This window comes from Papio anubis, chromosome 4 (genome assembly GCF_008728515.1).
Source record: "Papio anubis isolate 15944 chromosome 4, Panubis1.0, whole genome shotgun sequence".
Lineage (NCBI taxonomy): Eukaryota > Metazoa > Chordata > Mammalia > Primates > Cercopithecidae > Papio > Papio anubis.
The window spans coordinates 69,307,954-69,446,463 of record NC_044979.1 but is presented as its reverse complement, the minus strand read 5'-3'; the positions used below and the strand labels follow the sequence as shown (position 1 = coordinate 69,446,463).

The window sequence follows — 138,510 nt, the reverse complement described above, 5'->3', positions numbered from 1 at the left end:
CTCAGTTTGATATATGGGCAAACCATTAAAGTCAGTGGCATTAAAGAATCTTGAATAAAGTCCCAAATAAGCCACTGATACGACTCACAATTTGGTTTTAAAAATATTTTAATACAAAGTAATGAGGGTTACGAAAAAAAGTTTAATATAGAGTTGTTCTAATTAGAGTTTTAAATAATTTTATTTTGAAGAAATTTTTAATTTACAGAAAAGTTACAAAATAGCCAAAAGGGATCCCATGTAACCTTTATCCAGTTTGCCCGAATGTTAGCGTCTTTTATAACCATTTTTCAAAACGAAGAAAAGTTAATATTGCTAGAATATTATTAACTAAACTATAGACTCTATTTGCTTTCACTGGTTTTTCAGCTATGACTTTACGGTCTAATACTAACACCACGTTGCATTTAATCTAACATTTAGTGTAGATACACTTAAGCATAAAATAGACAAATATATAATTAACAAATTTAATATTTTGTGACGTTATATTGCTTAATTTTGTCAGCAGACTAAAATGAAAAGTGTCTAACTTCATTCTCGGCTTTGCAGAATATTTCTTTTTGAGACGGAGTCTCGATCTGTCTCCCAGGCTGGAGTGCAGTGGGCGGATCTCGGCTCAGGGCAAGCTCCGCCTCCCGGGTTTACGCCATTCTCCTGCCTCAGCCTCCGGAGTAGCTGGGACTACAGGCGCCCGCCACCTCGCCTGGCTAGTTTTTTTGTATTTCTTAGTAGAGATGGGGTTTCACCGTGTTAGCTAGGATGGTCTCAATCTCCTGACCTCATGATCCGCCAGTCTCGGCCTGCCAAAGTGCTGGGATTACAGGCTTGAGCCACCGTACCCGGCCAAGAATATTTCAATTGATCTTGTGTCACCATCTCAATTGCTCTTAGATTTCTACCTTTTTTCTATCATGCTTTTGGTTCTGCTTGTTCAGGAGTCCTTAACAGGGTCCATCTGGCTCAGGCCTTGTACTCAGTAGATACTGTAGGAATATTTGTTAACTTATTCAAACAAAAGACAAGAACTAGATTGCTAACTCCTATATCATACAAACCACCTGAAGTGGAGCATAGAGTTATTCTTACTCATTAGCCTTATAATCCTTCAGATGTATCAAATACTGTTTCATGCCATCAAAATATTACAATTCTGAGAACCATTGTATCTCCCAAATTATGAGGTTAAATGGATCAGACAAATGAAGTTTACATACTAGGTAAGACCTCTTTAAGTAACAATGAAGTATTGTCAAAGAGAGGGCCTCAGGCCATGTAATTATTGTCTTCAAACAAGGCCTATGTGAGGGAAAAAAAAAGTGGATTTATCTTATTGCCTTTCTTCCTAGGAACTTACACTTCAACTTTTCATTCATTTATTCATTCATTAATATAGTAATTTCTGTGTTCTTAATTTGTCCCACATACTCAGCTATGTGCTGGAACACTGTCATGGGTACTGAAATAACTAAGCAAGAATAAGCAGAGTAGTTGTGTCAACGACAGAAAGAAGCAAATTTTAATCTTTCTGATACCTGTATTCATACAGGTGAGTGGAGGAAACTTATTCCTATGGAACACGATTTTGCTTCGTTCTTAAGGCACTTTGCTTTTAATTTGAAGGATATAACGTAAAGGTTACTTCTTAAGAAGCATTTCTAGAAATCTTGAGAATTAGTAGAATCCGTTTTTTTAAGACCCCCATTGTCAACCACCTGTACTACAGGAATAAAAATATTTTAAGGGTCTTCTACTATCTTATTAGTCATCGGTTACTCTCATTTTTTATACTTTATTTCAATCATTGATAGATGTTAGAATGACAGTGGAATTATCATCAGAAGAGACTTTCATGATAATGCTTCCCGTTTGTTCAAACAAGAGGACTTATGAGCAGAAAAGTTGGTAATGTATTGAGAATTCTCATTTACCAAACTCATTTTCTTTGCTTCTTGTTACTGAGATTTCATAAAGCAATAACCATTGACAGCAAATTAGAATTCTTAGATATTATGAATGAGAAACAAAAGCCAGGCATCATGGCTCACAGCTGTAATCCCAGCATGTTGGGAGGCCAAGGCAGGTGGATCTCTCGAGTCCAGGAGTTTGAGACCAGCCTGGGCAACATGGCAAAACCCTACAAAAATCACAACAAATTAGCTGGGCATGGTGGCACACACTTGTAGTCTAAGCTACCTGTGAGGCTGCGATGGGAAGATCACCTGAGCCCAAGAGGCTGAGGTTGCAGCAAGCCATGATGATGCCAATGCACTCCAGTGTGGGTGACAGAGTGAGACTCTGTCTTTAAATAAATAAATAAAATAAAATAATGAAATCAGTGCTTATATTAGTGTGTTCATGTGTTATTTTAAGTATGTATTATTACCACATCATAAATTAATCAAAATATTCCCCTTCAAAGGAGATATTGTAAGAATATGTTAGTCATTGTCCTATGCATGTATTATAGACTATCACTCTATACATGGTAAACTACAGCGATGGACAGAAAACTACAGCTTTGGACAGAATAGTAATTGAGCACAATTATTCCCATTGTATATTCTACATACAACACATAACAGAGAGTATACTCTGAGAAGGTATAGAACATATACTTATTGGAAGACATGGTTGTATAAGTAAAAATGAAGTTTAATGAGAACTCATTTTACGTGAGTTACACAGAACATAAAAATACAGATTTTAAAAATATTTTTTAAGCATCATAAGTGCTTAAGAGTCATAATTTTTAAAAATTAGGTCTGTAATAATTATATTTGGCCTTTAACTTTATTTTTTTCATTCAATCTAGTTCTTGCAACAGCACTGAATTCCTCATTTGGTTACTGTGGAGCTTCCAGAAATTTTGGTATTCATTTCTTATATCCATTTCTGTATTTCCGATTTATTCTTCAACCCACTAGAACTTTGTTTCTGTTATTTCACTAAAATTATACTTATGTGCCATTTCCTTAGGCCATATCTTATTTGACTGGGAAATGTCTACTTGTGAGGCAATTGGAGTGATGGGGTATGCCCTAAATGCTAACAAAGGAGAAAAAATGAAGATATCAAAAGATAGTATAATCCCTGTAACTTTTGATTTTATATAAATTTTAAGTCTAATTCTTGGTAAGAAAAAAAAATAGACCAAAACCTCAGTATGTAACAAATGTTGGGGGGGAAAAGGCCACCAAGCATGTATTCCTATACAAATGCCTATACCTAAGCATCACCTCCCAATCACCACTGAGGTCTAACAAAATGTCAATAAGGTTTCTGATGAACAAAGGAGAGGGTAAGTCCTTATTTAGAGAGAGTAAAGAACAAGTTGTTTTCTCTAGGGAGCCTGATAGGATGGAGTTGCTAGAAGGTTTATGTGAAGGTGATTTTTATATTACTTTTACATTGAAGAACCCCTAAGCATAAATCCTAATAAAACTTTTTTTTTTTTTTTTTTTTTTTTTTTGGTCTCTCATTATGTCTTAAATCTTTTCAGTGGTGGAAGGTTTTACCTATCATTGAATTTGAGTTCCAAGATTTTCTGCTCACATTTAGATAATGAGCAGTCCTAAGGACCTTTTAAGGCCCAAAACACTGTCTAGATTCAGAAATTAGAGTGTTGGTTTCTGTATAATAATTGAAATTCTCAATTTAAAGTTACATCGTTTCTTCAGCTAGTGCTGATTTTAGATGCCAGCTTACCATAGCTTCAGGGCACTCTAGATTTGGAGCATTGGAGGGAAGAAGAGAAAGGTAATATGGAAATGCTTACTTTAACTTGTCTTTGGTGGGCCCTGGAACTGGCAGATATTTAGGGCTAACTCTCTCATAGTGCTTTTGTGGGCACTTAAGTTCCATCATTGAAGTCTCTCACCTCTGGTTCCCTAGTGAACAGGTCTCTATTTGAGTGGTGCCTTTAGAATCTCTCCACTCTTACTACCTCCAGCAATCCAGCATACACCTAGATTTCATCCTTGTGAATAGGGCCCACTTGATCTCTTTCAGTAGCACTATTGGACTGAATCCTAGGTGAACTCACCTCATACGCAATCCACCTCCAAGTCATGGGAAACACTCATGTAGATTTTACTTGGGCAAATTTAGGAGTGCGGGCCAATCACAAAGGAAACTCTCCTCCTTTACCACCAAAGTGGTTGGTGGACCAATTTCTCCATCTCTTGATTTCCCTGGATATGAATCAGAATGCAGTTATTATGCCTTACCACTGAAGGAATAACATAATAAGCAGTATCAGTAGACTTGGTGGAGGTCCCAGCCCATCCTAATGAGCATGAAGAAAGAGATCAGGCACCCTCTATTCCATTCTCATTGGGAGTGGAAAACGTAAGAGGTCTAAGAATTCTGTGATTATTTCCTTTAAAAATTTGAGTTTGGGTCTGGCACCTTACTTGGTATAAAGCATCTGCTTCATCTTGATGTGTTAGCTAGAACTTGTAATTCAGTATCCTGAGATACTTCCTTTTAGGGGAAATAGGAAATTAGAGGCTGAAATTGAATGTGATACATTATTTTCTGTACTTTCTTGCTTCTCTGCATGATCTGAAACTCGTCATTTCTCTTTTTAGTTAATAATTTAGTATAGGCGAGCTGGAGAAGATGTTAGTATGAATTTTTTTCTCTTTATAACGTTTCTATTATAATAACTGATATTTATTCCTACCTCTTCTATACTTTTTGCTTCCAAAATGTAAAGGAAATAATAATTCTTCACGTAAATGTCTGAGGACTGATCTTGGACTATGAGAACTGCTCTCTTGTGTGCCATTAATATCACATTTGAACTTCTCTTTATTTACTGTGTAAATCCTCTCCCTGACAAGACTGATTGCGTCTTTATTAAGGAGTTCATCTCTCATTTGAAAATGTTTTTCATCTTAGAAAAAATATTATTGTTGTCAATCTTGCCATGTAAGATTTCTGACAGAAAATTCTTTCATAGACGAAATATAGTTTTATCTTTTAACAAAGAAAAAAGGTGTCTTATTAGCTGATGAACTCTTTTTGTTATTTTTTAAAATTTTATGTTCTATATTTACTTGTCACTGACTTGAAGCTCAACTCTTTTGTTAAAAGAAAGCGACATTAAAACAATGTATGGAAATTAACTTACAGTTCACACAGGAGAAAAACCAATAATTACATCAATTTCATATCCCTTCCAAGATATTAAAGTATTAAAACAGAAAGCAAACAAAGGTTACTTAGAGGACATTACTATGAGGCTAAATATAAAAGGCTATAGCAGAATTAAGATATAAAATTGAGCAATCTTGCCCATTTTATTTACAAAGTCACATAGGAACTACCAGAGTCAAAGCCATCCAGCCTAGCATTTTATTAAAAACAGTAGTCACCTCGCCTCACCAAAAAAGAAAAGAAAACTGCCGTGCTAGTACTAGTCATAATGTCTGAGAATTTCAGGTGGAGTTGTTAAGTGGTCAGAACCAGAAAATTGAGTTTATTGAATTATTTTGTCCTATTACATTCTGTAGGTCTTAAATTCCTGAAACCTCACTTCGTATCTTTTTAAATAGGTCCATGGTGGCGTCAGGGTTACTCACTCTCTTTTTTATCATGGTATGTTTAGTAAAGATCAGGACTGTGGCAATTTTGTACCGTTCCAATTCCGCTGCAACTGTGCTCCCCAGAATTTCCTTCCTGTATTAGTCCATTTTCACGTTGCTGTAAAGAACTACCTGAAACCGGGTAAGTTAGGAATAAAAGAGATTTAATTGACTTATAGTTCCATAGGCTGTATAGAAAGCATGGCTGCGGAGGTCTCAGGAAACTTACAATCATGGTGGAAGGTGAAGGGAAACAGACAAATCTTCACATGGTGGAGCAGGAGAGAGCGCGAGCAAAGGAGGAAGTGCTACACACCTTAAACAACCAGCTCTCATGAGAATTCACTCACTATTACAGGAACAGTAAGGGAAAAGTCTGCCCCCATGATCCAGTTATCTCCCACGAGGCCCCTCCTTCAACACTGAGGTCTATAATTCAACATGAGATTTACTTGGGGACACAGGACCGGACCATATTATTCTGCCCCAGCCCCTTCCAAATCTTTCTGTCCCTGGCCCCTCCCAAATCTCATGTCCTTCTCACTTTTGGAACACAATCCCCCAAAGTCTTAACTCATTCTCTCATTAACTCAAAAGTCCAAGTCCAAAGTCTTATCTGAGACAAGGCAAGTCTCTTCCACCTAAGTAGAAGACAAAACAAGTTAGTTACTTCCAAGACACAATGGGGGTTCGCGACAAGCCTGAGCAACAAAGCAAGACCCTGTTTCTACAAAAATTTAAAAATAATTAGGTGTAGTGGTGCACACCTGTATGCCCAGCTACTTGGAAGTCTATGGCAGGAGGATTGCTTGAGTCCAGGAGTTCGAGGCTACAGTGAGCTCTGATTATGCCACTGCGGTCCCACCTGGCAACAGAGTAAACCCTGTCTTAAAAAAAAATAAAATAACAGGAAGCTCAGCAAACCCCAAGAAATTGGATGAATACAAAGAAAACCACATTGTTGTAAAGAATTTGACCTCTGTCCCTGGTTCCTGGGAGATGACCTCTAAATCCTTGGAATTTTTTGGAGTGATAGAATTGTCTTTTATCCTTGATGGGCCCTTGGGATCACACTTGAGTTTATGCAAATGAGATGACTCAGGCTGGGGGCTGACCATACCAGAATGACCAACTATGTTATTACATGTGATATAAGCTGTAGCTCTTGGTGGGGCAGTGGGTGGTGGCGGTGGGGAGGGTTGGGGATTCAGTTCAGTCATGTGACCAATTATTCTGAAACTGATGCAACAGATCCCTAGATGGTTTTATTTGGTTAAATACAGAAATTGACCCTTCTGGTTTTAAAGCTGGAAACTTACCTGTCTTTTATCTGAGTTGCTTCCTCTATAGGCTGGTCCCTTTCCCACTGTGTCTGGAATTGGTGGGTTTTTGGTTTCACTGACTTCAAGAATGAAGCCGCAGACCCTTGCGGTGAGTGTTACAGTTCTTCAAGATGGTGTGTCCGGGGTCTGTTCCTTCAGATGTTCAGATGTGTTCAGAGTTTCTTCCTTCTGGTGGGTTCACTGTCTCGCTGGCTTCAGGAGTGAAGCCTCAGACCTTCAGGGTGAGTGTTACAGCTCTTAAGGCGGCACATCTGGAGTTGTTCATTCTTCCTGGTGGGTTCCTGGTCTCACTGGCCTCAGGAGTGAAACTGCAGACCTTCACTGTGAGTGTTACAGCTCATAAAGGTATTGTGTACCCAAAGAGTGAGCAGCAGCAAGATTTATTGCAAATAGCAAAATAATAAAGCTTCCACAGTGTTGAAGGGGACCTGAGCATGTTGCCGTGGGCTGGCTCCGGCCACTTGCTTTTATTTATCTGACCCCACCCACATCCTGCTGATTGGTCCATTTTACAGAGAGCTGATTGGGCCATTTTACAGAGTGCTTTTTGGTGCGTTTAGAATCCCTGAGTTAGACACAGAGTGCTAGACAGAAAAGTTCTCCAAGTTCCCACTAGGTTAGCTAGATACAGAGTACTGATTGGTGTATTTACAAACCTTGAGCTAGACAGAGTACTGATTAGTGTATTTACAAACCCTGAGCTAGACACAGAGTGCTGATTCCTGCATTTACCATCCCTTAGCTAGACACAAAGGTTCTCCAAGTCCCCACTAGACTCAGGAGCCCAGCTGGCTTCACCTAGTGGATCCCACACCAGGGCTGCAGGTGGAGCTGTCTGCCAGTCCGAGCTGCACCTGCACTCCTCAGCCATTGGGCAGTCGATGGGACTGGGCACCAAGGAGCAGAGGGTGGCGCCCGTTGGGGAGGCTGGGGCCGCATGGGAGCCCACTGCGGAGGCAGGGGTGGCAATGGGTGGGGAGCACTCAGACATGGTGGGCTGCAGGTCCTGTGTCCTTCCTCCAGGGGAGGTGGCTGAGGCCCGGCGAGAATTCCAGCACGGTGCATGCGGGCGGCAGTGCTCAGGGACCCTGGGCAACCTCCACAGCTGCTGGCCCGGGTGCTAAGCCCTTCACTACCCTGGGCCGGTGGTGCCCGCTGGCCGCTCCAAGTGTAGGGCCCATCGAGCCCATGTCCGCACCGCCTGAACTCGCACTGGCCTGTTAGCTGCCGCGTGCAGCCCCAGTTCCTGCCCGCGCCTCTCCCTCCACACCTCCCCGCATGCAGAAGGTGTCGGCTTTGGCCTCGGCCAGCCCAGAGAGGGGCTCCCCCAGTGCAGTGGTGGGCTGAAGGGCTCCTCAAGCCCCAGCAGAGTGGACGCCAAGGCCTAGGAGGTGCCAAGAGTGAGGGCTGCTAGCACATTGTCACCTCTCCCTTAGAGTGGGCTGCCTGCATGTGCAGTGCACTCATGCTTGGGAAGTGAGCATGTGCAGTGTGTTTAGTTGTACACATGCTCATCTGAGGCTTTCTTCCCTTTTCTGGTGGTGTGCCCTTGGAAGGTCATACTCTGTCATTTTGTTTCTTAATGTGCATGCCCAGGAAGTTCCTTCTCTCTGGCATCTATATTCAGTGAATACTTCAGTGCAGTAGCTGTGGAACATCAGGAAATGGCCTCTCCCTTGTACTGGCTATCAATGTATCGCTTTTAGAGAGTCAATATGATAATTGCTGAACCATCACCTGACATTCCTAGTGGCTAGGGAAGAGCCCTCACCTGCCCTGCTCATGCCTATCTAACTACCTGTAACAAAATAAGGAAGCTCTTATGGAAAACTGTACCCTTAACTTGTGAAATTTGACCTAACTCTAGGTAATGTCAGAATTTCATTGCACACAACTGGCACATTGTCAGCAATTGCAGAAAACTAAAGATATTTTGAAAGCTGTCAGAGTAAAATGACACATTACATATAAGGGAATTGTGATTTGAATGATTGATGTCTTCTCATCACAGAAATAATGGAGACCAGAAAACAGTGGAACAGCACCTTTAATGAATGAAACAAAACCGAAAACTACATTAAATTCTATATCCAGTGAAAATAATTCTGAAAGAATGGTGGTGAAGTAAAATACATTTCCAGATAAAGAAAACTAAAAGTATATGTAGCCAGTGGACACATACTACAAGAAATACCAAAGAAGTTCTTCAGGTTGAAGAGAAATACAACCAGATGGAAAATCAGGTCCAGGAGCAAAAAATAAAGAGCACTGAAAATGATAACATGGCATCATGGGATTTATAATGTGTATAAATGTAATGCATTTGACAACTGTAACAAAAAGGATGAAAAGGTGAGTAAATGAACTCATACCTTGCAAAATTTCTACATTTTAAATGAATTGGTTCAATATTAACTCTAAGTAGTCTGAAATATTAAGGATATATATTGCAATCCTTAGAACAACCGCTAAAAATTATGCAAAGAAGGAAAATGATGATCCTAGAATATACAATCTTTTGTGTTTGTTTTTATGTCCTAGGATAAACTTTTATTTCTTGTTCTTAAACAATGACAAAATATTTTCTACTAATCATCCTTTTTGGAAGAGGTAAGGACTAGTGATCTCTTTTTCACTTCCCTCCTGAACTATTTTTTTCCTGTCTCTGAGACAGTCTTTTGTTCATCTTTGTCTCCTGTGTTCCTGAAAAAAGAATGCTCTCTTTCTCTTCAATTAGTCAGCTGTCAATAAGTGCTTGTTTTCTCTGAAGGGTACTTACTTGTTTCAACTTCATTTCCTGCTTTCTTTCTCCCCAAGGTGATTGAATCACACTTTGATAAATGCATTGTTATTAAAGTTTACTAGCGGCAATTGCAATTGTAGATGTTTCAAATTAATGTCTTTCATTATACTGAGTCAAAAAGTTAATGAATTGAAAAATTATTCTTTTTGTAGGTATTCAGCAGCATTAGTCAGTCAACATGTTCTGATGGTGTGTGGAGTGACCTTCTAGAGTTTGTGGGGAGTGATGATGGCAATATTTCCTGGAGAAGCATGCTCAATAAAGGAGAAGTTGGATTAACACAAATGTGACAAAACTGCACTAAGTGATTGGAAAGTAGGAAGTATGTGGACAAATGAATAGGCTACTGGTCTGATTAAACCTGGAAATCTCAGGCAACACTAGAGTTCTGAAAGAATTAAGGGGTGTGGCTGGTGGAAAGCTGACAAAACTCCATCAGAGGGGGCAATAGCATGGATATGAAATAGAAATCAGCTAAAAATATTTATTGTGTCCTTTGTACTATATACCAGTCCTTAAAAACGTGAAATAAACACATTATTTTTATAAGCTTGTAGGACAGCATTATATGCTCTCATGGAAGAAAGACAACATATTATAGTCATTCAAAAATTGATGTCAAGTAATATAGTGAATATAGACACCCAATTGCAGAGGTAAATCTGAATTATGTAGAACGAGCTTTAGAGTTGGGTCAGGTGACAGAGATAAAAAGATTCTCTATGATATAACTCACAGATGATGTCTGGGGATAATAGAAATATTCTAGGAATGGGATGATGGTGAATACATTCCTGCTCGTGAAGGCGATTCTAATTAAAAAATGCATGGCTTGGAAAACATACTTGCTTAGTTAGATGCCTTGTTTGGACCATGATAATAAATTAGGTGGATTTGTTAGATAACACACTTGACTTTATAAATAACCAACTGTAAAATCTAAACATTTACATAAATTTATCATGACTCTTTTAACATGTGTTGTATGCTTCTGAGTTTTGCTGCTTCTCTTCCATTTTGCCAAATGAAAAATCTATATCAAATTCAATTCTCCTACCCCTCTCAAAAGTGTTTGACCCTACAGCAGTCTTCTGGTTCTTCAACTACATCCTCTCTTTGATTCTGTGACATTATATCACCCTAGAGTTTGCATAGGCTGATTATTCTTTCCCTTCTTCCTTCATCGATTCCATTTGTAGTTTATGAGCCCCTAAATTTGGGCATAGGTCCTCATATTCATCTCAACTTTCTTTTATCAATGTATACTGTCATGGTGGCACTAATCTTCTTTTTTCTTTTTCTTTTTCTGTTTTTTTGAGACAGAGTCACACTCTGTTGCCCAGGCTGTAGTGCAATGGCACAATCTCAGCTCACTGCAACCTCTGCCTCCCGGGTTCAAGCAATTCTCGTGCCTCAGCCTCCTGAGTAGATGGGATTACGAGTGCACACCATCATGCCCGGGTAATTTTTATATTTTTAGTAGAGATGGGGTTTCACCGTGTTGGCCAGGCTGGTTTTGAACTGCGGCACTAATTTTCTGTCAAAACAGAGACCTCTCAAGCTAGTTATATTTCTAGATAAATTTTACATACTCCAGAAGATCCAGAATCAACTCTAATACAACACATCCTAAATCAAATTCATTCTCCCTACTAATCATCTTCCTTTCAATCTTTCATATTTGTCAATGTCACTCCATAAGCAGGTATGTTGAAAGCATTCATTCTTTTTTGTTTTAGCTCCATCTCATATCAATGCGATAAATCACCATGTTTTATCTTTCTTTCTTTTCTCTGTTTTTTTTTTTTTTTTTTTTTTTTGAGACAAAGTCTCACTCTGTCCCCATGCTGGAGTGCAGTGACGCAATTTCAGCTCACTGCAACCTCCGCCTTCCAGGTTCAAGCGATTCTCCTGCCTCAGCCTGCCTAGTAGCTAGGACTACAGGCACGCACAACCACGCCCAGCTAATTTTTGTATTTTTAGTAGGAATGGGGTTTCACCATGTTGGCCAGGATGCTCTTGATCTCTTGACCTCGTGATCTGCCCACCTCGGCCTCCCAAAGTGCTGGGATTACAGGTGTGAGCCACCACACCCGGCCCATGTTTTATCTTTCTATCTTTGAAATATGTCATTTCTGTCATTGTTCTAAATGTTTTATTATGCATTATTTGATAATAGAAAAAATATATTCTAACAGATCCTATACATGTTATACATATTCTAAATATTCTAACATATATAGTTAGAAACCATAGGCATGAGAAGACTAATGAAATCACTATCTGTAGAGGCTCTCTATGAATTCTTTCCAGATCTTGTTTCCTTGTACATCCAAACCTAACCACTCTCCTGAATTTGTGTGAATTACTTCTTTACTATTAAAACTGCTTTATCAAATGTATGTATTTGTAAAGAATATATGGTTTAATTTTGCTTGTTTTTTAACTTTATAAAAATGATATTTTCAGCAATTCATTTATTTAAAGTCTGTAACTCATATAGCTGTACTCTATTCTTTTTCACTGCCAAATAACATCTTGCAATGTTGGATATATCACAGTTAATTTATCTATTATGTTAGTGATCATGTTTATTTTTTCCACAGTTTTGCTTTTGTGAACAATGCTGCCATGAATATTCCACTTTAGAGTATGTCGCTTGTCACCTATTTGCCAGAATTTCTTCAAGATATATTCCTGAGACTGAAAAACTTATTGCAAGTTACATACTTGTTAAGACTTAGAATATGGTGCCAGTTTGTGTTCTAGTTGAATTGTACCAATTTATGCTCCTCGTAGCACTCTGCAAGAGTCCTACTGCTTCGTGTGATGGTTAGTTATATGTATCAACTTGACTGGCCATGGGTTACCCAGATATTTGTTTAAATATTATTTCTGGGTGTGTCTATGAGTGTGTTTCTGGATGATACTAGCATTTGAATTGGCAGGCTGAATAAAGCCGATTGCCCTCCCCATCAGCCAATTCATTGTATAGGCATCATCCAGTTCACTCAGGATGTGAATAGAACAAAAAGGTGGAGGAAGAGAATTTACTGATTCTTCCTGACTGATTGAGCTGTGACATCAATCTTCTTCAGCTCTCACACTGAACTTACACCATTGGCTGTCTGGGTTCTCAAGCTTTTAGGCCCAGACTTGAACTTACACTGTGAGCTTTCCTCATTTTAAGGCCTTTGGACTCAGGCTGGAGCTATACCACTGACTTTCCTAAGTCTCTAGCTTGCAGATGGCAGATTGTGGGGCTTCTAGGCCTCCATAATCACTTGAACCAATTTTTTATAATACATCTCTTCATATATATATATATATCTTTATATAAAATATAATATATGCATATGCTAGCTAGATCCTATTGGTTCTGTTTCTTTGGAGAACCCTGATTAATATTCTTCATACGTTCACCAACACTTGACACTTGATATTTTTTGAGTCGGGGTCTCACATCACCCAGGCTGGAGTGCAGTGGTGGGATCATAGCTCACTGTAACTTCAAACTCCTGAGCTCAAGTGATCTGCCCACCTCAGCCTCCCAAGTAGCTGGAACTACAGGCACATGACACCATACTCAGCCTAGTTAAAAAGAAAAAATTGTGGAGTAGGGGCCTTTCCCAGGCTGGTCTTGAACTCCTAGCCTCAAGTGATCTTCCTGCCTCAGTCTCCCAAAGCACTAGGATTACAGGCATGAGCCACCACACCCAGGCCCCAACACTTGATATTGTCAGACTTCTTAATGTTTGACCTGATAGGTACAAGTTCACATCTCATGGCCCCACTATGTTGCCCAGGTTGTTCTTGAACTCCTGGGCTCATACAATCCTCTTGCCTCAGCCTCCCCAGTGTTGGGATTACAGGCATCAGCCACTGAGTCTGGCCTTCTTTTGGAGAATTTTAGCTATCTTAGGCTTTTGCTTTACCATATAACCCTTAGAGTCACATTTTCATTAATGCTGTTGCACTTTCCTGCTTGCAATTAAATAATGAATGTGTATGTGTATTTATTCATAATTTATGTTTCCTAATCTGTGAAATGCCTCTTTATGCCTATTGCCGAGATTTCTATTTTTGTGTTTATCTTTTTCTTGTTGATTCAATGGAAGGGTCTTCTATCTTGACTCTTAATTCATTTGTGATTATAAGTGCTGAACATATCTTCTCTCAGAATATAATTATTTTTTATCTTTATAGTGTCTTGTGATTAACAGGACATTAATTTTAATGTAGTCAAATGTATTAATTATTCTTTTATGGTCAGCACTATTTGTGTCTGGTGTAAGAAGTCCCTCTCAACCCCAAGATCAGAAAGATATTCTTCTGATGTTCTTTTTAAAGTACAAATGCTTTGCTTTTCATATTTAAATTAATAATATGCATGGGATTGATTTTTATGATGGTATAATGTAGGAATCTAATTTCATTTTCCATATGGATAACCAGTTTTCCCAGCTTTATTTACTGAAAATCTACTGTTCTAATGAGAACACTTGGACACAGGGTGGGGAACATCACACACTGGGGCCTGTTGTGGGGTGGGGGTAGCAGGGAAGGATAGTATTAGGAGATATACCTAATGTAAATGATGAGTTAATGGGTGCAGCACACCAACATGGCACATGTATACTTGTGTAACAAACCTGCACGTTGTGCACATGTACCCTAGAACTTAAAGTGTAATTAAAAAAAAAAAAGAAAATCCAATGTGAGTCTTATATAGGGTTTCTATAAATGGATAGGTTTATTTTTAGGGTCTGTAATTTGGTCCATTGTTTAATTTCTTTATTCCTGAGCCAGTAACCTCCTGTTTAATAACTAGTGCTCCTTACTGTTCTTCTTCAGGAGAATTTTATTTTTTGAGACAGGGTTTCACTCTGTTGCCCAGGTTGGCATGCAGTGGTATGATCATGGCTCACTGTAGCCTCAACCTCCCTGACTCAAGTGATCCTCCCACCTCAGCCTCCCAAGTAGCTGGGACTACAGGCATACACCACAATGCCTGGCTAATTTTTAAATTTTTTGTAGCAACTAAGTCCCACTGTGTTGCCCACGTTGGTCTTGAACTCCTGGGCTCAAGCAATCCTCTTTCTTTGGCCTCCCCAAATGCTGGGATTACAGGCATAAACCACTGTGCCTGGCCTTCTTTAGGAGAATTTTGGCTATCTTGAAACTTTGCTTTACCATTTAACTTTTAGCATCACATTTTCATTAACTCTATTGTGATTTTGATTGAAAATGCATATATTACTTTGGGCAGATATCTTTATAGATCATATATTAGCATTATTTTTATTTAGATTGTCTTTAATGTCTTTCAAGAAAAATTTTAAAAACCTCCATTGAGAATTCATATACCTATGTTAAATATATTCCTAGTTTCCTTATACATCTTATTGCTATTGTAAATGGTATCTCTTTTCTAATTTATATGTTCTGGTCTTTTGCTCATATATAGTTGATGCAATAGATTTTGTAGATTGATCTTATATTCAACCACCTAACAAAACTTGTTAATTTGTCAATATAATTTATGTTATTATTATTTCTAAACAAATGATTCCATATAGCATGCTGTGCTAGGCATTGTTCAGAACGCTAAATATTTATCACAACAGCCCTTTTAAGCAGGTTCATTTTTCATCTCTATTTTACTCACAAAGAAATTAACTACGAGGAGATTAAATCACTTGCCCAAAATCACAAATTATCATCTGAATGCAGAAGGCAGGACTTAAACCCAGGCAGTTGATTTCCAAGCTCCGTGCCCACCAAGAGCTTTGCTGCCTCTCTGCTAGGCTATACAGTTCTGATCCTTCCCTTCCCTTCCCTTCCCTTCCCTGCCCTCCCCTTCCCTGCCCTCCCCTGTTCTATCCTCTCCTCCCTTTCCTTTCCCTCCCCTCCCATCACCTCCCCTCCTCTCCCTTCCTTCCTTTCTCTTGCTCTTGCTTTTTCTTTCTTTCTTTTCCTTATACCGCTCCACACTTTTTTTCTAAACCTTTCTTTGCAGGTATTATTTTAAATGTTAGCACAGATGATGCACGTCTTTTCTCCTAATTTAAAAGAGAATTCTTTTAATATTTTACAATAAGAAAGATGTTTGCTCTAGGGTTCTGGTGGGTAACATTTATGAGGTTAAGAAAATTTCCTTTAGTCTTAGTTTGCTAACAGTGTTTTTTGTTCTTTAATCATGAGTGGGTGTTGAATTTTATCAATTTATTTTCCTTTATTTTATTTATTTATTTATTTATTTTTTGAGACAGAGTCTTGCTCTGTTACCTAGACTGGAGTGCAATGGCGTGATCTTAGCTCACTGCAGCCTCTACCTCCTGGACTCAGCCTCTCAAGTAGCTGGGACTATAAGCATGTGTCCTTGTGCCTGGCTAATTTTAGTATTTTTTGTAGGGACAGGTTTTTGCCATGTTGCCCAGGCTGGTCTTGAACTCCTGAACTCAAGCAATTTGCCTATCTTGGCCTCCCAAAGTGCTAGGATTACAGGCATGAGCCACTGTGCCCAGCCTCCCATTTAATTTGTGTACGTGGTAAATATAGTCATTTATTTTAATATGTTAAATCGATAGTCCCCAACCTTTTTGGCACTGGGGACAGGTTTTGTGGAGGACAAGTTTTCCACAGATGGGGTGGGTGGGGAGGGCAGGGAGGAATGTTTCGGAATGAAACTTTTCCACCTCAGATCATCAGGCATTAGATTCTCATAAGGAGCAGCAACCTAGATCCCTTGCATGTGCAGTTCACACTAAGGTTCATGCTCCTATGAGAATAATGCTGCTGCTGATCTGACAGGAGGCAAACTCAGGTGATAATGCTCGCTGGTCCACAGCTCACCTCCTGCTGTACGGCTGGGTCCTTAACAGACCAAGACTGGTACCAGTCTATGGCCTGGGCACCCCTGTGTTAAACTACCTGTGCATCCAGAGGATAATCCAAGCTTGATACTGCTGTGTTTTTGTAAGTCCTACTGAATTTGGTATGTCAACATTTTGTTCAGAACTCTTTATCTGTAATCATTAATAAGATGGCCTGTGACTTTACTCTTTTTCAGATTGTCCTTGTCTCATTTTGTTAGAATGAGTCTGGGAGATTTCCTTCTTTTCTAATTTTCAGGAAGTACTTGATTCTTCAAAGTAGCCCTGCAAAATCATATGGGCTTGATTTTTTGTTTTTACAGTGGGAAGATTTTGAACTACTTATTTAGGGTCTTTAAACAGCATTACTATTCTGGCTTTGTAGTTATTCTTACATGAGTTTTACAGATTTTTTTTTCTTTCTTTTTTTTCCTGTAGTCTTTCTCTGTCGCCCAGGCTACAGTGCAGTGGTGCGATCTCGGCTCACTGCAGCCTCTGTCTCCCGGTTTCCAGTGATTCTCCTGCCTCAGCCTCCCATGGAAGAAAACTGGCATTATCTGTTTAATCTGAAAGTGATCCAGAAATTTTACTCTACTTACAGGCACGCGCCACCATGCCTGGCTAATTTTTGTATTTTTAGAAGAGATGGGGTTTCACCACGTTCACCAGGCTGGTCTCTAACTCCTGATCTCAGATGATCCACCTACCTCAGCCTCCCAAAGTGCTAGGATTATAGGCGTAAGCCACCACGCCCAGCCAAGTTGTATACATATTTTTCTAGGAATTTATTAATTTCGTTTAAAATTTCAAATACGTGGTATATGTTGGTTCTTAGTATTCGTGTATCTAATTTTAATCTTTTTTTTTAGCTATCTGTAGATATATATCATTTTCTACCTTTCATATTCTTTCTTTATCAGCCTCATCAGAGGTTGCTTTATTTTATTCAAAGAATCAACTCTTTTTGCCCTAGTTCACTAATGTGTGTTTTTGTAAAATCTCTTAACTTTTGGGAGCCTTGTTTTTCTATTTTACCAGCTGTTAAATTTGGTTGCATTTGTCGCTCATGTCAGATTTTCAGCCTCTCTTCTTTTGGCACAAGTGTTTAAAGCTGTTAATGTCCTTTAAAGGACTCTCTTACTGGCTTCTCACAAGTTTTGATATGCAATGTTTTTTAATCACACAGTTTGAAGTATTTTATAATTTCCATTGTATTTTATTTTAAAATCTATTATTTAAAGTTATTGCATAAATAGGTACATTTATTGCTTAAATTTCAAAACATGAAAAACTATGTTCTTGTTTTTATATTTCTTAAAACACTTTTTAGACTTTTAAACTTTCTGTGTTGTGGTCAGGCAACAAAGTTTGAGTGATACTAGTTTTTGAAATTTGTTGAGACTTGCTTTAAATTTCATGAGACTTGCTTCATTTTCTAATGGGAGGAATGTGTTCTTCAAGTTTCATGGTTCCTTATAAACTTGATGGTTCAAATCATCTACACATTTAGTAATTATTTGTCGTCTTAACCTAAAGGCTTGTTGAACTCTCCCACTATGATAGTGAGTTTGTCAAAATTTCCCTCTATTTCTGTCAGTTTTTGCTTTATGTATTCGGTGGCTTTGTTATTAGGTGTATCTAAATTTAGAATATTTTTATCTTCTTCTGAATTGAGTATTTTATCATTATGTAGTGTTCCCCTTTCTCCTTTATCATGCTTTTTTGTATTAATAAAGTTGTCAGTTTAAAATACAATTAACATTTTCATGGTATGTTTATTTCCATTCTTTCCAAGTTTCTCTGTCCTCATTTCTTGTGTGTGTATCTTTTGTAAAAGCACATAGCAGAATTTAAAATCCAGGCCGGGCGCGGTGGCTCAAGCCTGTAATCCCAGCACTTTGGGAGGCCGAGACGGGCGGATCACAAGGTCAGGAGATCGAGACAATCCTGGCTAACACGGCGAAACCCCGTCTCTACTAAAAACACAAAAAATTAGCCGGGCGAGGTGGCGGCGCCTGTGGTCCCAGCTACTCGGGAGGCTGAGGCAGGAGAATGGCGTAAACCTGGGAGGTGGAGCTTGCAGTGAGCTGAGATCCAGCCACTGCGCTCCAGCCTGGGCGACAGAGCGAGACTCCGTCTCAAAAAAAAAATAAAAAAATAAAAATAAATAAATAAATAAAATCCAACCACATCTTCCATCCTTTAATCGACAAGTTCAGACTATTTATCATGATTGTTGACTTGAGTCTTATAAATGCACTTTCTACTTGTCACTTTTGCTGTGCTTTTTTCTCTCTTCTTGCTTTCTCAATTAGTTTTTTTATTTGTCAATCTGTTTTTCTTATTCATTTTTTATTCTCCCTGGTTCAAGAGTATTGTTCTCTATTTCTGTCATTTAGAAATTGCCCAAGAAATTTTAGCATACATATTTAACAACTTTACGAAGTCTAAATTCAATATCTATATCTCAGTCTTTACTGTAGATACTTACCGGTTTTAATAAAGCCTAAATTTACTATCTACATCTCACTTTCCTCTCCTCCTTCTCTCTTTCTCTTCCTTCTTCTTTTCCTTACTCTGATTATTTATGCTGCCCCTCCACCCCCTTTTTCCCTGGAGATTTCACTTTCTTGATTACCCAATGATGATTTAAAAATTATGTTTGTCATCATTTTGCCAGATTCTGTTTGAATGTAGCAAGTAGACTCTTCAGAAAAATCAGTCACATAAAGAATATCTTTTCTCAGTGACTTGGGGGTAGACATCAAGAGTAGAATTTCTGGATCACTTTCAGATTAAACAGATAATGCCAGTTTTCTTCCATGGTGATTATATCAGCTGATAGTCTCATCAAAAGCATAAGAAGTGTTCATTTTCTCAAAAGATTGCTGAGATTATATTTTATCAAATTAATTTTTGTTAAGCTTTATTTGGGGAAGACAATATATCATTTCCTTGAAATGGCTTTGTTACTAAGTCTATCTAAATTTAAAATATTTCAGTATTTTTTGTCATGTTTACTGAATATTAAGGTCTACTTTTCTGTTAATTACCCTTATTTTTCTATTATTGATCTATATAAGTTCTATATTCAGAATACCATTCCTGTGTGTGTGTTATAATAATCAAACCCAAATATGTACTCCTATTTAGTACATTACTCTAATTCTAATATTAGAATATTCTTTAAAAATGCATTTTAATGACAACTATTACCTGTCTCCTTATATTTTTCTATATTTTACAACTTTTCAATAGGCTTTGCAATACTTGTATACAGATAAAAAAGTTTTATGAAAAATAAAGTATATCTTGCAAAAAAAGACGGACAGGAACTACATGGTTATTCAACAGAGAAATGCAGCCAATTCATTTTAGAAGGAAGCATTGAAGGGCCAACATTATCCCAAAGATGGAAGGGGTTGCTTCCTTTGGGGGTGGAGACATGTGCCCAAGGTTAAGTCACATTGGACAACAGCTTTGGTGGGTGGACAAATTCCTTGGGAGGGTGGTTTGTTCAAGTTTCAGCTAGGATGTTGGATTAGGTCACTCTGAGTCTCTGCTAATTGTGAGAGTCCGTGATTAATGGTGGACTGAAACACTTGGAAGTCTAGAGCAGAAGAATATCTGGTGTGAGATGAATTCGTGTGTGTCCCACCTAATCCGAGTAAACACGTCTTCTCCTTTTCTCAGTTCTCTTTTGTGCAGTAGGTGGTCCTGCAGATAGAAGGGGCGCAGAAAGGCATTGCCAGGGCAGAACTAAGGATTGACCACGTTAGCTTCACCGACATGATGAGAACAGAGTGGAGCTCTGAATAATAGTGGGTCCTGGGAGAAGTGAACTTTAGCGGGGACAATGACTGGGGAACTGGGCTGTTCGGTTTGGCACTCATCTCACCCCATGATTTCACCACCCCAGCTCAAGAACCTGTGAGAAGGGTGGCCTGCATGAGGGGAAATGGGGATAAGGCAGCTGGCTTTGGATTGATTTCCCTAGCCCGAGCTGATCATCGCTGCTGGGCAGAACAGATGGACTTAAACTCATATATAGTCCAAGTGATGTGTTCGGGCTGATATTGATGGACAACATACATATGTGAAATTCAAGGTACTTGCTGGGGTCTTCATCCACGAAGGGCTAAAGGAAACTTTTCCCCCAGAGTGCGTATTTAGGTAGAACAAGGATATGTTTGTTCGTGTGTATGTGTTAGTGTTAATAATAAACGGTGTTTAGCTAGAGATTAGAACCGTTCAGGGAGGTTTAAGATTTTTATAGAGTCCACAGCCTTAAGAGAATTTTTCTCTGGGTAAGAGAATACGGTGTGGAGCATAGGTGGGCGGAGGAAGGTAACTTGGGTATGTGGACTGACTACCGCCGAGATGGATCTTCTCAGCTAGGAAAAAAGAAGGAACAAAGTAAGAAGGAGAGACCGAAGAAGACCCTGACCCTTTGGGATAGCAAGAAAGTCGGAGGAAGGCAGGAGAGGCGAGAGCAGCGGCCAAGGCAGGGGCGCAGGGCACAGAGGGCCCGGAGGTCTGGAGGCTGGGAAGTTGGGCGAGCTCAGGGAGGGGCCTCGAGAGCGCGGCCACCCACGCTCTGTGCCCTCAATCAGCCTCTAGAAAAGGATCGCGGTCCCATCGGCAGGTCTGTCTCGGGAACCCCGCCCGGCCGCAGCAGAACCGGCAGCGCCACCCGCGGTTAGACAGTGCCAGCCAGAGCCTCCCAGCGCCGGACCGCAACGCGGCCGAGACGGTTCCGCTGGGCGAGCTCGGACGCCCGGTGAGCGCTCGGGGTGGGTGTCACAGGGCTGCCTCGCCCAGTTCGCCTGCCTCGGGGAGTGGGTCCGCTGAGCAGGGGCGCCCTTGGCAGGAGTCGGGACCCAGGGAGGGCAGGGGTCGGGACCCAGGGAAGGCAGGGGTCCTCCTGAGCAGGAGGCGCCCGGTCCTCCTCCCAGCGAGAGCAGCGCACCCAGGACACCGCTCCGCGACGCGCGCGTCGGACGTCGACCCGAGGTCCTCGACTCACGCGTGGGCTCCCTCTTTTGCGCCCAGGTGACCTGACCTGGTGCGGGGGACACTGGGCGAGGCGCTAACCTGAAATTGAGGGGGGAAGAAATTCCCTGGTTCTACTACCCTAGCCCCTCCGATACAACACGTGTCATAAACTGCCGGCTTTCAGCTTTGTCTGGGGAATTTGCACAATTTTCGACGATGTGAAACGACTTGAATGTACTGTTTAGATTTGTTTCGTGTGATTTCTTTCTTCAGCCCAACTTTTTTTGGGGAGGTGGCAGACGGCGGTGTACGGGGAGAAAAGGTGAGTCCTGTGTTCTGGATCTGTTCTCCCCCTATCCCTCCCCGTTGGCTGTCAGTGTTGTAAAAGGGACATTTCCAACAGCAGCCTTGAACAGTCGGTGTGTGGCAATTCAATGCCAACTTAGTCCTTAACTTCCTCTTATGTGCTTTGGGCCGATTTTACCGAACAATCAGTTGGCAAGGAAACATGCAAAGAGGCATTAGAAAGACTTTTATCGCCTTTGTTTTCGTGCCACTTCATGTATGTCTATGTTCATCTTCTCCAGCCAGCTCCTGAACAAACTGAGGGAAGCCAGGAATACACCGGACATTAGTGCGTAACAAATATTTTTCAATACATGAAAATGGAAACAGCAGTAACTTTGAAACTTAAATGGTGCTTGTGAGATCTAGTACCATTTGGGTTAATAATATCTCAATTAACAAAAACAAAATACTTCTTATGGTTACATGTAGAAAGGACTACATTTCGATCCACTTAGTTGAAATGTGTTGTGGTAGGCAGGAGTCTTGGATAGGCAGTCAGGAGTCTGAAGACTTGTGGAACCCTGTCACTGATGACTGTTCTAATCGGTAAAGGGAGAAGGTTGGAGCACAAGCTCTTATAAGGTTTCTGCCAGTTTTAAAGATCTGTGATGAAATGAACCTTTGCATTTTCATAAATGTGTTGGATTTCAATGACTCCCAAAGTCTCTTGATCAGAACGTTGGAAATCAAACTGGAACTGTAACATCCTAAAGGAAGATGTGAGAGAATCAGTGGCTTAGAAAAAACTAACAAATACCTAGTAAGCAAATTTGGCTTGATCAAAAGCAAATATATGTGTATTTATAGTTTTTTAGATCAAGTGATTGCATAACTTTTTTAAGTTAAATATATCCTCCCTCATTTTTTTTCTGTATAGAATATGTGTTTTGCTACAAGAAGATGGTTCTATCTACAGCTGGGCTGCATGATGCTGATCAATCTGGTTAATGCTGACTTTGAGTTTCAAAAAGGAGTGCTTGCCAGCATTAGCCCAGGAATCACCGAAGACATTGATCTCCAGTGCTGGAAAGCTTGCTCTTTGACATTGATAGATCTCAAGGAACTCAAGAGAGAGCACAATGTGGATGCTTTTTGGAATTTCATGTTGTTCTTGCAAAAATCTCAGCGGCCTGGACATTATAATCTCTTCTTAAACATAGCTCAGGATTTCTGGGACATGTATGTAGACTGCTTGCTTTCAAGGTCTCATGGAATGGGCAGAAGACAGGTGATGCCCCCCAAATATAATTTTCCACAGAAAATAACAGGAGGTAATTTAAATGTGTATGTAAGAGAATAGCAGTTTACTTTTCTTTAAAAGTCACTATTTAATTCTTCTGATTTTTTCAAGTTATCCAACAAAGTAGCAAATTTGCCATATTTAGTTTTTTTCCCTAAAATGTTAAAAGTAAAAATGTTTTTATGAAAAGTAAAACTGTTTTCATTTTTACTCATTTTATATTATTTACAAACCACACAAGCTCTGATATACAAACAATTCTAAATGATCTTGGAATATAATACACTTTGGTAGATAATTAAAATTATCCTTGCTTCCCCATGAATAGTTTGTAAGAAAGCCATTTAACCCCGTAATTATTCATATTACATTTGTTGAAGAAATTTTAAACATCAGACATGTATTTAGGCTTTTGAAATTCATTTTTTCAATAGGGTTGTATAAAAGCAGAAAATCTTAAGAGTCATATTGGAATGAATATTAACAATTCTTCTTTTAAATCTTACAGGACTAGATTTTACAAAATGAGAGTATTACATTAAGAGAAAACATGGAAAATACCTCAAGCAAGATGACAGCGACCTGAAAACTTGTATTTATGAGGTCAAATATTTCTTGTAGTAGTTATCCAAATTATTTCTTTAATACTGGTCATTTTTTTGTTGTAATTGCTTTATTGCTATTGAATTATTCCAACATTTTCAGGTAATTTCTCAATAATATTTTACTTAGAAGCTGTCTTTGTTTTAAAGAAAACATCAATTGAAAGGCAAATGTGATATATATTTTTAATACAATAGTCAATGGAATAAAATTGTAACCAATTTTATAAGGTATCTTATACATTAATATTGACTTTTAAACTGTGCCAAAATTAATGGCAGTATTATCCTAAAAAGTAATATTTAATGTAGTATATTGTGTGGTTTCTGAAATGTACATTTTTCATTACCAAGCCATCTTCTATATTAAAGTATTTTTCTATGCATTAAGGACTAAAATCTTTTTATGTTCTCATTTTTATTGTCTTTGTTTTGGAAAAGGAACAATAAACAAAAAGTAAGAAACTTTGTTTTAGTAAAGTACAATTTGATGGAATTTTTGTGTTAGATGAGTTGTTTATTATATTGCCAATTTATATCTCACATCTTATTTCAAAAAAGATGTGAAGCTTTAAAGACATATACAGAAGAAAAGGAAAACATGAAGTAGTGGAGGAAATTGGAACAATGGGACATGAAGACAGGGAAGTAACACAATGGAGTTATGGTTTAGATTAATACTTTTTGAATGCATGTTGTAAATGCCTATACCTTTGATAAAGGGTGCCTATAAATTTGGTTTGTTTCCCACTTCTCATAGTGAAGAGGGACACATGAACAGTTTCAAGATTCACATGCTTATAAGAAAAACCAAACCACATGTTCAATAGAGGCCCAGACTTTTCCATGACAAAGAATCAATAAAAATCTGACCCATAGGTTTTCACAGTGGCTACCACGGTTTACAGCACTGGTTTCAAGTATCCTTACAATGACAGGTTCTCTCCTATACAATCCGGTTCCAGTACACTTAAACTCAAATATAAAAAGTTTATAAAATCGACTAAAATAATACTGAACAAGTAACGAGCTGTCTGATGGTTTGACTTGATCCAAGAATAAACTGAATTAAAGGAGGGTCATTCTTTACATTATGGGCCACTTTCAAATTCTGATGACATACAGATAATTTATTAGGGGTTTTATATATAAACACTCATAAAATTACATTTTGCATGTAATTTCAGGGGGCTGCATAAACCCCAGGTTAGGAATTTTCAATATTAAAGAAGGACCTCATAGCATTCAGTAATATTATTTCATATAAACAGTTTTGCATGAGTAGCAGATAATATGAGATTGTAGGGCTAATAATTGCCTAGATTGAAAACTTCTTATCTTGCCAATTAAGGGTGGATCCCTAAGCTCAGAAAATCAACTGGTTGGAGGGTAGGGCTAATGTTCTCATAAAAATGACCAGACAGCTATCCTCCTAGAATTCATTTCCTGCAGAGGAGCTGAAGTGGTACCTAGAAGCAGTGTTTACGGTTTTCCTTAAAAAACAGTTCTCTTTTACAATCTGGGCAACTGATTGAAGATCAACAGTTCAATGCTGTAAAGCAAGACCATGTAATTTTAGTCTAAAAACTTATTCAACCAGTTGTCCTCAATCACTCATAGTTGTCATGACAATTTTATTTCAGTGATGATAAACATTTTAGCTTAAATCAATAAAATTAGTCTTCCAGTTAATGGCAAAATGGTTTTCTAGTTCTTTTAATTGAATTCACATACTACATTGGGTTAAAAATAAGAACATTTGCTAAACTGGGCAATCTGGTTTTAAAACAGTTAAGCTTTTTGATGGTGATTACATAATGTAAATTCCTCCCAGTTTTTGGCACAAATAGTGTCATCTGCATATAAAAAAACTTATTCTTTCTGTTCATTATTCATTCATTCAACAAATATTCATTAAGCTTTAGGGTACATTAGTGAACAATCCAGACGTAATCCTTGACTTACAGAGTTGACACTGAAGTGGGACAATGCAGGGGATAGACTGAAATATCTAATTCAAAAGCAATTTTATGATATCAGAATAGAAGATAAAAAAGAGGGTGGTCAAAATGAAGCTGAATGGGGACAATATGTACTTCTCTTTTGTCCTATCCAAAATCATTTGACTAGATCAGTCAAGAGATCATTTAAAAAACAAACAAACCACCAATTCTTGTAGTGGTACCATGGTAAAGACTCAGTTTCACAGCTTTGGGTTTATGCTGAGCTCATTTGGCTTAGCTCATAACCAGTTATTTTTCAGAGAGCTTAAGGCTGAGGAGAAAAAAGGTGGTAAAGGATCTAATATTGACCCCGCAAATATTTCTTCATAAGATGATACAAGAGATAATAATTATCTATGCCTAAAGTTCCTCTGCTGTTTCTATCAAATCTTTCTTTTTTCTTTTTTTTTTTTGAGATGGAGTTTCGCTCTTGCTCAGGGTGGAGTGCAATGTCGTGATCTTGGCTCACTGCAGCCTCCGCCTCCCGAGTTCAAGTGATGATCCTGCCTCAGCCTCCCGAGTAGGTGGGATTACAGGCACCTGCCACCATGCCTGGCTAATTTTTTGTATTTTTAGTAGAGATTGGTTTCACCATGTTCACCAGGCTGGTCTCGAACTCCTGACCTCAGGTGATCCACCTGCCTCTGCCTTCCAAAGTGCTGGGATTACAGGCATAAGCCACCAAGCCTGGCCAGACTCTTTTTTGAACTTTAAATAAACTTTTGTTTATTTTTTAAACTTTTATTTTAGGTTCGGGGTACACATGCAGGTTTGTTCTATAGGTAAACTCATGCCACAGGGGTTTGTTGCACAGATTATTTCATCACCCAGGTACTAAGCCTAGTACTCAGTAGTTATTTTTCCTGATCCTCTCCCTCTTCCCACTCTCCACTCTCAAGTAGGCCCCAGTGTCTGTTGTTCCCCGTTTTGTGTCCATGAGTCCTCATCATTTAGCTCCCACTTAAGTGAGAATATGAGGTATTCGGTTTTCTGTTCCTGTGTTGGTTTGGTAAGGATAATGGCCTCCACCTCCATCCATGTTCCCTCAAAATACATGATCTCATTGTTTTTATGGCTGCATAGCATTCCATGGTGTACATGGACCACATTTTCTTTATCCAGTCTGTCATCATGGGCATGTTCAAAGACAAGGTTGATTCCGTGTCTTTGCTATTGTGAACAGTGCTGCAGTGAACATTCATGTGCGTGTGTCTTTATGGTAGAATGATTTATATTCCTCTGAGCATATACTCAGTCATGGGATTGCTGGGTCGAATAGTAGTTCTGTTTTTAGCTCTTTGGGGAATTGCCCCACTGCTTTCCACAATGGTTGAACTAATTCACATTCCCAGCAACAGTGTATAAACATTCTCTTTTCTCTGCAACCTTGCCAGCATCTGTTATTTTTTCGACTTTTTAATAACAGTCATTCTGACTGGTGTGAGATGGTATCTCATTGTGGTTTGATAGCATTTCTCTAATGATTAGTGATATTGAGCTTTTTTTTCATATGCTTGTTGGCTGCATGTATGACTTCTTTTGAAAAATGTCTGTTCATGTCCTTTGCCCACTTTTTAATGTTTTCTTCTTGTAAATTTGATAAACTTTTCATTTTAAAATAGTTTTAAATTTGAAGAAAAGCTGCAAGATGGTACAGAGTTCCTATATACCTCTCACCATTTTTTTTTCTTTTTCTTTTTCTTTCTTTCTTTTTGGCAGGGTCTTGCTGTGTCAGTAATGCAATCACGGTTCACTGCAGCTTCAACCTCCTGGGCTCAATTGATCCTCCTACCTCAGCCTCCCAAATAACTGGAACTACAGGTGTGGTGTACACCACCACTCCCAGATAATTTTTGTATATTGTAGATTCATGGTTGCATTCCATTGCCCAAGCTGGTCTCCAAGTCCTGGACCCAAGTGATCTGCCTAAGTCAGCCTCCCAAGTGCTGGGATTACAGGCCTGAGCCACTGTGCTGGCCCCATGTTTATTCTTATTGTTAATATCTTACATTATGTATATCACAACTAATAAACTGAACCCAATACAATATTAACTAAACTTCCCATTTTATTCAGATTTCAGTAGTTTTCCCCTAAGCTCCTTTTTTGTTATTGTTGTTCCAGGATCCCATGTTACACTGGGTGAAAGAGTGAGTTGTCATGTCTTCTCAGGCTTCTGTGGGTTGTGACAATGTCTCAGACCATGTTTTTGATAACCTTGACAATTTTGAGTACTGGTCAGGTATATTGCAAAATGCCCCTCAATTTGGGTTTGCCTGATGTATTTGTTAGACTGGTATTATAGGCTTTTGGGATGAAGACCACAGAGGTAAATCATACTCAACACGTCATATCAAAGGCACATGTCATTGACGTGACTTGCCATTGATGGTGTTTAATCTTGGCTAAGGTAGTGTTTGCCAATTTTCTCCATTGTAAAGTTTCTTTCCACTTTCTTTCTATATTATATCCTCTGGAAAGAAGTCACTAAGCATAACCCATACTTGAGAATGGGTAGTTATCTTCTACCTTCTTGAGGAGGGAATATCTACATAAATCATTTAGAATTCTTTGTATGGAGGCTTCCCCCACTTTCTCTCTCCCTTCCTTCCTTTTTTCCTTCCTTTCATCATTTATTTATATCAGTATGGAGTTTGAACATTTGTTTATACTTTGGTTTATAATCCAACCCTACATTATTGATTTGTTCAAATCATTCCAGCTTTGGCCACTGGGAGCTCAGTAAGATGCTCCAGACTCATATATTTCTGCCCCAGCCTTAGAATTAGCCATTTCTCCAAGAAGCCCTGGCTCGTTTTACTGGAGAATGATATTAGAAACCAAAGTTGGGGTATTGGGTCTATCTACAGAATTTTGACGTGATAGTACCAGGATAGTTCCTGGATCTCAGGATCTGCTATTCTTTTTCAGAAAGCATCCCTGACATTTTCCTTGAAAGGCAACTAAATATAAGCAACAAAGAAAAATGGTTGATAATGAAACTAATGAAGTTAAGGTTGTGTTGGCAGAATGCGTGTTAAAAATGAGAGGGACTACATTGATCCTGCTCACCTGAAAAATCTTTGTTCCGTTTGGTCACAGTTTAGAGGAATATTAACAAATTGTAGCACTTCAGATGGAGCTGACCAGATTCATACATTCTAGAAATTATATTATCAGAAGAATGATGAAAGAAACTGGATATTTGACCTGAAAAGACTTAAGGTGGATAATATAGTTGTATGTGAAATATACTTTATGTTCCATGAGGCAGACTGAGGATGCCAGATGGATGAAAGTTATTCACCTAATTATTCACTGATTTTTCACCCAATGTTAAGTAAGCACTGTCTGACAATTAGTTTAACCATGCTAGATTGAGCTCCCCCATGTGGTCAAAGTCTCATTACTGAGATTGTTGAAGCTACTTTTATCTGTGCTCACTGAATTCCACACTTTTATTCTTTTGACTTTCTTTTCATTCAGTTGGTTAGTAAAAATTTCAGTTTGAAAGCTTGAAATTTTGTCTCACTTGACTAATGTAAGAAAATATACCATCCTTCTCTCAGCCAGGCAGGATCGGGTAGGCATCATGTCCCCTAGGGCTCAGGGGTGGTGTGAGAGTATAGGATGTGATAAGAGACAGAGACTTAGAGTTAGTGACATTGTGAGAAAGATTCACTCACTCATTGTGTGGTGGCTGGAATTATAATACGCAAACTTGGGTGAATCTATCTACCAAGTACAAGTGTCTGCATCAAGGAACATTACTGCTCTCCATCAACTTAAACTTATTTGTCTATTAAATAGCTGTTACATAATAATCTGCCCTGTTTTACCTTTCTTCTTGCTGATGGGCAAAACCTACATGGAAGAAGAAAGGTCCACAGACATCACAAATTATCTAGAGTCAGTCCTAATCAATCTGAGACATTTAGTTGTACTACATACAAAAATGATTCTCAAGCAAGTAGTACTATTTCCACACCTTGGTTATATTCATGTAGTAGATTTTCAAAAATCTATCATGTTATGAAGTAAATACATTTTTTTTTTTTTTTTTTTGAGATGGAGCCTCGCTCTTTCACCTAGGCTGGAGTACAGTGGCACAATCTCGGCTCGCTGCAAGCTCCACCTGCCGGGTTCACGCCATTCTCCTGCTTCAGCCTCCCGAGTAGCTGGGACTGCAGGTGCCCGCCATCACACCCGGCTAATTTTTTGTATTTTTAGTAGAGACGGGGTTTCACCGTGTTAGCCAGGATGGTCTCGATCTCCTGACCTCCTGATCTGCCCGCCTCGGCCTCCCAAAGTGCTGGGATTATAGGCATGAGCCACCACGCCCAGCTATGAAGTAAATACATTTAAACTAACATGTTGTCTGTGTTGAGCATTACTTGTATAGTATTTTGTTGGCTGAATCTTCCCTTTGAGCTCAGTACTTTGCTGCATTTGCAGAGCTCAAGGGAAAGGCTGCCAGGAGCTGAGGCCACCATCATATTATCTAATAATTTATTTCCTGAGATACTGAGTACAATAATTAATGAGATATGGTGTCTACCTTGTTCTTAGAGAGCTGATAGTCTACAAAATGGAGCGAAGGTTCGTTGTTCTTAGCCATGGACACTTTACATCAATTCTGGGTTTACTGACGTGTACCTAAGATGTATCTGGTGCTTTTTGTATGGGCATCTCATTGTTGTATGCTCCTACCCATGCTTAGGGTTTCCTGTGAAGGAAAGAAACAAATTATGCCTTCTAATATCTTCTTGAGGGTGGTAGACTAGAGGAAGGGATTTAGGAGAGAACAAAGCTCACTGATAAACTGTTGCATGTTATCTACTCCTATGGGGCACAAGAGGATGGGCATCTGGGCCAGGGTGAGAGGCCGCCAATCAGAGGTGAACTGGCAACTCATTCTAATTAGAACAATAACAACAGCTGCAACCTCTACCCCTCAATGAAGACGTTACTATCTTCACAGACAGGATAATGGAAAATCCCTAGAAGAATGTGAGTTGAGGGAAGAGGAGGAGGAGGAGGAGGAGGAGGGGGAGGAGGAAGAAAGAAGAGGGAGGAAAATGTGGGTCCATTGAGGTGATACAGCCTGCTCTTATCTAATAATGAAAGACGCTATCTATGTTTTCCCAGCGCTGTATTCAATGGCATCACGTTGGTAGCTTGAGATTGGTAATAGTGGCAGTATTTATACCGTGTGAATTGGTGAGAACATGATGTAAATCAGGGCTTTTCCCTCCTGGAGAGGCAGTAGTTATACATTTACCAGTACACTGCTGAGTGTGCCCCATGGGCCCAGAATCTACACTCAAATTCATTTATTTTCCTAAGAAACAGGTCCTTGTTTCTCTGATCCCTGGACACGAATTCAACTTTATGGCTTCCAGGCTGGAGGAGGAGTGTGAAGGGAATGAAGGCAGGAGAAGGAGACTTCATAACGGCATCCAGGGACACAGATTTGCTCTATGTCTAGCATAAAGGCATTTATCTCCTATTCTTTGACAATATACCTCTACTACCAAATGAGGGAAAACACTTCCCCCATTACACCTTTCTCTTCCCCATCAAAGAAGAGAAGCAGCATTAGAGTTTGCTTTGCATATTTATACATTAAGAGTAAAACCAGCTATATTTTTCTTTTTTTACCATTTAGCTCATGACTAACATTAGCTTTTATAGCAGAGAAAACATAATTTTATTTTGACCAACATATTTGTTGCAGAGTTATTGTTTATCTTGCTGTCCAATATTCATATATACGTGCTTCTGGTATAGTACCCTGATTCCCCACTCTATCCATATGTTTTGGATGGAGTTGCCCTGCTTCTGGCTCCAGGAATAGGCAGTACTCAGCCATGGCCAAAGTCATGGTGAATGGCTCAGAAGTAGGCATGTGGGCAATCGGGGTCCTGAGATGCATAGGCATTTGCAGAAACCACGGAGACACAGGCATGAACCTAAGAGAATATAAGCCAGGAGCTGCTAGGGAAGGAGAAGATCCTACTCATATAGTTTTAGTCCTTAGATTCAGCAATGCCTGTAGTTTAAATTCCTCCTAGGTTTGATAGATACAGAGCCTGTAAGAAATTTTTTTTCTGGCTTAAACTAGTTAGAATAGTTCACATGCAACCAACAGAGTCCTAACTGATGTTTTACAATTTCACTTAATAAAATTGGTAGCCTTTCCAAAGAAACTGATGACAACTCTTCTGATATTACATGTTGATGTTTTCCATAAAAATAAATTATATGTCCTTTTATTTTTATAGTATTTTACTAAAATATTTATACTCAAATACTTATTCTAAAATATTGGCTTTACATATGTATAAAGATATATTCAACTAAAAAATTACGAGCTGATTTTATTTCAAAAAGTCTCTAGAATATATTACGTAGGAATACTCTTTTTTGGTGCATCCACAATTTCAACTGCTTTCACCCTCTGCAAGGCTCCTCCTCGAATGGGCAGTTTTTTAAGAGCAATATCCGTATCAGCCAGAGGTCCTCCTACTAATCGGGCAGGAGTGCTTTCCACTGTTACTACCCCACCGGAGGGCACCTAAAAAAGGTAAAAGGTAAATGTCAAAAGTCCGTTTACACAATTTTCAACAAGAGAAAAATTCATCCTTCAACTTACCTTTGAAAAGACACAAATGTACATATGAGTAACGAGGAGGTAGTTATGGTATAATAGAAACATAAGGGCATCGGAGCCAGGAAAAGTAGGTTTGAATTCTATTTCTATCGCTTATCAGCTTTGTAACTGGGGGCAAATTAAGTCTAGCAGAGGATACCAGGAACACTTGGGATCTATTTGCCAGGAAAATGAAGCACTGTGTCTTTTCTGTCAAAGAGAGATAAGGACAGTTATAAGCTGACTAGTGTTTATAGCAGTTTCTTAGAAAGCCTGGAGGACTGGGCCTACTCTAAACCAGAACTGGGCAAGAGTGGATATACCTTGGAGATAAACATGTCTTAATGATGTGAAATTTGAACAGCAAAAAGAAAAAATGTGAGATGAAAATCCCATATAAATAAAATTTTGGGAACCTAAGTTTTTTTTTTATTAGATTTTTTAACTTTTTAATTTTTAAATTTTAATTTTTTTTCTTTTTTGAACAGTTTTATTGAGATATAATTAAATACCATATAATCCACCCATTTAAAGTGTAAAATTTAGAGTGATAACTCTAAATTTTTAGAGTGGTTTTCAGTACATTTGCACAGTTGTACAAACACCCTAAATTTAATGTCTATTAAGAAAATGTTATGGAGAAAAAGAATCTTACCGTTGTGTTAAGGCCTTTAATATCTGTTCCGTGAAATACTGCATTTTGTGGTCGTTTATGGTATCTGGAGGCTTCTATAGCTTTTTCTTGAAGCCTTTTTGCTTTCTGAGGATTTTTTAATTAGAAAGAAAACATTAATTGCTATTAAATCAGTAATGATGGTACTTACAATGAAAAATATATTTAATTGTGTCTAGCTTATGCTTTGGCTGTTTATTAGATAGCGCTGAAATCTACATTTACTCATTTAGACTAAAAAGACAGTTATTAGTAAGTTAGATACTTTGCACATTGAAGAAGACTCCTGTCACCTAAAAGTCTTCCAGAGATTTCCGGAAGTATTGGTCATACATGACCAAGGAGTCAAGCAGGTCCTAAAGAAATCAGGTTCAATTTTTAGCACATAATTTAATAAGCTATTAAATTTATATCAGGTGATGCATGTTGCAAAATATGTTGCATAAATTACCAACTAATTAAGTATACTTACATATTAAGCATTCAGAATAATAGAAATTATGTAATTCATTGCAGTTATATTTAAGCTATTTGAAGTTATTTTCAAGTTATTTGCAACATTAAACAAGTGAAATGTGAAGTAATAAACCATCTGCAGGAAAGGAGCTGATTTTCATTAACTAGTGCTAAAAATACAGGCAGTCATGAAGATATTTTATAAGTAGAGTTGAGAAGAACTATCAGTGAAAAGGGAGGTAACTTGGTACCTTGAGTGAGCTTGTTCTTAACTTTGGTTTTGCTATCTTAATATGGTTCCACTGTCTTTGTGGACTAACATTTAGCAATTTTATATCTACAGGAAGAATTGGAACATTAGGTAAAGTGTATCCAAAGTATCAGAAATGAAGGAGAGATTTTTTTAAAAGTGTATCCAATATATTAATGGAAATAGGTTGGGGAAAGTAATGAAATTCTGGAAATCCATGGTGTTTCTCACATATTTCAAGTGAATGATTAGCACTATACATTTTTTTAGATGAGTTTCTAGCTTACAGTTGAAGTAGCTTACCACATTTTTCTACAAAGGCATATTTATCCCCAGTTCACATTTAAGTTTTAACATAATGCTTCTTTTGGTGATCACAGAGGGGAAAGCTCTATGGGGGAGAGAGCAATACAAGATAGCTGCTCTTTGTGTCCTTTACTTTGCCTCTCACAGAAAAGAAATCAATGAATAAGCAAGTTCAGAATGGAAAGCAGAACACATTTTTTCCTGCTCATTCCTGGCTATCATCTTCTTCTTTATGTAGGTCAAGAACATCAGCCTTGCTTCTCCCTGATACACCAAATGAAACTCAAAGCAGCACCTTCTGTAACTGTGAAATGCAGTCTCAGTTATCACTCTAAATTGCCTATGAGCATCTAATAGTATTGGTAGTATATGGAAAGGTCACTAGGAAAAAATGAATGAATATTTGTTCCTGAAAAAGTCTGTCTGTTAAGAGTTGGCTATTTGTTGTGGATACTGTAATATATTAAAAATCCTACCTTTAACGTTTTCGCATTTGATGTTCTAGCCAAGAAATTTTCCCATGATTTATTAGCCAGCTCTCTTTGCTTGTGTGTGGCCTGTATCTGAAATGAGAAAGATCAGTTTCTTTTTTTTTTTTTTCTTGAGACAGAATCTCACTCTGTCACCCAGGCTGGAGTGCAGTGGCATGTCTCAAGTATCTCTCTGCCTTTTAAAAATTTAAGACTGTAGAAATAAAATTATAATGCAAAAAAACAGCACTGAATATAGTACCTGAATCTCAAACTTCATAGTTTCTTTTAAAACTGCACAGAGACACTGATAATGACTCTAACAGAAAATCACAAAATAACTCAAGGCTGAAACACAAGTAAGAAAAATATATGCTATGGATAACTTCATCTGGGTTTATACATTGAAATTAATATCTTGTGCCTTCATGGTATCTGTGGCTTACTTTTTTATTGATATATAATAGTTGTACATATCTATGGCATACATGCAATATTTTGATATGTGCATACAATGTGTAATGATCAGGGTGATTGGGATATCCATCCCCTCAAACGCTTATCATTTCTTTGTGTTAGAAGCATTCCAAGTCTTCTGGGCATTTTGAAACATACAATAAATTATTGTTACTATAGTTGCCCTACTGTGCTATTGAACAACAGAACTTATTCTATCTAACTGTATTTTTTTACCCATTAACCAACCTATCTTCGTTCTCCCTCCTCACTACCTATGTAGCTTACTTTTGCATATACTTTTTGTTCATTTTGCACATCTTGGCGTGCTTGGCTTTCAATTATCTCACTTTGCAGAGAAGCAACCATCTTTCCAACATTTTCTGATGCTGTTGTAATAGCTTCCAAAGCTTTTTTATCTATAGTGACTGGTCTTAATTTTTCTAATTTTATTTCTTCATATATTTCATTCCATATTTCTCCAATCTGTTACAACAAAGTTTAACAAAGTTAAATTAATTAAAAATAAATGATGCAATTGTACAATTACATAATCTTTTAAATGGTTAGTTACTCCTGTTAACACTTAAACTTATCCTAAATTACTTCTTGGGAATAAGTGCATTGGGAATGATTGAGGGTACCAGCTACATTTGAGTACTCAGTAGGAATTTACCAAATGTTTTTCAATGGAGCCTTATTCATGGATAAGGCTCTCCTATGCCTAGTTCACTGCCATCATCACCATCATTACTGCCTTCTAGTTTATAGTTACCTTGATTTCACAGCTGCAGAAACTGCTGATTTATTCTCATCTTTTTGAACTACTGTTACTTTCCTCCCTAAAGCTATGTATTGAAGGCTAGGTCAAGATGAACTTGTAGGAGAATGAACATGGGGATTACTAGGACCCTAGAACCCAGCCACCCTGAGAAAAGGGGCCCTGCCCCTCACCTTCTAGCTAAGGAAAATTATAATGGAATCTCAAGCTTTTAACTCCATGGTTCCATCATGCCAGTGGCCCCATTTCATATTCTAGGCTGTCTAGAAATTAATGTTCTTGAGTGTATTTAGAATTAGAGAAAAAAGAGCAGAGTTGTGCAGCAGAAGTGTGCTGGACCCATAAAATTAAAGAAAAAAAATATCTATGATAAGGAAAAAATTCATCTTTGGGCTGAGTGGAGTGGATAGATCACTAGAGCCTAGGAGTTTGAGGGCAGCCTGAGCAACACAGTGAGACCTTGTTTCTATCCAAAGCTGGGTATGGTGGTACACACTTGTAGTCCCAGCTACGTGGGAGGATGAGGCTGGAGGATCACTTGAGCCTGGGAGGTTGAGGCTGCAGTGAGTTGTGATCATGCAACTGCACTTTAGGCTAGGTGACAGGGTGAGACTCTGCCTCAAAAAAAAAAAAAAAAAGGAAGAAAGAAAAGATGATAGATGTTTACTCATTTACAACATTCAAATACACAGCACTAATATTAGTAGGAGAATGTTAAAAAGACTTTCTTGAGACTTCAAAAGTAGTTACTGACAAAATTATAACTAGTAAGGTAAGCAACCTACTATCTTTTAATCAAGATTGGATCATAATATAATGATAAAATAATACTTTAATAAGTATTAATAATTTGTTTTAATAAGTAATTACTTATTTAATTCCAACTCCAAAGAGAAGAAACTGTATGGCCAGGCTGGTCCCAAACCCCTGACCTCGTGTGATCTACCTACCTCAGCCTCCCAAGGTGCTGGGATTACAAGCATGAGAATACAAAAATTTAAAAATACAAAAATTAGCCGGGCGTGGTGGCAGGTGCCTGTAATTCCAGCTACTTGGGAGGCTGAGGCAGAAGAATCACTTGAACCTGGGAGGCAGAGGTTGCAGTGAGCCAAGATTATGCCATTGTACTCCAGCCTGGTGACAAGAGCAAAATCTCCATCTCAAAAAAAAAAAAAAAAATATATATATATATATATATATTTTGGCAGGCTTCTGAATAGTTTTATATCAGTTTTTTTTGTTGTTGTTTTTGAGACGGAGTCTCGCTTTGTCGCCCAGGCTGGAGTGCAGTGGTGTGATCTCGGCTCACTGCAAGCTCTGCCTCCCAGGTTCACACCATTCTCCTGCCTCAGCCTCCCAATAACTCAAGGCCTCTAGGCACCCTCCCACCATGCCTGGCTAGCCCTGATACAATGGGCACACAAGGTTTGCCGTGTTAGCCAGGATGGTCTCGATCTCCTGACCTCATGATCCGCCTGCCTCGGCCTCCCAAAGTGCTGGGATTATAGGCGTGAGCCACCGCGCCCGGCTTATATCAGTTTTGTACATCTTCTTTCACAAACTAAGTTAGATGAGATCTTATCCCACGAAAAACACCCAATCATGGGATGGGTGTATGCTGTATTTCTTCAACAGCATCAGATGCAAAATGAAAAATAAAAACTATACAGTATGTAGATGATTGCTTACAACCATGAATAGATCTTTTATTTTCCAGTTAGTTTTTTGATATCTAGATTTTAATAATCAGGTTATTAAAAAGATACTTACTTTAAAATCAAGATATCTATGTATGATACAGAGGGTGACAAAATCTTCAGCAGAGAGGCCAGGTAAATTTTCAAAATCTAAAATAAAGTTTATAAAGACAGAATTACTTTAGCAGAGCAAGTGATTAAAAGAATCTATCTATCTATCTATCTATCTATCTATCTATCTATCTATCTATCTATCTATCTTATCTATCTTAAAACAAATGCAAAGTTATGCTTATGATTTCACCTTGCTTTATGATAAAGTTAATTCTGTGAGTAGCTTGTGTGTAGGCTTCCTTCTATAATAAATTTCTGCCAGGTCATCCAATATATAGGAATAGTTTCTATGTTGTAGTCAGACAATAATATCTTACTTCAGAAGCTGAAAAGTGTTTGATAACTTTTTCCTTAATAGAAAGCAAAGACTTAAAAAAAAAACTCAAGTGACTCAGAATGTTAGTATTTTAAGCTTAATCATCTAAACTAACTATCCTTAATCCTATCTGCACATTGGAATTGCCTGGGGAGCTTTAAAAAATACTGTTGCCTGGATCCCACACACAGAGATTCTGATTTAATTGGTGAGGGGTGTAGTTTGGGAATTGGGGTAACAATGGAAAACGCATTTCTCTGTGTAAAGAGACTTTTGCTCATTATATTTGAAAAACTGACTCCAAAGTAAAATCAGTGTGTATACTTAGCAAAACAGATAGACTCTTGCAAATCTGAAGAGAACTTCTTACCTAGTTTGCCCAATATAGCATAAATTTTTGCTCTAATATTCTCAGAAACATCCATAACCGCAATAGATGGGCAGTTAGCAGGCAGTGGGATGATTTTGTGCTCTTCTTGAAAGCTAGTAAATAGAGGTTTTTTTGTATCTAACCATTGGATAGCATGAAAATAGAAAAGGGACAGATCAAAACCATAGTAAACAAATACTTAATTTTGAGATTTTACTCTAGATAACATAAAATACATAAAAATATTGTAGCAAAAAAAAATAGTGCCTATTACATGGTTACACTTTTGAAATAATAATTTAGCAGCTATTTCTTCCCCACTCTGTGGCAAAACTTAGAGCTTTCATTTTTATTGCTTATGTAAAATATTAAAATTTTAAAAAATTACCTTTTAAAAGTAAAACTTCTATGTAACTAATTTTAAAAATTTTGAAATCCAGAACTTGAGTAATGTCAGTTTAACAGTGATGTAACCTTCTTTACTTTTGGTTTCTATATATTATGCTATAAATATAAAAACTATTTTATGATGCTATAGGCTAAAATTCAGAAACAATAAAAATGGATTGAAGGAAGATACAAGTCATCAGAAGGTGAAGTATTTTCATTTAAAAACAAACAATACTTAAAGAAACATATCTAAAAATAATAAGAGCCATCTATGACAAACCCACAGCCAACATTATATGGAATGGAGAAAAGCTGGAAGCATTCCCTTCGTAAACTGGCAGAAGACAGGCATGCGCTCTTTCACCACATAGTATTAGAAATCTTGGCCAGAGCAATCAAGCAAGAGAAAGAAAAAAAAAGGCATCCAAACAGGAAGAGAGGAAGTCAAACTGTCCCTGTTTGCAGATGACATGAGTCTGTATCTAGAAAACTCCATAGTCTCAGCCCAAAAGCTCCTTTAGCGGATAAACAACTTTAGCAAAGTTTTGGGATATGAAATCAATATACAAAAGTCACTAGCATTCCTACACACCAACAACAGCCAAGCCAACAACCAAGTCAGAAACACAATCCCATTTACAATTGCCATAAAAATAATAAAATACCTAGGAATACAGTTAACCAGGCAGCCAAAAGATCCCTACCATGAGAATTACAAAATACTGCTTAAAGAAATCAGAGATGACACAAATGGAAAGACATCCCATGCTCAAGGATAGGAAGAATCAGTATCATTAAAATGGTTATACTGCCCAAAGCAATTTACAGATTCAATACTATTTCTATAAAACTATCAACAACAATCTTCACATAACTAGAGAAAACTTTTTTTTTTTTTTTTGAGACGGTGTCTCGCTCTGTCGCCCAGGCTGGAGTGCAGTGGCTGGATCTCAGCTCACTGCAAGCTCCGCCTCCCGGGTTTACGCCATTCTCCTGCCTCAGCCTCCCGAGTAGCTGGGACTACAGGCGCCCGCCACCTCGCTCGGCTAGTTTTTTGTATTTTTTAGTTGAGACGGGGTTTCACTGGGTTAGCCAGGGTGGTCTCGATCTCCTGACCTTGTGATCTGCCCGTCTCGGCCTCCCAAAGTGCTGGAATTACAGGCTTGAGCCACCGTGCCCGGCAACTAGAGAAAACTATTAAAAAAATCCTATGGAACCAGAAAGAGCCCCAATAGCCAAGGAAATTCTAAACAAAAAGAGCAACACTAGAGGCATCATATTACCTACGTTCAAACTAAACTACAAGACTACAGTAACCAAAACAGCATAGTACTGGTACAAAAACAGACACAGTTCAATGGAACAGAAGAGAGAGCCCAGAAACAAGGCTACACACCTACAACTATTTGATCTTCAACAAAGCTGACAGAAACAAGCAATGGGGAAAGAACTCCCTATTTAATAAATGGTGATGGGATAACTGGCCAGGCATATGCAGAAAATTGAAACTGGACCTCTTCCTTATGCCATATACAAAAATCAAATCAAGTTGGATTAAAGACTTAAATGTAAAACCCAAAACTATAAGGACCCTGGAAGACAACCTAGTCAATACCAACCTGGACTTAGGAATGGGCAAAGATTTCATGACAAAGATGCCAAAAGGAATTGGAACACAAGCAAAAATTGACAAATGGGATCTAATTAAACTTAAGAACTTCTGCACAGTAAAAGAAACTATCAACAGGATGAAAAACCATCCAGTAGAATGGGAGAAAATTTTTGCAAACTATGCATCTGACAAAGGTCTAATATCCAGCATCTATAAGAAACTTAAACAAATTTATAAGAAAAAACACAACTCCATTAAAAAGTGGGCAAAGGACATGAACAGACACTTTTCAAAAGAAGTCATACATGCAGCCAACAAGCATATGAAAAAAGCTCAATATCACTGATTATTAGAAAAATGCAAATTGAAATCACAATGAAATAGCATCTCACATCAGTCAGAATGGCTGTTATTAAAAAGTCAAAAAAATAACATGCTGGCAAGGTTGTGGAGAACACAGGATGCTTATACACTGTTGCTGGGAGTGTAAATTAATTCAACCATTGTGGAAAGCAGTGGGGCAATTCCCCAAAGAGCTAAAAACAGAACTACTATTCGACCCAGCAATCCCACTGAGTATGCCTGCAGGAATATGCAACCATTCACCATAAAGACATTAATTTGACATGACTGTCTTTCACTGCAGCACTGTTCACAATAGCAAAGACACGAATCAACTCTACCCTTGAACACGCCCATGATGACAGACTGGATAAAGAGAAAAGGGTCCATGTACACCATGGAATGCTATGCTGCCATAAAAACAATGAGATCATGTATTTTGAGGGAACATGGATGGAGGTGGAGGCCATTATCCTTAGCAAACTAACACAGGAACAGAAAACCAAACACCGCATGTCCTCACTTATAAGTGGGATCTAAATGATGAGAATTCATACACACATAGAGGAGAGCAACACACACTGAGGCCTATTAGAGGGTGGAGAGTGGGAGGAGGGAGAGGGTCAGAAAAAAATAACTATTGGGTACTAGGCTTAGTACCTGGGTGACAAAATAATCTGTACCACAAACTCCTGTGACATGAGTTTACCCATATAACAAACCTGCATGTGTACCCCTGAACCTAAAATAAAATAAATAAAAATGTGAACCATTTAGATGAAACCATAAGAACCTTAAAAGGCTTAGAAAATGTAGGCGGGGTCCGGGCGTGGTGGCTCACGCCTGTAATCCTAGCACTTTGGGAGGCCGAGACGGGCGGATCACGAGGTCAGGAGATCAAGACCATCCTGGCTAACCCGGTGAAACCCCGTCTCTACTGAAAAATACAAAAAACTAGCCAGACGAGGTGGCGGGCACCTGTAGTCTCAGCTACTCGGGAGGCTGAGGCAGGAGAATGGTGTAGACCCGGGAGGCGGAGCTTGCAGTGAGCTGAGATCCAGCCACTGCACTCCAGCCTGGGCAACAGAGCGAGACTCCGTCTCAAAAAAAAAAAAAAAAAAAAAGAAAGAAAAGAAAATGTAGGCGGGGTGCAGTGTCTCACATCTGTAATCCCAGCACTTTGGCAAGTGGTGGCGAGCAGATCCCCTGAGGTCAGGAGTTCGAGACCAGCCTAGCCAACATGGTGAAACCCTGTCTCTAATAAAAAAATACAAAAATTAGCTGGGTATGGTGGCACGTGCCTGTAGATCCAGCTACTTGGGAGGCTGAGGCAGAAGAATCATTTGAACCAGGGAGGCAGAAGTGGCAGTGAGCTGAGATCATGCCACTGCACTCCAGCCTGGGCAACAGAGCAAGACTCTGTCTCAAAAAAAAAAAAAAAAAAAAGAAAGAAAAAAAGAAAATGTAAAATATTGAAAGGTGTGGTGGCTCATGCCTATAATCCCAACACTTTCGGAGGCTGAGGTGAGTGGATTGCTTGAGCCCAGGAGCTTGAGATCAGCCTGGGCAACATGGTGAAACCTCATGTCTACAAAAAATACAAAAATTAGCTGGGTGTGGTAGCACATGCCTGTAGTCCCAGCTACTTGGGAGGCTAAGGCAGGAAAATTGCTTGAGCCTGGGTGGCAGAGGTTTCAGTGAGCCAAGATTGTACCATCACACTCCAGTCTGGGTGACTTGAGTGAAACCCTGTCTCACACACACACACACAAAAAAAGTAATATAGCAGTATGGAATATGTAAATGAACTAAAAATTATGATACTGTAAGTATCATTAATTTAGAATCTAGTAATCAACATTTTTGAACATTTGGACTATTCTTATTGAGGAAACAATATCTTCTTTCATATAAAAAGTAAACTCTGTAAACATTAATCAGATCATGGATTAAACGGATTTAAAAAAAGGAAAAATGGATTTTTTTATGGATAATGCCTAATGGATTTAAAAAAAGGAAAAATGAACAGAAATGTATAAAATGCCAAAATATTATTTTGAAGCAATCTATTTACATCTCAATGAAATATTACCGAATCTATCTGTAAAAGCAGAAAACCCAAAGAAGCATCTTTAGGAACTACTTTAATTTTTTTAGTTAAAGAATATAATTAAATACCATTTCCTAAAAATATTCTCTAATAATATGAACCTACTACTAACTTACTTAGTTTTCTTCCAATCACTTATGATAGCAAATTTTTCAAACCTTTGTTAAAAAAAAAAAAAATTAGACAAAGGGGTGAAAGGCCTGATGCTTTCCTAATACCATTTAAAGATCTTTTAAAATATAGACATGAATTGCTTCTACTAACAATTATAAATATACTCACCAATGATCTTCCCATTTTTATCACGTTTTACTCCTAGTTCTTTTTCCTCCTTTCTCCACAATTTAATTAAAAGACTAGCAGCTGTTTGATCCTTCTTCCCTTGCCAAGCATTGACATGAGCTGCAGTTTTGGGATTATCACAAAATTCAACCATTATTCCAAGTATTAGATTACAGAATTTTTTTTGGTTCAACTTTAGCAAGGAAACAGAAAAGGAAAAAAGTTGCAATCAATATTAAGAATTATTGTCTTCAAAAACAAAAAAAGAGAGAGAAACACTTGTATTATCATTAAGTTTCTTCTAAACTCAGAGTCAGGAAAATCTGTTAAAATGGACATCCATTGTAATGACTATATTTTCAAACATTAGAAATTTAAAAGGATAAAAAGAAAAAGATTTAATGTAATTCTGAAGTCATTATAAACATATATCATGACCAAAATGTGACTGATGTGGTTGAGTTGGAAAAAGGAGATTTGCAAAAATAAGTGAAGATGTTGGTTTTAAGTGGTAAAGCTCAATAGTGTTATACAGAGTTCACTGTAATTACAGGATCTTTCCAATTTATATGCTTTATCAAGGCTTGTAGATTCATACTAACTGTAATCTCTTTGTTATTAAGAGAGTAACCAATGGTAACTGCAAATGACAATCACATATGAAAATAAAACAAGATGTAATTTGGTTTTGTCGCAATCATCATCCATAAAAGAGTATTTAAGGATTCAAAAAAATTCTCCTATTATAAAGCATATTTCCTTTATTTTGCTACAAGTAGTTTTCAGCACACCAAAATTTAGGTATAGAAAATTCCATCCAAAGCAATGGCCTCCATAATCTAATTCTTCTATGTGAAATACTTTTTGTTGATTAACTTTTATAGTATACTGCTATTGGAATATAGCAAAGGAAATATGTAAGCTTTTGTTTCAATTGCAAACATCATCAGTTTCCTTTTATAAAATGAAAGGATAATAATATTACCTGCAAAGGGTTATTATGAGTTATATGAGACTGCCTGGCACATAGTAAGCTCTCATTATTATTTAACCATGATTAGCAGTTATCATTGCATACTTTTTATTTCAGCAGAATTGTATTAAGCAAAACACTCAAGAAAATGAGTTTTTTATTTCTCTACTTCAGGAGACAGGCAAATGTGAAAGATTGAAATTGATATAAAAATTTCATTAAATAATATTTGTAATTTGCAATTAATTTGGTTGAATCAGCATTAAACATACTCTAATAATAATGTTCATAATAACAGTAAACACAGGACTAATGTGTTAGGCACTATATTTAATCCATAATATATATGTATGCATGCACACTCAGATGCACATGCACACATACAATCACTCATTTAATCCTTCCAACAATACAACAAGATATATAATGTTGTTATCTCTGTTTTACAGGTAAAGAAATTGAAAAGAGAGAAATGAACTAACTTTCAGGGAGGTTAAGGGGCACAAATAATTTTAGCACCTTTGCTAAATCAAAGTAGGTTTGTTATTCTGTTAATAAAATCAAGAATGGTGGCAATCACAGAATCACAGGGATCTGGCTAGATCCCTGTGTGAGAATCTCAAAGTTTTATTGAAGCGAAATTGTACGTTTACTCCCATATCATCCTGACTATGGACTCCAGTTAGAATTGAGGCTATTAAGGGGCCATATTCTTCACAGCTCCTATATGGCACCATCTCTATTGGAAGGCCTAGCTTGCTCACACCTGCTCATTCTGCAAAACAATGATCTATGACTCACTAGACTTCTTCACATTACCTCCAAATAATACATAGTTCTTTAAAAATGCTTATCTTTGCTCCTTGTCTAACGTGGCCCTTATATTTTAATATCAGGGGAAGAAACTAGAAGTTATTAATAAATGACTATGGGTTTTGATATGGTCAAGCTCTTCACAAGCTGTTTCTTAGTAGGCTGATGGAGTACAAAGAAAAAATAGATTCTTTATTCCCATGTATTTGAAAATATTGAAAAAATACGGGTAAAATGATTTTCCAACCAGAGGAATTTTCAGAGCCTTTAATACACTGTGTATTATGAATCTCTAGGACCAATTTTGTTTAAGACCGTGCCTTTGAACATGATTTGGGGCACATTTATTCATAGAATAGCGCTCTGTGGCATTCAATTTGGAAGAGGTCTTTATTAGACATATTTGTCTTTTGTCTTACAATTGTTATAGCCATACTTACTGCCAACACATCCAAAAGGAGAAAAATGCCTTCCCTTTCAAGAAAATAATCCTCTGAAGGATAACATCCCAAAATACAGCACCTTAAATTAAAAGAAAGTTATTCATTTGATAAATATTTATCCTTAAACTCAATTTGTACAGCTTTATTTTTATCAAAGCATTTTCAAAGAATATGTTTTCTTCATTTTCTTAAATCAAGTAGCTAATGTTTTTACCTAAAAAAATAGAACTTCGAAGAAACTTTACCAGCATTGTTTAGTTTCAACATTTTTAAAAACCAGTATCAATTCTTTTTCATAACTGCCTATTTCTTTCCTACAGATAAAACATTCTCCTTCGCTTTTGTGATATTAACTATTCTTAGTGATCTTCTCTGGCTGGTCTCGTAACTTTTTTGCAAGATATATCCATTTATTATTGCTGTAAACCAAAAATAAAATTCTAAGCCCCCCAACCAACTGAACGAACCCTTCTCTCAGCCAAGGCATTCCAAAGTAAACTTGGAAAACTAGGTCAGGCCATGATGGGAAGCAGGGGTTGGACATGCCTCATTATACCTTCCTCCCTTTGGAATTCAGGCACAACTGACCAGTGAGTATTAACATTAAAACAGAGATCTTAAGAATGAAAAATCAGACTTCACAGCAATGAGATACCAAATTCCAACTTGACTCTGGTATAGCATCACATGACAGTTGGCTCTCAAAGAAATCGAAGTATTTTGCCCCACAATATATTCCTTTGACTTATTTTTAAATGGCGCTTCAAAGCAGTCTCTACTGGGGAAAATCTACATTCCGTACAGAATCCCTTCTCCTGTCCAAGTATTTTCCTGATCCAGGAGTGATTTAATTAAGTCCCACACCTTTTAAGGTCTGATAAGAGACATTTACCAACTATTCTACATAATAAGAAACTTGGCCTCAACAATCCCTTATTTTAACCCAGATCCTCCTTTCTATTGATCCCCAGTTTTTAAATAATAACTTACCCATTTCAACAGATAGCAATCAGGAAATTTTTGAATTCACCTCTGACCTGTAAACTCCCGCTTTGAGTTGCCTTTCCTTTCCGAACCAAACCAATGCATACCTTATGTGTACTGATTGATGCCTTCTATCTCCACAAAACGTATAAAACCAAGCTATAGCCCAGTCACCTCAGGCACATTTTCTCAGGACCTCTTAAAACTGTGCCTCAGGCTGTGCGTGGTGATCACGCCTGTAATACCAGCACTTTGGGAGGCTGAGGGGGGTGGATCACCTAAGGTCAGGAGTTCGAGATCAGCCTGGCCAACATGGCAAAACAAGGTCTCTACTAAAAATACAAGAATCAGCCGGGCATGGTGGTGGGCGCCTGTAATCCCAGTTACTCAGGAGCCTGAAGCAGGAGAACAGCTTGAACCCAGGAGGTGGAGGTTGCAGTGAGCTGAGATCACGCCACTGGCTGGGTGACAGAATGAGACTCTGTCTAAAAAACAAACAAACAAACAAACAAACAACAAACTGTGCCTCAGGCCTTGGTCAATCATATTGGGCTCAGAATGAAACTCTGTAAAATATTTACAGGCCTTGTCAACATTGCTGTTTCAAGATGTTGGTGCACTTCAAACACTGGATAATGATTATATCTCATCTTTGCAGTTGAGATTATTTTGTCAGAGGTGTTTGAACGAGAGCAACTCCATCTTGAATAGGGACTGGGTGAAATAAGGCTGAGACCTACTGGGCTGCATTTCCAGAAGGTTAAGGCACTCTAAATCAAAGGATGAAACAGGAGTGCAGCACAAGATACAGGTTATCAAGGCCTTGCGGATAAAATAGGTTGCAGTAAAGAAGCCAGCTAAAACCCACCAAAACCAAGATGCTGACAAAAGTGACTTCCGGTCATCCTCACTGCTACACTCCCACCAGCACAATGACAGTTTACAAATGCCATGGCAACATGAGGACGTTACCCTATATGGACTATAAAGGGGACGCACAAATAATCCACCCCATGTTTGGTATATTATCAAGAAATAACCATCCGAATGGGCAACCAGCAGTCCTCAGGGCTGCTCTGATTATGGAGTAGCCATTCTTTCATTTCTTTACTTTCCTAATAAACCTGCTTTCACTTTACCCTGTGAACTCGCCTTGAATTCTTTCCTGCACCTGATCCAAGAACCTTCCCTTGGGGTCTGGATTGGGACCCCTTTCCTGTAACATCCTTCTGGCAATCATGGGAGGGACGATAATGAGAAAACCCTGACCCAAAGGCTAATATTGGGTAAGTGTTGGGGTCTCGTGACGTCTTTTTGGCAAGCCCCGAAGGGACAATACTGAAGAAAGCCCTCAGCCCCAACCCAAAGGAAAGAGATGGCAGCCCTGGTTGGCTGACCTTGGGTAAGTGGTGGGGTACTCAGCTAAAGGATGGCATTGGGTTAGAGGTCAACTTAGGGGAGTTAGAGTCTCTCCTTAAGTCAAAGTGGGTAAAAGCCCCTCTTTTAAAAAGCAAGGAAACTTGACTGACCCTGGTTTGAAGGCCAATATAGGAGGGTTAGAATCCCTTATAAGAGTTAGGGGGTTAGAGGCCCCTCTCAGTAAAGTCCCTTTGGGCTAAAATGGGTTTGGCACTATGTGATGTTAACTGCTATTCTCTTTGGAACAATCTGCCTTGCACTTTTTGCTTATGGTTACAGGTGAGAGGATTAGGCACGTATAGGATTGTGGGACATAGGGAGCTTTTTCCTCCCTAAAAGGGGAAACTTGAGAGCAAATGGGAATGCTGGAAAGGATCCCTTCTCGACTTAAAAGCGACTGGCTGCACTTTTGATTCAGTGTTGGCACCAATGGGCAGGTCTTTCTCTGGTCTCCCTGAGCACCTTACCTTTCTCACACTGCCACAAGCAATGCTCCCTTCCCTTCATCCCTTCCCTTCCCCTCTGTGCAAACCAGTTGAATGAATGGTAAAATCACTGTCTCCTCTGTAAAGTTTTGACTAACGGAAGAAATGATTTGCAAGCCTAATCTTAAGCTGTAGTCAATCTGGTGTACTTTGTCTTTCTGTATTGTTCTGTCATAAAGAGGGGTACCTTAGGAGAGATCATAGGGCACCTGTAAGCCTGCTTTCAAAATGGCCCAGCAAACTGGTCAGTTACAAATTTTGCTGCAGGTCCCCCAAAAATCTAAAACTGGACACGATTTCCCTTTTGCCTTGTATGTCTTTGGGAGATTGACCTTGTTTAACCGTGTGGCCATGCTTTCTGTTTCCACAATGGCGGCCCAGGTTCAGGGTTCAATTCCTGGCTTAGGGAAGGAGTCCTTTATCTTCTGCGTGTCTCTGTATTTAAATGTATTATGTGTGTGATGTTTATATATGAAAGAGCTCTAATTAGTTTATTAATAATAAGAGCTTAAATCAAACATTTTTTTGGTTAAAAAAATCAAAAGTAAAAAGTAGAATGCCTTTTAGTTCATGTGACTTTAGTAATCTTTGGGAAATCAAAACAGTTTTAATAAAGATTATTGGTAAAACAAAAATATCTTCAAAAATGTAAACATTTGGTGTAAATTATGCAGGTCAGGTATCAGGTTTTCCAAATGCTTTAAGGTCATAACTGGCTTCTTTGACTTTTGAAAATTGTTCAATTTATTTAGGAGCATTAGATTGTAGATAGGGCCTGGGGACATGTGAAATTAGCCATGCCCCTAGCTATGCAAAGAAGGTTATAAAGAAAACAGATTTTATATAAAAAACAATCTTGTAGAGTAGATTCTTGTCCTAAGGTAAAACAACTGGTTGTTTAAAAAGAGGGATGTTTAGGACAAGTTAGAAAGTCTAAGCATGTCATAGTCTATGTAAGTTGTGAAAGAATTAGTGAAAGGGAATTTGTGCAAGAAATGTTGTACAATTTGAAGGTCGTTAGGCCCCCTTAACGCTTCATAAAATGCCACTATGACTCTTACTGTAACTTGCCTGCTTTATGGCTAGGTAAGGCCTGGGACACATGGAATAAGATGCTAGAAAGAGTCAGACCTTATCTGTACTTCTGTCTGGGTCCTAGGCTCCATGCCTAGTATATAATTAGAATGCTGAACTTACCGAGCTTTTTGCCAAAAGCAAAAGTCGCAAAGAGTTAACAGTGTAACATGTATTTGAGACTACTAAAGAAACAATTTTATATGTAAGGTGTATAAAGAAAGTGAAATGTGTTTTTGTCAAAATATTATAAGAAGTCATGGGAATGTGGATTTTTTTTTTTTTTTTTTGCCTAGATTAAAGGGTTAAAGGATGTTTTACAATTAGATAAGATAAAGCTGAAGGTTTAAGCAAGTTGGGGCAGGTTTGTGAAAAATTGTAAAAGAAATTCTGTGTGTGGCCATTGGCTAAAATTAAAGGGCTATTATTCAAACATTAAAATTGGGTAGATATGTCTATAAGGTTTTATTAAGAATTGAGTTTAAAATAGTACACTAATGTAAAGGTAAAATTTGGCTTATTTGGTATAAACATCATATAGGAAGCATTGTCAAATGTGAAACAGTATTTAGCTTTCTTTGGGCTATATTTGCATAAATGTGTTACTGGTATGTGTTCCAAAACGATGGGAAACTCCTACAATTCTGATATGACTTAGTATAGGTCATTAATAGTTATAATTGCTACATAAAATCATTGTATGCCACCGAGGTGACTAAACTGCTTTGTCAATTGTGTTTTTGACTGTGTGATGTCTTGTCATCCATAAACAATTGTTTTGTTTTGATCCTCTTCAAAAGGTCATTTATAGTCAGCTATAGAACTGTAACAGGCATTCTTAAATGCAGGTTTCTGATAACTTTGGAGATTGTGACTTCTGAATAGAGGAAAAAACCTTTCAGAACTCTCATAGAGAGCTGAAATGTTCATGAATATCAAACAGAAATTAATTGTGTAGACTAAACTAAACTAATCTTTTTAATTTGTTGCTTAAAACACTGCTGATCCTTTTTTTCCCCCCAGAGTCAAGACAATTCATCTTTGGAGCTATTTACAGCTTTTAACAATTAGGTAAAGTATGCTCCTGTGAACAGAATTTGGAGTATATTTGTTTTTCTCTACCCAATTTCACCAGAATTTGACAACTATTCGTGAGTATTCTTAATTTATGGCACTATAGATATTTGCAACAAGAAATGCAATAAGAATCTATTTTCTTTTGCAACAGGACACAATTGGAGACACTGGTTATTTTACTAAGGCTTTGACCGGAATGGTGTGCTTTGAGGAATCAGACTTGATGTGTAAAGCCAATAAAAGTCCTTTGGGAAAACTGGATACTTTATCTACACAGTCTCTGTATAGGGCTCCTGACCTGTGGTAAATAAAGAATGTCACTTTCTGACAGGCACAGGAGCCCCAAGTTATCTTGGGACCTCATGAGAAGAGGAAATTACCCAACTCTTAGGTATGTGAGGGTACAAACCATGGCTGGGCTTGGCTTTAAAAAAGTCTTATCTGAGATTCCTTATGGAACAGAGGTCCATCAAAGCCAATTCAAATAGCCCATATGGCAAATAATTATTCTTGCTGCACCTTATACAAATAATCAGGCCAAGTATAATAAAGCAAATTGGTCTTGCCATCATTTGTCTTTAGGATAAATGGGAAACTGGAGAGAGAAATATGTTTCAAGAACTATGGTGCACCTGTTGTAAGATTCTAGTCTCATCAGCTGTTTTCAAGTTTGTTTCCACAATTTAGACTAACGTTGCTCATTCCTGGGAACCCACCAGTGATCTCTGACTGCTGCTCAGAAGAAACAAGAGGGCTAGATAATGTGAAAACCTGAATCAATATTCTATTCAATTTTGTCAATATTAATCAACAACTAATATTCAATTATTAATCTTTCAGATATCACTTTTGTCAGAACTCAGGAGTTATGAATGATCCTCAACATACCGATGCTTTCTGACTGAGCTCCCTGTACCCTGAACACAAGAGACCGTAATAGATAGGCAGGAATATTATCACCCCTCTTCAGCCTGAAGGTGTTACAGAAGATGGATCTTCAACCCTCTGCAACCCTTAGGATTAAGGCTTCTCTTACGAAAGGGATGGGGAAAATGTTAGATGCATTTGAACCAGAGCAACTCCAACTTGAATAGGGGCTGGGTAAAATGAAGCTGAGACCTGCTATGCTGCATTCCCAGATGGTTAAGGCATTCTAAGTCACAGGATGAGATAGGAGGTCACAAAATATACTGGTCATGAAGACCTTGGGGATAAAACAGGTTGCAGTGAATAAGCCAGGTAAAACTCACCAAAACCAAGATGGTGATGCAAGTGACCTCTGCTTGTTCTCACTGCTACATTCCCACCAGTGCAATGGCAGTTTACAAATGCCACGGCAACATCCGGAAGTTACCTTATATGGTCTATAAAGGGGAGGCATGAATAATCCACCCTGTGTTTGGCATGTCATCAAGAAATAACCATTCAAATGGGAAACCAGCAGCCCTCAGCACTGCTCTGATTATGGAGTAACCATTCTTTTATTGCTTTACTTTCCTAATTAACTTGCTTTCCCTTTATCCTTTGGACTCACCCTGAATTCTTTCCTGTGTGTGATCCAAGAACCCTCTCTTCGGTCTGGATCAGGACCTCTTTCCTGTAACAATTTGCTAAAGTGCCTACTTTGGTTTGTGCAGCTCACATGGAATCAGGGGTTAAAGCTGCTGCTGGGGCTACTTACACTTTTTTTCCTGATAGGGAATGTGGACTGAACAAGCTATCACTGGTGGTAGCAACAGATACTATTCTTAGTTCCTCCCAGAAATTGCAAGCCTGCTGTGGTCACTTTCCTGTGTCCCCTTTCTAAACATAGCTTCCTCTTGAAAAAAAAGAAAAGACATTGTTTCTACTGCCTGTTTCATCATGGTGTGTAGACAGTAGGAGTGGGGTAGAGGCTGGTATATAAAATGCCATCAGCTTTGCTCCTCCCATTCAGGTGGTCCCAGGTTTTACCCCTGGGGTGGCCAGAGATTTGGGCAAACATTATTCTGGATGTGTCTGTTAAACTGTTTCTGTATGTAATTAACATTTTAATCAGTAAACTGAATAAGACAGCCTGCCCTTACTAATGTGGGTGGGCCTTATGCAAGCAACTGAAGATATAAACAGAATGTAAAGGCTGAGTAAGAAGGAACTCCTCTGCCTGACTGCTGAGCTGGGACTCAGGCTTTCAAACGCATACGGATATATTTGCTCTTCTTGTGCTTCAAGCATCCAGCTTTCAGATTGGCACTTAGACCACCGGGTTTTCTGGTCTTTGGGCCTTCAGTCTCAGACTGGAACTACACCATCGGTACTCCTGGGTATTCCACTTGCCAACGGTAGTTCTTGGGACTTTTCAGTCTTCATAATTGTGTGAGCCAATTTCTTATAATAAATCTCAATCTCTCTCTATGTTTTTTCCTACTGGTTCTGTCTCTCTAGGGAAACTTGACTAATATAATATCCAAATGCAAGGGGTCAGCAAAAGCTAAGACAATTTTAATGGAGAAGGAAAAAGTAGAAAGACTTACTCTACCAGATGTCTAGACTTATTAAAAAGACCTAATTATTAAAATAGCACATTACAAAAGGATAGACAAAAGACAGTAGAACAGTACAGAAAGCCTAGAAATAGATCCAGATATATATGGACATTTGATTTGTACAAAGAAGGTACTGCAAAGCAGTGGGTAAAGGATGGTTTATCCAAAAACAGCATTGAATTACATCCACACAAAAAAAAGGAAAACTTGTACCTCACCTTACACCATACATACCAATCAATTCCAGGTAGATTGTAGGTCTAAATGTAAAGGGCAAAAACAATAAAGCTTCTAGAAGAAATATAGGCAGTGATCTCCATGACTATGGGGTAAGGAAAGACTGTTTAAACAGGGCACTATAAGTACTGACGATAAAAAAAGACTGGCAAATTAGACCATACTGAAATTAAGACTATTGGTTCAACAAAAAGAGAGTGAAGAGAGTGAAAAATGTAAGCCTCAGAGTGGCAGAATATATTTGACAAACATATAACAGAAAAAGGCTCATGTCCAGGACATATAAAGAACTCTGTAAAAAACAATAGGTAATTCAGTAGAAAAGTGAGCAAGAGACTTGAGTAGGGATTTCACAAAAAAGAGGCTATTCAAATGGCAAATGAACTCACTAGCAATCAGAAATGTGAAAATTAAAACTACAAAGAGACACTGGCACAAGTCCACAAGAATGGCTGCAATGAAAGATATAATGCAATGTGTTGGTAAGGGTGTGGAGCAAGGAGAAACTTCCACGCTACTGGGAAAGGTGTAATTGATGTAAGTACTTTGGAAAATTTTTTGGTATTATCTCCTAAAGTTGAACAGACATAAAAATGCCCAGATCTAGCCATTTTTACATCTAGGTGTATAGTGGACAGAAATATCTATGCATGTTTAATAAAATATATGCACAGAAATAATTTTTTCATAAGCCTAGACTAATTTGTGTTTGAATCTTAGTTTTTAACAAAATATTTAACAAGTAAAAACAATGCAATGTTTTTAAAAACAGAAGAAACTTACAGAATAAAAAATATAAAGAAACAAAATATTTTTTGTATGGCTATACAATGTATTTGTATTTTAAGCTAAATGCTATTACGAAAGAGCCAAAAACTTAAAGAAAATTAAAACATCTATAAAGTAAAAATAATTACAGTAAGCTAAGGTTAATTTATTGAGAAAAGAAAAATATTTTAAAAATAAGTTTAGTGTAATCTAAGTGTAGAGTGTTGATAAAGTCTATAGCAATGTATAATAAGGTCCTAGGCCTTCATATTCATTCACTATTCACTCGCTGACTCACTCATAGCAACTGGTACTGCAAGCTCCATTTATAAGTGCCCTATACAAGTATATGAATTTTTAAAAATCTTTTAGTCTATAGTCTTACTGTACCTTTTTAAATGTTTAGGCATGTTTAGATACACAAATACTTACCATTGTGTTACAGTTGTCTACAATCTTCAGTACAGTAACATGACATACAGTTTGTAGCCTTTAGGTTATACCATCTAGCCTAAGTATGTAGTAGGCTATACCATCTAGCCTAAGTGTGTAGTAGGCTATACCATCTATGTTTGTGTAACTACACCCTATAATGTTTGCATAAGATGAAATTGCCTAAGGAAACATTTCTCAGAATGTATCCTCACTGTTGTAAAGTGATGCATGACTGCTGTGAGTCTACTTAATTTGAGTACAGTAATACTCACCAAATGCTGTCCAATGTACTAAAAAGAAGTAGATTATAGCCTAAGCCACTCTGTAACTTCCTGGGGTCTGTTTTCATCACATGAAGAACTATATCTACTCCTTCGGTTCCGGAAATTTCCTGTTTAAGATAATTTGTTTTAAATTATTTCTTAAATAAATAATTCCTCCCTTTCCTACTTTATCTGTCCCCTAAAATTGCTTTTTTACCAGAGAAATACAGCAACATTGTTAGAAAAATACTATTTTTACTACAATTTAAAAAACTGTACTTACTTATTTTCAGGAATTTAAAATAAATTATTATAAAACTAATCATTTTAAGAGGGGGCATCAATCAACATGCCAGCTTAATAATATCCCTTGATACTTTTTGTTTTATTCCCTTTCTCCTAAAAAAAGTCATAAAACTTGCACTTTGATTTTCTTCAGCATTATAATGACTGCAGTCTAGCATTATGTCAGATTAATTCTTAGATAGTAAGAATTATCATGCAAGATTTTCTAATGACCCCAAGAGAGAAATAGGATATAAATGTAGTTAAAACCTTTAATAATTTATGCGAAGTTTTAACCACCTAATATTTTTCTCTTACTAATTACCTTTCTCATTGCCTTGATGTTGAGTTCTGGTTCCCAGTAAGCAAGATTATGATTACTTTTCCAGAGGAGCCCAGGCACAGGGTGGTAGAATACGATGAGAAGTTGCCTCAAAGCTTGGAGCTAAACATTCACTTAAAATCTATCTACTGAAACCATCGGTTTTTTTTTTTTGTTTTTATATTTACAATTCCATCCCTTGCTATTTAATATTTAAGTTATCAATCTCTGAGCCTCAGAGTTCACTATGGAGCTACAAAAGATAAAAGGGGATTAAGATCTTGTTCTAACTTTTGGCTTTAGGCTTGAACCCAATTCAAACCCCAAACAACATTTAAAATGGTATAGCCCACTTTGGAAAACTCTTTGGCAGCTTCTTATAAAGATACACCTACTTTATGATACATCAGTTCCAATTGTAGATACTTACCCAAGATAAATGAAAGCATTATACCCAGTAGTACAAGACTAGCACAAGAATATTCACTCAGGCTTTATTCATTATAGCTGTAAATAAAAACAACCCAAGTGCCTACCTATCAATAGGGGAACAGATAAACAAATTTTGGTATATTCACACAACGGAATACAATTTAGCAATAAAAAGAAATGAATTATTGATACATGCAATGACATGAATTTCTTTTTGTCCCTCTCTTTCTCTCTTTCTTTCTTTTTTTTTGCTTTAGAGTCTCGCTCTGTCACCCAGGCTGGAGTGCAGTGGTGAGAGCTGGGCTCACTGTAACCTGCTAGGTTCAAGCAATTCTCGTGCCTCAGCCTCCTGAGTAACTGGGATTACAGGCACGCACCACAGCGCCATGTTGGCTAGGCTGGTCTCGAATTCCTGACCTCAGGCAATCCACCTGACTCAGCCTCCCAAAGTGCTGAGATTACAGGCCTGAGCCACCATGCCTGGTCAACATGGATATATTTCTAAAATATGATGCTGGATGACAGAATCCAGAATAAAAGAGTAAATATGGTGCGATTCCATTCATATAAACTTAAAGAATAGGCAAAACCAACCTTTAGGAATAGAAAACAGAATAGTAGTTTGTATGGAAGTGAGCAGGGGCATGGCTTCTAATGGGATGAGGAAATTTTATAGACATAGAAATATTCTCTGTTTTAATTGGGGGTATTAGTTAAATGGGTGTATACTGTTGTATATTTTTTACCTTTTACTTTATATAATTATGCTCTAATTATTAACAAAAATATTAAATTTTCACAAAATTAAATATAATTATAGAAACTTCCAAAAATAGTTTATAGTGTTAGGTGACTAGGAGACCTGAACAAAACTTTCACAGGCATACATACCTTCCTTTGAATGTGATTCTCACAAAGACCAGATAGGATAAGTAAAATATCAGACTGGATTTCCAAAACAATGGCTTCTTCCTTTTCATTAGGCTTGCTTATTATATTTTTAAAGATTCCTGGTATGAAAATGTTCAAAGTATATATAGTTATTGGATACTACTTTTATTTTGATCAATTACTTTTAGGAAATCTCTTCTAAATCTTAATCTAAGAATTAATCTGACATAATGCTAGACTGCAGTCATTATATTGTTGAAGAAAATCAAAGTGCAAGTTTTATGACTTTTTTTTAGGAGAAAGGAGATAAAACAAAAGTATCAAAGGATATTATTAAGCTGGCATGTTGATTGATGCCCCCTCTTAAAATGATTAGTTTTATAATAATTTATTTTAAATTCCTGAAAATAAGTAAGTACAGTTTTTTAAATTGTAGTAAAAATAGTATTTTTCTAACAATGTTGCTGTATTTCTCTGGTAAAAAAGCAATTTTAGGGGACAGATAAAGTAGGAAAGGGAGGAATTATTTATTTAAGAAATAATTTAAAACAAATTATCTTAAACAGGAAATTTTCGGAACCGAAGGAGTAGATATAGTTCTTCATGTGATGAAAACAGACCCCAGGAAGTTACAGAGTGGCTTAGTGTTGGGATTACGGGTGTGCACCACCATGCCCAGCCTAGAAAAACTATTTTCGAAGAGGATATTTTCATTGCATAGTAACCTAGAGGCTGTGAAAAGAAGATGATAAATGAATTCCTGGAGCTTTCAATGCAATCAGTAGCCCTACCTACATATACAGAATTTCTCAGTATAATCCATAGCCTCACATATATAGAAATTCTAGTACAGAATTAATAGTATGTCATTAAAGGATGCCCCAATAACCGGACACTTTGCTCAGCAAACTGTGTTTAAAAATATGCAGCGTTTCATGAGGTAGGAAATGAGGGCCTTTGCAAATATATGACCAAATTTCCTGACTGTGGTTTGCCTCATCTCTTCTTCTCCTCATGGTTAACAGGGTCAATTCTAGGCAAAGGCAGCAGATCTCTTTAGGTGCATTTTCTACTCCTGTTATTGCTTTCTGCATCTTTCCTTGATGTCTAACTGAAGGTGTTTTAAACAACTTTAGGTAACAGTATTCCATGTCCTTTAAAATCCCTCTTTTGCTTGTAATTGAAATTGAAAAGGACTGAAGATGGCCACTAACACCGATGAAATGATATTCATGATACACTTTTGCCCCCAAAAGGATTTTTTAAGCTTTAAATAAAGAAAAAAAGTCACTTTTTCTCTGTTAAAGGGGTAACTGGCATTAGCAGGAAAGTATGGAGCTATGTTCCAAAGCAGAAGGGCCACAGAAATCACAGCCTATCTCCATAACTGGCCTTAGCGACTATTCTAGGTCCCATTAGATGAATTACAGGTGGGGGATCAGACCCTAAGAGAGGCTAGTTGAGCCTGCTGGAGACCCAGTGCTGGGGTATGCCACGGATAGAGGGGCCTATATCGCTTTATCAGGAACATCTTCTGGGAATCCAATTTGACTGGCCATATGTCTGCTTCTTCTTTCTAGATCATCTCATTCTTCTTCTGACCTGAGTGCAGGAAGAAACTTTCCCTGCTGCCTGTAACACATAGTATAATGCTCATATTTATGTACCTTTCAACTCCTTGCCTTTATTCTCTCCTTGTTATAGATCATTCTATTTCTCCCAGATTCTTCTTCCTAAAACACAACATTGTACATATATCCTCACTAATCAAAACCCTTTGAGGCTCTCCATGCCTTAAGAGGATGAAGTTCGAACTACTGTCAATCACTCAAAACTCATTCCGTCTTGGCCTCTGACTATACAGTTAACCTGTCTTGTGTTACCTTCATAACATTTTGGCTCCTCTTAAACTAGCTCTGAACACATCACCATGCATATTTCAGGACCATGTCTCTCTGTTCATGGTATTTCCTTGCTTGAGGGCCATCTCTTCTTTTCCACCTCTAAACTACCCTGATCTCACAGAATCCTAAGACTTCCCAGCCTTGAAAACTACTCAAGACTCTTAGTTTCTGTAACATTTACTCTGTACTACTCATTAAGTGTCTAATTGATGACGTGTAGGACAACACATGCTATCTTTCTATGATATACCTAGTTTCTGTTTTCTCATTAAGGAAAAGGTCCTCAGTGTCCTGCTCTATACATGTTTGTAACCCCAGTGTCTATACAGGAAATAAAACATTTATATTTTATTTCAATAGTTTTTGGGGGAACAGGTGGTTTGTGGTTACATGGATAAGTTCTTTATTGGTGGTTTCTGAGACATTGGTGCACCCATCACTGCAGTGTACACTGTACCCAGGAAGGATATAAACATTTACATTTAAAATCTAGTTACTACTTATTGAGCACGTTACTACTACAAAGCCACGTTAGACTCAATAAGACAAGGTCTCTGCCTCTAAGAAATTAACATAAAGATCAGCTTCTTTCCAGTTAAAGGGAAAAGATTTTAAGAAGAAAAAAACCATTGCTATTTGTTTTCCCTTTTCCCTACCCCATTCTCTAGTGCAGGAAGGATTAAGAATTCTTCCTAGACATATGAAAGATTACATGTCCTGGATTTCCTCTGGTTAGACTGAGTTTTGTACAACAGAATGTGCACAGGAATGATAAAATGTACTTTCAGGTTTGTTCATCACAAACAAACTGGGCAAAAAGGTAAATGTTTCACCTTTTTAATATACTTCGATTTCCTGTTATTTCCTATATTATTATTATTGGAGAGCACCACTCCACTAATGATGGAAGAGTAATCATCTTAATTTAACAAGTAGAAGAGTTTTTGAGTAGACATTTATAATTAATGGACATCTAGCAGATTATATAATTGACTAGTGAAGCAAAGCCTGAATATGAATGAAATAGCTCTTTTCAAAGTCAAGGAAAGGTATGATCCAGCGAACTATTTATTTTTTAAACAACAAAAGACAAAGCAGCTTTTGTTTAGGGGTTCTGAATTTTACACTGAGTTTATGTGTACTTATTTTAGGGGAAACTCATTAAGTGTTTAATTGATGACATATAGGGTAACACATGCTATCTTTCTATGATATACATAGTTTCTATTTTCTCATCTAGCATAGCCAAGTGTTAAGTTGAAAGTCAAGGATATTCTGATATTTCATATCAGAAAAGAAACTCCTCTGTACATTTCTGTAAATACCAATGTACCAATGTTCTGTTATGACACATGCATTGGAACATGCCATATTATCCTGTTTTAAAATAGTTCCAAAAGACTTGGCCAAAAGTGGTGACCTTTATTACAAAAAGAATAAACCATAACAATAGCCCATTTTAAAACAAGTTGAAGATAATCCTAAATGAAATGATATCTGAGTTGAAGAAATAAATGTTTAAAGGGTTAATGAGTATATTTCAATAAGAAGACACACTGATTTATAGCAACAATATGAAACAAAAATCAAGAAAATATTCAGGAGTTTCTCAGTCATAAAGACAAAATAAATTTTGGAAAAATATTTCAAACAAAACTACTACTATTAAAAATATTTCTCTTTCATCAGTAAACCATCACATTATATTTTACCTATCATTTGCTGAATTGTTCCCTTTTCACAAAGATCTGTGTTTACAGTCTCATCTTCGAGGTAGACCATAGCTCTCAGGAGTCTTAAACTGTAACGCATCTGGGCAAACTTGTTGCCTCGGCCACCTGTACCATGAAAACTGTTACCATGACTGAAAAACGGATCTGTGGAGAAAAATTGATAATTTAAAACAAAAAACATTTCAAATAAAACAAATATATCAGATATCTTATACATCTATCAAAACTTTAAACAAATGTTAAAATTTTGTTATATTTGCTTTAGTTTTTTTTAGAGAAATAAAATATTATCCCTTTTCCCTCTTATTCTCAGAAGTAGGTGTTTTAGAATTTTATTCAAATGTATCATATTATATGTATCTTCTGCAATTTGCTTTTGTTACTCAACATGTTTATTTTAAAAATTATTCACATTTTCACAAGTAGATCTAGATTATTCATTTTAATTGGTTTCAGCATTCATTTTAATAAATGAATTATAGTTTATCCATTCACTAGTATAAATTGTTACAATAAACATTCTGGTTCATGTCCTCTTATATTCATTGAGAAGAATTTTTCCATGTGACCAGAATAATATAGGATACATCCACACTGAATTTTACTAAAGATACAATGTATAAGATGAGTTAATTTTTCTTTTTTAAGAGACAGGGTCTTGCTGTGTTGCCCAGGCTAGAGGGCAACAGTATGATAACAGCTCATTGCAGCCTCAATCTCCTGGGTTCAAGTGATACTCCCACCTCAGCCTCCCAAGAAGCTAGGACTACAGGTGTGTGCCACTATGACCAGCTGACTTTTTTTTTTTTAAGATATAGGGTCTCACCATGTTGCCCAGGCTGGTCTTGAACTTCTGACCTCAAGTGATCCTCCTGCCTTGACCTCTCAAAGTGTCGGGATTATAGGTGTGAGCTACGGCACCTGGCCTTGATTTTCCCCCATGAAATCTGCTAAATGTGAAATGGTAGTTCATTGTTGTTAATTTGCACTTGCCTGATTGCCTTGGGATTGAGAGTTTTAAAATGGTTTTTGAAAATGTAGGGTTTTCTCTGTGACATGGCAGTTCTTAGTCTTTGTATACTTCTCTACTGAGTTGTTTTCTTGTTGATATATAGGAGTTATTTATGAACCTGGATTCTAATCTACTACCAGTCACAGGGGTAGTAAATGTCATCTCTCAATTTGTAAATTAGTATTTCACTTAGATTTTGTCAAACAGACATTTGTACATTTTACAGTCGTTAAATGCATCGATCTTTTCTTATACCTTAAACTCATGAATATTTTTAAAGAAACCTTTCCTACGCTGATATCTAGCAAAAAGATATTTTCTCATGTTTTCTTCTAAGAGTTTCACTGTATGACTTTTCATATTTACGTCTTTATTACTTTTGCAATTGATTTTTAGAAAAAACAAAGTGAAGAGGTCTAATTTTTATTTTTTCACATGGAGGACCAACTGCCCCAACACCACCCTTCCCTCACTGATTGGCAGTATCATCTCTCATAATGCCAACCTTCCATATATTCCATGCCATTGGTCTATCCATGACCCAGTACCACATAATTTTAATTACTATAGCTTTATGGTAGGTCTTGATAAGTAGCAAGGCAAATCCTCCCTTCTTCATGCAATGCTTTCTTTAAAAGCTTCTTTTAGAAGTAACTTTATATTTCCAGCTAAAAAAAAAAGTTGAAAATACTGTTCTAAGTATTGAATGTTGGTTACAATTGTGGGTTCTATTATAGAACCTCGGTTAAATTTTTGCTCTGCCACTTGTGGCCAGGAATAATTATTTAGCTTCTTAGACTGAGTTCTACCCATCTGATACACAGGGATAATAATAGTACCTATATCTCCTAGGTTTGTTGAGAGGATTAAAATGACTTAATACTTGGAAGGTGTTTAAGGCTCACCAGATAGTAGGTTCTGAAAAACTATTAGCTATCAGTCTTTCTCTTATTAGCCAGCATTTCCCCTTTTGCCTTAAAGTTTTCTACAAACATAAATGATAAAAAGGATAGACTGAAGACTTGCTTCATTTAGTGGTAAGTAATTTTACAAGACTAAATTTAGTAGCTCAGTATATTAGAAACGAGAATAAAAAGGCTATCTTTTTTTTCCTCCTTCATGCATAAATGGGCGATACTCTTGATCTAATGAAAATGCATCATACAAAATTATTTCCAGAGCAAATTTACTACCAGAAAAGAAGCAATATCTTCCTTATAAAACTTTATTAAAAAATGAATGTATTTCTTATTTCCTTTCTAAGAACTGAAACAAAATACAAACAAATTGGGGCTCTACTAATTTGGTAGACCACATTGGAGTCATTACTTCTGGCTAGAGGTCTAGATTTTAAGCTCCATAGAGAAAACGATGTTTATTTATTTAAAGCCTAACTGTATTTTCAGTAGTTAAGACAGTATCTAGTATCCAGTAGGCAGTCATAAATATTTGTTGAATGAATGTATTATAATACTGACAGACTGGGCAATATTGTAATTGATTTCAGGCTCACGCCTGTAATCGCAACACTGTGAGAGGCCGAAGTAGGCAGATGGCTTGAACCCAGGAGTTTGAGACCAGCCTGGGCAACATGGCAAAATCCTGTCTACAGAAAATACAAAAATTAGCTTCGCGTGGTGGCATGCACTTGTAGTCCCAGCTACTGGGAAGGCTGGGGTGGGAGGATCGCTAGAGCCCAGGAGGTTGAGGCTGCAGTGAGCCATCAGCATGCCATTGCACTGTAGCCTGGGTGACAGGGTGAGACCCCGTCTCAACAAACAAACAAAGCAAATAAAACATTCCCAGGATTTATTTTCTTCCCAAATATAATTTTTAGATAGGTCTAATAATACAAAAATTTAAATTATATGTATGATTTCTTTCAGGTGTGCATCAACTATGAGGTTTACTAATGTCTGACTTTAAATCAAATCTGTTTTTCTTAAAACAACATATAAATACATTAAGAAGACAGGTCTATATGTTTTTATTTCTCATAGCTTTAATTGATTTTGTTGTTATTTCTATGCATATATTGAGCATTCAGTTGAAATATGAAGATTAAAATTTTGACAAGAATCTTGAAGGGCCACTCACCTTCACTCTCACACCATTCTAGAAATGCAAGGACTCGAGCATTTCCCTGGCATGACATGTATTCTTCTATTAATAAAGGAGCCACTGATGACAAAGTGGCAATTGCATGCAGTTGTAATTCTTCATGCTGTGCTGCAGACCAGCCCATTATCTTTTGTTTCTCAGGCTTCTTAACATAGGTAAACAAAGCCAAAATAACTTTGCCATCAATTAATAGCTGTGAGAAAGAACAAAGGATACTTTGTTAGAAACATAGCTAAAAATACTTTAAGGCAATTAAATTAAAAATTTACATTTTGATGTTTTATTAAGGATTATTTCAAAATAATTCCTTTATAAAATAATCCCAATCTATGATAGGCAGCAAACAAATAATAATAAAAAAACAAAAATTTAATAACGGTTATAATCCTCTTTTCTGAGGTATGTACTCTCTGACAATAACATAAAATATGTGTTAATTTTTTGTTTTTGCTGCTCATATATGTAATTTAGTTCCTGCTTATAATAAAAGCACAGGAGTAGAATATTTTGGGGCAAGTGCTGACATTTCTTTCCTCACTCTCTTTTTAAAAAGGAAATATCTCACAGACTCAGTTGTGTACCATAAAAAACAACTTTGTCTGAGGTAATGACTAAGTGAATATTTAACCACATGCAACAGAACTTACATAAACATTCTGCCAAATAAATGTCAGTTAGGTCACAAGCCATGCTTCATTACATGCCTAGTATTTTAAAATTTTATTGAACCTATCATTTTAATAAAAATGAGATTAAAATGCATAGCTATTATGACAACAGAATTAATACAGCTAATTCTGATGGATGCATATTTATGATTCACAAGAGAATAAAACCCCATATGCTATATTATATTTAATTTTCTTTTAATTTAGCATTGTTCTAGAAAGATTTTCACAAAAATAGTTAATTTTTCTAATTCCCTACTACTCCATGTGAAAAGAATGCAAGATTTAGGGTTGAGAAAACAGGAATAACTACTAGTTCTAACATTATTGTTAGAATTAAGTATATGATGTTTCAAAAAAAAAATCCTGTGTATTGCAAATGATAGTGTACATATTCATTATCATTACTAGCAATATTACTGGACCACAAATTATGTGACACATAAAAATTGTTGATTTCACTGCTCACAAAGTGTTTTAAGAAGTTCGTCACCATAATCTGTGCTACTTGGCTGTGTTGTCTATAAAATGTTGTTCAATCAATTAGAATTGATTTATAAACTGTAGTGTAAATTTTATTATCTTTATAGGTCTAATTTTTAAAATTTATATAATACTCTATTGGAATAATAAACCATACTTTATGGAATAATTTTCCAAATGATTTTCCATTTGCATTTTGGAAAATGCATTTAGGTTCTACACAGTATGTATTTTTTTGGTCACAAATAACAAAGTTATAATTGTAAAGACAATTTTTCTTTTCCTGAGCATTTGAAAATATATATATTCCTTAAAGTTGCATTACTAAGAAAATGCTCAGCTCAGTTAAATCCTCATAATAATCTCGAGGTAGGTGTTATCCCCATGTTGAAGTTGAGCTACCTGGGATTTAGAGAAATCAAACAACCCATTCAATGCCACATAGCTAGAAAGTGGTAGCACTGAGATTCTGTCTAACTATAAAGCCTTTACTGCTAGACTATCCCATCTTTCTATTATTGGTGGTGAAGTTGATAGACTGAATTCCTACTTCTTTTTTATGGTAATCCTTGGAGTTTGGTAGAGTTTTAGACTAGAAGGAAATTTCACTTAATGCAGCAACTAACTAAACTAACAGAATTGTTAAAAATACATTTACTATCACTTTATAGTTTAAAAAACCTTCATCCAAACTTCACAATAGACCTGTGAGCAGGGCCGAAGCATTATAATCTTTCCTTTACAGAAGGAGGAAATGAACCACAGATAGATGAGGTAATTTTGCTAAGGCCACGTAGCTAGTAGGTGATAAGCCAGAAGTGAAATTCAGTTCCAATGTTCTTCAAATTACATCACGCTGTTATGCAGGAAACAAAGTATTAAGATGAATTCATAGAGAGTAAAAGTAATTAAAGACGCTAAACTTGTGTGTTGAAAAAACAGGTTCATAAGAGTTTGAGATTGGCATCACAGAGGTTAATAATTTTCTCCAGCATTAAATCAATCCTTGTTACTATGGTCAGAGACAGATTATTAGGCTGGAGAGGCCTATGTGAAGCTTCTTTCATTTTATGCTGTCTAATTCAAGATATCTAACTGTATCATTAAATCTCTTAGGTTCTACTATTTTTCTTTGGTTTATGTAGTTTAAATTTAAGCACTTCACTGTTTACTAACAGAAAAGCAAAGAAAAAATTTTAAAGCTAAAATTCAGGTTAGTAAAATTTTACTACTTTCTATGGTAAATATATGAATTGAGAAAAGATTTACAGTCAGGACTTTAAAATAGTTATACTATAAAGTGAGACAATTTTTATTGATTTTCCTGCCTTGATTACTCTTTACCTGTACAGTAGGTAAATCTTTACATAAGATCACAATTACATTGAATAGTAATTTCTTCAACTCAAAATCTTCATAGGAATTAGAAAGCTTAAGTCCTTTTACCAAAAGATTTTGACTTTTAACTGTGAGGGAAAAAAAGTAAAATGAAAGCTTAAATGTTGTACAAGACTCATCAAGATAATTATAAGAAGTTGAAAGTTTTATGTTTTTTACCTTCATTAAAGGTGGCAAACAGTATCAAATCCTTGGTAAAGCCACATTCCTAATATAAATACATAAAATAAGCAGAAAGATGAATGAATAAGATGTAAGTTATGATGCACACGCTCACATTTACTACTTATGTACATTTATCAAATTATCCTACTGACATTCATTTGAATTCATAAAGCATGAATAGTAATAAAGGGTGAAGCAAAAAATAAAAACATATAGCCAGATAAGCTTATTTAAAATTAAATAAGCCAGATTTATTTAATTTTAAACTTACTTCTGTAGGTTCTAAGAAATATTTTATATTATTCTATGAATAGTCTGTTTAAAATTGTTAAGGATCCAAAGTATATTAGGTCTTCATAGTTACTTCTATAATTCATTATCTATACTTTAAATGACAGAGTAAGGGAGGAAAATCCAGTTACTCTCAACAGTCTTTCCTCTTAAACACCTCCACTTCTACCCCAGTCATTCTTGCTATGTCAAACGTTTGGTCAAGAGATAATAAAGTAGTTCCTACTTAGCATGAAAAGCCCCGAAGAATCACCAGAGTTGCAAACATTTTAGAATGTCAGCATTCCTGACAGAGATATCCTAGTTGGACTTTGCACATTAGGGAGAGTTTACAGGGGCAAACCCTGGGCTTATGAGCTTGTAGTTTTATAGCCCCATTACTTCAGGATCTATATGGTTTCTTTAGATGCTGATGATATTATTTCCTTTGACTCGCATTCGTGAAATTCATCTGAATGTTTGCAAGGACACTAATGAGAAATTACTAACTGAACAGGGGCTTCTAGAGAAACAAAGTTTCACCTATAAGTCACAGCTTTAACTAGGATACTATGTAGGACTGTTTCCCTATTTGCACAGTATGAATTCCATGACTCTTATATGGGGACTACTTGATGTCCACTGTTAGTGGGCTGAGGTCTTCATAGCCAGTTCTTTGTAGCACAACTAGAATTTACGTGCCTAACTTGTGAATCTTGTTGCCCAGGATCTCTATTAAATAATTTCAATCATTCAATGATTTTTAATTAAAAAATATGTGAAGGCTTAGCTTCTGGTACAGATGAGTAGTAGCTCCGAGAGAAATTCTCCTGCTGGTGACAAATAAAACTATCGTGTGACCAAGAGTAAGCAGACACTGGAGGGATGTCAGAATTTTGTAGAAGGGAATGGTACTAAATGAGTTTCCCATTTAAAAAAAGGCTTTTGGGGCTGGGCGGTGGCTCACGCCTGTAATCCCAGCACTTTGGGTGGCCAAGGTGGGCAGATCATGAGGTCAGGAGATGGAGACCATCTGGCTAACACAGTGAAACCCTGTCTCTACTAAAAATACAAAACAATTAGCCCAATGTGGTGGAGGGCGCCTGTAGTCCCAGCTACTCAGGAGGCTGAGGCAGGAGAATGGTGTGAACCCAGGAGGCGGAGCTTGCAGTGAGCTGAGATCGCAGCACTGCACTCCAGCCTGGGTGACAGAGCAAGACTCCGTCTCAGAAAAAAAAAAAGGCTTTTGACCTGAGAGCAGGCCATATTCTATACCTCGTGGGAATGCTAAAACTCAGAGTAACCCTGTGGTCTTAGTGGCCTGAAGAACCAGAAGACAGAGGCAACCACCGACACTAGAAAGTGAAGGGAGAAATCCCATAAAGGAGAGAGCCAGAGAGAGAGAATGCTAAATTCTGTGTACAAACTCTTCCCAAATATCTGGCTGATGTCTGAACCACACAAGTGCAGAGAATACTCAAGCATCCCAGGCAAGAACTGAATTGAGATTTGGAATGTCATACCTCAAAGGGATAAGTACAGCCAAGTTAAATGTATAGTTATTAAAAACTCATCAGAGGAGTATACCAGAATCTACAGTAAAGATGCTCATAATGAATAGAAAGACAAGAACTCTTAGGAGAGACACTGTAAAAAGGAATCAAAATAAATTCTAAAACTGAAAAATATATCTGAAGTAAAAAGGCGATGGATGAGATTAACAGCAGAATGGAGATGACAGAAATAAAAAAGTCGATGAATTTAAATATATAGACTAACACAAATTATCCAACCTGAAGAATAGAGAAAGAAATGATTGAAAAAAGTGAGCAGTGCCTCACAAACCTGTGGGACAATATCAAAAAGTCAAACATAAAAGTAATCAGAGTCCCTGAAGAAGTAGGGAGAATGGGACTGAAAAAATATTTGAAGAAATAATGGCCAACAGTTCTCCAAATCTTATTAAAGACTTAAATTTATATCTCCAAGAAGCTCTATGAAACCTAAGCAGAACAAATACAAAGGAGATCTCACCTTAGCACATCATTTTGAAACTATTAAAAACCAAAGATAGAGTGAAAATCTTGAAAACAGTGAGAGAAAAAAGATGATACATTATACATAGGGGAATAATGATTTGAAATTATGAATACTTCTCATCAGAGTCCAGGGTACTCACCATTACACCATGGAACCTCACACTGAATATTTCTCATCAGAAACAACAGACTCCAGAAGACAGTAGAACTTTATCTTTGAAATGCTAAACAAAAACTTTTCAGCCTAGAGTTCTATATTCAATGAGCATAGACTTTAAGAATTAAGATGAATTAAATATATTTTCAGATAAAAAGAAAACTAAGATAATTTGTTGCCAGCAGCCAGCAGGTTTGCACCACAAGAAATTATAAACAAAGTTCTTCCAGTGAAAGAGAAATGATGCCAGATGGAAACTCAAATCATCAAGAAGGAAAGAAAAGCATAAGTGGTAAATACGTGTATAAATCACATAATATGAAGAAGATTCCAAATTTCCAAAGGATTGCAAAGAAGAATTGGCAGAGTGATAAGCATACTGGTGACCATCATGATATTACAGCATAACTTAGCATTACAACAAAATACACAAATATTACAACATAATATAGGACTTCTTTCACCCACGCCCACCACTTCCACAATTAAAATTAATGCAATTTGATTCATACTTACAATCATTGGTGCTTCAGGATTTTGAGCTATAATTGTAGTGATCACTAATATGTCATTTCTAAGCTGACGGTCATAATGACTGAAACCTCTCATAAACAGATTTGTAAATACTTCCTTCAAAGCCCTAGAAAGTAAAATCGTATTTTAAAAACTATATTGTTATGCACTAAATGTTTGCGTCCTTCCAAAATTCATATTTTGAAATCCTAACCCTCAATGTGACGGTCTTAGGAGTGAGGTCTTAGGGAGGTAATGAGCCCTCGTGAATGGAATTAGTGCCCTTATAAAAGGGACTCCAGAGAGCTGTCTCGCTCTCTTGCCTCCATGAAAGGATACAAGATATCAGCAGTAAGCAATCCAGACAAGGACCCTCATCAGAACCCAACCACACTGGCACCCTGATCTTAGAATTCTAGCCTCCCAAACTATGAAAAATAACTTTCTGTTGTTTACAAACCACCCAGTTTATGGTACTTTGTTATAGCAGCTCAAACTAAGACACATACTTTTATGGAAATACTACCTGAATGTCTATCAACAAAATCTCCCTTTTTTATTATACTATTGATTTGAATGTATCTTTAACATTTTTTACACTTCGAAATCTGCCTCTAATTCTCTATGTACCAGATAAGAATCCACTAAACCAGTCTATTACACATGGTGGTCAAAGTGACAGCTCTATAATACATTCAATCATGTCATTTTCCTTTGTAAAACCATTTAAAGACTATTCTTTGTTCTTCGGATTAAGTCCTACCTCCTTAACAAGCAAGGCTTATTAGGCCTTTCATGTTATGGGCCCTGATAACATTGTTAGCCTCATCTCTCACCATTGTAGCCTGTTCCTTCTGCTCTCACCATACTGAATTTTAGTTTTCCGATTTTGCTAATCATATTTTCACTTTTTTTCCCTGTCTAGGACGCTCTCTGCATGCAAAACTTTTCTGTGTTACCAAGTCCTGTTTGTCATTCAGTTACTAGACTTGAGTTCATTAGGAAGCAGTTATGAATTCTCCAACTCTGAGTTAGGTTCCCTTGTATTAATAGTAGACATTTGTTGCTTTGCCTCCTGGGACCTACTTGCCCTTTTTATAAGAACAGCATTCTTATTTTTATTTAGGCATTTAGTCCTTCCTGACTTTTGCTCCTGTGAGGTGGCCTTCAGCTGCCTTTTCACCACTCAGAGCATTTTTTCTTTTGGCATTAATAAATCACTGTGGAATGGGCATTTGACCAATATTAGACCATTCAGGGTCAAACTGGACTCAATTCAAAGACTTTTCTCTGAGCCTTCAGGATAGCAAGGTTTCTCTTCTGCTTGATTTGAGGTTGAGATGATGTGATCCTAGACTTCTTAGGTCTTACTACATAGGCTTGGGTATGAAGCCAACACCATGGAAGACAATGTAGAGAGGGGGGGACCAAGTCCTAATATCTGCTGATCCCTGAATAAAGCTGTACATCAAACCAGTTTTATCCTTGACTTTGTAGTTAAATAAGCCATAAATTTTCTATGTTGCTTTGATCAGTTGGGTTTTTAGTCACTTGCAAACAAAAATGTGCTGATTGACCTTCTTCTGAAGAACATGTACATCTTACAATAATCTGTTTCATAACATTTAATATGTTCTCTTTTAGTCCAAGCACAATGTAAATTCCACGAATGCAAAGACAATATCAGTGGTACTTCTATGGCTTAATACTGAAGCTGGCATAGAGCAGACAATTATTTGTTGAATAAGTGAAGAAGCAACTTGAAGGCTTACATTTTGTTGCTAATGCTTACTGCAATATCTGGAAGATAGTAAGCACTCAATAATAGATTCACTGGATAAATAAATGAAATCGTTCTTCTAAAGTCTAATTTTACTTTATGTATATTCTAAGGTATAATTTAGTGTTAAGAAGCTACTTCAAGAGCCTTCCACATAGAAAAGTGTGGCTTGTTATTGTGCAGATTCATTTATACCATGGCACAAAGAAGATGTCCTGAAACATAGCCATTACATGAATCTAAAACATAATTGAACACAGATTCAAACAAATGTGTTAGTTATGTCACTGGCTATCATTTTAAGATTAAAAGAACATTCCTATCTAATCACATACACTTACAGCAAACATTCCAAGTTACTAAGCTGTTGTATGACTTCTTCTTTTGAAGACTTTTCCAACAAGTTCCAAAGTATTTCTGATGAACGAAATAAAAGCTGTCCAGAGGGATCTGGGTCATTGAGGTGAGTACAGATTCCACTGGCTGCTTGTGCTTTCATCATTATAGTACAATTACCTTCTGAAAATAAATTTTAAACATTATTTTTGCTTTACAACATTGACATTTTTAGACAGAAACAAAAGTAGTTGACAATGAAGTGTTTAAACTTAATAATATACAAACCAGAAGTCGAGAGATGCTGCAGAACTTTAAGTACCCAAAGTTTCTCAACAAGTTGATGTTCAAGCAAGGTGATTGACTGGACCATTGTTTTTGCTAATCCTCCAACTTCAGCCATTTGAATCTTGTATGATGAACTTGCTTGCTGGTAACCTAACAACAATTAGTTAAAAAATACAAACAGTTATCTCACAGAATGATCATTAAGACAAAAGAATGAGTAATTTATTATTAAGCAACAGCAAGAACAACTTTTCAAAAGTGTATGGAATTTATGAATTGTGCAGCATAGGGATGAGCCATACCTTTTTCTGTAAAGGGGCATATAGTATTTTAAGCTTTGCAGGTTATAAGGTTTCTTGTCAACTACTCAGCTCTATAGCACATTGTGGCAAAAAAGCAGTAATAAACAGTACAAATATAAATGGGCATGGCTGTGTTCTAACACAATTTTGTTTTCAGTGGGCCTAGTTTGACCTGGGACCCAGGGTTTGCTGATCCCTGGTGTAGTATTTAAAATAGGACCATGAATTTTGGAAACATCCTAAATTCTAAAAAAGAACAATATTTCTTGTCAGTAGATATGACTTTCTATAATGGAAAATGATTTGATTACAAATACTGAATGTTTTCACTAGTCAGTTTCACTGTTCGGGTCCAATGCATTACTTCAGTACTTTCAAGGGACAACAATTATGTAGTGTCCGCAATAAAATAAGAGGTGAAAAATGTAATGCTACTCTGATAATTGTGAATGAATTTAATGGTATTTTAGGGAAATTTGATTCTTGGTGACACATTTTATAAAAATTCCTTCTGTGTTAGCACCTGTAAGAAATACTAACTCTCCTTTTGATGCAGGTATACAGGTGCTTACCTAACTACATTCAACTAGAGGGATTAAATAAACACCAAAGGGTCCTCATTTACTGAGATGATGCTTTATTTTTTCTTAGTGATCTCACTTATCTAATTCCTTGACTTTTGATTTTTGAGTCCAACTAGATTCCTTAACTTTGCCCTAGTTCTGAGGTATCTGTCAGTTTGTCTTATCTTTCTAAATATGATCTCTGGCTGTGGACAAGACCCTGTCCAATGCTGTGATGAGCTTTCTATGATATGCTCTAGCTACTCACCACATGAATTTTAAAAAGCATTTAAAAAGTAAGAAGAGGAAGATAAAAATTGCCTATATTTTCATCATCTAGAGATAACATTTACATTTTCATATATTTGTGATATTTTTAATGTATGCATACAATTTTAACAACATACTAGTATACAGAATTTTATATTCTACTGTACTCATTAAACTTTTATTGTAAGCTTTTCCCTGTCCTATAAAATATTTTCTAAAATCATGATTTTTAAGTGCATAATAGTCTATCATATGGATGGACCAAAATGTACTTTATACTTACTGTATCTTTTTCTATTGCTGGTACATTTTAATAGAGGGATATAACACTACTAAAGCTCATGGACTTAATTCCTGTCTCCAGGGCTATGTCTCTTTCAACTACTGTACTGAGGACTTTTCAGCTGTAGTCCCAGATGTCTGGCCATACCCATTACTTGAAACCAACTGTGTGATAGTGAGAGCACTGATTCCTAATTTTCAGAGCCTGACCAAATCAACCTCACGTCTTTGCCCCATAATACTCCTCTGTCTTAAGTCCTACACCACTTGTCTCCCTTTCTTTTAAGGGCGTCTGTATTTTGCCAAGGTTAACTCTAAGCTTGTGCTCTTAATTCCACCCTCTTGTGCTTTCTTTGAGAATTTCGCCTTCCCATTTCTTTCTTACCAGCTTCTAGCTCTTCTGCCTACAAATGTGATTTCTTCCTATCCTAAAAACCCAAATAACCTTTCTCTGACTGCACTAGCTGAGCTGTTCTCCATCTTTTCTTTTTCTTCACCATCTCATCTTAAGATATATCTGCATTGATGAACTACCACTACTCTCTCAGTCTCAAATCCAGTGTCTCTACTCTCACAATTCTCTGATTCTTTTACGTTGTTGTTGTTTTTGTTTGTTTGTTTTTTGAGACGGAGTCTGGCTCTGTCGCCGAGGCTGGAGTGTAATGGTGCAATCTCGGCTCTCTGCAAGCTCTGCCTCCCGGGTTCACGTCATTCTCCTGCCTCAGCCTCCCGAGCAGCTGGGACTACAGGCGCCCGCCACCACGCCCGGCTAATTTTTTGTATTCTTTTTAGTACAGACAGGCTTTCACCTTGTTAGCCAGGATGGTCTCGATTTCCTGACCTCGTGATCTGCCCGCCTTGGCCTCCCAAAGTGCTGGGATTACAGGCTGAGCCACCGCGCCCGGCCAATCCTCTGATTCTTTAATCCTGCCTCTGCCCTGACCACTGTATATCAATAGATCTGTCAAAGATTAACTACAACTTTTCAGGTGTCACATTGACTTGGCCTTTTAACTCTTCGATTACAGAAAACTCTGCAGCATTTGACACTGAGACAACTTCCTCCTCCTTTGTCAAATATTTCATTCATTGGCACACAAGACATGGCAGTCTTTAGGTTTTCTTCCTCCTCTTTGAACCTCCCTTCACTGCCAATTTCTTTTAATCATTTTTTCCAAACCTCAGTATGGACACTCTCCATGTCATTTTTCATGCCTTGCTGCTTATCTGTTTTCTCTCTTGGCAAACTCAACCATTCTGGTGGCTTTTCAACTCTATTTGGGTGGATTCCAAACCTGTATTTCTGGTCCCTGTTGCTTTTAGTATCCAATATCCTTTATCTACCAAGACACTCCTACCCATCTATCTCATCAATAGTTCAAGTTGGACATTTAAGAATCTCCTTATTCATTTCTCTAGTTTAGCTGTTGTTTCATTTTTTTGTTTTACTTTTTGACTTACTTCTGTTTTCCCTGAATTTCTTTTTTTTTTTTTAAATTGTCCTTTTTTAATTGACTTCTGGTTCCCATTTTTCCTTAGTCTTAAATAATCTTTCTTTTGAACTACCATAGACTCTTATTTCCACCTATATTAAGAATCATATAACTTAAGAAGTTATTGTTTATATCTTCTCTCCCTTCCTGGATCGATTAGAAATTACGGAAACTATGAAGGTAAGAAGTACATCTTAACATTATATCCTCACAGTGCACGTGCCACTGTCTTGTTCCTGCCCAATTCAGTGTGGTTCACTTATCACTATATATTAAGGTCCCTTAGCTATAACACACAGAACTATTTTCCCAAACATGATGGAGAATGGCCCTGGTATTGGTAGTTTAACATTTAACTGAGTGGGGGCAGATATTATAAATAATTATAAAGTGTTTAAAAAATAATTTTATCAATAGCATTACATAATATAATAGTAACATTTATGATTATTAATAAACTAAATTGGGCATCACTTTACAAATTTGTTCATATTTAGCATCAGAATAAAAATATGCAAATCAAAAACTGAAAAATACATATATAACTTTTAAAAGATGACCGAAGAGATCAAGACTACAAAAACAGTTTTCTTTTTAATGTGTTACATTTATGAGCCCACTGTGTCTGTCAAATTCAAAGAGAAATGAGAATGTTCTGTTTTCTAAATACACAAGTTATCACTGAACGACCATTGTAAACTTCACCTGGAATATGCTTCTTTGGTGGTTCTGCATGATAAAAATCAACAATACACTTACAAATTTGTATCCTCAATTCAGAACTTGGTATTTTCATTAAGTCACCTGCCAGAAAGATAAACAGGTGCTACTTAACAACACTGTCATAAGCTTATTTGTAGAATTTAGGCATAAAATGTTAATAATATGATAATTATTAACAATATTCTCAGAGATTCAAAGTGGATCATGTTCAATTTATATACATATTTTTATACATATGCTCACACATATACATACATATACATATAAACAGTACCCTGAATCCATCCTTATACATTTGGCCCCTCAATCAATTCAGCCTCTCCTTTCTAGGGAGAAAAGAATGATGATTATTAACACAAATGCTAGAACCAGACTGTCTAAGATTAAATCTGGCTCTGCCATTTACTACTCATGTAAACTTGTGTCTTACTTTTCTCATCTATTAAACAGGTATAACAATAGTTACCACATTTAAGATTGTTGTGAGGATTAAATTAGCTAATATGAGAAAAGGGCTGAGAAAAGCATCTAGCATATTGTAAGTTCTACATGTGCTAGATACTATTATTACTTTGACAAGATATGGGTTAGCATTTAATTTTTTGCCTTTACTAATGCGTTCTTTGCTTAGAGAAGTTCCAGGTGAACTTTGCTCTTCAATTTGTTGGCAGACTGGAAGAGAGTGAGTTTTTAGGCAGCTGCCCCACAGGCAAGGATAATAGTTTTATGTTCAAGCTGTCTGCGTGGGGTTGGCGAATAGGAAGGTTCCTTTTCAGTCATATCTAAACTACAATTAAATTGGCTTCAGCCTGTATTTCAAACTGGATTTGCATCTACTCTGTTGAAGTCCTATAAACATGATCCTCAAGGGTATCTCAAAATGATCTGTGGGACTATGGAAATGATCCAGGTTCTCTGAATGCCCGAGGACAGCTGTAGTCAGTGATACCGACCTTAGAACTAAACTAGAACTGGTTGGACTCTCTGAGGGTAAAAGAATAATTAGCAATTCCTCTTTTGCATTAGCCCTTGCAAGATGCTCATCTCTGGAGGTGGTTAGCAAGTGGGGTGGCAAGTGGACAGAATGAGAAAGCACAAAGGAAAGCCTGACCCTAGCTTCAGGAGAATCTCTGCAAAAGACATCACTTAAAAAAGACAGTTTTAAGATTATTCTAACTCTAAATTTTATTTTTTGGACTGTTCTTTTGGAGTTGCAAAATCACTACTTAGGTTTTAAAAATTTTACACAACAGGAACAACTAAGCTTTTCCAACAAGACTATCCAAATATGCAGGCTTATGGGAAATTCTAGGGTCTTTCGTCTGCTTTTCCACTGTTTTAGTTCCTGTAAATTTAGATAATTTATCATAGCTTCCTGTTTCATAATCTCAGGGCAGAGTACCAACTTCTTCCCTCATCCATTTCCAGAATCTTGCTTCTGAGTCAGAAATATCTATGTATCATTTGGAGGAAAATGTAATATAACTTATTAGCACACAGTAGAAACTGGAAGTTCTTACTAAAATCATGAAGAGTTTTTGTTCAACATTTCATTTTCTATACAATTATTTTAGTTTAAACTAATGTTTCCAGCCATTAAAAAAAACCAAGAGACAGAAGAGCAGTACTTGCAGTCAGCAATCAGCAAAGGAAACTCATTTAAAGTTAAGAGTTCATACTGTTGTCATATGAGATAGTAACATGTTGTGCAGGCAGGGTACCAGTCATTGAGCAAAGAACAAGCTGACACTCAGTAAAAAATTGGCCTGTATTTATAATACAAGTGACTGTCAACACTTTTGGAAGCAATATTTAAAAATAATGGCAACAGGGGTATTTTTAAAAATGTTACCAACAAAAACTACACTTTTTCTCTGTTAATACTACCATGTCCTCTTTTGAGTTGGCTTCTCGTTGTAAATTTCCACTGATGATAGAGATTCACATAATTAAAAATTCCCATATTTCTGAACCTGCCTGCTCCCTAAGGTGTTTTTCTTTAAACTGCCCCCCTCATGTTTAACCTAATCTCCACAACACCTTCACCTACTCTGGGCTGTAGAGTAGGTGAACCCTAGGTAGTTTTCCCAAAGTAACTAAAATTAAAAACTATAAAACCTACTGAGATATAAAAGGGTTAGTGTCTATGTTAAAAATAAAAATCCTGTTTTTTTCTTCATTCCAGTTGAATCTCTAACATCTTTCTATATGGAGTGTAATGCTGGGAACATCACTACTCAGCAAATATTTTTAAAGATGCATTGGATCAATTGTGTATCTTTTATTCCTCCTGTACAAATAAAGACCTAAACTAGTAAGTATCGATTTAATGTACGATTTGTTTTGGGAACATGCTGTCATGTCCCAGGAGCTGACTCAAAGAGCCAGTGTTTCCCTAATCTAATTTCCCTGGAAATTGTTTTCTTTCTTTAGAAAATCAAGTGATAACCTGTATGTAAATACCTACCCTTTTATGATACTTTTCATATTTTTGTGTACAAAATACAGGCATCTGCATCTTTATGTGCATTATGCTGAAGTTCTTAATATGCTATCATTTTATGATTTGATTTAAAAATTTAGATCATTTAATGAATAATTCTATGATTGTAGCAATTAAATATTAGAGTTCAAAGTTGAAATGTTTTCGTGATTACTTAAAAAGGGGGATGTATACTTTCTGATTTATAAAAATAGTGAACAAACACTTCATCAAACTAAATAACAATTCATCAAACTACATAACCCGCCTGTCCTTGTACTTAGAAGACGGACTTTTATTGGTATCATGAAACAACCTGAGCAGAATACAATACCAGAATTATCACCATGCACACTGTGATTAATTCACTACCAGGAAACAACAGAAGATCCTAGACATGGAGAAGGAGTCCTCTTAGCGAAACTTGGGGAAAATAGATACTTCCTTGTCAGTAGGACCTGTCATACGTTACATCCGTATACCTTAAGGAAATCTTAACTTACCCAGAAGCGCAATTGAATTAGCAGTATCTTCAGCATAAGTTATTTCATCCGATACTTTCTTTTTCAAAAATGGCAAGCTTCAATAAGAGTGAAGAATTGTAAGAGTAATTTTTAATAAAGTCTTTGATTGAAGCATCATTTGTAAATGGGGGAGAGTTCGTTTCTAAAGAATAAATTAATAATAATATTCTATTCTTTAGCCCTGGGGAATTGACAAGTATTAACTACCAGTTGTAATACATATTATCATAGTTTAATACTATTGTAACTATTAAAAATGTTTCTGGGGCCAGGTGCAGTGGCTCACACCTGTAATCCCAGCACTTTGGGAGGCTGAGGTGGGTGGATCACGAGGTCAAGAGATTGAGATCATCCTGGCCAACATGGTGAAATTCTGTCTCTTCTAAAGACACAAAAATTCACTGGGCATAGTGGCATGCGCCAGTAGTCCCAGCTACTCGAGAGGCTGAAGCAGGAGAATCGCTAGAACCTGGGACGCGGAGGTTGCAGTAAGCTGAGATTGCACCACTGCATTCCAGCCTAGTGACAGAGCGAGCGAGCCTCCATCAAAAAAGAAAAGAAAAGAAAAGAAAAGAAAAAAATGTTTCTAATGAACTGACCAAAAAGCAAATATTATGTTAATTATAAAAATTAAGAAATGGATGTAGAAGGCATAGGTTAAGAAAGTCATTTTGCATCACTTCATGAATTAAAAACTTAGGAACCCTCTTTATCTTTGAGGCCAAAATAGTAATAAACTATAGCTATAATTCTATCAAAGTTAGTACGACATTGGATAATCTGATACAAACCATAGATCTAAGCTCACCAATGACTTAAAAACTGGTTAAGAGCTTTTCCTGAAATTTTCAAAACTCTAGGCAAAATCAATAGTTTATTCATTCTTAGAGATCAGTGCATTTTTCCTTATTAGCTGGGTTAGTAACTATCCACAAAGTAACAGAATGCTTTTGCAGACATTAAGGCATTCAAGTTAAGAAATATTAATTATATTAGAATTGCATTTCACAACTACTATAACCAAAGTTATTTGAAAGTAACTTCTCTATAAATTTTAAAAGATCTGGCACATAAACCTGGGTCAGTCTAAATTTCAAAGATAATATAAAAGTTATTTTTTAAATATATCTTGACATTTCATGAGTTCAAAATTTGAACCTCCTGTACTATTTAAAGTACAATATATCCTATATAGAGAGAACTTTTCATTCATATTTTTCAAGAAAAATTAAAGAAGTGGTTGAAAATGGCATTGAGAACTATCACATGAGGATGTATTAATAGCAATATACAGGCCAATTTGAATTTAAAGATAGCTGAAGAGCAAGCTACAAAAAGTACAATTTTATAAATGCCACAGAAGTTCATTTCTAGTGTTTGTCTAAATTTGTCATTTGAAACAAATAACGTATTATATTTGTTATCCAGCTGCTTGTTGGATCTCTAAAGTAAAGGACTCTAAAACTAGTACTTTTTGTTCCCAAACTTTTTCCTTTTCTAGCAAAGGAGGCAACCTGTAAGATAAAGCATCAGAAGAGTTTTCAACCAAAAAGTATATGAAAAAATTAGCATTATACTTCTGATGCAGTGAGAAAACCATACTACTAGGAGGCCAAAATGGAAATATTATTTTATTTTTATTGTTTTTATCTTCCAAAAATGTCTTGAAAAGAGAAACAAGTGAGGGTGAGGCGTAGAGAAGTTATCTAGACATAAGCTGAAATTAGAAAAGTAGAAAAAATTAACAATGTGAATAATTATGAAATATGAGGGAAAATGAAGACTGCAGCTATACAATTAAACATTCAGTCACAAGTTTTCATAGAGAATGAACTTTGTGCAGAGCTCTGTAGGAGCATAGACATTGAAAGTAATGCTTATAAACTTGGTATTCTAGGACTTGCAAAGCCTTGAGATTTAAAAGTTTTACATTACATAATCATATATCAATATAATAATAATTTCCAATCTGTTCCTTGAAAACACCAGAGCAACCATTTATTTTTCATTGTCCCTATCTATTAAAAAGCAAGGCATGGTATAGGCATTCAATATATTATTTTGGTTATTTTATTCAGATATCAAAAAAATAAATTTAAGTGGTTACAAACATTTTAAATATTGCTGCTAAATCTAAAAGTGAGAGTTAGAACCTACCATGTATGCATAATTCCATTAAACCTTTCAATTATTTATATATTATTTGTATATTAAAGTAAATAATTGCTATCTAAAAAGTTAAATTGGTAGAAAGGTTCAGAAGCTAAAATTGTCAGAAAGGTTTATTCCTCCCTACTACATTACATTAAGCAACTAAAAATGGATATTTTAATATATACCTAGATTAGCCACCATGTGGCACCAAGGGAGCACCATATATTCAGTTCCCAGAGCTTGTTAAAGAACCAACAGTAGAAAGAATAAGGCACGTTAATTTTACAATTCTTACCTCTAACTTACATTTTAAAAATATATATCAAATGTAATTGATGATATTTTATTCTTCACTCAAATTTCAAAAATCAGATAAAACATGACATATAACCTAATATATCTTTGAGACCCAAATTTTCTAAAGACAGAGAAAAAAACTAGACTGAAACTACAAGCATATCCATAAGTTCACTCAAGAAAATACTATAATTCCTTGGTTACATCTAATATTCATCATTTACTTCAGAGTAACGAATTACAAGACAGCATTTCAATATACTTAGAATTTAATCTCTTGTGGTTAGCAGCCTCAGACCACAGCAAACCAATTACCTGAAATACCAACTGCTGGAATCAAGTGATGAACTGAAGTTTTCTTGAATTCTGTAGCAATATGCTACACTATAATGCATAGTATGTTTGTGATACAAGAAACATAACAACACATTCCATGTTAATGCAAAATAAAGTTAAAGAAAGATAACTTACCTACACAGTTTTATGATATCATATGCAGATTCTACAAAACGAGGCTGGTTTTTTATCTTTCCTGCACACAGATTCAGAATTTTAAATATCTGTGCTAAATCCCTTAATGGCTTTAATATTTTTAGTTAAGAAATAAAATTAATAAAATTAAGATTCTTTATTAACATATTCTTTATAGTATTTCTGTGAAGAAAGTCTATAGAATTCCAACTATTTTGCCAAATGTGGTAGATACTGTTTTAATTTTTCTTATTTTGAAGTCTAAAAAAGGAAATTTAGAACCATATTTAAAAAAAAAAAACATTTCATTTTTGCCTCAGAAAAACATCTACTCAAAATTGTTTTCCTCTCACAACTTTAGAATTGGATTACCAACTGCTACAACACACATTCAGTTGATCAATAACTTCCCACTGGCAATGAGTAATAGCACATTGGAAACATTAACTTATTGATTAGGGTCAATTATACCCTTCATCTTCACCCCCAACCCCCACCCACACAAACATATGCTGTCTCAGAATAAGCAACCCAAACCTTACTTTACTCTACTATTTTATTAATATTAAACTGGGATGCATTTTCCTGTGTTTAAGGCTTAAATTGGTTAGGATTTTATCTGAAACTAATATGAAAGCAAAATATAGCCTTTCTAGATCTTTAAACAAAAGCATCTTTTATTTTATCTATTAAAAAATCCTGCTGGCTGGGTGTGGTGGCTCATGCCATGGGCTTAATAACTTCTTTAGACCAAGTCAGACAACTCTTCAAGATCATTTTCGGGGGTGTCCAGTCTTTTGGCTTCCCTGGCCCACACTGGAAGAAGAAGAATTCTCTTGGGTCACACATAAAATACTCAAACACTAATGATAGCTGATGAGCTAAAAAAAATTGTCAAAAAAAATCTCATCATGTTTTAATGAAGTTTACAAATTTGTGTTGGGCCGCATTTAAAGCCATCCTGGGCAGCATGCAGCCCATAGGCTGAGGGTTGGACAAGCTTGATTTAGATGAATACTATTCAAAGTGTGGTCCATGGACCACTGTCAGTTCTGGAAGTGTATTTACCAGTCTGTGACAAAATGAATACAGAAAGCGAGAGTGGGCATATAAAAACTTTTATAACAATATAATACTTGTGGGATACTTCTATTGTATTTTACAATAGCATATATATGTAAATGTTAAAAAAAAATGGCCAGCTGCAGTGGCTCACACCAGTAATCCCAGCACTTTGGGAGGCCGAGGCGAGAGGATTGTTTGAGCTCAGGAATTCGAGACCAACCTGTACAACACAATGAGACTTCACAAAAAAATAAAAATTAACCGGGCATGGTGGGTGCATTCCTGTAGTCCCAGTTACTTGGGAGGCTGAGGTAGGAGGGTCGCTGAAGCCCAGGAGTTTGAAGTTGCAGCGAGCTATGACTGCACCACTGTACTCCAGTCTGGGCAGCTAAGGCTGGATGGAGACTCTGTTTCAAAAACAAAGAAACAAACAAACCCCCCAAAACAAAACACAACCCAACAACAAACTGATTCTTATCCACAGGTAGTATTTGTTTGTTTGTTTGTTTTTGAGACAGGGTCTCACTCAGTTGCCCACACTGGAGTATAGTGTCACAGTCTTAAATCACTGTAACCTTGAATTCCTGGGTTTCAGCAATCCTCCTGCCTCAGCCTCCCCAGTAGCTAGCACACACTACCACACCTGGTTATTTGTTTTTTTGTAGAGGCAGGGTCTTGGTATGTTGACCAGTCTGGTCTTGAACTCCTAGCCTCAAGCAATCCTCCTGTCTTGGCCTCCCAAACTGCTGGGATTATAGGTGTAAGCCATCACACCCGGCTTTTATGTACAGATAGTTTTAAGACACACTGGTTTTCATGTATTCTGATCAGGGTGGTATACTTAGTAGGGATAGTATATTTATATAATATTTTACAGATTATCAAGCACTTGCATGTACATGATCTCATCTAATCTTCCTAACAACCTCATGAGCTTCTATTACTTTACAAGGATGAAGAAGTTAAGAAGCTTATCAAAGGTACAACTGCCCATGTAAATTATAGAAACAATGACTTTGACTTGGCCCTCTAACTACATCCATTGTCTTTCTGAATCTACAAAAACTGGTATTATCCACAGTTACTTGTGTTACATTGTTTCTTCAATTTTATTTACATTCTCTGATACAAAATACAGTTTTGTAAAGAACATAAAACCTTAGATATTCTCTGTGGTAGACAGAATAATGGCCTCTCCAGTTTTTCTGTGGTAGACAGATTAATGGCCTTCCCCAAGATGTCCATGTCCTAATTCCCGGAACCTGTAACTATGTTACATAGCAAAGGCACTTTTCACATATGATTAAGAATTTTGAGATAAGAAAATTATACTAGATTATCCAGGTGGGCCCACCGTAATCACAGGGATCCTCATAAAGGAAAGAGGGAGGAAGGGAGGGTCAGAGAGAGAAGATGATGTGATGACAGGAACAGAGGTGAGAGTGATGCCAGTGAGGGGAAGAGGGCATGAGGCAAGGAATGTAGGCAGCCTCCAGAAGCTGGGGCAGGCAAGGAAATGATTCTTCTCTAGAGTCTTAAGCCCTGCCAACATCTTGACTTTAGTCCAGTGAGGCTGATTTTGGACTTCTAACCTCCAAAACTGTAAGATAATAACTTTATGTTGTTTTAAGCCATCAAATTTGTGGTAATTTGTTACAACAGCAATAGAAAACTAATACATTTTCTTTTTTTTTTTGAGACGGAGTCTCGCTCTGCCACCCAGGCTGGAGTGCAGTGGCCGGATCTCAGCTCACTGCAAGCTCCGCCTCCCAGGTTTATGCCATTCTCCTGCCTCAGCCTCCCGAGTAGCTGGGACTACAGGCGCCCGCCACCGCGCCCGGCTAGTTTTTTGTATTTTTAGTAGAGACGAGGTTTCACCGTGTTAGCCAGGATGGTCTCGATCTCCTGACCTCGTGATCCACCTGTCTCGGCCTCCCAAAGTGCTGGGATTACAGGCTTGAGCCACCGCGCCTGGCCAACTAATACATTTTCTAATAGAAATTCTCTTGTTTCAGAATAAATGAAATGAACATACATACAAACAAAGGATACAAGTCCATTCTGAAAACACTGTACCAGTTTCTTGACAAATTTAAGTTGTTTTTCTTCTAAGCCATCCTAAAACAAATGACCTATTTTAGTTCTTTTGTGCTATTAAATCTGTTGAGATTTTAAAAAATTCTTCAACATAAAAAGTAGACACTTTAAAATTATCAAGTAATTCTTAAGTTACTATATTATAATGCAAGTGTTAAAAAATGTTTTCTGAAACAGTGAAGGTAAAAATAAACTATCAGAACTATTGTATGATCTAGCAATCTCGCTACTGGGTATTTATCCAAAGGAAAGGAAATCAGTATATCAATGAGATACCTACAGTCCCATGTTTATTGCAGCACTACTCACAATAGCAAAGATATGGAATCAACTTAAGTGTCCATCAATGGATGAATGCATAAAGAAAATATGGTCCATGTATACAATGGAATGCTATTAAGCCATAAAAAAGAATGAAATCCTGTCATTTGTAGCAGCATGGATGGAACTACAAGATATTAAGTGAAATAAGCCAGGTTTAGAAAGACAAATATCACACATTTTCACTCATGTGCGGAAGCTAAAAAGTTGTTCTCATGGAGATACAGACTAGAATGATAATTACAAAGGTAGGAAGACTGTGGTAGCGAATATTTGTTAGCAAAGTAGAGTGACTAAAGTTAACAATAATGTATTGTATATTTTAAACTAGCTAGAAGAGGGGATTTGAAATGCTCCCAACATAGAAATGATAAATGCTAGAGGTGGTAGATATCCTAAATACTCTGACTTGATCATTATACATTTTATGCATGTAACAAAATATCACATTTTATTATCATAACATCATAAACATTTACAGACATTATGTATCAAAAATAAACTATCATTTAAATTTGATTAGGAAATTGGGAATCAAAATTACGTTAATATAAAAGCAGTAATTGTTTCCAGAGATAATATTAACAACAGCTGAAGTACATTGAATATTTTTTCTATGGCATGTACCACATGGGCACCATATATACATATCACTTCATTAATTTCCAAAATGACCCTATTAGGAAGATACTACTATGATCTCTGTTTTCCAGAATAGGAAACACAAGCTGAAACATTTTAAAGTAATGTGTCCAAAATACACAGCTAAAAAGTGGTGGTGTTAGAAGTCAAATTTGGAAAGCTGTCTGTAGAAATTGTATTTTTAACCTCTAAAATATGCTCAGTGTTCTGTGCAAGCCAAACATCTTAAGTCAATTAAAAATGAAAATAAGCAAGCAAAACTTCTACACAGTGGTTTCCATGACTGAATTCTGTCTGTCCTTTTAATCTTAAATGTTCCTGAAAAGCTGTGATATTGTCTATACTTTTTCTCTGTAGCCTTATTAAACAGCTAATAGGCACTCTAGGTAGTTGTTGTTTTTTAAGGAAATGTAGATATAGTTACAATAAAAATACTTTTCACAACAATGATAGCCAGCAAAAGATAAATTATTCCAATAGTCATTTTTTCTCCTTTCTATGTAAAAAAACAGAGAATAAAAAATGTGAAAACAGTGACCAAATGTTTGTGACTCCTATTCATGGGACATTGTTTTCTTTTGATAGGCTATACTATGCTCAACCCATTTTCTTCTTTTAAAATTTTTTTTTAATTGTAATTTAAGTTCTGGGATACACATGAAGAATGTGAAGGTTTGTTACATAGGTATACACGTGCCATGTGGTTTGCTGCACCCATCAACTCATCATCTACATTAGGTATTTTTCCTAACGCTATCCCTCCCCTAGTCCCCCATCCCCTGACAGGCCCTGGTGTGTGATGTTCACCTCCCTGTGTCCATGTGTTCTCATTGTTCACCTCCCACTTATGAGTGAGAACATGCGGGTGTTTGGTTTCCTGTTCCTGTGTTAGTTTGCTGAGAATGATGGTTTCCAGCTTCATCCATGTCCCTGGAAAGGACAGGAACTCATCCTTTTTTATGGCTCCATAGTATTCCATGGTGTATATGTGCCACATTTTCTTTATCCAGTCTATCACTGATGGACATTTGGGGTCAAATCATTTTCTGTTTACTAACAATATGTATTCCTTTTTGGAAATCACCACATAAGTTCCTAGTGTGTGCTGGCTTTTAGGCATTCAGTCGATTCTTGATAACATCAGGTGACATATGAGCATGTGTGCATATACATTTGTTATCTTTTCTCTCAATGCCTACTTTCCCAATTTTGAGTCTTGTGTCTAAAATAACTTAATTTCCATTATATCCTATATACGATTGTTCTCAAAATAAATTATCTATGTGTACATGCTTGTGTGTATCTATCCTGATTTCATAATTAGTACACCACAGTACCTTGTTTTCTACCATTCCCCTCCTCCAATCCTACTAGGTAACAAGCACTTAACAGAGGCTAGATGATCCTTTCTCTACTCTTAGGATTCCTTCTGGTACAGCCACCATGGGTTTGTCCATCTCATAAAAGCAAATCTACTCTCTTCCTCCAGTCTCCCCACTTCATTAAATATATTTATACTAAATTTAAACAGTCCTTGAATATAAGATATGTACTATTTAAAATGTTTTCAACAAAAGGAGATAAATGAGACTTACATTTGAAGGGATATATGTTACCTTTCAGGGAAACAGTTTGTAAGTAATGCAGCGGAGTAATTTTCTCTCAAAGCTTACTCACTTTATCAGTCTCTTCAAGGAGTTTGATGACACGATTAAGGTCCATAGGCTTGAAAACACCCTAAAAAACACACAACTCTTACTATTCTATATCATCTTCTATATCAATAAGTCATACCTATATGATACTTTCCCTTGGTAACTTAAAAAACGTTTTATGACACTAAGATAGTAAGGGGAGAATGAAAAGTAGATGAAAACTTACAGGAATAAATAGATTTTTGAGGAAAAAAACCCCTCCTGAATTCTAGTATTTCATATAATCTTGACGTTTTAAAATTTCATCAGCCCTGAAGGGTCCAAGAAAATATTTAGAATAATAGTACTTCCATATGTTGAGAAATAAAATTATCTTGTACTTGTATACACATTACACTAAGTTTGCCTATGCAGATACATGGTAAGAGCAGCTTCTAAACTACAGGTAGGAGATTGCTTTTCTCAACTAGGTATCCCCTTATCTCAGTTAGTACCAGCATTCTTCCAGTCATCTACATTTAAAAAAAACAGGAACTTCCAAGTTCTACAGATTTTACATCTTAAATATTTCTTGAGCCTGTTTCATCTTACTGATTTATTCAATTCTTAGCTCTTACTTAATTTCAGGTGGTTCCTGCTGTTCTCTCTGACTCCACTCTTGCACTCTTCAACATCATCTTCTATTCTACCATCAGAACAATAAAACTCAAATCTGAACATGACCCATCTAAACTATTCAATGACTCCCCATTAATGCCTCTCACATCTCCTCTGTTTTCACTCATGTTGTTACATTCCTGTTCCTCTCCTTGGTTAATTCCCACAGGTCCTTCAAGATGAAGCTCAGATATTACCTTCCCAAAGGATGAAAAAATGCTAGAAAAATGCTGTGCTCTCATAGCACCCTAAGTTTATATCCATTAAAATTACCATTGCATTGTTCTGACAGGGTCTACATGTTCGTTCCCCAACACTCCCTGCCCCAAAGTTCTCTTAAGAGCAAAAATTTTTGCTTTCAGGCACTCCCAGAATCCAACACTGGGCCTGACATATAATATTGTTAGTTGCTTAATAAATACTTGGAAAATGCAACCAAGAAGAGGCTATATTATAATAAAGTTATTCATTGGTAAACGGGGAAGGAAATGGGTACTATCATCCAAAATTTAAGTAGTAGACCCCGAGCACCCAAAGCAATCCTGAGCAAAAAGAAAAGAGCTGGAGGCACCACACTACCTGACTTCAAAATATACTGCAAAACTATAGTAACCAACACAGCATGGTAGTGGCATAAAACCAGATACACAGGATAATGGAACAGAACAGAGAACCCAGAAATAAGTCCCTGCATTGATAGCCAAATCATTTTCGACAAAGGTACCAAGGACATACAGTGGGGAAAGAACAGTTTCTTCAATAAATGGTGTTGGGAAAACTGGATAGACATATGCAGAAGCATGAAAGTAGACTCCTATGTCTCACCAAACAAAAAAATCAAATCAAAATGGATTAAAGACTTAAATATAAGACCCTAAACTATGAAGTCACTGGAATAAAACATTGGGGAAACACTTTAGGACACTGGTCTAGGCACAGGTTTTTCTGGGTAGGACCTCAAAAGTGCAGGCCACAAAAGCAAAAATAGACAAACAGGATTACACCAAGCTAAAAAGTGTACCCACAGGAAAGGAAACAGTTAATAGAGTGAAGAGACAACCTAAAATATGGGAGAAAATATTTGCAATCTATCCATCTGACAAGGGATTAATAACAAGAATATACAAGGAACACAAACAACTCAATAGCAAAACAAGGCTGGCCGCGGTGGCTCACGCCTGCAATCCCAGCACCTTGGGAGGCAGAGGTGGGTGGATCACCTGAGGTCAGGAGTTCGAGACCAGTCTAACAAACATGGTGAAACCCTGTCTCTACTAAAAATACAAAAAAAATTAGCCGGGTGTGATGGCGGGCATCTGTAATCCCAGATACTCGGGAGGCTGAGGCAGAAGAATTGCTTAAACCTGGGAGGTGGAGGTTGAAGTGAGCCAAGATTGCGTCACTGCACTCCAGCCTGGGTGACAGAGTGAGACTCCATCTCAAAAAACAAACAAACAAACAAATACAAATAGCAAAACAAAACAAAACAAAACAAAAAACCCCAACAACAACAAAAAAGAAATGATCCGATCAAAGGTAAAGTATGATGATACAGAGATCTACAAATTCTAAGTGTGGTTTTGACTATATTTCTCTTGGGGGTTAATACCTTGCTACCTGACATTTTATTCTTAATTCAGTGTTATGTCACAGTGCTTACCCCCATTACAGGAGTTAAGCTCTCCCAGTTTCCTTTGTATCCTCTGTCCTGCTTTCACGCTTACTTCTACTTTAAAATAAATGTTTGAAAAGATGATGTAATGATTATATAAAAGATATACAAAAGGGAAAAAATCCTACTTATTCCTATCATGTAGTAAATGACATCTATTTTTATTTTTATATATTTTGTTTTTCCTTACATGCATAAGTATTTCACATAATTTCACTTCGTTAATACCATGGCAGCTTCTGAGTTTTCAATCTGCAATACATACTTTTCCATACTTCTACATAATCGTTATTACATTGTCTTAGTTTTAGTATTTCCTTGCCCTTAAAAATTACAAATTCATATATTCTGATCTTAAGACATTTCTCTCAAAAACAGTTAAAAAAATTAATCCTAACTGAGATGTCATGGCATCAAAAACAATTTGTAATGAAACATACTAACTTTAAGTCTGTGGAGTGTCTGAATGAGCTCATTTACTCAAAATTATATTGATTTTTATTTATTTTTGACACGGAGTCTTACTCTGTTGCCCAGGCTGGAGTGCAGTGGTGCAGTCACGGCTCACTGCATATCCCAACCTCCCTGGGCTCAGGTAATCTTTCCACCTCAGCCTCCTGGGTGGAGGAGCTGGGACTGCAGAGGCACATCAGCCCACACTTCGCTAATTTTTTTTTTTTTTTTTTGTAGAGATAGAGTGTCGCCATGTTGCCCAGGCTGTTCTGGAATGCCTGGGCTCAAGCCATGTGCCAGCCTCAGCCTCCCAAAGTTTTGAAATTACAGGCATGAGCCAACATGCCCAGCCATTTTTACTTTTAAAAATAATTTTAAAAAGGATTTACTAAATACTAATCTATACCTGGTCTTATGTTACCATTAAAAATTGTTAAATATTACTGTTAAATAGTTAAATTTACTGTTACCAAAAATTTTGGTAAATAGACTTCTGCCTTTTAAGATTTGGGGATTTGGCAGTGATATCCACCACTACACCTCAGCTGTCTGTTTTCTTTTCCTCCTACACTCTCAAATTATACATACACGGTAACACACACACACACACACACACACACACATAGTGGGTTTTTCTTTTCTGGTTTTCTGAAATATTTGCTTAGAGAGTTAGACTAGGATATTGGAATGAAATGTCAATGCAGGAATATATATATATATATTTAAGACTAATCAAGGGAAGTAGTGGGAATGGAGAAGGAAGAAATCTGTAACTGGTTGTAATCAATTAGCTGTAAACAGCACTGCACTTGGGCCAGCCAAATGCAGGATTTTCTTTCTAATGTTTGTGTGTATTTTCATATTTTTTTCTCCAAATGACCAGGTATAATTTTTAAAAGAACAGGGAGTAGTAAAGATTAAAGCATAGATTCCTCTTAGATTTATCTTGCATTACCCATTTGATGTTACTCTAGGTTTTACCTGCTTGGCAGATTTTTAAAGATTTCTCTCTCTCCCTCTAGCTTCCCTAGACTTTTCCTCCTTCTATAACTATTTATTAGTAGTTTTTTTTTGTTGTTGTTTCAGGAATTGTGCGAGGTGTGGGGAATAACAATGTCCTCATCTCATGCAGCTATTGGTCTGGCATGGGATTTTACAGAAGGATTTGTATGTAACACAAGGATCTTAAAAAGCCATTGAACGGTTTGGGACTGAACATATAAACAAAACTGGTCAGACTATATGTGACAAAATAACTCTGGCTGACAACCTCTGCAGCAATTGGCTCAGAAAAGTCAGGATTTGGTCAATGACTGCCAGCTTTCCTGGTTTTTGTTCCTCTGTTTCCAACTTAAGACCAACCAGAGAAAGCCAAATATGCCTTCCAATTCAATCACAGAGGATACCCTGCTTCTAGCTAGCCCACCTCCAGGTTTCCCATGTCAGCAACCTACAATTAGAGTAGACCTGAAGTCTCCCCCACATCTTTTTTTTTGTTGTTGTTCCACTTTAAAGCTTTCCAGGCTGCATTGGAGTCTTTGCCAAAAAGTGAGAGTGGCTGACTCCCTCCCTATAGCAACTGCTGAATAAACAGTCTCTGTTTATCGTGGTAGTCTTCATTTATTTCCACAATATTTAACCAGAAGAATTTAATTATGAAAAGATCATCTTGTATGCTGTGTGAGACTGAACTGGAGAAGACTGGGTTGGAGGTAGACTGTAACTTTGGGCCTTGAATAGGTAGCAGCAACTGGTATAAACAACATCAAATGGAATTAAAAACATCTAAAGAGGTAGATTCAGCAAGACCTAATGAGTGACTGGATGCAGTGGGAGAAAGAAGGGAAAAGCTGAAGATAATCCCTGGCTTGAGAAAGTATATAAATGATTTCACTATTTCCTGAGACAGGGAAAGCTGGAGGAAGAGGTTTGTGTTGGCGGTTGGAGATGAGAAAAATTTGGGGCAGAGGTTTCTGAATCATAGGCTTAACATGATAATTGAAGATTTGGGGTAAATGAGATCATACAAGCAGAGAGTAGAAACAAAACAGAACATACATATGTAAATATCAAAATACTGTCATCTTAAGATGTTTATGGAGAAATTGTAAAAGCATTCACAAAACCTTTTAAGATCAAAAGTTTAATAAATTGCTTTGAAGAAAATTAGACTTACTTCATTCAAATTATAGGATGAACTTATTTCCCACTTTACCCAGGGACATTTCAGAGGGGAGAAACCTGCTCATTTGATACTCAGTTACAGGGAAAGAGACTAACACTTATAGTGGTCCTTTTATATGTCTGGCATTTTTCATCTCAATTAATCTTCAAATCTACCAAGTAAAGGTAGTACTATTATCCCTCTTAATGAAACTGAGGCCCTGGGACCTAAATTGTTAAAGCCACATAGCTATTAATAATAAATCGGCCAGCAGGTCTCTCTGATGTAGAAACTCTGGTTCTTTGTTCCTTAGTTCTGTGCCTGACTCCTCAATGGACAACCAAGGAGTCTCTCTCAATCTCTCTCTCTCTCTCTCTCAAGAGATGGGAGTCTCCCTATGTTTGCCCAGGCTGGCTTCGAATTCCTAGGCTCAAGCGATCTTCCTGCTTCAGCCTCTCAAGTAGCTGGCACTATAGACACATGCAACCAACTACACAGGTTATTTCTTGCAAAAACCCTATAAACAAGGCTAGATAATTTTAAGCACACAGTTCATGGAAGTATTACAGACAGTGACAGGATATGACATCGACTAAAAGATTCTCATAGGTTCTCAGAGGGAAAGCAAATTTGAGCAAGGAAGTTCAGGCATGATACCTATGCCAGTCAACTAATCACTATATTAATTGTTATTCAAAGTGGGAAATGAGGTCCTCCAACTAGCTGCATGAGCATCACCTGGAAACCTGTTAGAAAAGCGGAGTACTGGGGTTCATCTAAGACCGACAGAATCAGAATCCACATTTTAATAAGATCCCCATGTGCTCCAAATGCACATTAAAGTTTGAGAAGCACTGCTCTAAAGGGGGTTGGGATTCTTTAGAATGAGGGGAACAACATTAAATAGAAAATAAAGGGTAACCAATTAGATATCTTGTGATTTCAACATATGATTAAGGTGAATTTCACTGCCAATCCCATCACTCTCCAAGGGATGAAGCACTTGTTAAACCACATTACCTCTACCTTCCTGTAGGAAGCCAGACACACATAAACACTGGGATTAATACTAGAAAAACAATCTGAGAACTATCTTCCTATTTGGTAGGTTTTGATACCCAGTGTATTAGTCTGTTTTCACACTGCTATAAAGACACACCCGAGGCTGGGTAATTTATAAAGGAAAGAGGTTTAATTGACTCACAGTTCCACCTGGCTAGGGAGGCCTCAGGAAAAACAATCATGGTGGAAGGCAAAGGGGAAGCAAAGACCTTTACAGGTGGCAGGAAAGACAGAGAGAGAGAGAGTAAAGAGGAAGAGCCCCTTATAAAACCATCAGATCTCCTGAGAACTCACTATCACAAGAACAGCATGGGGGAAATCACACCTATGATCCAGTCACCTCCCACCAGGTCCCTCCCTCAACACCTGGGGATTACAATTTGAGATGAGATTTGGGTGGGGACACAAAGCCAAACCGTATCACCCTGTAAATATCATCTGAATTTATTTAATAATTTAATAAAGCTGTTATGACAAGAGTCATTAATAATAACAGAAAGTTGCCTTTTGTGGGGCACTTGGAATGCATGTGCTGGGCACTGTGCTAAATGCCTTACAAATACTTTAATTCTCACAATAATTCAATGAGGTAGGCATTTCTAAAAATATCTTTTACAGATGAGGAAACAGACACAGAAAGCGCAAGCAATGTGTCCTAAGTTCCTCACAATTAGAAAATGGCCACCAAAATTCTGGTACTATTTTATTGTTTCGAAACTGGAAAAATATGATAAATCACTTTAAAAAAGAAGACGCTGGAATCACTACAGTAGGGATTATCAAAATTTTTATAGAGAGAAAATGTGAAGATAGAATGCTTACATAGAATATGTCGATGAGAAATTCACAACATGGAACAAAAATAACAATTCAAAATCCCAGATTCCTAAACTATTGTTTCCCTGTTTACTAATAACTTTACTCATAACCTATATTTACATTTTCCATAATTCCATCAAAAAACATTTCAAAGTTACTAAAGTTAGAAAAATCTAATACTCTAGGAATACCATTTGTAGTAGCTTAGATAGAATTTATAAGAGCTATTGCCTTTTACGAAAGTTATTTTTGTGAAAGATGCAGGAAAAAAGTACCACTTAATGCAGAAGTAAATCATACACACGGAAAAATCAGCAAAATAACCCGTACATTTTACCTGCTGCCTTAGGCAGTAATATTCAAGCCTATTTCCTTAATTACATAAACTAAGGTTAGGGTAACTGAAAGGTTCAATTTAGGTCTGTAATAAAGAAAATGATACAAAACAGCTATCAAAAGCCTAGGTAGTCAAAGTAGCATTTCTATATTAGGAAATCCAGCTGCAACTGAGAAACATCTCTGAAGGGATAAAGTGAGCAGACCAAAATCTGCATTAAAGCAAATAAGATGTCAGGGGCATCCAGTCTCACTCTCACATCCTGGAAGCCAGTGGGTACAATCAGAATTCTAGAGAATCCCTTAGCTTTAAGGCCCAAATAATTTTAGGAGCTCTAGTTCCCTGGATAAAGGATGATGTTGATAACTGCTTGTTTTCAATATATAGGTCACTGTATAAGTTCTCTATATTATTATATAAGTTTGCTATATATATTATCTCTTTTTTTTGTTTGTTTTGTTTTGTTTTTTGAGACGGAGTCTCACTCTCTTGCCAGGCTGGAGTGCAGTGGTGCAATCTTGGCTCACTTCAACCTCTGCCTCCCATGTTCAAGTGATTCTCCTGCCTCAGCCTCCCCAGTAGCTGGGACTACAGGCGTGCGTTACCCTGCCCATCTAATTTTTGTATTTTTAGTAGAGACAGGGTTTCACCATGTTGGCCAGGATGGTCTTGATCTCCTGACCTCGTGATCCGCCCTCCCCGGCCTCCCAAAGTGCTGAGATTACAGGCGTGAGCCACTGTGCCCGGCCTATATATATTATTTCATTTAATCTTTACAATGGACATGAGTACTATCATTATCTCCATTTGATAGAAAGGTTAAGATACTTGCCTTTGGTCACATAGCTGGTAAGTGATGATCTGACAATGAACTGAAGTAGATGTGATACTCTCACCTTTAGCCACTAGGATATACTGTCTCGGAAGCATACACAGGCAGAAGAGAAGTTTGCAAATGTGCAGTGGTTGAAAAAAACCGGAAACAGTTCCGAGGATCTTTCCTAAACTGGCCTAAGGCAGAGGTCTAAAAGGTTATCATTTTTTCATTCTAGGGTCTCTAGACTCCCATTCCATGAGTAAAGGAACTGAGTAACTCAGTTAACTTCTCATGAACTTAGGGTTCTCGTTTGTAAAAACAACCACAGGCAAAAAACAAGAAGGCTGAGGATCACTAAGATTTCTCCCAGCTTTAAAAATTTCCTCTTCTAATTCTCCTCAGTACTTCGAAAATGTTACTACTCCTAGAATTAGTTATTAACAAGTCGGAAACATGAATTAATGCAAATTGATTGATTTCTTCTTGGAAGAGAATCCTAGGCCCTGGAAAGAGCCATAGTAATGAAAGAAAAGAAAGAAAATTAAAAAGGAGAGAAAATGCATACACATATACACAAGTATACTTGCTTTATTTGGTATGTTTTGGACTATTTTGGCAATGGCTTTTAAAAAGTATTTCTCCTTAAAAAAAAAAAAGAGCTACTCTTGCTTGCCTTGTAGAGCATTGCCCAATTTTTCTTGGAGCAAGTAAAGGAAGACTGAGAGCCATCAGTTATCAAATTCACATACTTCTCAGTTTTGCCTGGTGCCTGGGAGTATGGCTGTACTGTTGATCTTTCTTGCAGTCCAGGGAGTGGAGAGCTATTGTTCCTCAAAATTCTCTCCGCCCAGATGGGAATAGGTCAACAAAATGGATTAGGCAAATTCCCCTAACACCTATTTCTCCTCATGCAAAGTGCTGTTGCTCCGCAGGTTACTGCGTAAATGTCAGACCTCAGAGAGCTCAACTCTATTCCCATGGTAGAAGAGGTCCCCAGTCAACTGACCACTCCCAAGGAACTCTACAAGGCTCCAAGATGTGAACGCAAGAGACAGGGTTCCTGACGCAGCCTGAGATTTGAGGAGCCTCAACAGGAATTCCCACAGTGGCCCCACACCATTAGTGTGAGGCAGTACAGGGTTCCTCCAGGAATTCGCGGCTTTTAAGGCACGATCAAGGCTCTCTGGGGGAGCAATGGAATCCTAGTAGGATACAAACAACTTGGGGTTTCTAAACACCTCTGCCTCGAATGGAGATCCAAGGCCCTCAAGTGGAATTTCTCAACAGATCAACTTGCAAGAGTGAATTTTGTATTCATAACAAAAGCAAACCCCAAACCAAATACAGTACAAGCACAATAAAACAAATCAACTCTATTCTCTCCCAGTTCTCTCCGACCCGACCTATAACAACCAGCTTCCAATTTCAAATTTTTAAAATGCTTAATTTCTAATTTTAACAGCGTTTTCCTCCCCTCTGGGTGCAGGCTTTAGTCGCAGCAAATTTAAGCATGGGAAAATTTACACCTATATCAAGAACATCACTGGATAACAGGAATCTACATGTTAAAAAGTTCAGTGCAAACTGATCAGGCCATCACATCAGATTTTGCTAAGAATGATTCCTTTCCTCCCAGAAGTTCTGTGACCACTTTTCGAAGAAGTGTGGCAAAGCCCCGCTTAGTTTGCTGGGACCCTCCAGGAGGACCACACAGCGCTGGTCCCCGGACAGGATGGTTGACAACAACCAGCCCCTCACAACCGGTGCAGTTCGCAGGGGGTGGGGGATCGGGATTAGCTCTGCGCTTGGAATCTCCATCCCGCGGTTTCCCCCATTTTCACTCCTGTCCCCAATTCCGCCCTTGCCACCCCCAGGTCTGGACCCCGTCTCGAGACCTCATCCCCACCCCCTCCACCTCTGAAAGCCCAGACACCTGCTCATACCTGCGCCTCATTGTCCTCCGTCACCACCCCAACCACCGGGATTTGACTGGAACTGCTAGACTTGTTCCTGATGCCGGATTCCCGGGCCTCGGCAGTCGCCGCGGCTTCCTCTGTCCACATGGCCGGTGGCGGCGGGGTGGAGAGTTGGGGGATCTTCCTGTCCTACAGCGCGCTAGCAGCCGCTGGGCCCAAAGAGGCCCCGCCACTGAGAAGGGAAGGCAGCCTGAGAGTCGCTAGAGTCGCGAAAGGTCCCAAAATTCCGCCAGGGGCCTAGGCCACCGCCATACAGTCCGCTTAGCGCCGCGGCTGCCCCTCAGCTGTCGCAGGCGTCTGATCTCCGGCCGGTTGTTAACACAAGCCGGCACGTTGCTAGGGGGCGGGGCCAGAGGCTACGGACAGCCGGAGAGCCAAACCACCTCAAAGCCTAATTGCACTCCGCTCCTGGCAGGGCGAATTTGCAGGGTTGCGGTAAGGAGCCTGCAGGAGGCACCTTGGTAGGCAGCGGGGAGTGGTGCCTTAGGCGCCCAGTGTGTTTCGGTCTTGATAGTCTTGCTTCAAACAGGCATGAGTGGGTGGAGGGGTGAGGGATGTCTATGGCATACCTTAGGCGTGATACGATGGACGGAAAGTGTTGAAAGCGTTTCTCTCACCCCAGGGAAATGACCAGTTTTGCTTACATTCCCCAGCTTTTGTCTGTACTTTAGTGGCCCAACTAGATAGTTAAACAAACATAAAAGGTATTGTACAAAATGTTAAAAAGGCTTTTGAGTCAGATTATTGAATCTAGAGCGAGTTATCCCTGGAAGTCCCACTTTTCTCATCTGTAAAAGGATTGTTGTGAGGATTGAATGAGATGACAGTGTTTGTTAAGTGGTGCTTGGCATAGCACCCCTTATGGTCAAGATTATCATTATCTTTATTACTGCTTGAGAACTAAAAATTAAATCCTAAGGCCCCCGACCAACTGAACGGACCCCCTTTTGGCCAAGGGGACCCCCGATAAACCTTAAAAGCTGAATTCCTGGCCCTGACAGGACGGAAGGACGGACACGCCTCGCTATAACCGCCAACCTCCTCCCTTTTCACGCCCCCACACACTCCTCGTTTTTTGAGACATGGTCTACTGTGTGCCCCAGGCTGGAGTGCAGTGGCAGAATCGTAGCTCTGCAACCTCCAACCCCTGGCTCAAATGATCCTCCCGCTTCAACCTCGGGAATAGCTGGGACTACAGGTGCACATGCCACCAAGCTCGGCTCCCCGTCCCTTTGAGGGCTTAGACTCAACAACTGACGAGCATTAATGTTAAAATAGAGATCAGAAGGCTAACAGAATGGACACTGTGGCAATAACAAATTATAGGCAAGACCTAAGGCCATGCCAGGCAAGAGTTAAGTCACTCACACCTACACTTAAAGAATAACCTATGTTTTAACTGCTGCAATGTTTTTCTTTTTCTCTAGCTGCTAAATAAGAACTGCTCTCGACATAAGCAATATTGAAGTAATTGCAGCTCATCCATGGCCAGATGTTGACTAACAAGATCCTCCTGTTCCACAAGTCATAACTGCAGGTTTGATTGGACAAGGGACTGATTCAGTACCTTTCCCCTGATAAAAGACCACCCACCATGGACTGGTTCTGGCAGGTTTACAGAGACTAAGTACTAGTACATTCACGTCTCTGCTTCTCCTTTTGATGTATAGGGACTTAATGCATTTAAATGTTAAGTTTCCACTCCACAGTGAGCACAGGATGCATGTCACATGCATGTTTATTCAGCACCCCTCTTAGTGAAGATTCACAGCTCCTCTTAAATCTGTTGAATATGTCTGTTTAGCCAACTCATTTGGCATAAAGCTTCTGTTCCAACCCCACCTCCTTCAAAGTGCCTGTTGACTGTCTCTGTGGGAGCATGGGCTTCCCAGCCTGCAGAATGGCCAGCCTGCAGGTTGTAACTCATTATAAGAAATAAAGTCTCCTTTCTAAATTTATAGATCTCATGATTTTTCAGTTGACATGTTGTTGCCTATCCATTGTAGCCTGAATAATAATACAAGAAGGGTCAAGACTATAATAGAAAGCTTCTCATGATGATCATCAGTATAATTTAATAACTCAAACACCGTAACTGTGAAAATTAAGAAAAACTTTGACTCTTTTAATCTGTTTTTTAAACTTTCAAAAATTATTCAAGATTTAAATGTACATTTTTGTATCGTCCATAGAATTTATGAATTTAAAATCACGTATAAACTCAATGAAAATAAATATTACTTCATTTCTCAGAACTTCTCATTTCTAGAATGAGGTTGATAAGTGATTTTGAAGGTTCCTTCTACCTCAGACGTTGAATATTTCTGGCCCTAAAAGAAAAATGGGAACACTAGATTGGGACTGGCAGCACTTGATTATAAATCCTAGCCAAAGAGACCGAGTTTTGTTGAGAGAGTAGTGAGCACTTCTAGCACCTGTTTCCACACTTCTAGTCATTCTTCCACTTTTCTCATTCTCAGCCTTCTGAAACTGAGATCACTGACACTTGGGGTCAAAGTCTATTAACACTTTCCATTTCTCATCCTGTTGTACTAATCTGTAGTATTTTACATTGTTGACCCCTCTCCTCTTTTTCCAACCCCCTTGCCTAGGCTTCCACATTCTTTTTGTTTTTCTTTCATCTCTACAGCTACTCATTGGTATCTATGGGCCCAACACACTTCTGCTGCACCACTCTGCTACCTAGCTACTGATCGATATCTCTTTAGAACCATTCTTAGGCCTTACATCTAGAGGGCAGTTTAGTAGGTCTAAGGTTGCTTCCACCTAGGGAAAGTGCAAACTGTGTTAAGTGTTTTATTCATATGACCTTAATTGCTGTTACACAGTCCAAGTAAACCACATCAAAAGGAGACCAAAACTACTTGGATGAACACAATGGAGTCCTGTGAGAATGGCATCCCAGACCAAGATGGTGGCAGAGAGCTGACAACTGGATTATTTGCATATCTTTTGTGTGGTTATCCTAGCATCTCAGGATCAGGAAAGATGAAGAGGAGGGAGGGGAAAGGAAAAATTTTCACTTAAAGTAGAGCTTGCCTAGGAGACAGCAACTGACTCTTGTATTTTAACACCACAGGCTGAAGCTGATAAGGGTCTTTAAGCCTCAGTGACCTTAGACAGGCACCTTCCTCACTGGACCTAACTGAAGAGACTTTCCTGACTAGTGAACAATGAGATATTTATTTTATTTAACCAACGGCGTAGAGACCTATATATTCATTCTGCCCTATATCCAGAGTGCCAGTTTCCAATGCTTAATTAGCATAAGCCCCATGAGCTCCCCACTTCTAACATTTAAAAACCCCTGACTTTCCCTCCTCAGTGAAATTCTTCATGGAGTAAGTTCTCTTGGTTGGCACGTTAATAGACTCAGCTTTGTAATTTTTTTTTTTTTTTTCTAGCTCTAATGGTATTTGTTTTACTCATGGACAGGTGAGAAGGACAAGGATAGAGAGGTCTTCAAACACCCGACAGCCAGCCATCTTGGGTGAATTACTGCAGTTTTCCAAAGATGCCAGCAGGATTCCTCCTGCATAACATTTGCTTTATGTTGTACATGCCACTGTCTTCAGATGGCTAATCCCTATGAAATTCAGTTCACATGACATTTTCTAGGAAACCTTTACATCCTCTGTGTTGGGTGCCACCTTGTCTGTCATTCTGTTTTTGTACTCATCACATACTTAATGGTATCAACTGGTTCAGCAACTGGATCCCTTCCTACTGTACTGAGATTCTTGACAGTTACTGTGATATGCACCCCAGACCCTCAGCATACTGTCTAGAGCAGTAGTTTTCAAAACCTAAAGTGTATCAGAATCATCTGGAGAAATAGTTAAAACAGAATCTTGAGCCCTACCTGCAGAGTCTCTGCTTCAATAAGTCTGGGTGAGGCCCAAGGATATGCGTTTTTAACCAGTTCCCAAACAATGTTGATGCTATTGGTCTAGAGAACATACTTTGGGACTTCCTGGTCCATATCATACTAGTTACTCAAAAAATGTTCATTAAAAGATTTCAAGGATTATAAATTACTTTTTATTTTGATTTGAAGCCAAATTAAAGCATTTTGTAAGTTATCCAAAGTAAGGTAAATACTCCACGTCCTTGCTACTCAAAATGGGGTCCTTGGGTTACCTGCACTGGCATTACTAGGGGCTCTGTTAGGAATGGAGACTCTCTTGCCCCATGGTGGACCTACTGACTCAGAATCTCCATTTCAACAAGATCCTCAGGTGATCAGTACACACATCAAAATTTGAGAAGCACTGCTCGTGTGTGTGTGTGTACTTGTGTGTGTGTGTTGTCACTATTATTGCTTTGGAGTAGTTTTAACAGCCTCCATAAAATTGGCTTTCACTAATTATTCCATTTGTGGATTTTCCAAGTCCTTTGTTCCCAAATAATACTGGGTTTACTTTTCTTCTTGGTAAGTGCACAAAGATTAAGCTTCATAAAAGCTTTAACTGTTTATATTAGGTATGTTGACTTAATTTTAATCATTATTCATTGATTCTTCTGTTATGACACAAAAACGCAGAAGGGTGAAAGGGTGAAATCACTAGTGAAGGAGTAAATTATTTCAGCAAAAAGATAAATAGAGAAACATGAGAAATAAGTTATACCTAGAGAAGAGAAATGCTTGAATCTGGTAACAATTCTGCAGAATTTAATATCTCTGTTAAAGTTACAAATTGCAATTTCTTAGTAGCACCTGTAGACTTAAAGATTAACTGGAAGTTTTAATAATATATTGACTTACAATTTTTACTTTTAGAAGTAACAAAGAAAGCTAAATATGTTTTAAAATAAATATATTACAAATTGTGGTTCTATTTTCCTTCTGATTTTTTCTTGTTTATACTCTGCCTAATTAGCAGTGTTTAGTAAAATTATAATTATTTCTAATCATATGAATAATTATATATTCTTGAATTAAGAATGTGTCTAATAAGTATTTTAGACTACATATGAATTTGGTAGTCTCTAATGCCAGATGTTCTAAATGTTCAAGCAAATGTTATTCCTTTCTTAGAGTAATTTATTTTAAATAAAGAATGTTTATAGCACATATGAAATCTAATCATAGTTTTTAATAGGTTAGCTTTAGGGAAATTCTGTAACAGAAGAAATGCATACAAAACTAGAGTTTATTACACTTAATTTTTTTTTTTTTTTGAGACAGGGCTCACTGTGTCACCCAGGCTGGGATGCAGTGGCATGATCTCTGCTCGCTGCAGCCCCAACCTCCCTGGGCTCAGGTGATCCTCCCACCTCCCACCTCTCACCTCCCACCTTAGCCTCCCGAGCAGCTGGAACTACAAGTGCGTGCCACCATGTCTGGCTAATTTTTGTTATTTTTTGTAGAGATGGGGTTTCACCATGTTGTCCAGGTTGGTCTTGAACTCCTGAGTTCAAATCATCTGCCCACATTTGCCTCCCAAAGTGCTAGGATCACAGGCGTGAGCCACCACTCCCAGCCTATACTTCACTGTTTTAAAAAATTTTTTCAGGTTGACAGCATAGAAACAAAGCCTAAAAACAAAACAAAAGTAATTATGTCTTTCCAACAGAATCATTAATGCACATTTGGGAAGAATAAGTACGTGGAACAGAAAACGAAAGTAAAAGAATAGTCACCCCTGAAGTCAACCATTCTGATGAAAATTATACTAACAATAACCCAAACTGCAAGTGATTTTTAAGTAGGAAGCTGCAGGAACTACTCATGTTTAGTGGAAAAGTAAACAGATTATAATAAATGAAAAGAAGAATTTATAAAGCGCTACTTTTATCCAATCAAAGCTTCAGTTCCATGACATGGGAATAATTATATGAAAAAAAATGTTCCTGAGATTTTAGAATAACTATTATTGTGTTTAAATGGTGGGTGGTTATAGTGCAATTATCCCAGGATGGAACTGTCTTTATTGTGGAGCAAGATTAATCAGACAAGTTTGTTCTAATGACATTAATTATTTGAGTTCTATATCTAAATTGACTTGTTCTGATTCTGTGAACCTTGTGTTAGTTTTTGAGGACTGCTGTAACAAATACCACAGACTGGGTGGCTTTAACAACAGAAATTTATTTTGTTACAGTTCTGGAGGATAGAAGTTGAAGACTAAGGTGCTGGCAGGATTGATTTCATCTTGAGGCACCTCTCCTTGGCGTGCCGTCTTCTCCCTTTTACTTCACATGTTCTTCCCTCTGTGCATGCCTGATTCCTAATCTCCTCTTCCTATGAGGACACCAATCATATTGGATTGGGGCCCAACTGTATGACCTCACTTTACCTCTTTAAAGATCCTGTCACCAAATACATTCTGAGGTAGTGTGGGAGTTAGGATTTCAATGTATCAATTTCGAGGAAATTCAATTCAGCCCATAACAGATCCCAATATATTTTGAATTATAACTTGAATTCTTATAAACAGCAGATTCAAGAAAAGAGTATGTTTAATTAAGGCACAAATGGTATTCTTGACTACAGGACACTGATATTTCATACAGTAGTACTAAGTTACTATTCTGATTTAACAGTGTATCACTGTACATTTGATCAATGTGAATCTGCCCATGAGGGGTTTCTCTACTCTCAGGGGTCTTAACAAATCTGGATTTTGAGTCTGCAGGGTCCTGTGCCTGACTTTCTCAAAGTCATCATTTGTCTCTTGTTTCACTTCCCATTAGAAGAATCCACTACCTAAAGTACTGTACTAGTCTAGGTTCCCCAAGCCTGCCATAAATAAACACCAACATTCACCTGCTGCCACTCTATGGGGAGTACTATCTCTGAGAAACAGAAGTGAGGAAAAAAATGGAAGTGAGGCACTAGGAGAAGGGAACACAAACGCAGGTGTTACTGAGCTGGTTATAGGTGGCAACAAGTGCAGTTAATTGCTCGGTCTTTGAGGAGATTTTCATGAAGGTCTGAATTACTGCACTTTAGAACAGCCTATCTGGGGGAAAGGAAGGGAGAATTTATCTGCTAGCTTCATTTTGTGCTGTATCTCCTTGTTCCAAGTTCACTCCTTAAGTAGGGTTGCCAGATTTAGAAAAAGTTAAAAAAGTCCCTGCTTATAATAAAAAGTAATTTCTTGTTTGTCTGCAATTCAAATTTAACTGAGAGTCCTGTATTTTACCTGACAATCCTACTCTCAGGATATTAGCACCTAAGCATTTCCAGGCAGCAGCGGGGGAAGCCAGAACCTCCACAGACAGATCTGGTGCACAGGTACAAAGGTCAGTTTCTCCTTGTCAATGGCACCGTGTACAGGACTCATCAACATATAGCAGTGTGGCGGTGGTGGTAGTGGCAGCAGCAGCAGAAACTCCTCTTTAGGACAATAGGGTAGCGCTAGGCCACTGGCCAGGAGGCAAGGCATGAGGCAGAAGCAGCGATGGGAAGGGCATGAGGAAGAGGCAAAAGGTTTTAGGCATGGCTGCACGGATGTGGGGTAATAAAAAACATAATTTGCTATAAAAATGAGTAATGATTTATTATAAAATCTCTTTAGTGTCCATCATAGACCATATTATACTAGATACTGGGGATTTAGTAGTAAATAAGATAAAATTTCTGCTACCAGGGGGTTTACAGAATAGCTTGAATATTGTGTGTGTTCTGATTTAAAGATGCTTAATGAACGCTAGTAAAATGAAATAATGTAATAAAATCAATGTAAATGGAGGTTTTTCTAAATGACTACTTCAGTAAAAACAAACAAAAGCCCTCCAAAACTATCACGTGTATTGCTTTCTGGATGCTTCTGAAAAGACATAACTCAGAAAATTATTAGAAGGCCTCCATCAAATACTGGAATTATTATTCAGTAAGAAAAAAATCCACATGTATACAACATTTCAAAACAGAAGTTAAAGCATTAAATTACTTTTTATTTAAATGTTTATAAGGCAGTATGAGAATGATAGAAAACATGTGTAATTTGATAGCAATATTTTGGAGATTACAGAGTTTTAGTAATTACCAATTACACAGTTAAAAAGAAGACAATATATTCCAAGCAGATACAAAATATCTAGTGAAACATCAAGGCAAGAAAATGAGTACAACTAATTGACAATGGAAAATCAATTTTAATGTGAATTGCACATTATCCTTTAAAAGCTTTCGAAAGTAAGAATTATTGCAGTCTAGTTAATTCAGACAGTGTTAAACAGTATCAGGATAAAGAACTGTAGGGCAGAAAGGATTAATTTTCACGTCATGTAACAAACCCAGATTTACAATGGCTGAAATGCAGGAAAAAGCAGTGGAAGTAGGGAAGTAGTCAAGGTCTTTCTGGTCTCTAATCTGCCTTCCTCTTTGGGTGTGGCCTTGATCCTCTGGGGACAGCTGCCAGGGCTCCTGTTATATCCACAATGCCAGCAGCAAGATGAAGGGATGAAAAAGAACACATGCTGCCTTCCTTTGAGGAGACTTCATCTCACTGGCCAACACTCAGTCACATGTACACCTAACTGCAAGGACAGTTCAGGAATGTAATGGGCAGCAGCTTTTAAAGGAGTCAATAGGAAGACAAATTCCAGTTCCAGCTCAGTCTGAATATCTGCAAAGCTGCAAAAGATCTTTAAAGACAATTTCAAGAGAATATTTCCTTAAAGTTGGCAATTTGGAGATCATACAAAAGCATCTGCTTTTGTGATTTAATTTAGCTCATCTGGCCACTGGAAGAATCCATACAGTTTGCCTTAATTTTGGATGAATGCACGATGGAAATTCAATAATTTAGAAAGTTAAAAAAACTCAGTATGTTAGGCTGAACAAAACATTTTTAGTATATGGACAGAATCTCTGAAAATTAAGCACTGTATAATTTTCTCATACTAAAAAAAAAGTGAAGAACCCATTCATTCATGTAAAATTCACTGTTTAAAGGTAAAAACAGATTGAGTTTCCACTGAAATTATTACATTTCATTCAGGGCTAATCATTTGTACTGAATATATATCAGAATTTGTTTTACTGATTGATGAACAATTGAAGGTAGGGCATCTCATTTCATAATATAAATCTTAACACTGTGAGGTGTGTTATACTATGTATGTATCCTGCTTTAAGTCATGGATTTACAAAATAATTTCAACACATTTTAGGCTGTTTACTTATTTCAAAACAGGGATTTCATAGACTGACACAGGTATAATTAGTTCAGTGTTCACAGTATTCCTAAATAAATATTTACTTATTACATTTATGATACTTTATTTAAAATATCACATTAGAAACTTTAAATATTTCATAAATAAATCTCTTTTTTGGGGGGAAACTCTGTACAGAATTTATTATGAAATAGCTTAATGGCAAGTGGTAATTTAGAAGAATTAAGTTATCATATTAGATAGGAGATATATGAAAATATTTTAAAATTGTGTATATTCTTGTAGCCCTTTTATACAAGTAATTTCTATAATTTGATTGTAATGAAAGTATAATATACTTTAAGTTACTATTATCAGATTAATTTTTGAAAGTAAAATTCCTTAATCAAGCCAAGGTTATGCTGCTTTATAAGAAATTAATCAGGTAGTTTAACACTAGAGCTCATTAGCCAACCTGTATGTAGCACAAAATAATCATCTCTGATAAATACCTATAAATATATTTTATTCATACTTTTAAATATTTTACAGTTTAAATAAAAACCTTACATGTAGACAATCTGGGTTAAATTTCCATGTATATTTTGAAAAATAATGTTTGCATGAATATATTCCTATTTAAATATGATTTTAAATATTCTTAATACAGGAGACATATGAAATATTTACATAAAAGCTAAGTAGCATGATACAGCTCATGGTTATTTTCCTCATAGGAAAAAAGTTACTTGATTTTTTTTCTTTTTGCATAGGATTAAGACTGAGTATCTTTTCTACATTCTTTTAATTTTCTATAGGGCACTTCTCAAAACACAGACCAGGTAGCAAATCTCCACTGCTCTAAGGTTCTCACCACCACTTTCTCACATCTAGCAATAGTAGAATTCAGTCCTACTTCTGAGGCCAGAAGAATAGTTCAGAAAAATAATGATTATAAAAAAAAACAATTAAGAAAAATAATCACATAGAATTAAAGCAACTAAACATCATAGTTTTGCATTTTTAGAAAAGCATTTAAACATTTAGAATTATAGTAAATATGTTACATTTATTCTAAAACTTCAAAATTATTCAGTTTTTGTAGTACTGAAAAGAAGATAGTGCCATTCGAAACAACAGATGTATCTTTTATACATTTTCACAAAAGTTTGTTTTTCATATTTTTAAAGGCCTCATTTATCTGTAACAGTGATATTTTTAGAGTATTGGCTACTTAATACATACATGCAACAATATATGCTTTAATAGTCATCTAACTTTTAGGAATATTTCATTTCGTTTTCACATTAAACGGTTAAGCATAGTGTTAACTGGAATTTAAGGAACAAGAAAATACTGAAAATATGCTGTTATTTTCATTAGTTCAGTATAATAGAATGTTTAGGTATTTGCCCATAAAAGTTATCATTGCCCAACTGAATTCCTACCAAGAACTAACAAGTGATTATCAAGTGGGGAGAAATATAATTAAAATAAAGAAAAGAGAGAGCTCAGTTAGAAAGTACAAGATAATAAAATTCACCAAGAGGAGAACATTAGAGAATCATGAGTGAATTACCAAACTGACAATGCAGTTGTAGGAAAAGAGCCACTGGTGGGAAAGGTAGTCTCTACTAAATAAAAGTCTTTTTATTGTTGGCAGCTGGATTCAGTAGTACTTATGTGGGTAAGTTTAGAAATGTTATAATTTCAGGAAGAGGAATGCATATAATTGTATCTTGTCTATAATTTTCTATTTTAATAAAGAAATAGCAAATGGGGGTGGGGGGAATGTAGGACATTCTACGGTTTGAGCAAAATGCAATTAAATGTGGAAGGACAGCACTGAAAAATTTTATGAATAATCTGTATAATTACATGTCTCTAGAGTAGATTTATAATTAGCCACTTACCCTAATATCCTTCATGCTTGTAAATTGCTACCTAATGAATGGTTATGCAGGCAGGAGAACTTCTCAGGAAGAGAAAAGGAGAAAACCAGGTCTACAGAGATTTTTGAAAGACTCTATGGGATCTCAGCAATTTGTTAACACTGCTAGGGCCCTTCACTGCATAGGAAGGCATATGGACTGCCATGGGTCTCCAGGCTCATGTTACAACCAAGAATAGGGTAACTGTGAATTACCCTACAAGCAGTCATAAGTTTATTATAATAATATTTTTATACAATTTTTGGATGCACCCAACCCACTCTAAAGAATGTCAGTGACTTTATACAAAAGAGGAAGCATCTAGATTGGCATTGTGAACACAATGCATAGGGCTGCGGCGGGAGCTCTAGAGCCTAGTGGTTAAAACCGTGGCCTCTGGAATATGACTACCTGGACTTGAGTGCTCACTCCACCATTTATTAACTGCATGACCTTTGGAAAATAACTTTTCTATCCTTTGGTCCCTCATATGTAAAATGAAGATAATAACTACTTATCTCACGGGGTTGTTCTAAGTATTAAATGAGATAATACAAGTAAAGTACTTAGAACCATGCCTAGCACATCACAGTCCCTCAAAGAACATCAGTATAATCCCATACCATAGCAAGTGGTGACTGGTTAAGGTGCGACAAAGGTCAGTTGACAGACTACTTGTGTGCAAACTTGATACTTTTGTTCTAAGTATGAACTATTATACAATTCCCAGGATTGGTACTGTATTAAGAGATAGCAGTTTTGGAGGCCAAATGTTACTGAATCCTCTTCCTGATCAGTATATTAATATGAAAATGAAACTGCTCTGTAACACAATAAAGAATAAAAGCTTTCATGAGGTATGTATTATCAGTATGTATTTCATGTCTCCAATATATTTTAAATATAATTTCAGGTTTAATTTGTCTTTTTAATTTGTGTCTGTTCATATAATCACATTGCTTCATATAATTAATTTCATCCTTCAAATCCTATTTTATGAGAGAAATATAGGAATGCTATCATGCACCCTTACCTAGATGCTAATATAATATGTCCTTTCTTAAAAATAACATATGATAATGCATTTCTACTTTTTAAGTTGAATATTAAAATCTTAATCTTCAGAAAAAAATGTATATCCATTAAATTATGTTAAAAGCTTAAAATTCTGCTGGTTTGCAAATTGTTTTTAAAATTGTATCTATATTATTAACTGTAAGTATTTTTGCCTGATTATGAAATATAAAGTAACAATAGGGTTACAGTTGGGCAAAACAAAACATACCTAAATTACAATAATATATTGACTAGAAAAATTCATATTGGCAAACATGACATTTGTGAAAATTAATTTGAAGAAAACTCTATCACTAATTCAGTTGAAATCTCATTTAACAAGTTTCAACCCACAATAATTTGACAGCATAGTTGTAACTGAATGTAGAAGTCATAAAAATAATGGCATGAGTAGAATTTTATATGGCAGCTGTGAACAACATTTATCATCACATTACTGTGACCCTCTCTGGGGAGACATGAGGAATTGTTCCTCCAATACCTTCTTCCAGAAATTGGCTCTTTTCCCAGCCTTTTTTAATTCGTTTTAGCTTTCGGCTTATACATGGAAGGAATAAAATGATCTTACCCAGAATTACAACTGAGGGCAAAACAAGAGCAAGAACAAAGTTTGGCGGTGTATAAAATCTGTAGTACTCTTCTTCAAAAGCTCGTTTCCATCCATAAATTAAAACGTGGAAAGTACTTATGAGCAGAGCGACATATCCAAGCGTAGACTTGGGCCAGGAGAGAAAGGAAAAGAAACAAAGAATAAGAAACAAATGACTGAAACCCATAAATTAAGTTCAAGATATACCATGTTTATATTTTGATAAAACTATTTTGTCTTAAATTATCAAGTTAACCTTTGTCCTCTACTGAATTAAACAATATTAATATTTTTATATATGCATTATATGTATTATTTATATGCACAACTTATGTTACACAAATGAGGCACGATTGCATACACTTCAATATTCTTACTACTTCATTTATTTTATCAAGAACATTTTCCTCATGTCATTAAGTATGAAGATGACATTAATACTGTATAATATTCTATTGAATGGATGTGCATAATTTATTCAACCATTCCTTTTTGTTGATAATTTACTGTTTCCAATTTTCCTCAACTATAAATGTCATGTTAGGCCATTTTCCATATTTTGATTTATTTTCTTAGGACTGGTTTCTAATAGTAGGATTATTGGTCAAAACATCTAGCTTTTCCTTAAGGGTACTGATACATACTGCTAAACTCTTCTTTATAAAAATTATTCACATTTCCACCAGTTGTGTATTAAAGAAATGTGTGTGTGTATATATGTGTGTGTGTGAGTGTGTGTGTACACATACACATAAATACAGTCATGTGCCACATAAGGGCATTTTGGTCAACTATGGACTGCATATACAACAGTGGTCCCACAAGATTATATACCCTATTTTTACTGTACCTTTTCTATGTTTAGATATGTTTAGGTACACAAATATTTACCATTGTGTTACAAGTGCATATAGTATTCAGTACAGTAACATGCTGTACAGGTTTGTAGCCTGGGAGCAATAGGTCACGGTTTGTATAAATATGCTCTATGATGTTCACGTGACAAAATTGCCTCATTGCTCAGAATGTTCCCCATTGTTAGGTGACACATACCTGTTAATACATAAACAGATATATGATAAAATTAAATAAACTCATTTAAAATTATTAAAATTAATTAAATTAAATTAAAATTAAATGAGCATCCTCATGGGCACACACACACATATACACACTGGTTAATAGGCAAGTATGAAAAATCCTGCAGTATTAATATAAACAATAATTCAAATACAGAGTTTAATAAGAATACTTCAGTTAGGCACTTTACAGGTTAAATTCTAAAAGATCACCATTCTTTAGTTTGCTAAATTATTATGTTTAAGACTGCTTACTTTGAAAAATAGTCTGTTATATAAAAGTAATATTACATCCGTATAATGATGTAATGTCTAACTTTACTGAGAAAATATCAACCCTCCGGCAGGCAAAATATTTGCAATTACTCATCTAAATTTATAATGATAATTTGCATCTGTCTAGAACCTTCTATTTCTTTTCAGGTATGTTTAAACTAGCTGTTGGGAAAGTACTCTCCCTTTTCTTTGAAAAGGAAAAATAAATTCAGATAAGCATTATGGCCCTGCTTTGAATGAGATTTTTACATGACCTTAAAAAGAACAAGCAAATAAGCAATGAAATGAAACAAAACTTAAGTGTACCACCAAAGGACATGAATTTGTCTACTGTGCTGTAAACCCTTTGGATACAACCAGTACAGATTTTGTAAAAATACAAGAAGGGTCCATGTTTCAGTTATGTATTTTTAAAATATGCAACCTTATTATTTAGATACTATTGGAGAGGGTGAATGTTTAACTTATTAAATACAATGGTGGTTTGAAATCCCTTTACAGACATCCATACATATTAGTGTACTACTGATACACTAAATACCTGTACTAACAAAATTCTTAAGGCTGGCTGCATGTTATAATCCATTAATCTAGTTACCTAGTTTGCTACTGCTTGTGTTTGTATGTGTGTGTATATACACACACATTTCTTTAAAATATTCAGATTGACACTCCCACTTGAGTTCAAATTAATAAGATTTTTCTGGACAGATCAAGATGACTCAAAACATAAAATAATTTTTCATTAACTTGGCTAATAATAAATTGACTTTCAACATTAAATTTGATCTAAGCTCATCCTTCCCCACTTTCATTTTTTTTTTCTCTTTTAAGATAACTTTTCATTCTTAACATAGTATACTGGAAGGCAGTGCTGTCAAAGTCTTCCAGTACAATCATATACTGACTGGTGTTTCACTTACTTAACCAGAGCAGTCCTAAGCTGCCTTCCAGCATAATGTATCTAGATGCATAAATACACTCTCAAAGGCACCCTTTTTATAAGGAAAATATTTAAAATTCAGTTGTTCTTAACAAGGAAATCCTATCCTGCACAGTCCTTGACCAAACAAAACCCCACATACCTGAATAAAACTGAATTCTCTCCAGTTTAAAGCATTGCTCACTGAAGGGATAGAAGTGACTGCCAGGAGGGAAAGTAAGCCAAGGCTCATTATGCCAAAGGAGATATACATTTCAATTCTCCAAACTTCTTCCTCATTCCAAGAGTTTTCAATATTTGCATGAACCTAACAAGAAAGCAAATGTGAACTTCCTTTGTTTAGTAGAACATTAACTGATTCAGCACAGAGTTCACTCTTGGCATAAGAAGAACCTGGTCATATATAGACATATTTAAGTTGCACTAATTCAGTCTAACACACCATTATAGAGAACATGTTACTGGATGATACTGCTCCAGGTGTAGGGGAAAAGAGAATTAAACAAAAGGAGGACAAAACTTTCTCTTTCCTTGTATACGTGCTAGAATAAAGGGGCAAAGCTTTGCCATCACATTTGTAATACATCATCATTACAGGGACTCTGGAGTCCAACACCATAAAATGCCTAGTGGTTGGTTCTAGGGTGACACAAAAGAAGTTACTGGAGTTAAACTTAGTTTCGAAGTACTTTTACAAGCTGGTTTAAACTTGGTTGAATATCTGGGATACAGTCTGGCCTTAGTTCAACTTGGATCCAGGCAGGGAATTTCTAAACTACGTCAGTATCTTCTTCCATCACATGAATAATATATCTCTGTTTTGTCTTTCTTCTCATCTTCTCTTCCTAGAAAGCTATGATTTCCCTGGCTATAACGGCCAATGGAGCTCAAATATTTCTCCACTTGAACTGCCTAATTTAATATGATTCCCAACTCTCTGACTGTGTCATTTATATGCAGTATTTTTCCAAACATCTTTTACTTACATTGATAATGTGTATATAATCAAGTCAGACAGTTAACTCTGAATTTGTGGTATTCTGTGTAGGGACTACCTTTAGAAGTTCTGTTTACACTCAGAATATAATTAGAGTATAAATCAAGTATTGGACTCCATCAGCTGAAATTTTTTATTTAAATAAGTATCTATTAATGGAAAACAGATTCTAACTTAACAACAGTTTAACTTTGTTCAATTCCAGTTAACAAAACATACTTAAAATTTAACAACAACAAAAAGCTGCTTCTTAACCATTAGTTCCCTGAGGCAATCATACCATTATCTTGAAAGAGGCCCCAGAGTTCAACCTACCATCTTCTTATTTGATATCTATACAATACAGAATAACAGCATTACCCAGTGTACTCAGAGACTACAACCTGGATCTACCTGCTCTCCCAGTTCATTCATTCATCCCACAAATGGGCTGTTTGAGTGTCCACAATGTCTAGGCTCAGATCTAGGCACTGGGTATGTATCAGTGAAAAAGATAGACAAAGATCCCTCTTCTCATGAACTTACATTCTGATGGGGGAAGGCAAACACTGGTAAATGTATTTTTAACATGGAAATCAAGTGTGTTAGAAGATGGTAAGCGTTATTTAAAAAAGAAACGTAGAGCAGGGTAAGTCAGCGGGATTTGGAATACAGGTTGGGGTGGAGGCAGCAGCATTTAAAATGGTATCCAGCGTAGGACTCACTGAAAAGGTGAGATCTGGGCAAATGACTGGAAGGAGGTAAGGGAGCCAACTGAGCAACTATAAAAGCCTTAGTATCTCATTAAGAGAAGTGTTTTTTTTTTTTTTTTTCCCCAGAAAGTGAATGGCTTAAAGGTTATCAATCTACTAATTAGAAAAATATTATTTTAGGTTTTATTGTTGAAACAAGCTTAAGTACTAGATGCCACATACTCGGACTATGATGCCTTCGATCCTTACAAAATGCACATGCTTTTACACATTTGTTTTGGTGCAATGTTCTTGGCTTTCATTGAGAAATGTTATACCAAACAGCTTCAGGGAAACCCCTTAAATTACATTTGTGGATTGGGAATTATGGAGGAAAACCATAGTCTAGCTCATCATCAAGCCCCTTCCATGAAGTGCTCCCTAATATATATATATATATATATTTTTTGAGAGGTATGTGCTAGAAAAGCTTCACCCGTGGAACTATTATGTTTTCTGGTTTTTGATAACAAGAGCTTTGTAAATAATAGGGTCTCCTTCCTCATTGTGTTGAAAATCTCAAAGCCAAAAGAGAAGCTGTGCAGACACTCTCAGCAGAGGTGTATTCGACTTTTTTCTCCTGATCTTGTCTTCCTGTTCTGTTTTGTATTTTTACCAGTTCTAATTTTATCGTATATATTTACTGAGAGTTGCCTCATTATTTTGTGGAGCACAACCAATTATAAAACATTAAAATAATGAATTGTTGAATACTGAAAGCACTCATTGCAATTATAACATTGAAAAAAGGGGAGAACCCAACCCTCTACGTTTCTGCTTTTATTCTGTAAGGAAAAGGATGGTAGCAGCCTTTACTTGAAATAATTTTGAATTAGCCACATAATTCTTATGCGAAAACATTGTTTAAAGAACAATTCTTTCCCCTTCCATAGTATACAAAAATCAAATTTCCATTAAAAGGCATGTAAAATTTTATGTTTTATAATTTATACTAATAAAAAGTATTTTACTAGCATCAGATAAATAACCAGCATGTTCAGTACCTGCTGATAAGCCATGTTGAGAAACAAATATCTCTCTGACCTTCTCATTGGTAAGCAGAGGCTGTAGGCAACATGGACCACAGTGAAGAAAAAACTTAGTAATCCGAGCTGTTTTCTACACTGCAACCAGGTTTCCAACCAAGGCGGAAATCTCCTATACTTGGTGCCGTAATAAAGTTGATAAGCAGCTGCCAGGAGACCTGCTAGGTATACCAGGGAGAGCAAAGTAATGGCAACTATAGGTAAGGTTTTATTCACAATCTCAATAGGAATTTTGTAAAAGTCACTCTGTTGGTTTCTAGCATATGGATGAATCACATCTCTGACAAAGGAATAAAGGAAAAAAAATGTGGCCAAGCTTATAGCTACCACCACTGGCCCTCTCCAGAGAGTAAAGAGTCGTAGGGGTAAATTTTCAATCTCTCTGGCTGATGATAAGGATCCCAAGTCAACGGGAATGAAATTCAACTGGCGGGCAAGTTCAATAACCTGTTGTCGGGCTTGAATATTGTTGCTGCATATATAAACCTGTGGGAAAAATAAAAAGACTCAGCATTACCACTGTTGTTTATAAAAATGGTAGCAATCGCATGCTCCACTTACGGAGCATCACCTGTGATGATATCTGAGTGATGCAAATGGTTAAAGTTCAGGAGATAAGGCATTTATGAATGTATTAACCTATTATTAATAGGTTTTAAACAGTGTCATGAGAACAAAAAAGTCCTTACCACTTATGATAACAGGACAATAAAATGCAGGAAAATGTAGCTGCAACCTCGAGCGTCAGAGGGGATCCCCCAGGTGGGAGGGGGGCAGGTGGAAAGAAAAGTGTACTCTTCTAGGCATAGTTCAGTAGCAGCAGCCGGGTAAGGCCTCCTCTCCAGGGGTTTAGGTGGACTTTGAGGTGCTGGTCATGCCCCTGCCCCACTCCACCTCTCTAATTCCCACAGGGGACAGTGTGGGGCTGGCACTCCCTGCTGTCATGAACAATATGTAGTTTTAGCACTGTAGCAGTTCTGTCTAGTAGTATGAGTGCAAACACTGCCCTTTACAGATATTTAGCATGACTGGAAGTGGGCATGCACTTTGGATGGCCATCTGCAATTAAAACCTTTAAATTATGTCATGATGCTGTATTTTTTAATAAAATTTAATGAGATTTTAAATAAAATTTAGGTTTAGAAACCAATACACCAAGTATCTCAGAAAAACCATAATAATCTCAGGTATACTATTTCATTGGTCAGTATATTAAATTCTTTCATCTCTAAATAATGATGATATACCTGGCAAGTAAAAAAATTACAAGGCTTAGTTAATTTAAATAGAAAAGCAACTGTCCTTTTCTAAGACAAAGATATTACTTTTACAGAAACTCTAATGACGTGATGGGTGGAGGCAAGGGTAGGCTTTCAAACTATCGAAATCTGTTAGATACTATAATATAGTTGAAAATTCAACAAGTATTTATTGAGCCCCAAGTTCACTACTGGAGTGAGCTGCTATTACTAATGGGTAGGCCACCTCTTTCAAGGCTAGAAAAATATTGCTATAAAGTCTCTAAGTAATGTTTGGGGAAAACAAATTCCAAATATATCCCTAAAGATGTTTGTATAAGGACTCTAAAATAGACCACATGGAAATATTTGCATGTTTCTATTTATGTAATGGTGACAATATAACACTCTTTGGATTATTAATCTCAGATAACATTAGCTAGATGAATGACAAATCCTATTTGAATGAATATTATATAATCATTTGTGAACTTTTAAAATAGAGGTCCTTTTATAACAGAAGTAAGAAAAAAGTATTCTAAATTAATTTTTTACAGTTGTGACAATGGTGGAATAAATTTTTTTTAAAACTCATTTGGAAAAAATTTTGTATAAATTATAATATGACATAATATGATATAATAAGTCTAAAAATAAACCAAACATTCAAAATAAAGGCACAAACACTACAAAATACAAATTTAGACTATTTTGTAGCTTATTTTGAATTTCATCACTGTTCCACATTTTTTTCTGTTAAAAATTTAAATTTGGTATAAATATGGGTATATGATTAAATTCAGGTTTGTCTCACAGGTCCTGGTTCAAATTTGCTTATTCTATATCTACTGCTAAACTTTGGTGGATATGCAAAAGAAAAAAAAGATTCAGAAATAGCCTGTAGAAAAGCATATGTTCTTTTACTAGTCATTAAAACAAAGACTGGAAAGTAAATGGTTATCATGACTCTGATATACAGCATACAATGATATAATACTTAAACTTATTTTCTAAGAAATGGAATCAACCGTCTTTACGGACAAAAACAATAAAAGCGTTTTATAATCATGCTTAATTATAATGCATAAGCACATTAAAAAATTTTTTTTAACATATTTTATGTGTTTACTTATAAAAGCTCATTCCACAATGGTGTTGACCGAGCTCCCCATCTGCTTTATTCTCAAGTTGAACTGGATGAAGTTCACATTATTTTCCCAGATTTCCACATCATTTTGGGAATGGGAATGTGCCCTTACAAGGTCAGGACATTAATTTTCAGGTGCTCATAATTAATTTTCAAATGATAATCATTGGAAAGTGTCAGAATTTGGTTTTAAAATGTTTGATATTTGCTTAGCTGTTTAACTACAAAATACCAGATACATAAGAATAAAAATGTAAAATACATACCTGCCGGCTGGCATCCTTAGGTCCTAACTGAAGTGCCCAAGCTGAGACAACATTAAATCCTTTGACAATCAAAGAATCTGGGAATAATGACGCCAAATATTCAGCATTGGATTCTGGGTACTGGTTTATCCTCATGTTATTGCTCACATCAATCAGGATTTTACCCACAAGCAGATGTCTTAGGTCCCACAGGGAGGTATAATGTTCTCTATGTATAGCAACAAATATTATATTTGTTTTTGTGAGAGCATCTTCATGATGGGTGACATCTACCACATGAGGAAAAAATTCAGAAGCAAACTTAGGATTTCTACTTCCTATGACCACATGATAGCCACATCTAATAAGTCGAATCGTCAAGGATTTGGCAAAATCTCCACTTCCAATCACACCTACAGTGACTTTCCTTGCATCTTTGATACCATTTATGCCATTAGGTAAAAAAGTTTCACTAAGGCTCTTAGGGCTTCCCATCATAGAGATTGATTCCATGATACAGACACTTCCAAGATCACCAAAAATATCCTAGGGGAGAGAAAATAAAATGTTCATCAGTTACCTATTACTGAACATTAAAACACTTCTAGACATTGTAATAATGTGTATTTCTAGAGGTAAAATATTTCACCACACTTTAACATAGAGCACAGTAAGACACAATTTGTAAACTAAAAAAGGATCACTATTCTGGTTTCTCTTCATATCATATAAATCTTTCGTTTTTTAAAAAAGCATCTCAATAGGAAAATTAACTGTCACAAAGGTGATGTGCTAAAGTGGGGCTTCTCAAATTTTAATGTGCACACAGATCACTTGGGAATCTCATTAAAATATAGATTCTGATTGAGTAGGTCTGGAGGGAGGCGCGACATTCTGCATTTCTAATGAAAGCAATACCAGTGCTGGTCTGAGGACCCCTCTTTGAGCAGCAAGGCACTAGTGACGCAGGACAGGAAAGTCCCCAAATTGGGGTTTAGCTCAGGAGGGTACTTGGCATTGCCTGGGAAAGAATTAAAGGACAAGCTGGTGGTGTTAAACAGCAATGTTTACTGAAGCAGCAGTTTACAGCAGCAGCAGAGGTACTGCTTCTTACAGAGTAGGCCTACCCCGTAGGCAGTGTGCCTAGAGTAGCAGTTCAGCGGCAGCTCTGCACTCATATTTAAACCTAGTTTATTTATATGCAAATTAAGGGGTGATTTATGCAGAAATTTCTAGGAGGAGGGTTGTAACATCTGGGTTGTTGGGCTGTTGCCATGGAAAGGGGTGGTAACTTCTGGGCATTGCCATGGCAGTAGTAAACTGACATGGCACACTGGTGGGCATGTCTTATGGGGAGGTGCTTCTGCCCTGACCTCAGTTTGGTCCAGTGTCTGAACCTTGCCTCTGGAGTCAAGATCTGCCTCCTACCTCACTAGAGCACATGAGAAAAGGGACTGAGGTTTTCACTCAGAACTTTTTTGAAAAACACACTTGTAACAAGCATGATTACCCAGCTTCTGAGCAGATCAGAGGCAGCAAATCACAAATGCTGCTAGAGGCAGAGAGGACTGTGATACTAAGTGATGGATCACAAGACAAGAGAAGAAAGAAAAACCATTTTTTAAAAAGCCATTTAAACCAAAACTGTCTAGAGTCATTTGAGGTGGAGGTTATAAAGTTCCCTATATACTTCAGTAGCTAGTGACTATCATTAAATGAGAGCTAGATAAATCAGCTAACAATGAACCCTGGCACTTAAATAATATCTTAAGAAAATTAGGCATAAAAATGTAACAAAAGAGTAAATACCATGGACTTCTCTATCATTCACTCTAGATCTTACAATGTATCATTGAGAAAGATAGCTTACCTATGGAAAAAGGGATTAGTAATATGCTTATGGTCTTAAATTATATAATACTTATGAAATCTTTTTCTTTTTCTTCCCCTTTGTAAGAAACATGGCGGTGCTTTGGTCAAGGACAGGCAGAGGTAAGCATCCAGAGTGAGTTTACAGCACAGGCATATAACTTCACTTGTTATCATAGCCATGTAGACATAACAGAGAAGCTCACCACTATTGTCTGTAAAAGGTATAATTGCCCTGCTGACACTGTACAGGCACTCTTGTGCCCAGAGAAAGAGAGAGTCAGAGCTGTCTGTCTTTGCAGATGGACAGGGGGAGCCAGGACACAGCTTGGCTTGCCCATGCCCAGAGAGAGAAACTGAAATAGTTAAGGTGCTGACTCCAAAGGCAAGGGAGAGCAGGCCCCGCAGCTGTGTGTGGGAGCCACCAGACTAAGCAGCCAAGACAGGATGGACAGTGTGAGAAAGTTGTTGATGAGAGTTGCTGTTGAATAAAATCATCTTTCACCTGCCTACAGCCGTTGGAGTATTCTTTCTGCTTATCCACCCACGCCCTTTGGACCTCAACATGACGCCGTTTTATTTGTTGGCTGCATAAACTATGATGCAGTTATTCTTCCTGGAAAAATCTCTCAAGTTATTTTTTAGTTGAGAGACTAACATCTGAAATGTTCATATTTGGAATAATTTGCTCAAGAATACAAATCAGGTTGCCATGAATTAGTGTCAAAATTGGGTCTGAAAGAAAAATACTATTCCATTCTACCCTCATTGCACAATTTCTTTTATGCTCATAGCAGATGTGGACCACTTCAGAGGATTTAATGGACTTTACAGGCACAGGTGGAATGTTTCAAAAATATGTTGGTTTACTAAATGAAATTTGAAATGACTAGAGCCAGGAAAATTCAACTTTTTACCCTAGAAATGAGTCACATCCAGTAACTCCAAATACATCAGTATGTTAAACTTTAGAAAGACAATAATTATAGTAATATTACTTAATGTTTATATAGGACATAATGTATTTCAGCTCTCTTGTGGTTTTTACGTATTAACTGATTGAATCCCCACAACTACCCTAAGAGACAGGTGCTAATACTGTCACACCCACTTTGTAGATGAGGAAACTGAGACCTGCAGAAGATAATTAATTTATCCAAGGACATAAAGACAGAAAACAGGGGAGCCAGGATTTGAACCCAGGTAGTCAGTCCAGCTGAGACATGTGTTATTCAGGTGTATGTATGGAGTTTAGGAAAGGGTGTTTTCTTGGGGTTATAAGTATCAAGGTGTAACAATTATAGTTGTACTCAAATTAGTATGTTATTCCTTTTTCTTTGGTCATTTCATTCCTCCTCAGCGTTACCTAGGAGTAACCAATCCTGGGAAAGAAGAACTTTTACTATTTTTAAATCAATTACATGTTTCATTTCACACCTTTCAAGACAGACCACTCCCTCGGTGTGGTCCATGCACCCAGAAGGGCAGGCAGGAGTCAGAGGTACCAGGGTAGGAAAAAAACTGTCACTATCCATTTGGAGATGTCACTGGCAATGTTGGGAATCAAGAGCGGTTAAAGAAACCAGAAGTAATGAAATCCATGCTCACTTCATTCAAAAGTTAATGGTAATCATGTGCATTATCTAAGGGTAAAAAAGGTTGCTAGATTCACACAAGGGAATCCAAGTTTCCTATATCCCAGCCCGGAGTTCTTCTGAGTATATACCATAGCATCTCCCAAAATATAAGAATTGCAAAATCTTTAAATCTAACAATCATGATGATCAAGACTTTTTCAAACAGAAACAAAAACAAAACAACATTAATTATCTGTTTATTTTACAAAGCAAGCTCAAACCCCTTCTGTAAATCAGAATGTGAACAGGTAAAAATTTTAGTTTGCTGGGGGTTCCTTTATAGTTGACTAGTCTTTCTTCTCTTGCTGTTTTTAGAATTCACTCTTTGTCTTTTACTTTTGACAATATGGCTATAATGTGCTGTGGGGAAGACCTTTTTGTATTGTATCTTTTTGGAGATCTCTAAGTTACCTGTATCTAGGTGTCTACATCTCTCACTAGACTTGGGAAGTTTTCATTGTTGAATAACTTCGAATGCAAATGGATTAAATTTTCCACTTAAAAGATATAGACTAGCAATAGATAAAAAATCATGACCCAACTGTATGCTGGGGACAAGAAACCCATCTAACCTATAAAAACACATATAAGACTGAAAGCAAAGGGATGGAGAAAGATATTCCAAGCAAATGGAAACCAAAAGTCACTATACTTATATCAAATAAAACAGAGTTTGAGTCAAAAACAGTATAAAGAGACAATGAAGGTCATTAAATAATGATAATGGATCAATTCTAGCCACAGGATATCACAATTCTAAACATATATACACCCAACAACAGACCACTCAGATATATTAATATAAATAAAATGTTATCAGATCTAAAAGGAGAGACAGACTCCAATACAACAACGGTTGGGGACTTCAACACCCTCTGCCAGCATCTGACAGATAATCTAGACAGAAAATTAACAAAGAAACATTAGATTTAAACTATACGTTAGAACAAATGGACCTAACAAACATTCACAGAACATTTCATGAAACACTTACAGAATACAAATTCTCATCAGCACATGGACATTCTCTAAGAATGACCATGTTAGAACACAAAATAAGACTTGACAAATTTTTAAAAAATCAAAGTCATATCAAGTATTTCCTCAGACCACAATGGAATAAAACTATAAGTCAGTAACATGAGGACCTTTTGAAACTGTAAAAATAAATGATTAAACAACATGCTTCTAAATGACTATGGTGGCAAAGAATAAATTAAGGAAGAAATCAAAAAATTTCCCTCAACAAATACAAATAAAAATGCAACACACCAAAACCTATGAGATACAGCAAAAGCAGTGCTAAGATGGAAGTTTATAGCAATAAGCACCTATACCAAAAAATCGTAACAATTTCAAATAAACAACGTAATGATGTACCTCAAGGAACTAGAAAAGCAAAAACAAGCCAAACCCCATATTGGTAAAAGGAAAGTAATAATAAAGATCCGAGCAGAACTAGACAAATTGGGACTTAAAAAACAACACAAAGGATGGATGAAACAAAAAGTTTTGTTTTTTGAAAAGATAAAATCGATAAAGCACTTGCTAGACTAACCAAGAAAAAAAGAGGAAATACTCCAATAAAAAATCAGAAATGGAAAAGGAAACATTACAATTGATACCACAGAAATACATAAGATCGTGAGAAGTTATTATGAACAACTACACACCAACAAACTGGAAAACCTAGAGGAAATAGATAAATTGCTACACACATACAACCTACCAAGATTGAAACGGGTAGAAACGGAAAACCTGGACAGACCAATAACAAAAAAGTTGAGGCAGTAATTTAAAAACTCCCAATAAAGAAAAGTCCAGGGCCACATGGCTTCACTGCTGAATTCTACCAAACTTTCAAAATAGACCTAACACCAATTCTCTTCAAATTATTCCGAAACATTGAACAGTAGGGAATTCTGCTTAACTCATTCTATGAGATCAGCATTAGCTTCATACCAAATGCAAACAAGCCTCAACAAAAAAGAAAACTACATACTAATATTCCTGATGAGCACAAATACAAAAATTCTCAATAAAATACTAGCAAACCAAGGGCCAGACATGATGGCTCATGCCTGTAATCCCAGCACTTTGGGAGGCCAATGCAGGAGGATCGATTGAAGCTAGGAGTTTAAGCCCAGCCTGGGCAACATAATGAGACCCTCATCTCTACAAAAAATTTAAAAATTAGCTAGGCGTGGTGGCACACACCTGAAGTCCTAGCTACTCGGGAGCTGAGGCAGGAGAATCACTTGAGCCCAGAAGTTGAAGGCTGCAATGATTTATGATTACATAACCACACTCCCTCCTGGGCAACAGAGCAAGACCCTGTCTCCTAAAAAGTGTGTGTGTGTGTGTGTGTGTGTGTGTGTGTGTGTGTGTCTGTAGAAGTAAACCAAATCTAACAACTCATAAAAAAAACACATCATGATCAAAGGGGATTTATTCCAGGGACACATCCCAGGGATACAAGGATGGTTCAACATATGCAAATCAATAACTGTGATACATCACCTAAAGAGAATGAAGGACAATAACCATATGATCATCTCAATAGATGCAGAAAAAGCATTTGAGAAAATTTAGCATCCCCTCATGATAAAACTTTCAACAAACTAGGCATAGAAAAAATATGCTTCAACATAATAAGGGCTTATATGATCTATATAATAATAATAATAGCTATCATTATTTTGAAATAGGGAAAAGCTCAAAGCCTTTCCCCTATGAACAGAAATAAGACAAGGATGCCACTTTCACCACTTCTAATCAACATCGTATTGGAAATCCTAGCCAGAGCAACCAGGAAAGAGAAAGAATAAAAGGTACCCAAACTGGAAAACAGGAAGGTCAAATTGTCCCTCTTTGCTGATGATACGATCTTAGATCTAGATACACCTAAAGATTTCACAAAAAAACTCTTAGATCTGATAAATAAATTCAATAAAGTTGCAGGATACAAAATCGACATACAAAAATCAGTACCATTTCTATACACCAACAATGAACTTGCTGAAAAGGACACCAAGAAGGCAATCCCATTTACGATAGCTATTAAAAACAAAACAAAACAAAACAAAAAACTAGGAATATATTTAACCAAGGAGGTGAAAGTTAGCTACAAGGAAAACTACAAAGCACTGTAGAAAGAAATTAAAGATGATATAAACAAATGGAAAAACATTGCATGCTTATGGATTGGAAGAATTAATATCATTAAAATGGCCATACTGCCAAAAGCAATATACAGATTCAATGCAATCCCTATCAAAATACCAATGTCATTTTTCATAGAATTAGAAAAAGCAATCCTAAAATTCATATAGAACCAAAAAATATTCTGAATAGCTACAGCAATCCTAAGCAAAAAGAACAAAGCTGAAGGCATCACACTACCTGACTTCAAAATGTGTTACAAGGCAATAGTAACCGAAAAAAACATGGCACTGGTATAAAAACAGACAGACAGACCAATGAATGCAACAGATTAAGAGAATCCACAAAAGAAAAAAAAAAAATCCACACATTTATAGCCAACTGATTGTCAACAAAGGCACCAGGAATATACACTGGGGAAAGGATATCTTCTTCAAATACATGGTACTTGGAGAACTGGATATCTGTATGCAGAAGAATAAAACTGGACTCCTGTCCCTCACCATATACAAAAATCAACTCAAAGTCAACTAGAGACTTAAACATAGGACCCAAAACTATATAATTTCAAGAAGAAAACATTGGGGAAATATTTGAAGACACTGGTCTAGGCAAAGATTTTTTGGCTAGGACCTCAAAAGCACAGCAACAACAACAACAAAATAGACAAATGGGACTATATTAAACTAAAAGACTTCTGTGCAGCAGAGGAAACATCAACAGAATGAAGAGACAACCTATTGAATAGGAGAAAATATTTGCAAACGATTAATCTGACAAGGGACTAATATCCAGAATATACAATGAACTAAAAAAACTCAACAATAAAAAACAAATAATCCCATAAACATGGGTAAAGGTCATGAATAGACATTTTTCTGAAGAAGACAAACAAATGGTCAACAGGTATATGAAAAAATACTCAGCATCACTAATCACCAGGCAAATGCATATCAAAACCACAATGAGACTTCAATTTATCCCAATTAGAACTGCCATTATTAAAAGACAAAAACAACAGATGCTGACAAGGATTCAGAGAAAAGGGAACCCTTATACGCTGTTGGTGGAAATGTAAATTAGTACAGCCACTGTGGACAACAGTATGGGGGTTGTTTCTCAAAAGACTAAAAATAGAACTACCATACAATCCAGTAATCTCACTACTGGGTATTATCCACAGGAAAAGAAATTAGTATATCAAAGAGATACCCGTCCTCAGGGTTTTTTGTTTGTTTGTTTGTTTTTTTCTTTGCGCACTATTCACACTAGCAAAGATATGGAATCAATCTACATGTCCATCAACAAAAGGATAAAGAAAATGTGTTATGTATACACAATGAAATATTATTCAGCCTTAAAAAAATGAAATCACGTCATTTGCAGCAACATGGATAGGAATGGAGGCCACTATGTTAAGTGAAATAACCCAGGCACAGAAAGGCAAATGTCGCATGTTTTCACTCATGTGTGGGAGCTAAAAAAGTGGATCCCATGGAGGTAAAGATTAGCATAAGAGATATCAGAGGCTGGAAGGATGTGTTGATGGGAGGAGGGGATGAAGAGATGTTGGTTCATGGATACAAATGTACAGTTAGAAGAAATAAGTTCTAATGTTCAATAGCAAAGTAGGTTGCCTATAGTTAGTAACAATGTACTGTGTGTTTCAAAGTGGCCAGATGAGATGACTTGAAATGTTCTTAACACATAGACATGATAAGTACTCAAGGTGATGAATTCCCCCCAAATCCCAACCAGATCATTACACATTGTACGGATATGACAAATACTCATGTGTACCCCATAAATATGTAACATGTACCAATTTGTCTTAAAAGTTAGTGTAAGCAGGCTTCTTCAAGAAATAAATCCTACTTCCCTCAAGGTTCTGAAAACCCTACTGGCCAGTGAGTGTGACCTGAATATTGCTGACCTGGCTTGGCACTATGCTTATGGTAGCAAGGGAGAGTCACACTGTTTTGGCACATGGAGAAGCAGAACTGCAATCTCAGAGTTGCTTCTGAACGTAGCTACTGAAGCAGTGTTTCTCAACCCTAGGTGCATGCTCTAATGATCCAGGGAGTTTTAAAACACAGTGATCACAGGTCACCCCCACCATCCAGTTTTCATTTAATTGGTCTGGGGTTCATCCTAAGCCACAACATTTAAAAATAAAGATTAGCAGATGTTTTATTATGCAACCAAGATTGAAAATCACTCTACTAAAAGATTCAGAATTCAATCTAATACTTATTCTAATAATCATTTGGCGATAGCAGATGTGGCTTTTTGACCTTCACTTATGTTAATGTTTACATTGTTGTTTGTAGTAATGAAAAATTACAATTGTGAAAGAGTAGCAAGCAGTTACCTTTGAATACAGGACGCTGAATACGCATGCAGTTCTTTCCCCTTTTCCACTCAAGGAGGAGCAGTATCAGAAGGTCCACTCACTATTTTGCAATTTCCTCTCTCCACTTTCTGGGAAGGGCAATGCCATTCCTTAAAATGCGTCACTCCTTGCACAGCACACTTTGTTCCTGTTGTTTCATAATATTCAAAATTCAGAATATTTCTATGACTATATATCTTCTTTCTGTTCTATAAGGGGATCCCCTCCCCGGTTCTCCAGACATCACGATCCTGCTGACCTGAGCAGACCGGTGTTTCTAAGGGAATGACTCACTTGTCAAACTTTAATGCAAATATTATCACCTGGGGATCTTTTTTAAATGCACACTAAGATTCTCTAGGTCTAGAGGGAGGTTAGACATTCTGCATTTCTCACAAGCTCCCAGGTGATGCCCGTAGTGTCTCTACCTTTTCTTTTGATGTTATTCATAAGGAATCCAAATTAAAAAACTGATAAAACTGTCATTTATAGGCTTGGTGTGGTGGCTCACGCCTGTACTCCCAGCAGTTTGGGAGGCCAAGGCAGGTGGATCACTTGAGGTTAGGAGTTCGAGATCAGACTGGCCAACACGATGAAACCCCGTCTTTACTAAAAATGCACAAAAATTAGCCAGGGGTGGTGGCAGGTGCCCAGCTACTTGGGAGGCTGAGGAAGGAGAATCGCTTGAACCAGGGAAGCAGAGGTTGCAGTGAGCTGAGATCGCACCACTGGACTCCAGCCTGGGCAACAGAGTGAGACTCAGCCTCAAAACAAAAACAAAAACAAACAAAAACAAAAAACAACTATGTCATTTATAGAAAGTTGTGTTTTCATGGTGTAGGGGTAAAAGAGCAGGCCTAAGTTTCTGCAATCACTTTGATCCTTTGAGTCTCGATTTCCTTTGTTAAACGGCAAACAAATAGGTTATACTTGACTCTGGTGGTAGTTTCCAACACTAAATACGTCTTGAAGCTGTGTGATAATGGTAATATCACCACCCTATATTTAACACTTCAACTTCGGGAGCTCAATCTAAAAGTGTGTGTCAAGGACATAGTTTTCTTGAATGGGCATTTGACTTGCTGTACACATTTAATACTTGAGAATGTATTATTATGATAGGGAATTCAGTTACACTCAGCTAGACAGCCTCTTAAGGTTTTCAGTTTAGAAGGATTTCCTGAACATTCCTGAAGCTGAATGGCAGCTGTTGTGCTATGTTAATTTTGAAAAATAGAACCTAATTTGTTTTACACATAAATAGGACATTTATTATTGGATGACAGCAACTCTGAAAGGGCTGTCCGCAGAGGTTTTGATGATATTTCACAACCTGCTGATTTGGAGAGGCCATCAAGAAAACATAACTCTCCAGGGTCATGAGGTGGGGTGGCGTAACCTTCCCTTTGTGGGCCCACATCTGAACATCTCTTCTTCATCGTCTCTCCTGCAAACACCCACTCATGGTACTTCACCATACCCTCTCCCTGTCCTTAATGCTGTCCTCACTGCTGTCCTCTACTGACTTCTAGTTTATTCCTTATGACTGCAGACTCTGGCTCCCAGTATATACATGGTCATCCTCTCTACCCCAATAACTATCACGTTTTTCCTGGACTTTATCATTCAAGTGGATGAACCATTCAACTTCAGGGGCTATTTCCTTGACTTATTCATTGGAGGTAATGAATTTTTGCCTCTACCCCACCTCAGTCATTCACTTCCTGAAATCTCCAAGCACTATCTGCAGGACTTCCAATAATCTTAGTTTAAATATCCACACTGATAATTCTAGACAGCAAAAGAAATCTGATCTGTTGACCTCGACCTCTCTAATTGCTTAATATCCTGTACTCTCCATCAGCCTACTCTGGTATCTATTTAAACCGAGACTAGATTTATAGTCACTCCCTTGAAAAGATCCTTAACTCTCTTACTCTCCATCATATCTGCTTGGCAAAACTCTAGTCCTGGAAGAACCCAGCTATCCATTTTCTCTGTATCTGTATCCACGTTGGTGAAGGTTGCTGGAGAAAAACCAGAAAACTGAGCTCATTAGTTTCACCTTAAATTAACAATCACCAACTTTACCTATCAAAGACCAGTCTATCCACTTATGTCCTGGAGAGCCTCCCTTTTTTGCCTCCCCAGGGGATATGGTTATGACCTCTTTCTGTGACATCTCAAACTTCACAGGTTCAAACCTGAACTTTTTCCACCCAGACCTGGTCCCATTTGCCTGGAAATGTGTAAATGCCACCATTACCCACCAGTTGCTCCAATCAGAAAATTGTGAGTCATTCTTGAGTCCTTGCTGTCTCTCAGTTTTGACATAAAATCCTGCACCAACTCTTGTTCTCCAACATATTTCATAAATCCCTCTCCACCAATACCAGGCTAGTTCAGGTTTCTATCATCTCACCTGGACTCTGCAAACATTTCCTAATGGGTCAGCCTACTTTCTCTTTGGACCCTTTCCAAACCATCTCCACAGCAGCTAAGATCATCTTAAAATGTAAATCATCATAAAAAGTCTCTCCTTAAAATCAGTGCTCCTTTACTTAGAACTACAGCCACCTTCCTATCACATAAAAGGTCCCGAATGAGTTTGCCCCTGCTTCCCCTCTCTAACCTTAATCTGTATTGTTCACCCACAGCATCCTCTTCTAGAAGGAGAAAAGAACAACCACTTTATGTACCTTGGGAACTTTTCATATACTGTTCCATCTCTATAGCAGAATAATTCACTCAGCCCTTGTTAAATTTATTTTGTAATATTTTATATAATTGTTTCTTTTCTGTTTACTATTTCTCTCATTGAACAATAAGCTGCATGAGGGAAGAACCATGTTTGTCTTGTCCGTGATCACTGCCTCCACATTGTCTGGCAGTGTAACTTAGGATGCCATAAAAATTCTTTGTTATGTAATGCATCAAAAAAATTCAGGACAAAAAGTGAATAATTCTCTAGATCAGACTTCTCTTTTTGTTGAAAAGACATGTGGGCCCTGAAGGGGTAGGTGATTTATCAATGTTGATATTATGCTATGTTAAATGTTATGTTATGTTAAATATTATGTTAAATATTATGTTATGTTAAATGTTATGTTAAAGTCTCAGTTACCTCAACGTCCTGGTTTCTGGCCCAGCAGGAATAAATACATCTCCTGATGTCCTATGTCCTCTATCATACCTGCAGTCTTACTCTTTCGCATTTTTGGTGTATCCTCTTTCTCACTTTTCTAACTCATTTACAATCCTTTCTTTAAAAATTTGTCTTCACCTGTCCTGTTTTTTTTCAGTATTAAAATACAACTATGCTCATTCACCACATTTTCCATAGCACCAGTACAATAAAAAGTGACTTGGATAAAGCTTTTCATTTCCTTACTGCAAATTTGCTCAAGTTACCATTCTCAACATTGTCTCATTTCCCCATACCCTGACAGAGTGACTAGCTAAGAGGCAGAAAGTGCAGCTACCCCAATGGCAGCATATACAGTTACTCTTATGTTTCTAAACATCCTGCAAATTATTTAGGACAGGTGTTTTGTTTTGTTTTGTTTTTCCATTAAAGAGCCTCAAGCTTTGAAGCAACCGAGAGAGAATCGGAGTAAAAAAAATTATAGGGTTAAGGAAAGAAAAAATAAACAGAGATCAATAAAATGAAGAAATAATAAAGTGGAGAAAAGGAAGGATGGGGAGGTGCTTTAGAAAACAAAAACAGTTCCAAACAGCGGGGCTGTTAAAAGGACTAGAATCTAAGTCAGGAGGTTGGGGGTGGGGGTGGGGCAGGAGTCTGAATTCTGTTTCTCCTATAGTGATGAGCGACAATTAACTATGGCCTGGACTGTCTTTCCATCTAAAAAACTAACTGCCCGAGGAGTAAAAACTGACACCAATCCTTCTCCACGGGGTGGCAGAGATAATAAATGGAAATCTCCCAACAAAAATGCTCTTTATCTCTCTGCTCTATTTTAAGAGCAAGATTTTTAGGGCATAATTTTCAACAAGTTTTGGCTGAGGCTGAACACAGGGCTCAAAGATAATTTAGGACAGTCAAAGAAGAGGCCAATTACTTTCTAACAGAAATGGCCTAAACACACCACGATTACATTACTCGGAAATAAACAAAATGACTGCTAGAAATACCTGTTCGCAAGCAGCACTGCACGATCTTCCATGAAATTCCCTGCATCAACCCAAAGTAGCAGGGAGACTATCAAGGGGGCGAAAGTAACCTGTCTGTCCTTTCCTGCTGGGATCCATCCTACCTGGGACAATGTCCCCTGGCCTTCTTTCTCCTGGGCCCAACCTCTAGGACTTGCCCTTAGCTCTAGAAGACCAAGAGGAGGAGGAGGGGGAATCAGTGGAACAGACACCCTTCTCCACCCTTCTCACTTTCCACCTCAAGGTGCCAGGAGATCAGGGACCCCGCAGCTCAGGGCGGACGCCCGCTGAAGGCGCGGAATCGGGGAGAATGGATGCAGCTCGTGGCGCCGACTGCATCTTGACCCTCAACTCCGCCGCCGCCACCTCCTTTCACGCTCCTCCCCGACCCGCTCACCTCCGAGCCCCCCGCGCCCTCCACGCCGGGCAGGGGCGAGCCTTGCAGCTCCCCGGGAGCGGCGCCGACTCCCCAGGGCCCACCCGGGGGCCAGGGCCTACGGACTGCACCTCCGACTGGCGGCTGCAGAGTGGCTGCGGCGCGGTCCCGCTCCAGCTGCTTCCCCGCCTACCCAAGCTGGATCGTGTACAGCCAGGGAAGAGGCAGGAGGGAGGCGCGCGGAGGCCGGCTTGGCAGTGACGCGCCGCTAGGGGCTGCGCTTCTGGACAGCTCGTGGCACCCAGGGCCCGAGGAACGCCGACAGGAGTCGGGAAGAGCAGTGGAGAGCCGGGGAGGAGTCGGGGAGCTCGGAGGGGGCGGGGGTGTGTTGGGGGAGCTGGGGAGGGCCCAGAGCACCGAGAGGGAGCCAGCAGTGAGTGCACTAGGGAGCCACACACACACGGCTCGGCAGCTTTGCGCACCCCTCTATCGGGAGCGGCTGAGTATCCGCCTGGCTCGCCTGCAGGGTTCCTCCCTAGTCTTCAGGAGATTCTGAAGCAGCTCTAGAAGAGTAAAGCCCATTTTTCTACTCCGTTTCTTTTTGTAATGTGGGGTCACCTTTCCGCTCTAGAAATTGCTTTTCTGACGCGATTCCTACCCCAACTCTCGCCAAAGGGCCCTGGTTCCCACCTCCCCAGTCTTAGCTTCTGACAAGCCTCCAAGAAACTGCGCTTTTTTTCTTTTGTAGGTGTTCTTTTGCCCCATGTTTGCCCCACCCCAAACGTCTTTTGACTAGACTGTGTCCTTGGAATAAAATGTTCCGAAATACCCTTTCATGAACACTCCCTCGGATAGGAGGACCCTCACAGACCATGAACTGCAGAGATTATTCTGTTGACTTTGACCTTCACTCTAGCTGGTGCCCCGCGAGCTTTGGTGTGGGGGAAAGGAAGGTTAGGCCTTGAGTCAGGAGACCTGTGTTCCTGCGAAAGCCACTTACCTTCTGGGGCAGCTATGGCTTTGAATGTTTCAGGGAATCCCCTGAGAGCACCTTTGGCTCTGGGTTTCTGTACATTTTCTCCCTGCAGATTACCAAGTAAAAGTACCTTTTATCTTTTGTGTAAAAGTTGTCAGTAGAAGAAGTAAGAAATCTTTATTCCCAAATGTAAAATCAATTTACCAAAAATTCTGCAATTTGGGGAATTTTTTTTTCTTACATTAGTAAAGTACCATTTCAACAAATTAGGTTTAAAAATTATCCCTCTAGGTGGTTTATTAACCAGACAAACAATAACAACAACAACAACAACGAGAGGGGGTCTTAGATCGATCACTGGGGCACTGCACTTTCCCCTTTGTAGTCCATACACAGATTAACCTTTGCAAATGCTGCTTTGGAAATACATCCTTTGTTTGACTTGAAATGTAACCCCTCCCCTACCACCAAATATTATTAAGGTTTAAAGTTTAAGCAGAAGCTAAGGTTTTAACGATGTGTCAGAGTGTGGAACCGTCGACAGCTTGTAGAATACTTTCCATTTTGGTTACTGGAAACAAGTCATTAAATCTAATATCAATTTTAATAATTTCGCTTCAACAAAACTGTCAAATAATGAGATTCATGGAGTTTTTTCTAGTAGTTCTTCTGGAGAACTTGTGGAGAAAATTCATGAATCTTAGCAGTTAACGAAAAGTATATAGCTTTTCCATATATTTTTTAAAGCCATAGAATTATATAACTTCCCCACAGGGTTATTAAAACGAATTGCACTTTCTAACTTCTACAACCATAAATTATAGTGTAAAACATGTAGGTAAGCCATAGATTTTAAATATTTTTAAAAGCTGTCTTAATATGGGCTTTGACTATTTAGAAAATAAAGTAATGTGAAATCCCTTTTCCCAAATGAGAATCAGTGAGTCAACAATTTGCAGTTTCCAGAAGGGATATCTCTTTTTCATGCTTGAACTACTAAAATAAGCAAATATCTCTGATGGAAAATCTAATGTTACCAAATGTGTTCCAGAAGACTGTTGGTGTTAATACAAAGCACGATTCCTTTAACTTCCATGGTAACTAATTTTATCATTGTTTTTCAGTTGGAGACGCAGAGTATGAAAATGATTTTGCAAGACTTTTCCAGGTCATGAGGTGCTCTCTGAGAAATCTCTTCTGTTCCCTAAAGTAGTAAGTGACTCAACTGAAGTGAAGCAATAATTATTAAATGGATCTCTAGTGGCCTAGAGGTATTAACACATTTTTTTTCCTTTGAAGTTATTATGTAACTGAATGACTTTAGAGTGGTAATTCCCCAAATGTGTGACTTTAGGCACTAGTTTGCCTAAATGCTGCTCTAGGAACTCATTCACTACAAAAATATTTATTGAGCCACTTCTATATGCCCTGGCTGGCACTCTAGGAACAGTGGTGAAGAAGACAGATATATTTACCTGTCCTGATAGAAGTTACAGTTTGGTGAAAACGATAAATTAGTAACAAGTGCAAAAAAGATTTATACAGATTTATTTACACAAAATAAATGTAAGTCGTGATGTAAATAGATTTTGAGATAAACAATAAGAGGAATCTCATTTTAGAGATCCACAATGTATGTTAATAAAGACTCTGAAAATTCCTATAGTAAAAACATTTAACTTAAGCTATTCGCCAAAACCCCAAATTTGTTTTGAACAAATTTGTTTGTAAGCAGCGCTTATAATAAAATAGAATAATTTTTGTGAAATGTTGCTTTGTTTTGAAACCAAAGAATTTAATAAACATAAAATTCTGTTAACATCCCCTTACATTTATTTGTCAATGTACATTCATATACTTCAATAGATTTATACATATAAATACAATCTGTTTGAAATAGACTGTGTTTGCACATGTTTATAGCAGCAAAATTCACAATTGCAAAAAATATGGAACCAGCCTAAATGCCCATCAACCGAGTGGATAAAGACAATGTAGTATATATATACCACAGAATACTACTCAGCCATAAAAAGGAATGAAATAATGGCATTCTCAGCAACCTGGATGGAATTGGAGAAGATTATTCTAAGTGAACTAACTCAGAGTGGAAAACCAAACATCATATGTTCTCATTCATAATCTGGAGCTAAGCTATGAGGATGCAAAGGCATCAGAATGGTATAATGGAGTTTGGAGACTCAGGGGGAAGTGGGGTGAGGGGTAAAATACTACATATTGAGTACAGTGTACACTACTCTGGTGATGGGTACACCAAAATATCAGAAATTACTAGAAAAGAATTTGTCCATGTAACAAAAAACTATGTGTTCCCCAGAAACTATTAAAATAAAAAATGAATTGTTTAAGTACGACAAAAAAAAGAAATACACTGTCTTTGAACACAAAATGATACAGAAGGATTTACAAATCTATTAAAATGCCCGAATGTATATCTGTACAAAACACATATTTATAATTAACATTATTTCATGAACATATTTCCAGAGATCAACATGGTCTAAAGTCTTATAATTCTTAATGGCCATATAATTTATATATTAGTATAGACTAGTTTTCTTTTTCTTTTCTTTCTTTCTTTCTTTTTTTTTTTTTTTTTCTGAGACAGGGTCTGAATCTGCAATCCAAGCTAGAGTGCAGTGGCATGACCAAGGCTCACTGCAGCCTCAACCTCTTGAGCTCAAGTGGTTCTCCTGCCTCAGCCTCCCAGAAGCTGGACTATGGGCACACGCCACCATACCTGGATAATTATTTATTACTTGTAGAGAGGGGATCTCCCTAGGTTGCCCAAGCTGATCTTAAACTCCTAGGCTCAAGTGATCTTCCCACATCACCCATCCCCCTCACAAAGTGCTGGGATTACATGTTTGAGCCACTGTGTTTGGCCTAGATTAGTTTTCTGAACCCTAAATTTTAGGAAAGTACATTTTCTGATTCTTTAACTATTATAAGTAACACCACTTTAACCTCCTTGAACAAATTACTCTTTGGGGTAATAAGTGATGGGAATATTTTCTTGGGATATATTTTTAAATATGGGTTTCTTTAATTAAAAGAAATTTTATTTTTCTGTTTACATAGTCTCATATTTCTTTCCATAACAATTGAAAAATCATTATAAAAATATGGATGTACTTTTATCTTTTACATTCAGTATCTCATTGACACTGAATTTTATTATTTGTATTTGTTTAAATTGATTAAGGAAGCTTCAAAATGTGTATAATTTCAATATATCCCTAGGAAATAGCAAAAATACCTAGAGGAATTTGACTGGATAGCTTCGGTCATAAATCCATAAAAGGCGTCAAAGCTATTTCCCTCCCAATGTACCTCTCTGCGAATTCTTCTAAACTAATTTTGTGGTAATTTAAAAAATTTATCTAAAGTTAAAGGAATTTTCAGAAAATTTCAGCTATAAGCATTGGCTCTAGATCTGCAGTTGGTATAGACCTGCAAAGTTGACTGACAACCAGTGTTAGAAAGAGGAACCAAAATTTGAATAGGGGCTTGGTGTAAGGATAGCTGTGTTTGGGGGCTCCCCGTAAGAAGGGAAAACTTTTCAGGCATTTAAAAGAATATATCATGGCAGACTATCAGCAGGGCTTTGGATTTCTTCATAGCTTTGAAGTTAGCAAGAAAAAATGGAGACAGTCAATCTGACCCATGTGCTTCCAGCATTTGATGACCTGGGCTGAATTCATGGATATTGCCAGCTACAGATTTTAAAATTATAGAGTTTTTCTGATGATAATCAGACTCTCCTTAAATATAAACATATAATCATGTCCTAGTGTCAAAACATGTCTTCATATTGATTTTTAAATCTTCAAACACTGGTTCAGCCCGTTCCCTCACTCAAAGAGCACTCAGCTCCTTCTGTCTGTTGCTAAGGATTTAGTCTATGCATAGAACAGTGTTTACATTGTAGGTATTCTTGAGGATATTAGAGCTCTCTAGCAAATATTTAAAATGCATATTTTCAAAAAAACAAATTATAAAACATTATAATGTTAAACATTTCATCAAATTTGATTCTGGATCTCATGGATGACCACCTTATAACTGAGTACAACCATGCAATTTCAGAGCCCCTGTTTTTTGCATTTATCATTGCATTGGTGTTGTATTAACCTGTCACATCTTAATGAGAGAACTCTTTCAGCTGAATAAAAAGACAAATAACTGAATTACAAAATGGCCAAAGAATTTGAATACACATTTCTTCAAAAAGATATGCATGGCTAATACACAAGTAAAAAGCTGCTCAATATCCTTAATCCTTAGATAAATGCAAATCAAAACCACCTGAGATACCACTCACACCCACTGGGATGGCTATAATCAGAAAATCAGTATCACAATATCAAGTCTTGGTGAGAAAGTGGAGAAATTAGTATCCTTATACATCGCCGGTGGGAATGTAAAATGTGCAACTATTTTGGAAAACAGTTGGGCAATTTAACTCCTAGTTATATACTCAAGGGAACTGAAAACATTTTTACACAAAAACTTGCTCTCGAATATTCATCACAGCATTATTATAATAGCTCAAAGGTAGAAACAACCCAAATGTCCATTAATTGATTAAAGTATAAATGAAATGTATATGATCCCATCCACAAATGAAACATTATTCAGGTATAAAAAGGGATTCAGTGCTGGCATGGATTACAACATAAACCTTGAAAAATTATGCTAAGTGAAAGGTGCCAGACCCAAAGATGCACATATTTTATGATTCCATTTATATAAAATGTTTTGAATAGGAAAATCACCACAGAAAATAGTTGAATAATTGCCAACCTACTGGCTGGTGGGGAAGAGTGTGGGGCATTGCTATAAAGGAATGCCTAGGCTGGGTAGTTTATGAAGAGAAGAATTTTTTTGACTTGGTTCTACAGGCTATACAAGAAGCATGGCCATGGCGCCAGCATCTGCTTCTGGTGAGGGCTTCAGGAAGCTTCCATTCATGGCAGAAGGCGAAGGGGAGCAGATTTCCCATGGCAAGAAGGAAGGAAAGAGAGGAGGGAGGTGCCAGGCTGTCTTTAACAACCAATTCTCATGGGATGAAGAGTGAGAACTCACTGACTCTAATAAGAATGGCACCAAACCATTCGGGGTCTGCCCCTCCATGACTAAAACACCTCCTACTAGGCCTCACCTCCAACACTGGTGATCAAATTTTAACATGAGATTTCGAAGGCAGGAATATCTAAACTATATTAACTGCTTAATGGGTGTGGGATTTCTTTTTGGTATGATGAAAATATTCTGGAATTAGTGACGATGGTTGCACAAGTTTGTGAATATAGTAAAAACCACTGAACTGTACTCTTCAAAAGGATAAATTGTGTAGTATGTGAATTAAATCCCAATAATAAATAAAAATAGCAATCAGGAATTGTAAGAAAAAACTTGAGAGAACAGATGTAGACTTAATTTGTAACAAGCCATTCCCTTAAAATGAAGACCAAATGACATTAATTTGTGATGCACCAATATATATTTAGCAGTTGACAGACGAGAAAAACAAGTGGTGGGAAAAATTAGTCACTATCCAGCTCATTTTAATTTATGTATGTTAAAGCCAGAAGATCTACAGTTAAAGTCAATACCATATTCACATTACAAGGAGCAATTTAATTTCTGTAAAACAATATCATTCTTCACATTTGCTTGTCTGTTAACTTTTCTGTGAAATCCAGCTCTGTTATCAGTTTTGAGACATTGGACAAGTTGTTTAACTTCTTCCAGTTTTGGTTTCCTCATCTATTAAATGGCGATAATAATCATGTCCACCTCATTGGGTTGTGAATATTAAGTAAGTTGATATATGCAAAGTGCCTAGATTTTATAATTTAACAATTTTGCAATTTGTTTTGGTTTTATAGTTGTGTGTAAGCTCTAATCATAAGAAATTTATAATTCATTTTATATTTGAACATATTTATGCAATTTTTAATTTAAAAGTTTTAAGTCAACAGTGTAGTCACTGGGTTTTTTCCCCTTCTTTTTTCTTTAAAATGAGTCATATTTTATTCAAAGTTGGGAAACATTAGTCTACTATATATAGTATAAATATAAATACTATACTGTATAAATACTATACTGTATATAGTATAAATATAAATGTATACATATATAAATGTATATATAGTATAAATCTAAATGTATAATTATGCATAAATGTATAAATATATAGTATACTATATATAGTATAAATATAAATGTATAAATATATAGTTACTTAAAAACACTGATCAGTTCTGTGATCAAAGTTCTACATATATAGTATACTATATATACATATATTATATAGAGAGAGCATATATATGGAATACTATATATAGTATGTATAGTATAGTATATAGTATAGTATAGTACAGTGTATACTATATACTATTAAGTAAGTTGATATAGCAGTGGTGTGATCACACCTCACTGCAGCCTCAAACTCCCAAGCTTAAGCAATCCTCCCTCATCAGCCTCCCAAGTAGCTGCGACTACAGACACAAGCACTGCTTTGTTCTTTTAAAAAAATCACAAATACATTATTTCATGGTTTCATACCATTTCATCACCTTTTTGATGCCCATTGTTAATACCTGATAAAAGAAACCAGCTTTAAGAAACAAATACAACTTCTGTTTCTAGAAACATAAATGTTTGATCTTCATGACTGTAAAGAGATCAGAGGATTAGTAATGGAGGAGATATTAAAGCAGGAGCTGATTTTAATCTGTCTTTTATTATCTTTTAAAATACATTTAACATAGTTAACTTATTTTTAAAACAAATTTAAGTAAAA

At 37.0% G+C, this 138,510-nt stretch overlaps 3 protein-coding genes across 10 annotated transcripts; 1 reads left to right on the top strand and 2 right to left on the bottom strand.

Annotated features, from left to right (window-relative positions):
• Positions 1-19,879: 19,879 nt before the first annotated feature.
• Positions 19,880-24,486, top strand: LOC116274506 (protein FAM237B). 2 transcript variants are annotated; one of them, XM_031665288.1, is made up of 4 exons: positions 19,880-21,929; positions 22,833-23,226; positions 23,704-23,798; positions 24,359-24,486. In XM_031665288.1, the coding sequence occupies exons 1-3, from the start codon at positions 21,840-21,842 to the stop codon at positions 23,721-23,723; spliced, it is 504 nt and encodes a 167-aa protein (XP_031521148.1). In that variant the 5' UTR covers positions 19,880-21,839; the 3' UTR covers positions 23,724-23,798; positions 24,359-24,486. The 2 variants fall into 2 exon arrangements, 1 of the variants encoding a protein (XP_031521148.1); XR_004183199.1 differs by lacking the exon at positions 19,880-21,929 and adding an exon at positions 22,169-22,241.
• A 7,533-nt stretch (positions 24,487-32,019) lies between these two features.
• On the bottom strand, positions 32,020-97,001 carry CFAP69 (cilia and flagella associated protein 69). 4 transcript variants are annotated; one of them, XM_003896353.3, is made up of 23 exons: positions 96,636-97,001; positions 86,734-86,793; positions 84,049-84,114; positions 80,932-81,041; positions 77,989-78,065; positions 74,986-75,084; positions 71,371-71,520; positions 71,088-71,265; positions 68,970-69,093; positions 65,982-66,030; positions 65,769-65,890; positions 63,250-63,466; positions 60,120-60,284; positions 56,504-56,622; positions 54,583-54,701; positions 45,304-45,385; positions 43,078-43,270; positions 38,342-38,479; positions 37,615-37,691; positions 35,352-35,549; positions 34,614-34,700; positions 33,108-33,212; positions 32,020-32,377 (listed from the first exon to the last, which is right to left on the bottom strand). In XM_003896353.3, exons 1-23 carry the CDS (start codon positions 96,753-96,755, stop codon positions 32,207-32,209), a joined length of 2,826 nt encoding a protein of 941 aa, XP_003896402.2. In that variant the 5' UTR covers positions 96,756-97,001; the 3' UTR covers positions 32,020-32,206. The 4 variants fall into 4 exon arrangements, with proteins under 4 accessions (XP_003896402.2, XP_003896403.2, XP_009201754.2 ...); XM_003896354.4 differs by having other exon boundaries at positions 32,076-32,377; positions 75,040-75,084; XM_009203490.3 differs by lacking the exon at positions 35,352-35,549 and having other exon boundaries at positions 32,076-32,377.
• A 7,555-nt stretch (positions 97,002-104,556) lies between these two features.
• STEAP2 (STEAP2 metalloreductase) lies at positions 104,557-130,812 on the bottom strand. 4 transcript variants are annotated; one of them, XM_021935104.2, is made up of 6 exons: positions 130,724-130,812; positions 126,136-126,304; positions 117,118-117,642; positions 114,425-114,952; positions 111,835-111,999; positions 104,557-105,284 (listed from the first exon to the last, which is right to left on the bottom strand). In XM_021935104.2, the coding sequence occupies exons 3-6, from the start codon at positions 117,607-117,609 to the stop codon at positions 105,138-105,140; spliced, it is 1,332 nt and encodes a 443-aa protein (XP_021790796.1). In that variant the 5' UTR covers positions 117,610-117,642; positions 126,136-126,304; positions 130,724-130,812; the 3' UTR covers positions 104,557-105,137. The 4 variants fall into 4 exon arrangements, with proteins under 4 accessions (XP_021790796.1, XP_009201749.1, NP_001162460.1 ...); XM_009203485.3 differs by having other exon boundaries at positions 104,571-109,521; XM_017956179.3 differs by lacking the exon at positions 104,557-105,284 and adding an exon at positions 110,284-110,447.
• Positions 130,813-138,510: the final 7,698 nt, after the last annotated feature.

Bases quoted from the DNA above. Each gene is read 5' to 3' on its own strand.
- LOC116274506 (XM_031665288.1), top strand. From the start codon at position 21,840: ATGTACTGTTTAGATTTGTTTCGTGTGATTTCTTTCTTCAGCCCAACT. The intron at 21,930-22,832 runs GTGAGTCCTGTG...TTTTCTGTATAG, and splicing joins GCGGTGTACGGGGAGAAAAG to AATATGTGTTTTGCTACAAG. The intron at 23,227-23,703 runs GTAATTTAAATG...TAAATCTTACAG, and splicing joins TCCACAGAAAATAACAGGAG to GACTAGATTTTACAAAATGA.
- CFAP69 (XM_003896353.3), bottom strand. From the start codon at position 96,755: ATGTGGACAGAGGAAGCCGCGGCGACTGCCGAGGCCCGGGAATCCGGC. The intron at 65,891-65,981 runs GTAAAAAACATA...TTTCCCTCACAG, and splicing joins GTTTGCCACCTTTAATGAAG to TTAAAAGTCAAAATCTTTTG. The intron at 35,550-37,614 runs GTAAGTATCTTT...TTGTTGTAACAG, and splicing joins ATAGATATCTTGATTTTAAA to ATTGGAGAAATATGGAATGA.
- STEAP2 (XM_009203485.3), bottom strand. From the start codon at position 117,609: ATGGAATCAATCTCTATGATGGGAAGCCCTAAGAGCCTTAGTGAAACT. The intron at 114,953-117,117 runs GTATGTATTTTA...TTTTTCCCACAG, and splicing joins CTAAGGATGCCAGCCGGCAG to GTTTATATATGCAGCAACAA. The intron at 109,522-111,834 runs GTATGTGGGGTT...TCCTGGCCCAAG, and splicing joins GAGAATTCAGTTTTATTCAG to TCTACGCTTGGATATGTCGC.